The 139959-nt window shown below is 36.3% G+C and overlaps 17 protein-coding genes, 2 long non-coding RNA genes and 1 other non-coding gene across 36 annotated transcripts; 9 read left to right on the top strand and 11 right to left on the bottom strand.

Moving 5' to 3' along the window:
* Positions 1-291: 291 nt before the first annotated feature.
* Positions 292-1961, top strand: LOC147558455 (uncharacterized). The gene is made up of 2 exons (XM_086660118.1): positions 292-593; positions 714-1961. The coding sequence occupies exon 2, from the start codon at positions 893-895 to the stop codon at positions 1844-1846; it is 954 nt and encodes a 317-aa protein (XP_086516244.1). The 5' UTR covers positions 292-593; positions 714-892; the 3' UTR covers positions 1847-1961.
* Positions 1962-3289: 1328 nt separating this feature from the next.
* On the bottom strand, positions 3290-6724 carry LOC147558456 (heat shock cognate 70 kDa protein 2). The gene is made up of 2 exons (XM_086660120.1): positions 6315-6724; positions 3290-5185 (listed from the first exon to the last, which is right to left on the bottom strand). Exons 1-2 carry the CDS (start codon positions 6526-6528, stop codon positions 3459-3461), a joined length of 1941 nt encoding a protein of 646 aa, XP_086516246.1. The 5' UTR covers positions 6529-6724; the 3' UTR covers positions 3290-3458.
* Positions 6725-13303: 6579 nt separating this feature from the next.
* Positions 13304-17838, bottom strand: LOC147558457 (U-box domain-containing protein 13-like). The gene is made up of 4 exons (XM_086660121.1): positions 17315-17838; positions 15431-15547; positions 14771-15196; positions 13304-14607 (listed from the first exon to the last, which is right to left on the bottom strand). The coding sequence occupies exons 1-4, from the start codon at positions 17582-17584 to the stop codon at positions 13468-13470; spliced, it is 1953 nt and encodes a 650-aa protein (XP_086516247.1). The 5' UTR covers positions 17585-17838; the 3' UTR covers positions 13304-13467.
* Positions 17839-24140: 6302 nt separating this feature from the next.
* Positions 24141-24639, top strand: LOC147558458 (uncharacterized). The gene is made up of 2 exons (XM_086657504.1): positions 24141-24357; positions 24453-24639. Exons 1-2 carry the CDS (start codon positions 24232-24234, stop codon positions 24516-24518), a joined length of 192 nt encoding a protein of 63 aa, XP_086513630.1. The 5' UTR covers positions 24141-24231; the 3' UTR covers positions 24519-24639.
* Positions 24640-26619: 1980 nt separating this feature from the next.
* Positions 26620-29813, top strand: LOC147558459 (uncharacterized). 4 transcript variants are annotated; one of them, XM_086660137.1, is made up of 12 exons: positions 26620-26980; positions 27070-27204; positions 27304-27370; positions 27557-27650; positions 27759-27815; positions 28063-28159; positions 28286-28369; positions 28650-28754; positions 28958-29023; positions 29110-29169; positions 29266-29314; positions 29394-29813. In XM_086660137.1, the coding sequence occupies exons 1-8, from the start codon at positions 26818-26820 to the stop codon at positions 28655-28657; spliced, it is 705 nt and encodes a 234-aa protein (XP_086516263.1). In that variant the 5' UTR covers positions 26620-26817; the 3' UTR covers positions 28658-28754; positions 28958-29023; positions 29110-29169; positions 29266-29314; positions 29394-29813. The 4 variants fall into 4 exon arrangements, with proteins under 4 accessions (XP_086516263.1, XP_086516264.1, XP_086516262.1 ...); XM_086660138.1 differs by having other exon boundaries at positions 28063-28121; positions 28714-28754; XM_086660136.1 differs by lacking the exon at positions 28650-28754.
* On the top strand, positions 29394-44296 carry LOC147558460 (KIN17-like protein). Of its 9 annotated transcripts, none has more exons than XR_015234387.1 (4): positions 31452-31883; positions 32045-33299; positions 33871-34309; positions 34467-34930. XR_015234387.1 is itself a non-coding variant. In XM_086660127.1 (3 exons), exon 3 carries the CDS (start codon positions 32061-32063, stop codon positions 33258-33260), a length of 1200 nt encoding a protein of 399 aa, XP_086516253.1. In that variant the 5' UTR covers positions 29394-30688; positions 31335-31883; positions 32045-32060; the 3' UTR covers positions 33261-33383. The 9 variants fall into 9 exon arrangements, 4 of the variants coding, with proteins under 4 accessions (XP_086516253.1, XP_086516252.1, XP_086516254.1 ...); XR_015234386.1 differs by having other exon boundaries at positions 33871-34175; positions 34264-34930; XR_015234389.1 differs by having other exon boundaries at positions 31525-31883; positions 34264-34364; positions 34605-34930.
* On the bottom strand, positions 36584-41714 carry LOC147558461 (uncharacterized). Of its 5 annotated transcripts, none has more exons than XM_086660132.1 (12): positions 41609-41714; positions 41387-41515; positions 41236-41309; positions 41103-41130; positions 40154-40422; positions 40000-40084; positions 38972-39013; positions 38335-38503; positions 37794-37846; positions 37420-37650; positions 36865-36911; positions 36584-36771 (listed from the first exon to the last, which is right to left on the bottom strand). In XM_086660132.1, exons 2-12 carry the CDS (start codon positions 41459-41461, stop codon positions 36714-36716), a joined length of 1131 nt encoding a protein of 376 aa, XP_086516258.1. In that variant the 5' UTR covers positions 41462-41515; positions 41609-41714; the 3' UTR covers positions 36584-36713. The 5 variants fall into 5 exon arrangements, with proteins under 5 accessions (XP_086516258.1, XP_086516260.1, XP_086516261.1 ...); XM_086660134.1 differs by having other exon boundaries at positions 41103-41138; positions 41609-41663; XM_086660135.1 differs by lacking the exon at positions 41103-41130 and having other exon boundaries at positions 41609-41663.
* Positions 44297-45443: 1147 nt separating the features above from the next.
* Positions 45444-47546, bottom strand: LOC147558462 (H/ACA ribonucleoprotein complex subunit 4-like). Its single transcript, XM_086660125.1, has one exon. The coding sequence runs from the start codon at positions 47324-47326 to the stop codon at positions 45653-45655; it is 1674 nt and encodes a 557-aa protein (XP_086516251.1). The 5' UTR covers positions 47327-47546; the 3' UTR covers positions 45444-45652.
* Positions 47547-54686: 7140 nt separating this feature from the next.
* Positions 54687-58575, bottom strand: LOC147558463 (uncharacterized). The gene is made up of 9 exons (XM_086657507.1): positions 58525-58575; positions 58269-58385; positions 58013-58129; positions 57757-57873; positions 57501-57617; positions 57266-57346; positions 57025-57105; positions 56131-56906; positions 54687-55979 (listed from the first exon to the last, which is right to left on the bottom strand). The coding sequence occupies exons 2-9, from the start codon at positions 58382-58384 to the stop codon at positions 54940-54942; spliced, it is 2445 nt and encodes an 814-aa protein (XP_086513633.1). The 5' UTR covers position 58385; positions 58525-58575; the 3' UTR covers positions 54687-54939.
* A 2054-nt stretch (positions 58576-60629) lies between these two features.
* On the bottom strand, positions 60630-62631 carry LOC147558464 (large ribosomal subunit protein eL36y-like). Its single transcript, XM_086660140.1, has 4 exons — positions 62430-62631; positions 62041-62149; positions 61729-61928; positions 60630-60833 (listed from the first exon to the last, which is right to left on the bottom strand). The coding sequence occupies exons 2-4, from the start codon at positions 62140-62142 to the stop codon at positions 60803-60805; spliced, it is 333 nt and encodes a 110-aa protein (XP_086516266.1). The 5' UTR covers positions 62143-62149; positions 62430-62631; the 3' UTR covers positions 60630-60802.
* Positions 62632-75594: 12963 nt separating this feature from the next.
* LOC147558465 (putative E3 ubiquitin-protein ligase XBAT31) lies at positions 75595-78556 on the top strand. Its single transcript, XM_086660122.1, has 7 exons — positions 75595-76069; positions 76186-76245; positions 76360-76431; positions 76520-76641; positions 76735-76875; positions 76962-77069; positions 77543-78556. The coding sequence occupies exons 1-7, from the start codon at positions 75890-75892 to the stop codon at positions 78186-78188; spliced, it is 1329 nt and encodes a 442-aa protein (XP_086516248.1). The 5' UTR covers positions 75595-75889; the 3' UTR covers positions 78189-78556.
* Positions 78557-89229: 10673 nt separating this feature from the next.
* LOC147558466 (actin) lies at positions 89230-92493 on the top strand. 2 transcript variants are annotated; one of them, XM_086660123.1, is made up of 5 exons: positions 89230-89436; positions 90414-90483; positions 90650-91043; positions 91202-91815; positions 91974-92493. In XM_086660123.1, exons 2-5 carry the CDS (start codon positions 90424-90426, stop codon positions 92037-92039), a joined length of 1134 nt encoding a protein of 377 aa, XP_086516249.1. In that variant the 5' UTR covers positions 89230-89436; positions 90414-90423; the 3' UTR covers positions 92040-92493. The 2 variants fall into 2 exon arrangements, with proteins under 2 accessions (XP_086516249.1, XP_086516250.1); XM_086660124.1 differs by having other exon boundaries at positions 89409-89578.
* Positions 92494-93575: 1082 nt separating this feature from the next.
* Positions 93576-95069, bottom strand: LOC147558467 (fasciclin-like arabinogalactan protein 4). Its single transcript, XM_086660141.1, has one exon. It carries the CDS (start codon positions 94947-94949, stop codon positions 93693-93695), a length of 1257 nt encoding a protein of 418 aa, XP_086516267.1. The 5' UTR covers positions 94950-95069; the 3' UTR covers positions 93576-93692.
* A 15969-nt stretch (positions 95070-111038) lies between these two features.
* DAU1 (TRM32-like protein (DUF3741)) lies at positions 111039-115636 on the top strand. Its single transcript, XM_086660142.1, has 5 exons — positions 111039-111267; positions 111440-111703; positions 112456-112541; positions 112732-114532; positions 114720-115636. The coding sequence occupies exons 2-5, from the start codon at positions 111604-111606 to the stop codon at positions 115421-115423; spliced, it is 2691 nt and encodes an 896-aa protein (XP_086516268.1). The 5' UTR covers positions 111039-111267; positions 111440-111603; the 3' UTR covers positions 115424-115636.
* Positions 115637-116306: 670 nt separating this feature from the next.
* TRNAK-CUU (transfer RNA lysine (anticodon CUU)) lies at positions 116307-116379 on the top strand. Its single transcript has one exon. It is a non-coding gene; the product is annotated as a tRNA-Lys (tRNA).
* A 538-nt stretch (positions 116380-116917) lies between these two features.
* Positions 116918-118361, bottom strand: LOC147558470 (uncharacterized). The gene is made up of 3 exons (XR_015234392.1): positions 118289-118361; positions 117633-117748; positions 116918-117210 (listed from the first exon to the last, which is right to left on the bottom strand). It is a non-coding gene; the product is annotated as an uncharacterized LOC147558470 (long non-coding RNA).
* On the top strand, positions 117752-118557 carry LOC147558471 (uncharacterized). Its single transcript, XR_015234391.1, has 3 exons — positions 117752-117892; positions 118205-118234; positions 118308-118557. It is a non-coding gene; the product is annotated as an uncharacterized LOC147558471 (long non-coding RNA).
* Positions 118558-119974: 1417 nt separating this feature from the next.
* On the bottom strand, positions 119975-124350 carry LOC147558472 (ATP binding microtubule motor family protein). Its single transcript, XM_086660143.1, has 14 exons — positions 124186-124350; positions 123560-124080; positions 123263-123428; positions 122789-123179; positions 122470-122675; positions 122055-122374; positions 121889-121952; positions 121344-121434; positions 120946-121247; positions 120796-120842; positions 120651-120672; positions 120505-120567; positions 120382-120420; positions 119975-120283 (listed from the first exon to the last, which is right to left on the bottom strand). The coding sequence occupies exons 2-14, from the start codon at positions 123790-123792 to the stop codon at positions 120239-120241; spliced, it is 1989 nt and encodes a 662-aa protein (XP_086516269.1). The 5' UTR covers positions 123793-124080; positions 124186-124350; the 3' UTR covers positions 119975-120238.
* Positions 124351-125635: 1285 nt separating this feature from the next.
* Positions 125636-128490, bottom strand: OEP16-1 (outer plastid envelope protein 16-1). Its single transcript, XM_086660144.1, has 6 exons — positions 128034-128490; positions 127834-127885; positions 127112-127143; positions 126349-126382; positions 126151-126218; positions 125636-125984 (listed from the first exon to the last, which is right to left on the bottom strand). The coding sequence occupies exons 1-6, from the start codon at positions 128145-128147 to the stop codon at positions 125844-125846; spliced, it is 441 nt and encodes a 146-aa protein (XP_086516270.1). The 5' UTR covers positions 128148-128490; the 3' UTR covers positions 125636-125843.
* A 2343-nt stretch (positions 128491-130833) lies between these two features.
* LOC147558474 (uncharacterized) lies at positions 130834-131939 on the bottom strand. The gene has a single exon (XM_086657509.1). It carries the CDS (start codon positions 131846-131848, stop codon positions 131204-131206), a length of 645 nt encoding a protein of 214 aa, XP_086513635.1. The 5' UTR covers positions 131849-131939; the 3' UTR covers positions 130834-131203.
* Positions 131940-139959: the final 8020 nt, after the last annotated feature.

A 139959-nucleotide genomic window follows, 5' to 3' on the forward strand; every position in this document is an offset into this window, starting at 1 on the left:
GAATCAATTTTAGGAATCATAGTCAAGAAGTTGGGTGAGCTTCTTCTTTCTCTTTTCTTCTTTCATAATATAAGAATTTTGGAAACTTTCCTCAATTATTTTTATTTTATTTTATGAAAGGTTAAAATATAGTAATGACTTTTGTTTTCTTGCATAAACTTTCTGTAATCTTTGTAATAAAGAAAGGTAAGAAATGAACTTCTTTTCTTCCATTACTCAATAGAAAATGGGAAACTTTCATTTCCCATAAAATTATTAAACGAATTTGGCATTTTCCGTTGGTGCCTCCATGTGAGCGCCCCTCGAAAAATGGGACATCTCCAGCCATACAATCAATATTCTGAGAGAAACCGAAAGAAGAAAGAAAAACACTTTGCCTGACTGCTATTTCTGCCCTAAAAACCTTGAGAGCACAATTCAATTCTGGGTCTCAAATATTTACAAAATCAGTCATGGGTTTAAGCTCAAACACTAAACTTTCCACTTTTTCAGAAGATTTCATGTCTGGGTTGTGAGTTGTGACTGATTTCCATAAGCAATAAGGAAGACGATGAGTTCTTTTTGAGTTTTGGGTTCAGCTTTTCAAGCAAAAGGTGAGATTTTTTTTAGCTTTTAACTCACAATTTCTGTTTTTAGAATCTTAATTTCTTCCTAGAAAGTGAATATCTCCATGTTTAAGATAGTTTGAAGCTTTGGGTTTCTCTAATTTTGAGGATTGAATGTGTAGTTTAGGGTAACTGAAAACTTTAGTGTGAGTGAGATTTTCCAGAGGTATTTATAGTGATTAATGATTGGATTGAGGATGTGATTTTTTTCAGACTTAAGTAAAGATCTTCTATAGTTCTATAGATTTAGGGTATTGAGATCTGATCAATCACATATAGAGAGAAAGATGATATCTTTTAAGAGTTTAGGAATTGGGTTGAGTTTGGCTTTTAGTTGTCTATTATTAGGTTTAATTGCAGAGATATATTACTTACTATGGTGGAAGAAAAGAGGAGGATTAAACAATGAAGAACTTCAAGATGGTAATAGTATAAGTAGTAGTAGTAGTTCATCAAGAGAGTTGTTTTATTTCTTGTGTTTCAAAAAACCATCTTCATTAAACTCAACAAGTTTAAATTCTCAAGATTTGATGTTTAATGGCAATGAACAAGATACCCATCTTCAATTTACTTCAAATTCAAACAAAGAAGTGTTTTTAAATCCATTTGGTGGAGATAGTATTGAAGCAGAGTTAATGAGATTACATAATCTTGCTGGTCCACCTAGATTACTTTTCACCATTAAAGAAGAAACAAAAGAAGATTTAGAATCAGAGGATGGAAGATCTAGGGCAGGTGATAAACATCGAAAAGTTTCGAGAAGTTTAGCTGATCTTCTTCTTGCCATTGATACACCAATGGCATCTCCAAGATTAACAACTAGTACTCCTCCGATGACTCCATTAACGGATAGTTTGAACAATCAACATGGGTTTAATTCTTTGTTTGAATCGTCTGTTGATCCAGAGATGTATAAGAGAAGAGCTTCACCTCCTCCAAAGTTCAAGTTTTTGATTGATGCAGAGGAAAAACTTCATCAAAGAAGAGTTATTGAAGATGCAATGAGAAGGGCTCAAAGAAATACTACTTCTTTTGAAGATCATGAAGGTAACAAAGCCTCTCCAAATTCATCAATGGTGGTAAATGGGGAAGATGGGTCTTTTATTAGAATCATTGTGGATAAGAGCGAAGAGAATACTCAGATTGATCATTCCTATCATCACTCTAGTTCATCACAGATACTACCACTGTCTTCTTCTCCTTCATCAACCAGACCACCAAATAGGAGTTCTAAAGATTGAAAGAAAAGAGTTTGTTTCTTCTTTTTACTTGTTTTTATTGATGATTGGATCTTTATGTGAATTTGATAGAAATTTTAGAGTTTGATTTTCACTAAGTTGTTTATTTTGTGGAGTAGATTAATGCTTAGTATCTATTTTTTCGAACCTGGATTATGAAGGTAAGAGTAATATCCAACTTGATGTTCGAAACTAGGATTACTAAAACATCCTGGACTTAACTCTCTTTGAGAACCGGCTTGCAAAGACACAACAAGTACAATGTGCTCCTGCCATAGTTATACTAATACTCCCCACAGCTCCATCATTGCGTGCAAGTCTTTAATACAATGTCTTCGTAAACACGGAATAATATGAACAAAATTCATCCGCATTTCGGTGGTGTATGCCCTAAATATCATATTAAAACCACTTATTAACTTTATATGACAACCCTAGGTAACAAAAATGCAAGAATTTCAAACTTTTGAAATGAGATAGATGTTGGTAGGTTTTCAAGTTAATGAGTTTGAGAGTTTGGGATTTTGTTCAAAACAAATAAAGAAAGCCAAGGCCTAAGTGGGCTGTGGGGGTGGGGAAGTTAGTAATAGAAAGTATGAGGGTATGAGTGAAAGTTGCGAACTTGAAGAATCTTCTGTTACTTTGTAAACTTTCTAGCTTTGAAATTTAAAATTCAAAGTTGGTACACCTCTTCCATTGTACATAGTGTTAAACCCTAGAACTAAAGCAAAAAAGACAATGACTTAAAAGCTTTATCTAAAACTTTGTTCCTTGTCATTTAGCTCTGTCAACTTCAATAACAATTATAACTAGGGAGGACAACAAATATTTATTTTTCTAAATACACCTCACTCCATGTCTTTTCGAGAATCAAAGACCATTGTCACCGACAGTCGACAGGAATAAGTGAGCTCACCATATCGATATAGTGTGGTGGGGTGGGTCAAGAAGACAAGAATCAGATTCGCTTCTTCCCATTCTTTAATAATGGAATTAGAATCTCCATTGGAAAAGTTGCCTAATTTCTCAAATTTTATGAGCCTCTCCATCACCTAGTGGGAAAGCAAAAATCCCTTCCGAGAACGAAAGCTTCCCCTTAAGGGAGGTGAGAGGTTTTCTCGAACTTCGTGGAATATGATAATAATGAGAAAAGAGGGGGGCACAAACAACAAATTGCCCACTTCAACCCAAGGCGGACATTTCCAAATTACAGAAAACTTCATATTCGTAATAAAATACTATGATAAAAGTGTATACTATATTTACTTATTGGAAGGGATGAAGTGCTAATTATCTTATGAAAAATCTTAAATAGTAAAGTTCCCTTATTAAGGGGAAACAATTTAACCTACCCAGCTTATTTTAGCCAAGTAAATGCTATATAAATAAGCTTAACTTATCTAATCCAAAACAAAATTATCCTATAAAAACTGAAACATAACAATCGTCACCAATCATCAGTGAATTGCTCAAACAAAATCCATTACAGAAAAATAAATCAACCATCTAATCCAAAAACCAAACTACCAGATAGTAACTAAAGTATTCAATACCATAAAAACAATTGTAGAAAATAACCAGAGACAACCAAAATCCCTTACTCAAGACTCAAAACTTAGTCGACCTCTTCGATCTTAGGTCCAGCACCGCCTCCAGATGGAATATCATCATCCATACCTCCAGCTGCATCAGCACCTGCTCCCTGATACATCTTTGCAATGATTGGGTTGCAAATGCTTTCAAGCTCCTTCATCTTGTCGTCAAATTCATCAGCCTCTGCAAGTTGGTTGGCATCCAACCATTGAATGGCCTGCTCAATTGCATCCTCAATCTTCTTCTTGTCTTCACCAGCTAGCTTGGCACCGATCTTCTCGTCCTTGATGGTGTTCCTCATGTTGTAAGCGTAGTTCTCCAAAGCATTCTTAGACTCGACCTTCTTCTTGTGTTCTTCATCTTCGGACTTGTACTTCTCTGCTTCCTGAACCATTTTCTCAATCTCCTCCTTTGACAACCTCCCCTTGTCATTGGTGATTGTGATCTTGTTCTTCTGTCCTGTTGTCTTGTCCTCAGCAGAGACATTCAAGATACCATTGGCATCAATGTCGAAGCAGACAGTGATTTGGGGAACACCACGGGGAGCTGGGGGGATTCCGGATAGCTCAAATTTACCCAACAAGTTGTTATCTCTGGTTCTGGTTCTCTCACCTTCGTAGACCTGGATCAAAACACCAGGTTGGTTGTCGGAGTAGGTTGAGAAGACTTGTTCCTTCTTGGTGGGGATGGTGGTGTTTCTTGGAATCAAGACAGTCATGACACCTCCAGCAGTTTCTAAACCAAGAGAAAGAGGAGTGACATCCAAAAGCAATAGATCTTGGACCTTCTCGTTACCCTCACCACTCAAGATAGCAGCTTGGACAGCAGCACCATAGGCAACGGCTTCATCTGGGTTAATGCTCTTGCAGAGTTCCTTTCCATTGAAGAAATCTTGCAACAACTGCTGGACCTTGGGAATTCTGGTAGAACCACCAACAAGTACAACATCGTGCACTGTGCTCTTGTCCATCTTAGCATCTCTTAAACACTTCTCGACTGGCTCCATACACTTCCTGAAGAGATCCATGTTGAGCTCTTCGAATCTGGCACGGGTGATGGTGGAGTAGAAGTCAATACCCTCAAACAAGGAATCAATTTCAATGGTGGTTTGAGCAGTGGATGAAAGAGTTCTCTTTGCTCTCTCACAAGATGTTCTCAATCTCCTAAGAGCTCTGGGGTTTCCACTGATATCCTTCTTGTTCTTTCTCTTGAATTCCTGAACGAAGTGGTTAACCATTCTGTTGTCGAAGTCCTCACCACCAAGATGAGTGTCTCCGGCTGTGGCCTTAACCTCAAAGATACCCTCTTCAATTGTGAGAAGAGAGACATCAAAAGTACCACCACCAAGATCGAAGATAAGAACATTCTTCTCACCAACACTGGTTGCCTTCTTGTCAAGACCGTAAGCAATGGCAGCAGCAGTTGGCTCATTAATGATACGGAGAACATTAATACCAGCAATGACACCGGCATCCTTGGTAGCTTGACGTTGAGAATCATTGAAGTAAGCAGGAACAGTAACAACAGCGTTCTTTACTGTGGAACCAAGGTATGCTTCAGCAATCTCACGCATCTTAATCAAGACCATGGAAGAGATCTCCTCGGCAGCAAATTGCTTCTCTTCACCCTTGTAGTTGACAACAATCATGGGCTTATCACCTGGCCCAGGAACAACCTTGAATGGCCAGTGCTTGATATCAGCTTGAACAGTGGCATCACTGAATCTCCTACCAATCAAACGCTTGGCATCTATACAAAAGAAAAGCAGATTTAATAACAATACACATAGACTACCAACAAGCATATGTTCCCAACTAGAGATTACGCAAAACAGAGTTCCAATTAAAAACTTAAATAGATGTGCATGCTAAATGGGTATGTAATACCCTTAACTTGAGACGAGAGAGAAAGTAGAGAAGCTTTCAAACTCAGGAAAGAAAAGGGTTTTTAGGGTTTGTTTTATGCCGGCAACGGAACCAGGAGGCATTTACACAAAGTGTAGCTCTCATGGTTCTCTCAAAAGGCAATCGATCAACTATGTATCTAAAAACTAAACAATCAATCAACAACTAAAATAAAATATTCAGAATCAATACTAACAACATACAAAACAGGTAGACATTACAAAAACGGATCTGAGAAAGCTTTAAGAAGATTAGGTTAAAACAGAATTATAACCCTGATATTACACATCCACTTGACAATCTATTCTTTATATTAGACTACTAGATTCATCCATTAGTGACTTATAAAACTTGGCAAACAAGTGTAGAACAAATATATTAATAAACTTAAACATTAAAGAAAGTTAAAAACATGAATGGATACCAATCAAGTAGATTATCAACAAGTACAGATGTAAAAGAAAATTGGATATGACAGATTTGTAATACCCTTCACTTGGGACGAAAGAGAAAGTGGAGAAGCTTTCAAACTCAAGAATGAAAAGGGTTTTTAGGGTTTTGTTATATGCAGGCAACGGAACCAGGAGGCATTTACACAGAGTGTAGCTCTCATGGTTCTCTCAATAGGCAATCTATCAGTTAATAGATCTGAAAACACAACTATCAGTTCATTCTGAACTTACAAGATCGCCCTCTCCAGTGAAGAGAGATAAACTAAAAGTTCCATTATTTCATATGCAAGTATACTTATCGAACCTAACAACATGTCAACATTGCAAAAGATTGTTCAGATACAGCACTAGTTATACGGATCTGATAGTAGTTTCGAGAACATTAAGAGAAAACAAAATCCTACAATCATCGATCAATTGCCTATAAAGCCTCATAGATCTATAACAATGGAGAAACTAACAATAACTTTCAATCTAGAATAGTAAAAGTATTAGATCTAAGATTTAGAACTGAAAACTCACCGAAAACAGTGTTGATGGGGTTCATGGCGACCTGATTCTTGGCTGCATCTCCGATTAAACGTTCAGAATCAGTGAAACCAACATAAGATGGAGTAGTTCTGTTTCCTTGATCATTAGCAATGATCTCAACACGATCGTGTTGCCATACACCAACACATGAGTAAGTAGTACCAAGATCGATTCCGATCGCCGGACCTTCACCTTTACCAGCCATTATACTTCCTTGAAACGAGCAAAGAAGATGAGAAACCCTAGAGTAAGACGAGTATCAGCTTAAGAATAACAAGTCTAGGGTTTCAGAGGGTTTGTAAGTGAGGGTCGGATGTTCTTATTTATAAGTTTTAAATTGTTATTGGTGAATGTATAGATTGTGTATGTTGTATTCTCAGCCGTTGGATCGAGGGTTCAATGACGGTTTAGGTATTTTCAACCGCCAAGTTAGTAACCTGATGGGCCTATTGTTCAGAGGGAAGTGCTATGGGCACTCAATGTTGTATGGATGAAGGCATACCATTAATATTCAGGTATGACTCGGTTGCGAGATTACAGCTTCCAAACTTATCTCAAATATTTATATCCTATTATTCAATAGCTAAGATTGTAGCTCCCAAACTTATAATGGTGGTGGTTGAGGTACAATGGTGGTGGTAGACCGTAGACGTATAATGGTGACAGTGGTGGTGGTGGTGGAGGTATGGAGATGGTGGTGGTGGTGGTGGTGGTGGAGGTGTGATGATGGTGGTGGTGGAAGTACGGTAGTAGTGGACGTATAGTGGTCGTGGTGGTTGAACTACGGAGGTGATGGTATTTGTGGAAGTACGGTGGTGGTGATGGTGGTGGTGGTGGTGGTGGTGGTGGTGGTGGTGGTGGTGGTGGTGGTGGTGGTGGTGGTGGTGGTGGTGGAGGTATGGTAGTGGTGATGATGGATAAGATATGTGGGTGGTGATGATGGAGGTATGGTGGGGGTTATTTCCCTAATAGCCCCCAACTTTGTGACTGGTTTCCTGCCTAACCCCCTACTTTGTCAAAAATACACAGATGACCCCCTTTTTAGATTCTGCTATAACAACGTTAACTAGTCATCACCTCTCTCTCATCCAACTCATCGCCTCTCTATACCACCTCATCTTCTAGCCACATCATCATCTTCCCCGACGACCTTCAAAACATTAAAAAAAAAATGAAAACTCTCCTCTCTCTCTAAAAAAAAAAATTAAAACTCTTTATCTATCCTCTTTCTCTCTAAGTACTCCGGCAGAGGGGTTTTCCTTCGTCGGACTCTGTCGAACAGACCATTCAAAGTCGCCGGTAGGAAATTTTCCCGGGCGACAACTTTCATCGGTGAAGACGATGAGGTGGCGAGAAGATGAGGTGGCAGAGAGGATGAGATGGAGGAGAGAGAGTAACGGACATTTGACGGTAAGTTAAATAAGAGGGTCATCTGAGTATTTTTGATGAAGTAGGGGGCTAGGCACGAAGCTGGTCATAAAGTTGGGGGCTATTTGGGAAATAACCCATATGGTGGTGGTGGTGAAAGTAAGGTGGTGATGGAGGTAAGAGGTGGTTATAGTTGAGGTGTGATGGAGGTGTATAGCCAGGGGCGAGCCCACATGGGGGTGCAGGCCCCCGCGACCCTTACGTGGCTCGTTAATGTTATGCGACATTTACCACTATATTAGATACATACACACACACACACATATATATATTCATTTTCTAAACACAATTCTTCCCTAGCTTAGTTGGTGAAGTCATTATTTTTCAATACTCAGGTCAAGGGATTGAGCCCCACACACAACATACTAGAAAATTTCTACTACATACACTTATTTTTTCTAAAATATCTACTACTTAAGTTAGTTGAAATTATTGTTTGGTTTAAGATGACTATTTATTAAAAATACATTATAAAGGTCATGCTTGGCTTAAAATTGGCCCTATTAATTGAGATAACTCAATTTTGATCTCTTCAAAGTGACCAACCAAATAAAATGGCCTCGTAGAGATGATGAGTTTTCTAAACGTCCCACTTAATTTTGATTTTGTCTGATTTTTCTGTGACTTGTATTTTGAATTTCAAAATTGTTTTTTTTAGACTTTTATTCTGGTAAACATGTTATTAGAAAGAAAATTTAATCTTCATATTTTCTTCCATTACGATCACTTCCTCTTCATCATCTAGCATCGTTCTTCTTAATCTTCACCATTATCTCTTCATCCCCTCCTTTGTTTTTTATTTTAGTATATTTTGGCAATCCAGTTGGAGGAAAAGTACTTGATCCATATTGAGAAAATTAGAGATTGATTGCTATACATCAAAATTACCACGAAATTTCTAAACTATAAATAAAATTTTGGTAAGAATTTGCTTTTCGATTCCAACTTGATCGTGTAATGTGGAATTCTTTCATTAACTATAACAAAGAGGTGCCCCCACTCATAAAAGTTTCTGGCTTCGCCACTGTGTATGACAGTGGTGTTAGTGATGGTGGTGGTTAAGGTGTGGTGGTGGTGGTTGAGGTGTGGTGGTGGGGGAAGTGCATTAGTTGTTGTGGTGGTGGTCGGGGTACAATGTTATGATAGAGGTTTAGTTGTGGTGGTAGAGCGGAGATAGACGAAGAAAAAAAATTCGTCGAGTAAAATTCATGCATGTGTTGAATGATGGGCCTAGAAAGTTTCCTAAATAGGTCACCACCCGCAAGTATACGGGCGTCAAGTAATAATTCCGGTAAGACCGGTTCGTTCCTCAGAGACTAAGTGAAACCTATTCTAAGACTTGGAAGTAACTCGGTTTTGATTTTGAAATTGGTTTTTAGGATTTTTGTGATAAAATAATAAAGTACTAAAATAAATTAAATAAACAAATCAATGGGGAGAAGGCCTAGGGTTTTTGGAATCCACCGAATAATTCACTTTCAAACACACAAAATTAACCGACTAACTCTCTCGTTTTATAACTCAGAATTTCGGATAATGAACTATCCTAATTCCGGGAGATGTTTTCGTGTAAAACCGATTAACCATAACGTAATTGTTTCGTTTTGAAAAAGAGATCTCTGAACTATTATCTATCAATTAATAAGTATACACCATCAAACGATTTAACCTAAGTATGATGCATCAAATCCAAAAGCATAGACAATGAATAGAAAATCGATTTAACTAATTAAAACAATCTTAAACTTTCAAACTTATTCAAGAGAATTAATCAAATAAGAACGTGTCTCTAAAAGCTATAAAATGAAGTTTCATCCTAAAACCCTAGAAAGAGACTTAGCTACACATCAAATTCATCAGAAAGAAGTATGTTCTAGAGAAAAGTAAGAAAAGAAATCACCAAAAGAAAAATGATCCTGGTATTTGAGCTCTTTGTTCCCTCTCTTTCTTTATACTCTGTTTTTGTTATCCATCTCTGTTAACTCTCTTTTCCCTCTCACAAAGAAAAGGTGTTGATAAAGATCCTCAAATGATGAAGAAAGGAACATGAGAATGCTCTCTGTTAAAGATAATGAACAATTATTTTTTCTTCTTTCTCTCTATCTCTCTCTAAAAACACTCTCTAATCACTCCCTTTCTCTCTCACAAAGAAAAGAAATAAATGAAGAAAACTTTCACAGCAAAGATGATAAATTGATGATAAAGTAAAGATGAAAATACAGTGCTTCCTTTCTCTCTCTGTTTACAGTTCTCTCTAAGAAGAAGACAATGGTAATTCTGTTTCTGTTCTTCTCCTTCACTCTCTCTCTGATTTTCTGTTCTAATTGAGCTAGAGAGATGATCCCCCAAAGATGAGATATCCATTCCTGTCTGTTCTTGGCTGTTTTATAAGAGAACAAAGGAGAAGAAAATATTAGTTGCAGCTCTCATCCCCTCAAATCTTTTCTCTGGTTTCCTTCTTTATCACTATCTCTAGCTTTTAATCTTTCTAAATCAGAGAACAAAATCTTCTCTATCTCTTCTTCAATCTTCATAGAAATCTGCAGCTATTGCATTTTATCTGAAAATGGAAAACATGAAGAGCCGAGTTCTCTCTCTCTCTCTAGGAAATATACTCAGCCAACTCTTCTTTCTATCTTTATATATATCTCCATCTAATCCTTCTTTCAATCTTTGAAGCAAATATTGAGCAAGTTGTTTCCATCTTACCATCTCCAACTAAAAGCAATACTCCTCTCTCTCTCTAGAAAATCTTTAAACAGCCGAGTCCTTCTGTCTTTCTAAAACCTTCAATCCCACTGAATATCTAAGGAACCAGAGAAGAGAAAGACTCCAAAATATATCTTACCAATCTCTCTCAATATTTCTTTCCTTTCCAGTTCTAAACACCATTTCAAATCCCCTCTCTCTACTGTTTAAAACCTAAAAGGAAATAAACCCTTTTATTTTTTTAAAAAAGATATGAGAGCAAAAGAAGGAGATGAGCATGGCCTATGAACGTGTGTAGGCTGGCAAGAATAGGAGCCGTTATGGTGTGGCAGCAGTAGTTTAAGGAATTGAAAATGCACAAATTAAACCCACTTAGTAGCAAGGATTAAAAGGCAACCGTCAGATCATAAAATGTGTGGAGATGAAGGCATGGAGCCCCCGGGACTACTATGGTAACTTGCGTCGCACCACGTGAAATCAACTCCTGTAGTGGGTCCCGAAATAACCATTGCACCAACCAATAAACCAGAATTTATACCTCTCCAATGGTTGATCGCCACGTGTCTTTGAAGACTAAAGTTGACTTGACTTTGACACCAACTTTGACCCACTTTATTTTTCTCGTCCGGATTCCGATTTGAGTTCTGTTTTCGCCCACGAGTTCGTCTTGAATTCTAGTTTCATCCGAGTACCAAAATAGACCAAACTACCAGAGCATCATTAGCACCAAATTACCGAAATGCCCCTAATGTGTCAATCTCCCGATTTTAACCGTTTTTCGCGCTCAATGCCATAAAAGACACCTGGACAAGAGAAACAAGTATTTCATGAGAGTAACTGCTCGAAATGAACTAACTAACCCGAGTTAAGAGATTCAGATGGGACATTTTCATGTCTCATCATTGAACATAAGTTACTTTACTTTAAAGTCAAAAGCTAAAAATTTTAATTTTAAAATAAAGTTAAATTTTAACTTAAATGAAGTCGGTAGTTTTTACGTTACCAGACCTTTCTACCTAAATAAGCAAAAAAAGTAGTTTATTTTAGTGTTGCCAAACGACGCTAGATATTAAAAAGTAATTTAATTTTTTCTTTCTGCCACCATAACGAAACCTCCACTCTCCTATCTCCACCAGAACCACTACCACCATAGTTCCACCATCAATCCATCACGACCACCACCACACCTCAGCAACCACCTCGCTTCAACCACTATGCTGCCACACCTCAACCGCCACCACCACCGCGTTTCAACCACCAACCTTCAACCCTCAACCACCATTACATTTCCAACACCATTACTACTTATATTACCAGACCAACCACTACTATAGTTCCACCACTTATGCAAAACTACCATCACCACCGTTACCTTAATAAGTTTTTGACTTATAACTATTTTGCCAAACCTATTTTTCATAGGTTTTTACTTTATTAAAGCAAAAGAACTTCTATTAGAAGTAGAATAACTTTTACTTGTCAAATGACACCTAAAAAAGGCTGCAACTTTGGGGCATTTAGAAAAGTCTCCAAAGAATAAGATCACTTGGGTCAATTAGATTTATCTAGGGGCAACTTCATTTTGAGTCCAAAAATTGATTTTCTTTGTTTTATGCCCCATAATCTTTATCTCCCTTTCTTTCTTGTTGATCCTTTATCTCTCCATCTCCATCTATATCTCTATAAATCTCATGCGCGTTCCCTCTTTCTCTATTGGCATTATCTCCATTTATCTCATTTCTCTTCTTCAATCTTTGTTTCTCCATCTCTCTCACACACAATCCCTACGAAGCGAACACTTTCCTTCGTCAGAACTGTAAATCAGAGAGAGAATGAGAACGACGGGAGAAGGAGAAAGAGAGAAAACAAGCAAGAGAGATAGTTCGAAAGAAGAAGAGAAAAATGAGGAAATAAAATAAAAGGAGAGGAAAAGAGAGAGACACGAGGTGTTATTTGTGGTCGGAAGTTGTGGTAATGGAGAAGAGGTGAAAATGAAGATCGGGGGCAAAATACAACTTAGTTTAATTTTCGGGCTAAAGATAAAGATAACCCCTAGGCCAATCTTGATTGACTAAGTTTTTATTTTCCAAAGACTTTTACGGATGCCCCAAAACCACCGCTTAAAGAATGCAGATATTAACACATTTGGCTTGGTTTTCACAAGACAAATAACGAATAGAGAGATAAAATCAAGCGGGTGATAAAAACTTGAGAGCTTGGAAATCGGTAAAGTATCTAGTGATAAAAACTTGAGAGCTTGGAAATCGGTAAAGTATCTTCTTTCATTGATGACCCACCTTCCCTGCACACAAATATTCATCTTCTGATTAGGCGCGATAAATGTTCTCTCCGTTTCCAGAGCAGCTTCCTGTTAAGTTCGTGATTTTCTAACTCAAACCAATCAACAATGAGTAGAGAAGGTCCACACACTATATTCTTGGTTACTTGGTCATTTTTTCCTTATGCGGGACTATTCTCACATTTCTAGTTTCCGTACATCCTCATCTGATTGTCTCTTTCTCTCTCACACTAGTTGAGACTCCGCGGATGCACAATGTTTAATTTAGGGGTCTACCTATATAAAACCATGATAGATGGATGTTGAATTACTATGTACATATGAACTCTTCCCTTTGGGAGGGGGTTTGGGGGGTTGGTTCACTCACCAATCCAACCCTTGGTTATACACCCTAGATGAGCCTAGATCTCATAGGTGAGGATGAGCTTAGATCTCATAGGTGAGGATGAGCTTAGTCTGATTGGCTCTCAACCACTAGGCTAACCAACTGTTAATAAATTCACTCTCCTTTGTTTCTGCATTTGAATAATATACTCAAACAAACCTATATAAAAAATGAGGGATTTTTATAGTAACATATTGGTACATTATGAATAACTTCACAGACAAGAGCAAGTGATCTTCCACCTCCTCATTATATCTCTCTTCCCTTCTCAATACAAACAAGTAACAATAACAAGATGAATAAGAATCGATTTAACATTATCATTAATTATCTTCAAGACTTACTGCAGAAATTGGTTCTGATTCTTCGGCCTCAACTCGTGCTTGAACCTGCTTTTGTTGTTCGACGAATCTGCTCATACGTTCGAGTAACTGGCCAGCTTTTCGCTTTCCTCTGTCTGTGCCATTTTGTACAAGATCCATAAGCGGGACCGCCAGTCCTAGTTCTTGGGCTTCTGCTAGGTGTTGTTGTTGGTCACCGGACGAAATGTGCACCAACACTGCAGCCGCATTTTCTCTGTTTCTCGGCGACCCACTCCTAATTACGTTTACCAAGACTGGAACAGCCTCGAGATCTCCAATTATTGTCCTTGCTTCTATGTGGTTTGCTATAATAGCTAGTATAGCCAATGACTCATCAACCATTCCACTTCCAGGTTCTGTTAACAATCTCATCAATATAGGAACTATTCCTGCTCGAACTGCCCGTCCTTTGTTCCCTTGATAGATACACAGGTTGAATAGAGCGGTAGCTGCATCCTTCTTCCCTCTCTGACTACCTTCACTTAGTAACATCACAAGTGCCGGGATGGCCCCAGATGCACCGATGGTTACTTTGTTATTATCCACTACTGATAAGCTGAAAAGTGTAGCTGCTGCATTTTCTCGAGCTTCCATTGTTCCCATCTTGAGTACATGAACTATTCCAGGTAGAGCCCCGGATACAACAATTCTCGATTTGTTCTCTTCACAGATAGAAAGATTAAGGAGTGAAGTAACAGCATGCTCTTGGGTTCGGGGCTCCGATGTTTGGAGAAGGTTTACGAGGACAGGGACAGCTCCAGCCTCTGCTATGCAAACACGGTTATCTGCATTTCGCTTAGCGAGAAGACGTAGTTCACCTGCAGCAGATCGTTGGTCTTCATGGTTGCTAGATGACAGTCTGCGAATTAAGTTATCAATCTGTTCTCGTTCAGCCATGGAGCATAGGGAGATGGCTTTACTACTTTGGGAGTTGTTTGGTCTTTTGGGTGGCTCAATCCCATTTGATTCACACCATTGAGCAATGAGGCTACGTAACACGTAGTTTGGGGTGAGGGCGTTGCTTGAAAGAGTCTGTTGTGTCTTCGGACATGTACCGTGTCCCGCTTCAATCCACTTCTCGATACATGCTCGTTCATAAGTCTGTTTATAGGAGAATAGCATAAAAAGTTAGACTCTAATGACTCAAAAGAAAAACAAACACCGACTAAAAAAGTATTTCCAGAAAACTTGTATGAACGAAATCGGTGTTATAGTTGCACGTGGATATCTAAACAAGAGCATAGATGAAAAACCGTCAACGTACCTGTCCTGTGGATACAATTACTGGATCTTTCATCAACTCGAGGGATATTGGACAACGAAAATCATCCGGTATAACTGGAGACCGGGGACTCCCAAGAGGGACCTGTTCATTTTCAGTAGAATCAATATCAGGATTGTCACTCTGAACAAAATCTTTGATTTTTTTCAGTAGCATTGACATTTTCTCGATGATCTCCTCTGGATCTCCATCACTCGAAACAACCATCTCATGTAAAGCCAAAGACTCTTGTGTAAGGTCAGTTATGCTCATTAACTGTAACTTTTCAGCTGATCTCCTTAACACATTAGGATCTGTATTTCCATCACCGGTTTTTTCGTAAACCGAGAACAAATCCTCGTATAGTTCAGCATCGGGTGTATCAACCCGTCCTTTAGCTCTTCTGAATTGAGAAAGCACAAGCTCAACCTGAAAATAGAAAGTATTCAAGACATTTTAGAAGCAGTACGACTGAAAACACCAGAAAACAAGATTTAATCAGGACCATAAAATTCCTCCCTAGGTGCAATAAGTTTCTGATCTAGAATTTGTAACGAAACTGGAAGTTACAAACACTCAAGGTCATATAGATCAGGAGACACCAAAAGAGAAGAGTATGATCATTTCATGTAAGCAGGTAACGAGGGGAGAATAGATTTTCACCTGCTCCCTAACTTCATCTGATATGTCTAGCTTTTCGTAGGATATTCCACTCAAAGCATGCTCTAATTGAGCCGTCACTTCATGGAATCTGTTCATTATTTGCTCCCTCTTTAGGACCTGCAAGAGATAAAGAGTTGGTTCAGTATTTATATAAGAAAAAAACTTTAATGCTTGTTTTTGTTCGAGTCAAATAATGTCCTCATCTTGGTAATCGACATCCATCACCTTTGATTTCGAACATCACAGTGTTTCCATATACCAAAGCTAATAGTAATACACATTTATCAGGCCAGTGAAGGAAGCCCATTCTAGCATACCAACCAACTAATGTCAAGATAAACTGAACCTCACTTAGGACAGTTTAAACCTTTACATCCACCCTAAACCTGAATAATACCAAATTCACATGCAGATATTTTATTATCTTGAAAGCAGATTAACATACTCCACATCTGAACAATATGTGATCCAATCAACTCAATCCAGTCCTACCTGTAATATGAACCCATGCGTATTAACACAACCTTTTCTCATCTAGTCGACTAATTTAGAGTTTTAGACCCAACCATTTGGCAATTTACTGTTGACTTGATTAGAGAAAAACTAATATCTAAAATTCCCCATAGGTCGATTGCACTAACTGAAATAATGTTTTTAACGTGGGAAATGCGTGAAGCCGATTAGGTGAACCAAGGAATACATTTTCGGTTTCGGTGGAAATTGCGGTCACTCCCAAAATGGAAACATTTCGTAGAAATTTTTCGGCTAGTGTGGAAATCTTACAAATCCATGTAAATGATAGAAATACAATGCAATTGTATATAACAAGATTATTAAACCATAATGAAGCATAAAAATGATGTATATAACAGATTAACAAATCTATTAGTTGAGGGGTATTAAAAATTACACAGTTGCGTCCGGGAGTAAATTGAGTAACTTCTTGAAAATATCACTCAAAAGATAATATTTTACGGATAATAGTTAACAAACTTTATAAGTTTGAGAAGGAATCGTCGATCACACAATTATATCAGGGGTGTTACAAAGCTAAAATCAATTTGGGTAGTTAAGTGATGAGGTAAATCATTCTAATAGTTTTAAGAAACATTCAGAATGTAACATAAAAATCAAGAGATATCTATGAGAAATGAAGATGAAGGAATAAATATGTTTTCACTTTTAGTTTCTCCGGATTTTTTGCTAGATTGTCAGTGGAAATTTCCATCATGTCGGTGGAAATTTCGAAATTTCCAACAATTTCGGTCGAAGTTTTCATCATGTCAGGTGGAAACTATGCAGGAAATAGTTGAAAGTGTGATTTCGTGCACCTAATCTAAATTTAGGAATTTCGTTCCTTGAGAGGAATGAGTACTAACTCTGAAGGTGGGACTAGAAATTGTTAAACCTAATTCTTCACAGAATGAAGTCTTCTCTACCTGTAAGCTTGACTTCCTTTGAAAACCTAATTGCTAAACCTAATTTGTTCCCCTCTTCTTAATAAGTTCTCTTTCTCTTCCTTCTTCATGAATTTGCTTTCCAAATTCTCCTAGCAATGTTTTTCAAATACCTAGCTACTTCTACAAAGCTAATTTTAGAAGTTTAATCAATCATCCCTCTATATATAAACTAGTCTAGACATCCATTTTGGTGTGAAATTGACATTTTTTTACAAAAAGGGGAATCTAAAATCAAATAAAGGGTAAAAACAGATATCTTTGAATACCTAAACCCAAATGATCATGATAATCAAAACAAACCCACTTATGGTGCCCTAATAGAATTCTAAAATTGATTGAATTCGACAGAAATTTCATTAATTAGAAGTTCATCAAAACAAACTAGTTAAAAAAGAGAATTTTAGGGTTTAAATTGAATACCCACCAGGTAAATTTTACTTCCTTCACTTCCAAATTTAAGAAGTTGTTTAGCTGATTGAAGAGCTTCTTTCAAAATGATTAATGATTTAACTATATCTTCAGTAATTGGCTCTTTACTCTCTTTGAATTCTTCAAACATAGGAGTTAAAAGCTTCAATCTTCTAGATAGAGTACAATATTGTTTCTTGATTGAAAATCTATAATCTGTTATTGATGATATCTCATTTACTATATCTATCAGGTTCTGAGCTAGTATTGCTTTATTTTCTTCCATACTGATAGCTTTCAATACTCTCTCTTTCTCTCACTAGGTTTCTTTCTCTCTCTCTCTAGAAATGATGGTCGATAAAGTGAAATTTCTCTCAGTAGAAAAATTTAGAGGAGAAGGCTTATAAATTGGAAATGGTAGGAAGGAAGAAGAAGGAGATCATCTTCAATTCATTATCAGCTCCATTAGAGAGAGAGAAAAAAGTGAGTAGTCTTTCCAGCCATCACGCGCAGAGACTTTCGGTTTTTTATTCTTGTTATTTTTCTTTAGTCCAATTGAGATTAGATATTAGATTAATGTCCTTTTCGGGTTCAAATGTATTCCCCTTGTTCGATTTGACGAAAGGCTCGACGGACGACGGGTAGTCAAGTCAAGTTGGGGGGACCGTCCGAATCTTCCATCTATATGACTATCAATTGTTTGTTTTGTTTGATATTTTTACGAAGACTGGTTCATCCAGACAATGGTTGATCGACGATAATGTTCAAAGAAATGTTAACAACTCTAAGACGTAACAGATTTTGGAATTTAAAAAACTTTTGATTGAGTATTACTAGTAGATTCTGGTTCAAAAACACACATTTATAGTTGAATCATTAATGAAATGACCACAATAACTTAAACTCTATTAGTAACAAAGTCTTTTTTTTCTTTTTAACCTTTATTGTTCGTTACTTCAAATAACTACCCTATCATTTTACTTCTTTTTTTTTGTTGAAAGTCTATATGTTTACTTTGATAATGTCAATTAAAGACTAAAATGGAAAAGAAAAATCTAAGAAGGTCAAATATGACATCTTCTTGCAAACCCCACTCCAATTATTAATACTCTTAAATTGTAACTAATAATCAACGTTCTTAAAATGTATTGAATTTATAAGATTTAGGAGATAGAATTGACTTCATCCACTTTTGTAGATGGGAGCTGCTGGCTTTGAATAAATTTTGTGCTTTTCTTAGTTGAATTTTCAGAATATGTCACTTGATAGTTTTTTTTTGTTGAGGTATGTCACTTGATAGTTGATACCAAGTTGTGATATGTTTAAAAAGAAAATGAAGGACTAGATTCTAATGCCAAATGGACACAAACTGAGAGTCTCAAGTCAACTCGGGTCATAGCCAAGTTGATGTCCAAAGTAACGTCGAGATAACGAGGGTAGACAATTAATTACTTTTCACTCGTTAGAAGTGAAAGCCACCGTCCAAAAGTAAAAGGTACGTTTGTTTGGCCCAAACCGAATGGGTCCCACATCGAGAATCGCGCGGCACGTGGCCTACGGGTACATAGTAATGATTATGATGGTGTTCTTACACAATGAACCAAATCCTAAATCCACCCGATTATGAAAGCAGAGTTCATCTGTTAATCCTCACCGTTCAATTAAAATAGGGTTAAGGATTAAGGCCCCAGGACAACACTCAGGCAACCTCGATTCTGTAACCCTAAACCAACTTCTAACCGACCTCGCACGCGTTAATTTTATGTGATTGGTAAACAGCACAACAAGGTTGAGTTCTTTTGAGTATTTTATTTGGTTTTGCCAAACGCGTCTTGGTGTTATTGGTTATTCTGTTACGTACAGTTGGCAATGGAAGTGGTGCTGCTGTTATTTTGAGAACATTCAACGGTACTTGTGGAAGAACCAAAAAGATTCTGATAAGTTTGTCGTAGACCAGCTGTTGGGTTACGTGATTACTTATCACATTTGGTTCCACCTGTGATTCTATCAAACCAATTTTTTATTATAACAGCACCTCCAATGGTGATAACACTCAATTTTAGAATTTTTTACTTTTAGACACTTCAACAAAAAAAACATTTTCATACCAAAAAAAACATAGTAGATTGTTAGAGTTTTATTTTTAGATTCTCTCCCCTACAAATTAATTTGAATATCTAAAATCATGTCGAGGTAATCAAGTAAAAAATAATTTATATTTTTCTCCTTGCTCTATCCTGCATGGCTACATCCCTGTAGTTTATGTGGCGAAATTTCACGTGAGGATATTCTCTATCCTCTTGTTCCATGCTCAAGTAAGACGTCACAACATTAGCTAGAGGGTTGAGGGAGGGAGCTAATAGAAGGAGAAATATAACTAAGGGTGCTTCTAAAGGCACCGAGCTAAAAAGCTGTTAGCATCCATCTCTGTTAGCACCAGGCCCAACCACTCCTTTCTCTATTAGCACCAACAAACTATGTAGGCACCGGTCCCTTCTTAGTTAACCCTAACCCCTCCATCCATTTCTCACAAAACCAATAAGAAATCTCACTTTCAAAGTTTCTCACTCTAAGCAAACTGAGTACCCGATAATCTAAATCGAAGCTTCATGGGGTTCCCAATTCCACCACTCGAGATCATCAACCGATACAAGGATTACAAGAAAACCATCAATTAGTCTCAAATTTAGAAGACAATGAATCACCCAAGCTAAATCTGCAAGAAAATGGCTCTGGTTCACTCAAACCAGTGTGGGTTTAAGTTGTTGAAGATGAAACAATATCGAGTTTGAATGGAGGTCTCGAAGATTTTGATCGAGAGAGCATTTTCACATTGAGAAAACCGACCGAAGGACTATCCCCTACAAGCCAAATTAATCTTGAATCACCAAAGTATGAGAAACTTGGCGATGCTTGTTTGTTCTTGAAGAAGGGAACACCAAAAACATGTCCACCAATGGTGAGAACAATGTAGTTATTTACTTCACAAGTTTAAGAGGAGTGAGAAAAGCATATGAAGTTGTCAAGCTAGGGTTATATTAAAGGGATTTGGAGTTAAGATTGGCGAAAGAGATGTATCGCATAGTGGTTTTCGAGAGGAGCTAAAAGTGTTATTAGGAGTTGAATATAGAGGGTGGGTTGCCGAGAGTTTTCGTGAAAGGGGGAATGTTCAGGTAGTTGTAAGATTTCCTACGAAGAAGATGATGATGAAGAAGATAGTGATGAGGTGAAAGAAGAGGAAGAAGAAGAGGGAGAATAAAATGGAGGTGGTTTTCATAGATGTCCTGATTGTAATGAAAATGGTATTATAAGATGTCATGTTTGTTGTTACTATAAGAGATGAAGAGAAGCTTCTCTGTGATCAACTAGGTTTTCAAATGTATGTGTTTTGTTGTTTGTTGTACAGTGAAGAACTTTCATATAAAACATGGAAGAAGTGGTGTAATTTGAGTGATAGACGGTTGTATTATTATTTATTTTTTTGTTGAAATGAGTGATAGACGGTTGTAGTTTTATCTGGATTCCAATTTTAGGTAATAAAATTGTGTACTTAAAAAAGAAGATGGAAGAAGCAAACGAAGGTGAACGTCACCTACATTAATAACAGGTGCTTATAGAGAACTCGGGTCAATGACTATTGACCCCGGTCAATAAAATTTTTGGATGCTAACAGCCTTTTGGCCCGATGCCTTTAGAAGCACCCTAGAACTAATTCTATTTGTATAATAATCTTTTGATGTATTTCTAGTTGTCCAATTCATAAATGCACTAATAAGAATTAAGTCTTCATTTATATTCAAAACTACTAATAATAATTCCTTTACGAAAATAACCATCAGGGCCGTGTGGTGGGGGGTGCGGGCAGGGCGCCCGCACCGGGCCCCCCCACCACCAGGGGCCTATTTCCTATAATGGTTCGCAGCTAAATTGAGATATAAGCAGAATTATGGAAATGAACATCAAATACAAAGTAGCACAGTTGTTAGAGCCATTTCAGTTTCATGCTTATCTCGTGGGATCGAATCTCATGGCGTTCTTTTCTTTTTTCAATTTTTATGAAGTTGGCTGGTGAGGGTACAATTGCTAAGCCAATCTCCATTTCTACTTAATGACACTTCTTCCTCATTATTTTGTTTTATTACGGGTGTGTTTCTTTTGAAATGTTTTTATAAAATAGAAATCTAAAAGTTTCTACGAAATTCCAACATTATATAGATATATTTGTGAGAATCATATAAAAAAGATGTCACATTGAAAAATCGTCCTTGTACAAAAATATTATTTTATTTCTTTCATTTTAGACTAACAGATTAATAAACTTTTCTTCCGCTCCTGGTCATGTTTGATAAGTTGCAATATAAAATATGATATTATATTAAGATTTGAAAGTTTTATGAAAGTTCAAATTTTCATTATATTATTTTGTAGTTATATAATTATAATCTAAGATAGAATAAAAGATCTTTGTGGTTAAAGATGATTATGGATTCTTAGACTAGATTTCCTATGAAAATTATTTTAAAATTGAAATTTTTGTCTACGCCTACTTTCGTCAAGATATATGTGGATTCATCTATACATAGTGTGCATTTATCTACTAATAAACGATCTAGCTTGAATTTTGTTTAATGTTTTACTTATAAAAAAAGGTCCAAATTCAAGTTTCGCACAGGGCCCACAAATTCTCAGGCACGGCCCTGATAACCATGCAACATAAGTATATAAAACAAGTTTGAAATTTCTCATTAGAGACACAAACAACTTAGAGAATATCAATTGGAACTTGATACATAGGCCTAATAGGGATTTTTGTGGGTTTTGCGTTGAAGATACTATAATATCCAATATAATATACATCTTCATAAAATGTCATATTGAGCGGTCCAGTAGTTTCGACAAAAATAAACAGAGTCAAGTAGTCTAAACTCTGAAGTAGTACAGTGTGAGAAGACAAAAGTCAAAATCTAATTATGGATAGTTTCTAATAAGGTTGGGAACTGGTCTGATCGGGTTTACCCGCGGATATATTTCATCAGGCTCAGGCGGTCCGACCCAACAACATCATGTCCGATTGGAGTTCCAGTTCGGGCCGAGCAAAATCTAAAAGTCAGTTGCCCCAAAGTCCGTCCTCAACCGGATTTATTCTTCGGATACACATGTATCGATCTGGGTCGGCCCAGGTACAACTTAATATACATCTTCATAAAATGTCATATTGAGCGGTCCAGTAGTTTCGACAAAAATAAACAGAGTCAAGTAGTCTAAACTCTGAAGTAGTACAGTGTGAGAAGACAAAAGTCAAAATCTAATTATGGATAGTTTCTAATAAGGTTGGGAACTGGTCTGATCGGGTTTACCCGCGGATATATTTCATCAGGCTCAGGCGGTCCGACCCAACAACATCATGTCCGATTGGAGTTCCAGTTCGGGCCGAGCAAAATCTAAAAGTCAGTTGCCCCAAAGTCCGTCCTCAACCGGATTTATTCTTCGGATACACATGTATCGATCTGGGTCGGCCCAGGTACAACCCAGACACCTTAATTTTTTAGGGCAAAAGTTAGACCAAAATTAGGGCAAAATTTAAGCCAAATCAGGACAACATTTTAGGGTAAATATTCATAAGAAGAAACAAGATGAAACAAATCTTAAGAAGTCATCTCTTAAGAAGAAACAAAGGTGAAACAAATCTTAAGAAGAATAATAGATCTAAAAAAACAAATCTTCATCATCTATTCATCATTTATTTAATCCTCTTCGTCATCTATTCGTTTTGCTTCTTCGTTCTTCTTCTTCGTTTATATTTCATCTCAGTGTACCTAGGGACAAAACCTAGGTAATGAAGTTAAGAAAGAGTTCAAGAGATGAAAGAGTCCCCGGGACGAGAGATGGAGGAGTTCACGACCATGAGATGAGAGATAGAGGAGTCGACCACGAGATGAGAGAGGGGGTTCTTAGACTAATTTCATCAGTTTTAGTTTTAATCTTTGTACTTGCCTCTATAAAGAAAAATCGAAACTACCCAATATCATCACTTGTTTCTCTCTACTCTCTATTTTTCTCTCATTAAAACCGAACAGTTCTCTCAACCTCTAATTCTCCTAGACTATTTTTTTTCTGATGATTTTGACATTGACCCCACTCTTATGTCAAATTTTGTTCACATGTGACGAACAATTATTTTAATACAACTTTATTAATTAATAGGAGATCGATGGTTGAGTTATTAAATTTACAACAAATTCTGTTATTATATTATCAGAAATTGATAGTATAAAATTTGTTTTATACTGTTTTTTTAGAAACTGACTACAAAAGTCATTATAATGACATTTGATACATCAAAGACGTGATAAACACGATAACCGACGAACTAAATCTTGATACAAATAGGCTTAAAGTCCAATTGAACTATTGGTCTAAACACCAACGAAATAAACGGCTTAAATGCCATCTAAATACATTACTTATCCCTTAATAACTCACGTTCAATAAACCATGCATGAATTCCACTTCATTTGAGATACGAACGTGAGACCGATCTAGAATTTTGGAATTTATGTCAATTATTAGTTAATGATCTAAATGAGATACTTGCTCGATATGAAAATTATCGGTATTGGACCGGGTAATACTCGGTGGATAAAAGTTCCTATCGATATGGAATGAGGACGTAGTCCTAGTGACCCACAACTGGTATAAACCTTTGTCATCCATATATACTTCAATTTTATACTGGTTTTTCCGATTTTAAATCCGAAAGGGAGAGAGACAAAGAAAGTTGGGAGGGGGTAAAGGTCCCTGCCAAAGTGCCGTAGGCCCCCCATTAAACATGGGACATCTCACGTACACACAACCTTATAGTTGACTGAAGTTTGTTTAACCAAAGGAAGGAACAAAAACAAGGAAGATTAAACTAAATCTAAGGGTAAAAGGATGAACCAGAAATTCGGCGGGAAGAAACCGACGGGAACGCCGTCACTGGCATGGTCGACTGCCGTGATAGTCGTATCACTCCTTGCTGGTGCCTCAGTTGTTCATAACATCTTCAAACCTGATCTTGTAAGTAAACATCTATTTCTTTTAATAATGCCTCTCACCTGTTCGACGAAATTCCCCACCTAATATTTTTCTTTTTCATCTTTTAATGTGCATAGACATTGCCGGCGATGGAGAATAGTGATGTTAGTACTACTAATCAAGACCAACCCAAGAAAGATTAGAATGGGTATCAAGAAGAAGAAGAAACCCACAATGCTTGAACCTCAAGGCGGATTTATCTATTTGGAAATAACCTGTGTGAATTTTATGGGATAATGAATGAATTCTCTCATTAAATTGCTACTCGTTTTTTTTTTACATGAATATTTCTTGGCTCTTTCGGGAATCCTACTTTCAGGATTCCATTATATTCTCTATTGGGTTCGAGTTATCTTTCGTGTTCTTTCTCCGACTTTTTAACATTTTCGCTAAATTTGGCGAATCTTGAAGAGTCAGTGTAGTAATTATAGAGGTTTTGTATAGATAGATAAAAACAACAAAATCAAAACAAGCAAACAATCCTTTATATTTACATAGTTAAAAAACAACATAATCAAAACAAGCAAGCAAAGAGTTGATATCCTTCAAAGTACTATATTTATGAATCTCCAGAAAATACAACCTTTTACATAATTGAGGCAATGAACAGCTAACAGCCTCCATTGAAGCATTGTCTCCCCTTCATCTAATTAGTCATTCATAGAAACTGTATAGAGATACTGAACTGTAAAGTTTTTTTTCAAGCTAGTGTTCATTCCAAGTGATCCGGGGAATTCACAAGGGGACTAGACAGGTTTGGTCACAAGAACAAAAAATGGAACAAACAATGAAAAAGCAAATGACTCCCAAGTATAATTATTTCCAATCAGTAAATGCACAAATTACAATTCAGTGTTTTCATAAGTTTTTTGCTTGAATTGTCGGTGTGCCTCAAACCTTTAACTTTTAAGGTGGAAAACTAAACCTCTTATCATTCCAACAATGGGTTGTTGGTAGTATTTACATAAATGATACTGAAAGGTGTAAGGGTGCTTCTAAAGGCACCGGGCCAAAAGACTGTTAGCATCCGGAAATTTTATTGACTCGGGTCAATAGCCATTGACCCGAGTTCTCTATAAGCACCGGTTTTTAATGTGGGTGACACTCACCTTCATTTGCTTCTTCCATCTTCTTCTTCCAAAATAAAAAGAATACCAATTCATTTTTTTTTCAAAACAAAAATCATATGTGCTCATCTAGATAGTGTAAGTAAAAAAAATTCATTTTTTCTTATTTACTTTATATTCCTGTTAGTAAATACACAAAATTGAAAAGAATGGGTCCACTCTCTTCTTCCTTCACCAAATTTCATCCACAAAATAAACTCATTTTCTCTCATCTTCCTTCTCATGTTCATTTTCATTCCCTTCTATATCCCCTTTGTAAATGTAGAAGAAAGATTGCAAGATTCAGAAAGGTAGAGAGAGAGAGATGAGAATAAGGGTTTTTAGAGAGAGAACGATGAAGAAAACCTTGCGAGAAGTAGCAGAGGAGCTGGTCATGGTCGAGTTCACGAGAAAGAGAGTGAGGATTGGGATGTTTTTTAAGCCCCGGATCAGCTGATCCGTTTGGCCCTCTTAGGTCCCGGATCAGCTGATCCGTTTGGTCCTCCTAAGTCCCGGATCAGCTGATCCGTTTGGTCCTCCTTGGTCCCGGATCAGCTGATCCGTTTGGTCCTCTTAGGTCCCGGATCACCTGATCCGTTTGGTCCTCTTAAGTCCCGGATCAACGGATCTGTTTGGTCCTCTTAAGGCTCGGACTGGTTCAGTCCGTCCGATAGATTTTGTTTGATTTTGTGATAAACGGATGGAGTGTTAGGGTTAAGTTGGCTTTGACTGGTGCCTACATAGTTGAACGGTGCTAACAGAGAAATGAGCAGTTGGGCCTGGTGCTAATAGAGATGGATGCTAACAGCCTTTTGGCTTGGTGCCTTTAGAAGCACCCAAGGTGTAATACCCAAAATCCAGTTATCAAACGAAATATTTATGTTATTCCGATCTTCCGTAGAACTACTGAGTGTACGAGGGTTTCCACTCTGAAAAGGAGTTATATGATATGTAGCTAAGCTGGATTATTTTGTTTTGAAAATATTATTTATTTTTAGGAGAAGTTATGATATTAACAAACTAAAGTATAGATTTTCAAAAAAATAATAATTTCTTGCTAGACTAATCTACAGATAAGATTTTTTTTTGTTGAACAAATCTACAGATAAGATTGGTAAATTAGAACGACATCTACAGTGAATAATTTCTTGCTAGACTAATCTCACCTTAGACCTATTAAGAAAAATATGACCTTTTGAACAGAAAAAAAAGAGACCTAAACAGTTCCCATGATTGAAGGAAGTGCTCTCACCAACCGCGGAGTGATGAGGTGTTGATGCATTCAAACTGTTAATTGTAATGAACTATTGGCGCGCCAGAAATTAGCCCCCAAAAAATGAGAGAGCTAGGGTTTCAAATGAAATTCCAGTCTTCAGCAAAGTTCATCTTCTTTCCTTGTCTAATTTCCTCTATCTTTGTTATCATCTCTCAATTTACTCTATCCTTGGTTCCCCACTATTTCCCTTCCTCCCCTCTTCTTCTCCAGCTCTACTTCTCAGGTACCTTTAATTCTTTCAATTTCTTTGATTTCAGGGGTAGAAAATGTCCACCTCCCCAAAAATTTGACCTAAAGTACTTGTAATTGCAGTTCTCCTTCTACTTGTTATTACTGGTATTGGTAAACTTTGCAGGAGTGTTCTTGGTATTTATGCATCTGCTCCAGCTTTGGTCTTCATGAACATCTTATTTATCTGGGGTGTTCATATTATAGTGATTCGAAAAGGTTTTAGTTGTTCTTACTTTCAGTTTTCTAACTTTTATGCCTAATTTATGAATTGAAATTCTTGAATTCATTATCTTATCAATCTCTTATTTTGTGCAGTTGTTCCTTTATCAATGGATATTATGTTAAATGTTGAGTTTGCACTGCTCTTGTTTGGTTTCCTTAGGTTAGTACACAAAATTATTTTAGACTCACTTTCACTTACTATAACAAATTTTTTTTCTCTCAGTACTTGCATAAGGTGGGAAATTGAATTCTAGGGTTAAAGTTTCTTGAATGTGGCGTTGTATATGGAACGAAATGGTTCATTAGTTAGATTTTATTATTCATTTTGTTGGACTTGTTGTTTCAGTATCTTTTACAGTGATCCTGGTCGAGTTGTATATGGAGATTCTAGTTCGGACCAAGCTGGTCCAACTGAAGATCTTGAAGTATCTTACTCAGAGGTTGTAAGAAATTGGGTTTGATTTTTTCTAGAAACGTTTCCGTTTGATCTTCTAATAGACCAGTAAACTAGATGTGGGTAGTTACTCAAAATTTATGTAATAATGTAGGAAGAAAAGCACTTAATGATCGGCGTATTTCCTGATAAGGCAGATATAATTGTTGAGGTAATTCTCTTTGTTCATATTTTCCTTAGTTATTGAAAAAATCGCCTTTGGTACTTATGTCTACAATTTTGTATGCATGACGAGGTTTTCTATTATGTATCGTGAAAGGTTGGTTTGATATCGTCGTGAGACTTTTTTTGAAGTACTTCCAAGTTCTAGTTTTGCCTTTTCTAATAATCAACTTTGAAACGAAGCAGCTTCTATTGAGCTGAATTTTGGTGACTCTACAATATCATCCGTTGTGCAGAATTCTTGTGGAACAAGGAGGATAAGATATTGTAAAAGCTGCAAAGCATACACCAGAGGGTATGACCATCATTGTCCCGCTTTTGGGAATTGTATAGGTGATCTCGTCACATAAATAACACGCTATTGCCTTTACTTTTGTACTTCCTTACTCTTGATGATGACCTCTTGTACATAATAAAAAAAGATAATAATTCAATCAAAATTGGTGGTTTTTATTGCAGGAGAAAACAATCATTTACTGTTTCTGGCCCTTCTAGTTGGATTTGTTATGGTTGAAGCTTCCTATATTGTTTGCTCAAATCAATGTGAGTAATGAATAGTGGGTTATTTCCTGTAGGACTTGTTTTTGGTAATTTGAAGGATCACACGTTATATCAGTTATTGTCATTGCCCACATACATAGATTTCTTTTAAAAGGCAAAATTTAAATTGAAATGTACATTATTTCAGCCTGAGGTGAAATTACACAATAAAAGACGTTTTTTTGTCCTCATTTTGTGTATTTCCGAATCTACTTATTCTTTCCATGAAATTCTCTTTTTCATTGATAGTCAAGACATATGCTTGTTTTTCCATGAAGTATAGGGGTTTAACATGAAGGTTGTAAGAAATATGAAACCCTGACTTGCAATTTTCTTCCAAACAATAGATATTTCAAAAACAAAGATCTTGGATGAACCTATATTGAAGGTATGCCTTTTCTTTCTAACCTAACTTTCTCACTTTTTCATGTTGCCAAATCTTTTCAAATGCTGGTTAGTTGATAGTTTTGGTATGCACCGGCTGACGTGCTTTCATTAATTACTTCGGTTATAAGATCATTGTTATATCTTACTCATGACAAGAGCCAATGGACGGATTCGTTTTATTATTTGTTCTTTTTGTTCATGCAGACTCATCTATCTGACGATTTGGTTATCAGTACGATGCTATTCTCACTTCTTCAAGTGACATGGCAGGTTTTGCTCTTTTAACTATAACATTTAGTTTTATACTCCTCTGATAATATTTATATCCTAATTATATAATTTTGATTGTTAAACAGGTATTCTTCCTTATTTGGCATATTTATTGTGCTTGTGTCAACATTAGAACTGATGAATGGGTAAGAAGCACTAGAGACCCAACACTTCCACTGAAGTAATATAGATTTCACCCTTTCCGTTCATAATTTAGAAGAATTTTATTTTGTTTTCTTCAGATAAACTGGAGGAAATATCCGGAGTTCAAACTTGTTCATCCTCAAGCAGGTGAATTTCTGTTCAAATTTCAGGTCTCTTTATACCAGCTCACTGTCGACACATTTTCTTATCATTTGATTTTTCTCAGGGCAATCGTTTTCGGAAATAACATTCGTTAATCCTTATGATAAGGGTGTTTTATGCAACTTGAAGGAGCTTCTATCACTGAAATAGTCCATTATCCAGACACATTTATCATCTTTGGCAAAATGAGTTTTCAAATAGCTCGTGTGGAGTCAATGTTTTGACAATTCGAGTTCTCATATGTTGAATTAGAAGGCGGAAACTAGATGAGTTGTGAAGAACTTATGAGCGAAACAGCTGAAGTTCATTACGTTGTTCAAGATGAGGATACTGTAAAGGAGGGCTAAGAATTCATTTTCAGGTTTTATTCATGGGCCGAAGAAAGTGTTATTCCATGAATTTAACTTGATAAGTAACTGTTATATCATATGTCGGTTCCTGTTGAATTCGGATTGTAAAATAATAGAAGTTTTTGTTTTGTGCTCATCTAACTCAAACAAGCCTTGGAAGTTAAGAGTTCAATTTTGAAACACAGTTGCCACCTTTTTGTTCTTCTCACGTACATGATTGCCCTTGACTTGGTCAATTTTCTACAACCAACTGAAGTTTTATTTGCACACACAATCGCCTTGCATGAAGATTGCTTGCAAACAGAAAATACTCGGCTCTTTTTCCTCTCACCATCACAACCACCAATGAGGTTCCCTTTCTCTATTTTAGTGTTTCATGAAATTTTCGTTTAAGATTAGTAGGAAGTTCTTTTTAGGCGAAGAATCGTTAGTCTAAGGGTTTCAGACAGTTGTCGATTGATAGTTGTGTTGTGGGTGTCGGTGAGAAGTGGTGTGTGAACATCATATATATTATGTGAATAGCAAAAATGGATTTGGATGTTGTTTGTCATAGGCAGGCCCTCTCTGTTAGCTCCCTGGACTGGACCTATTCCCAATATCTGGATGGAAGCCGAGATGCGCGTGTGCCGGATGGTTGAGACAGATGGCAAGGTCCACATATGTGGCTTGGGCTGCTTGACAATATTGTTGGTATCCTTTATGATGGACGAGAGTTTAGAACTCAAGGAGGCGTTATACGGGACGGCACGAGCTATGCTCATATGTTGGAACGCTAAGGTGTCACGCCGCATTATTGGTGAGACCAAGATGACTTGACGGTCGATATGATCTGGGATGTTCGGGAAGACTGACTATGTACTAGGTGGGAGTGCATAGCACCGCATGTCATTAGTATTTGATATTCCGCACTTCGACCCGCGTACTTTAAGCGTATTATGTCGGGTCGACCTAACAGTCTGTTACACTTGCCATGCTTAGTCTGGGACACATGGTAAGTTCTAAGAGAGGGGCGGGCCTAGGGGTTGGAAACGGACCAGACGGGTAGTCCACGGTCCCTTACTCTTCCGGTCCGGGCGGAACGGACAAATTCTCGATTTGTCCGTTTGGACATCCAGACAAATCGGGCGGTTACTTGACAAAATTTGGTTGTCCGTTGCCCGTCCGTGTCCGCCTAAATTGTCGGACAGTACCCGGACCGGTCGGACTCGGGCACAATCTTTTTTTTTTTTTTTTACTTGAATGCCTGTAAAAGATATTAATTAAGATTTCATCCAAGCAAAGTCGATAAAACATAATCCCACATTGTAAACTTAGTCTTTCCATGCATATACATGTAAGTATGTGTCTAAATGTTAACTATATCAATTGATTCGCATACACATGTAAGTGTGTAGTCTAAATGTTAACTATATTAATTGATTATAACTATCTATATATGATTAAAATGTCTAAGTAAGTCGAAAATATCAATCGGTCGGGCTTATCGTTCGGACTCGGGCGGAATGCCGGTTAGAGCCTTTTGTCCGTGTCCGTCCGATTAAATTTGCCGGTCCGGTCGGGAAGTGTCCGTCCCGGACACCGAGCGCCCACGGTCACATCGGACTCGGGCGGTTCACGGGCGGATCCAGACTCACGAGCCTTTTTCCCACCCCTAGGCGGCCCTATGCTAATTCTTCGGGAGCCTATAGACCCACCCACAAGGGCGAAGTCACGAGTAGCCTAGGGGAAGTTCCGATATATTCTCAAAGAGGTCTTGTAATTGCGGGCAGCGATCTTTTATTTATTTATTCTTCTGAATAAAAATCGGACTAGAGAGAAAAAGAGCCGTGTTCATCTTCTGAGTTTTAAATCAAATAAACCATCCATCCGACATAACACGACGGAGGATATAGCGTGAACAAAGTCAATAATATTACACTTAATTGAAATTAATTAAGGACCAAAGTGCTAGGCGCAAGTTCATGAGGGGTCGTATTTTAATCGCGAGGGCAGTAAGAGAGGGCAAAATCTGTCGGCTACCAAGCTTTACACGAAGAGTCTCCAGATGAGTTTGAATCATCTTCTGAGTTGTGACCGAGACGGTATACCGAAGGTAAATCCCTTTTCTTCTTCGTCTTCAATCGAACAGATCAGAAACCCTAATCGCTCTTAGTCCTGTCAGTCTTCTCACCATCAACACAACTTCTAATTCTACAGTTCTCCAGGTAAGTGATTGAGTTTTCTTTTACGTTTCTTTCCAGCTTTAAATTGATTCCATTGATAACTTTCTCTTTACAAATTCAAGCTAAAACCCTAGAATTGTGTTATTTAGATTTTAGAAACCATATCTATCAATCTTCGTTTTAAAGCTTCTCTATACATTCAGGTTCTGATACAAATCAATGGGTAAGAACGATTTTCTCACGCCTAAGGCTATTGCTAATCGAATCAAAGCAAAAGGGCTTCAGAAGCTTCGATGGTATTGTCAGATGTGTCAAAAACAATGTAGAGATGAGAATGGATTCAAGTGTCATTGTATGAGTGAGAGTCATCAACGTCAAATGGAAGTTTTTGGGCAAAACCCTCACCGGGTTATCGATGGGTACTCAGAAGAGTTTGAGAGTACTTTTCTTGATCATATGAAAAGGAGTCATCGATTTAGTCGAATTGCTGCAACTGTTGTTTATAATGAGTATATTGCTGATAGGCACCATGTTCATATGAATTCTACTGAGTGGGCTACTCTTACTGAATTTGTTAAGTACTTAGGTCGAACGGGAAAGTGCAAGGTTGAAGAGACACCAAAAGGATGGTTTATGACCTATATAGATAGAGACTCAGAGACCCTTTTCAAGGAAAAGTTGAAGAACAAGCGAATTAAGTCGGATTTAGCAGAGGAGGAGAAACAAGAGAGGATAATTAGGAGACAAATCGAACGAGCGGAGCAATCAATGCCTGTGTCGAATGAGGAAGGACTAACACAACCTGAGCAGTCTGACCAGTTGTTAGTATCTAAACCAGAACAAGGGGGTAAGATTGCATTCGCTCTTGCTTCGTCTTCTAAACCCGTTCCTAAAGAAAATGGTGAGAGCTCCAAAGTTGTTTTCGAAGAAGCTGTAGCTGAAAAAGTTGAGAAGAAGAATAAAGCTAACGGTAGTTCAAATAGAGGTAGTGGTAATGGTGGTTCAGCGTTGGATGAGTTGATGAAAGAGCAAGAGCAGGCAAAAGAGCGAAGCAATCGGAAAGATTACTGGTTATGTGAGGGAATTATAGTTAAGGTAATGAGCAAAGCCTTGGCTCAAAAGGGGTATTATAAACAGAAAGGATTGGTTGTTAAGGTGATAGACAAGTATGTAGGAGAATTGGAGATGCTTGATAGCAAACATGTACTTAGAGTTGATCAAGAGGAGCTTGAAACCGTGATTCCACAAATCGGGGGTCTTGTGAGGATAGTAAATGGGGCTTATCGAGGATCGAAAGCTAGGTTGTTGTCAGTTGATACAGAAAACTATTGTGCGAAGGTGCAGATAGAGAAAGGAATATATGATGGCAGGTTACTTCAGGCTGTTGACTATGAGGATATCTGCAAGATCGGGCAGTGATCTTGCTTTTAACATCAAGAGCGGAAATTTCTATTCTCGGTAATTGATTTGCATCACTTGAATTTTTACTTTCTTCTTCTAAACGAATAGTTCAAGATTATCAATTGGCCTACATTTCTTTTATATTCATGTTAATTTTAGTCTTTATCTCGTTCTTTGCATAAACAATGATAAACTCTTCAACGCAACACCATATATAATTGCTTATAGTGATCAAAATAATATCTAGGAATTGTTCTTTCTGAACTCAGTGGAATCTAAATTATGATTTTATTCGTGTAGATCATACTTCGATTAGGTTGCTCAATTGTGTGAATTATCACTGCTTAGCCTGCAAAAGGACTGCATAAAATCATATTTAGCTAGTAGTGGTTCCGTTCCCTACTGTGTGGTAGTACTCTCAGAAGCTTATACATATAGATTCCTTTAGGCATCAGAATGAGAGAATGAATTGTAGTCTGGGTGTTTCATTTTCTTTCTTGCTCTTAGGTTTCTTATATGGCTCCCTATTGATGCCTGTGGTTCTACTACTTTTTCAAGTTCAGAAGATCTTTGTCAAGAAAGGGGATCCTATAGCTGTTTTAAGCTTAACCAGATGGATTTTGTCCAGGTGAAATGAAGAGGCAGAAGATCGAGATGGTACTTCAAATCACACATATCTTCTCTTTCCACCCAATACTTGAATTAGCAGAAGAATCACACATATCTTCTCTCTCATACTTCCCCACATCTGTTTTCACAACTTCATCTTTCATTTTCATCTTCTCCATACTTAACATAATTCGCTTTCCCATTTTCTGTAATAAACATAACCCTCATCTCATCATCTTTATCTGTAAATGATAAATGGATCTGTTCTGGTCCACCCCCTAGCTGAAACCCTAATTCCTTTACGCGTAAATGTTTCCTTTCCTGGTAATGGGTTATGATGATGATCTACTTTTTTACTATCAATTTCATTTTCTGTCCATCTAAAGATTCGAAACTCATAATTTGATCGTAGGTTAACTAATGGAAGCTCAAACGAACATGACCCAGATTTCCAATTGGTACAAGAAGATAAGAAAACATAACCAATAAAGTTATCATCGGATGAGTTTGGAGGTGAGTAAATGCCTAACCAATCGTAATTTGAAGGTGATTAGATTCCAGTCCATTTGATTTGAACCGAGTCACCTGATTTGTTAAGTGTTTTGGGGGTGAAAGAAATTGAGAGTGGAGAAGAAATTTGTTTCAAGTAATTCAATTCCGTTTATTCCTTCTTCATTCTTCTTTGTCTGTGTGAAATTAATTTCCTTTATCAATCGGAAATTAAAGTATTTTTTAATTTCCAACAAACTTCAGTTTGGAAATAGTGTAAAGATGATGAAGAAAAAGATGGGCTTCGAAGGAATCATAGATGGATTGGATAATGGTGGTTTTGTGGATAAGCAGAGAGAGAAAGAAAGGGAGTTCGATTTGGCCATGGAAGTGTTCTCTTAGAGAGAGAAAAAGCTCTACAATCTCATAAAATTGAGAACCAATTATACAATAAGGTCCCCTAGTTTATGATCATTTTCGAGTTGACTCTACCGTTTTAGCAAAATGACTAGATTACCCACTTTTTAAGTTTTCGTCAAAATTGTTTTAACATTAATTTTTTTTTCCAATGTTACCGTTAATTTTTATTATATTTCATTTGTTTAATATTCTTAATTCCAGCTTCATTATGTTGGAAATGGTGCCCACTTGGAATTAAGTCAACTTGTTAAAAGTCGATTTGAATTGGTTTAACTCGTCGACACTGGGAGATATTCGCCTATGTCTCTTTGAACTCTTCAATATATAGATCCGTTATGGATGGATGAGATATTGACAATCCAAGTTTTGACAAAGTTAGAGTTAAATCTAACAATGGTTTAACTGGAACGGGGTTAGAATGTAAGACGGTCAAGTGAAATTGGGGATCTAATGGTAAATGATGAAATATTTGAATCCAGCGGTCGACGTTCCACCATCCTCATCCATGACCCATGGCCAGCGCAAGGCATGTGTCTAGAAACGTTAAAGTCCTCATACCTAACGACCAGTTGGATTCCCCAAGATATGTTGGGTTGACACAAATCATCACATCTTTTTTACCGCGAACGACATTAATTGTGACTTTAGCCAACCGACATGTCCCTAATAACAATGTATATTCATTTTTTATATATAAGATTCAAACTTTTCGTCATTTTATAACTAGTTTTTTCCCAATTTAGAACTTAAGAAAGGATTATTCATTCGGAACTTTTGGTAGATACTCAAAGTTTCTAAGAACTTTGGAATGGGATTTTAACAACATACGTGTCTATTACCTTTCCAAGACATATAATGGCATGCATATTAAGGTTGCCCCCTCTTTATTATTGAAGTGTCATCCTAATGAAAAAGTAATCATTGTATTTTGGGAGACAAGCTCCAACACCGTTTTATCGAGGACAAGGCCTATAATTGTCTTGACAAAAGAGATTACTTTTCTCGATTAAACTACTTTATCGTATCCTCCAGTTTGAACTTTATTATTTTTATTTCTAGTATGTGATTCTTGAACCCGAAAGTGTCTGATTTTCAAATCATAGTTCATCTGATTATAAAGTATCAAATCAGAAAACACAAAAGGAGCATACCTCCTCTTTCCAATCTTAAACAACCAATGACATTCGACTGAAAACCATTTGTTCTTCATAATTTAGAATCTTACTAGTTAGAGATTCAAAAGATATTAAGGCATTATCTTCCTTAGTTTTTCCAATTTAACTTGTATAAATGTGTTTTCAAATTTAGATACATACAAAATCAAAGACAAAACTAGTTCTTATTTGAATAACTTGGTTCAAGGACTCATAGAGTTAATTAAAGACAAAATTAGTTCTTATTTGAATAGGGTAGTATCTGAATCTGTATCTAGCACAACGCAGGTCCAAAACAAATATATCAACCGTGAAGAACATAGTCCACGTTTTAGTTTTGTTTTGAAATCGATCTAAATAGTCTTATAATTATCCTTAACCCTACTAAACATTTGTTATTGATTGAGAAGGAGATGAAATTGTTGAGAAGAAGATTCAAAAGAAGAGATGGTTAAAAAATATATATATTTTTTATATATTACTTACCAGCCCAATAAACCCGTCTTCATAAGTGCCTATGGCCAGTTTTTCCAACACATTTTATAATTTGCCCAGTCTAAACCCTAAAATCTTATATGCCCATAAGTATCTGAGCACGGCCGCCGGATTCTCACCCTTCCCCTCAAGTCCATCACCACCACATTGCCTTTGATGTTTGAATAGGAAATGTTTTACAAAGAGAAAAACTCCCTAATAATTTCATTTATAACCTCTTAATCGTAACTATAGCTTATAAGTTATCTGTGTAAGATTTTGTCCGAAAATGGTTCTATTTTACTACTCAACTAAAAAAAACTACTCATATAAAGGAAATCATCGGAATTTCTTCTCGAACAATGTCGAAAATTTCACCAACCCTGGAACAAGGAGATCAGAAGAAGAATTACTATCAACCAAAAAAATTGAAATCACAACAATCTCTATTAACTTAGTTTGCTGAACAAATATACCTGGAGGGGTTCACATTCACCTCCTGAGGCCATATAACTAGATATACCTGCAATACGAATGTTCAGACATTTAGACGATTCAAAGAAACGAAACGTCACATATTAGAATCTTGTAATCCAGTTGTGGCATATGATGGTTGAAATGTTGCCACATTCGATATGAAGAAGGAACAAAGAAAAAGGTTCCGAGTAGCATTCCTCGATGTGTAAACATCACAGTTAGAGCAACTGATGTTATTTTGCTTAAAGAAATTTGCTTCATGATATCTGATTCTTTCTGTTTATTATCGAATCAATTCATTTATTAGGTTTTAGATGTAATTTCTAGTCAAAGTAACACTGATAAATGATAATGAATACAGTTTCACTAAAACACCAATTTTGATTCTTGAATTTCTGGTTCTCCAATTTTAGACTTTGGGTTGTTGTTTGCTTTTCATTTTCTCTTTGGGCATTCCATAGTGCAAGCAACTGTGCGTTAATTCATATGATATTTCTCTCATTTTCTTTCACGAACACTAGCCACAAACTTACTAGAAAAATAGGTGCGCGTACCTCTAAAGCCTTTTCATCTGGTCGAGTGTTATCTCGTTTGGTGATCAGACTGTTAGATTTCCAACCATTTATTCTTGGAGGGATTGGCTCACAATTTTCTTCAGAATACAAGTTGCATTTTGCCAAATCATCAAATTCGCCAGGATATAGCTCATCTGACCAGCAAAGCGAAGTACTATTTTGTGAAGATTCTTCACAACTAAGAGATAGTAACTCGATCACGAGCATCCGCTATCCACGCAAAAAAGTATACCCACATATTAAGGTTTCAAGATCTTAATTTTTCAGAGAGAGAAAATACAGGTGATAGGGATAAGAGAGTAGAGGTGTTCTTTGCAGGTTAAAAGAAATTTCAGGAGAAGCACACCAATTACCTTAAGAATAAGCTCTAGGCCGAACATCTCAACGAGTTCATTTGCCAGGTTCTCTAAAATTGTCAAAACAACAAAAATCAAAGTCACTACCACATTGGAAATTTTTTCAAATGTTATTTGTTATATACTTTCTCAATGGGGAATAATGCTAGTTAATGTCCACCATCATTTGGTTTGGTGGTTGGACACCCACTCCGAATACCCGGAGGTCACAAGTTCGATCCATGGTGGGAGTGGAAATTCATCATTTATTGACTTGTGTTAATATACGGTATCAATAAAATAAAGGTAGAAATAATAAATAGGCTTCAGTTAGCCCCATAGGATGCCCTTAAGGGTTTTATATGGCCTTTAGAGCCCCAAAATTTCTTTCAGGATGGGAGTTAGAGGGCTTATTCGAATATCAATGCATGATGTATGTTCATATATTGTATTCATGATATAGTCATGCCATGTAATATTGTAATGACTGTAGGAATCCATGTCAAAAAAATTAATAATGCTAGTTCATGGATATCTAACGAAGAGATCTGAAGCATACCAAAGTATGGGATGGACAAGAACTTGAATACTGGAATGCCTCCACCATCACCATTATCAGTATCCTCACCACGATGACTAGAAAATGTAACAAGCGGACTATTGGTTGGTCCTTTGATGAACTGTCGCATGGAGCTAGAAGCATAAACAATATCTGAAACGACACCAACCTGCAAATAAAATCAACATAAAACACACAATGAATTGATTTGCACTGACCTGTCGTCAGTAGACTACTCAGCATGCATCTCACAAACACACAAGAGAATGAAATAACTCAGTACTTACTCCATGTTCATCTTTTTGTTTCCCTTCCTGTATTACCTTATTTAGTACCTCGTTTAGTGTTTACTTACATTCAGGATTACTTGTTTCTAAAGTTTCTACCAGGATCAGTAGTTGCTATTATAATAGACTGACGAAAGCTATTTGGTGAGGATTGTCATCATGGGTAGATAGGGCTTGGTGCCCATATCTTGAAACGCATAAATTATGATTCTCATAGTTCTTATAGTTTATTTAATAAATTTTTCCCATCGAGTTCACAGATGGTAATGATTCTTCCATGACTCCAAACTGAAACTCACACAGTATAAAGTTCGACCCCTTTCCAGATCAGATTAACAAATGGAACGTACCATATCTTTGTAAGATGCGCAAAGCCGTTTTTGGTGAAGCTCCTGAAACAAGAATCAAATAGTGGGCATAGTTAGAGTCTTAGAGACATTAATGTTAAAATTTCAAAAGTTGAGGTGTATAAAACAATTAGAGACCTGCAATGTACTTCCAATCCAACTTTTGATTATTATTGACTACATCAACCTACATTATCAAAGACGTTATCACAACTCCGAAGGCTCTATATTTATATTTTAGGCGCTTCACCTTTTATATCTAGTGCTTGTCTAAACGATAAGAATGAATTATGTTTAGTAATTCAGATAATGGGCAGATAGACACGACATAAAGCTAAAGGTTTACCATTGTTGGATATATTGACATATCATCCTAGAAACACTATAATACTATATAACTTTTCTATGATGCATATACAATAGATACACATACATTCACATAATCCCATTTCCATAAAACTTAATCTTAAACACTTCAACTAGTTAGCCGAAATATCCTTGCATACTCAGCTAGCTAACACTATATTTTACAAAGAAAAATCCGTAATTCTGGTATGTCAAATTTAGAGTACTCGATCAATGAACTGTAAAAAATTGCACGGACAATCTGGTAAGCAATAGGTAAGACGGGTAGATTTCCCGGTAAAACTGGTAAGAGAACTCTCAATACTTCGAGAAACATCCTTCTGAGTTCAGACACTAATTGAAAGTTTTAAAACATTTAAAGAAAAACCAACCAAGTTAGAAAAAGAAACTGGAAGGAAGTCGTCATCTGTCTTATCAGTTGCAATCAGATCAACAGGAGCTAAATCCTACGCATATTATTCAAAACTATTCCACTTCTCTTTGGTTCAGTTGAACAGTTCCTCAAATTAAGAACAGTAAAAAGAATGTAACTAAATTCCCCAAAAAAATTTACTCTCTCAAACACTTCATAAAGTAACGGACAATATTATAGACCTAAGGATCTAAACCCAACTAACAATTCACATTATGGCGCAGAACCACCGAACAATATAATCCACACATACCTGTTGTTTAGCGAGCTTCGAGCAAGCTTTGTCTCGAATATCGGGCATATCGCTCAAGCAACCCAAATTCATTGAAGGCATATAACTGATCAATATAAGCACTACTATAAGATCACATGAAAACAGAATAGAACAAGCATGAATCTGGGTATACCTCTGAGAAAGATAGGAATTGACTAAAGACGTCGCGTGAGACCTCCCTGTCAATGATTCCGTGTGCCATTTCTGTTTTAGAGTAAACAATTTCTTCCACTGGGTTCTGATGTTTCTCTGAGCTGCAGGTCTCCAAAGCCGTGGTACAGAAGGAGATGGAATGCTAGGATTATGTTTAGGAGTCTGAAGTTTTGGTTCTGTTCTGTCAAAAGTTGATATTGACGAGAAGAAAGGCGAAATTGGGCTTTGCATTGTCACAGACATCACATCCTAAAATACAACAGAGTTTTCAGCTCAACGTAATTAATATTAAGACTGAAACTTCAAGATCATCAACAAGTTAAACTCAAGAATAATACACACAAGGATCACCCTAACCTATTAGGCAACAGCCCGTGAAAATAGAACATGAAAAATACAGATTAAACAAGAAACCAGATAGTGATGAATAATGTGCAAAAGAATGTGGAACTTCATCAGTATGCACTAATCCGCCAAATTCAAAAGCAGTTTATGCTCCTCAATTGGGTTTATATCAGAGTGATTCCAGCATAATCCATAATACAAACATAATCCATTACGTAACAATCCACCAAAATCAAATGATTTGTATGCTCCTTAGTTTCGTTTGTATGAATTTTGTTTATATGGAATTTATCAGTATACCCTATTCCGTGAAAATCAAAAGCATTGTATGCTCCTTAGTTTGGGTTATATCAGATTGCAAAAGAATATGTAATTTTCATCAGTTTACCCTAATGCGCCAAAATCAAAAGCATTGAATGCCCCTTAGTTTGGTTTGCATCAGATTGCTTGCCCCTATAGGCTTCCATAGCAAAGGGGTAAAGCCTTATATCACTTCACAACCATGGGGTCAATTCAGTCATCAATGTTCTTTACATCTACTAAGTACGAGAGGAAGGCCATAAATCAAGAAACTAGGGTTTTACCTTGCCACTGAACTTCTTTTCTAATTCCCTGACAAGCTTGACATGAATCAACAAATAGTAGCGAAACCAACATCAATAAATCAGTTCCATTCATTATACAAAACCTAATAACAAGTAATTATTTGACACTTACACTGCAGAATTGATGTAAAGATTCTTCAAATCACTTTTAAGATCATTGCTGGTATTCTCCAAATCGAACAATGACTATGGACAGAGAGAGAAAAAACCCTAAATCAGATACTAAAGAGAGAGATTATGGAAAAGAAGGGACGCCCAATTACCTGGGCAACTGTCTCGCCGAACTCAGTTCGCTCGACGCCCTTATCCTTCTGGATATTCCTCATGGCGGTGAACATCTTGGAATCGCAGTGAACTCTTCACTGAAAATCTCTCTCTCTCTCTCTCTCTCACTAAACAAGAATCAAAACAATAACTAAGAAACAGATTGAAGAAGGCGGATTATAGAGTTCAAACCAGGCAATGGTTAAGAAGAGATTGTTTACCTTGCAATGGCTCCATAATTGCCCACTCAAACTCAAACAAGACACTGGGTAATAAGTTTACATGGGGGTTTCAGTAATTCTCCCATAGCCTAACTACATTATTTATACCTTAACTAGGGTATATCCCGTGCCCTAGGGCACGGACACTTGTATCGATCAAATGTTACGAAATTTATTATCATATTTTATTGAGAGAGAGACTTTTATTAGTTATTATTTTTTGTATTATCTTTTTGTTTCTTTTCTCTTAAATTAGTTATTATTTTATTGAGAGAGAGATTTTAATTATTTTTTTTTACCTTTGAAATTTATTTTGTTTCTTTTTTTTTGTAAATTAGTTATTTTATTTCTAAGAATGAAACGATTATCGTTTTTAAATAGATAACTTTATTTCTACGAAGGACTATATTTTAAATTTTGAGAAGGACTTCTAGACAATATCCTTTATTAAAAAAGGATGTTTGTCCCAGTCATCGTTTTCCCATCTGTTTTATTATATAGATAATTCCACTTCAAACAACTAAAGATTCCACCTTCTCTTGTGATTTGAACCACTTGGACTACAAACTGTTGACTAACGACAAAAATGTTGCAAAAATGTAGAGAGAGAGAGACAGATGGTCAAATTTTTAGGGTTTATAAGTCATACATCCTCAAGCCCTAAAATCCAACGGACATAAAATAATTAATGGTGTGTTTGGACGACGGGATCATGAATCCGCAGATTCATGAGTCCTTCGGATTCATGAATCTAAGTAATATTTTTTGGTTTGTTTGGCCACTAATAAGAATCCTATGATTTATTATTATTTGAGTATTTCTAAATGCTCTTTTTAAAAAATAATTAAGAAACCTTGTCATAAAAACTCGTTTTTCCAAATATCGTTTCATTCCAGAAGCCTTCGTTTTCTCCATACTTTTTTTCCGAGAACCGTTTTCTCAATTTTTTTCGTAAATCTTTTTTTCCCAAAAATAGTTTTCTCCTAAAGTCGTTTTTTCCTCGAAAACTTTTTTCCCCGAAATGATTTTTTTTTCGAAAATCATTTTTTTCGGTAACCGAGATTTCATGAAACATTTTTTTTCCCGAAAATCATTTTTTATTTCGACATCGATTTTTTTCGATAAAACAATTCAGGCAAAACGATCTTCATGAAGTAAAAAAGTTTTCAGGAAATTTCAGTTATCTAAAAAACGGTTTTCGGAAAAAAAAAGTTATTTGGAGAATAATCGGTTTTCGGGGGAAAAGAAAGAATTTTTGAAAGAAAAAAATGATTTTCGGAAAAAACATAACGATCTTTAAAAAATAATAATTTTGTAGAAGGAAATATTTTTTTGTTGATTTTAAATTTGAAATTTAGATTTATTAATCCAAAATCATAGCAAATCCTACGGGGTAGTGTGGGATTTTAGTCCAATACAAAATTTGGAATTAGGATTCCGAAGATTCAAGAGTCTTAGGATTCTTGAATCCTACCAAATCTCACTTTTAATAGGAATCCTACTTAAGAATCCTGCAACCAAACACACCATAATTTGTTTTTCTAATGTTATTGTCAATTTTTATTATATTTTATTTGTTTTTTTTTTTGATGAAGTATTTTATTTGTTTATTATTCTCAATTCCACCTTCATAATGTTGGAAATGACGTCGACTTGGAATTAATGCGACTTGTAAAGGTCGATTTTGAATTGGTTTAACTCGTCAGGAGATATATGTCACCTTCGTCTCTCTGAACTCTTCAATGAATAGATCCGGTTACGGACGGATGAGATATTGACAATCCAAGTTTTGACAAGGTTAGAGTTAAATTTAACAAAGGTTTAACTAGAACAGGCCAATTGGATTAGAATGTAAGACTGTCAAGTGAAATTGGGGTCTAATGGTAAATGACGAAACATCTAAATCCAGCGGTCGACGTTCCACCATCCTCATCCATGACCTATGGCTAGCGCGAGGCATGCATCTAGAAACGCTGAGATCCTCGTATTTAACAACCTAGTCGGGTGGCCCAAGATATGTTGGGTTGTCCACATGTTTTTAACCGCGAACGACATTAATTGTGACTTTAGGCGACCGACGTGTCCCTAATAACAATGTATATTCATTTTTTATAAATAGGATTCAAAGTTTTCGTCATTTTGTAATTTTTTTGTTTTGTTGAACTTCGTCATTTTGTAATTAGCTTTTCCAATTACAACTCAAGTGATGGTTATTTGTTCGGAACTTTCAGTAGATCCTCAAAGTTCTTAAGAACTATGGGAATTTAGGAAGATACGTGTCTCTAATACCTTTTCAAGACATATACCGGTATGCATATTAAGTTGCCGGCTCTTTATTATTGAAGTTTTATCCTAATGAAAACGTTGTCACTGTATACTGGGAGACAAACTCCAACATGGTTTGAGCCTCGTTTAAACTTCTTTATCGTGTCCTCCAATTTAAACTTTTTTATTTTTATTTATAGTACATGATTCTTGAACCGAAAAATGTGATTTTCAAATCATAGTTTAACTGATTTTAAAGTATCAAATCAGAAAACCGTCAATCTTAAATAACTCTACTACAAATCATTTATTCTCGGTAATTGATTTGCATCACTTGAATTTTTTGCTTTCTTCTTCTAAACGAATAGTTCAAGATTATCAATTGGCCTTCATTTCTTTTATATTTATGTTAATTTTAGTCTTTATCTCCTTCTTTGCATAAACAATGAATGAACGATGATAAACTCTTCAACGCAACACCATATATAATTGCACCATATATAATTGCTTATAGAGATCAAAGTAATATCTAGGAATTGTTCTTTCTGAACTCAGTGGAATCTAAATTATGATTTTATCGAGCACTTCGTGTAGATCATCATACTTCGATTAGGTTGCTCAATTGTGTGAATTATCACTGCTTATCCTGCAAACGGACTACATAAAATCATATTTAGCTAGTAGTGGTTCCGTTCCCTACTGTGTGGTAGTACTCTCAGAAGCTTATACATATAGATTCCTTTAGGCATCAGAATAAGATAATGGATTGTAGTCTGGGTGTTTCATTTTCTTTCTTGCTCTTAGGTTTCTTATGACTCCCTTTTGATGTCTGTGGTTCTACTACTTTTTCAAGTTCAGAAGATATTTGCCAAGAAAGGGGCTCATATAGCTGTTTTAAGCTTAACCAGTTGGATTTTGGATTCCAGGTGAAATGAAGAGGCAGAAGATGGAGATGGTACTTTAAAATCACACATATCTTCTCTCCGCCCCATACTTGAATAGCAGGAGAATCACACATATCATGGCTAGTCCATCTGCTGAACTGGTACTTGTTTCTGTCATCTTGGCACAGTTACTAGACCAATTACTGAAGTTTAGGCGACCGATCTAACCAACCGTTGCGTTATCATTACTATCCTTCACTGTAAGGACAGTTGCCACAGCCAGTAGCTTCTAGCGGTGTCGTGAGCTAGGAACCTGCGTCCTCAGTCAGAATCCTGTATAGTATAGTAGGCAGAATCACCCTTAGGCTGTTAAACTTTGGAAACGTCCTCGTTAATTTCAGTTGCAGTTTAACTATATCAACTATAAGGTTGAGCGAAGAAAAATATGAGCATATTAAGTAGCATGAACGCTAAAAAGACACTAGCACCCGGGGGAACATATCAAACTTAGCACAGTCAAGAATAGATGCTCTGAAAATTGAATGATCTTAACCTTTTCAAACCATAGTAGATTTAGCATACGAAATGAAAATTTCTGCATCACCTCAAAATATCATGCTCAAAGACATGAAAACAAAACTGAGCATTCTTTATCTTCTTCAAGTTAAATCAGATAAAGATCGATGTAGAAAGACAATAAAGCCTAAATAAAACCAGTTTCTGATGCATATTCTAGAAAGTGAAATACAGTTCTGCAGAAAAGATTACAAAACTTGTTAAAACAATAACTAAACTAAAAGGGTAAGATCAAAATATAAAAGAACATCTAGTCGAGTAGCATACACGATCCGGTGGTGGTACAGTTCCTGCAGCCTCTACTTGAGTATCGTTTCATTTACTCGTCTTGGTCAGAGTCTTTGTTTTTCTTCTTCTTCTTTTTCTTCTCACTTTTACTAGCATCTCCTTCACTCTTATCACCTTCCTCAGCTTCTTTCTCTTTCTTCTTCTTTTTCTTCTTCTCAGACTTGTCCGCTGATTCAGGTTCAACTTCTTTCTCTTTCTTCTCTTTCTTCTTTTTCTTCTCTTCAGTCTTCTCTACATCGGTAACTACTTCGCCATTTTCCTCGCCCTTGTTCTTCTTCTTCTTCTTTTTCTTCTCACCATCTTCATCAACATTCTCCTCCAATTTACGCTTCAAGCTCTTCCCATCTTCTCCTTCCTTCTTCTCCTCGTCTACCTTCACTTTCCCTGGTTCAGCAGCAGCAGCAGCAAGACCTGCAACAATAGAATCTCCACCAGTTGGAAGAACCACATTTCTCATCCATTCAGCAGGAGTATCCTCCTTAGGCTTCCCATGCTTATCCAATTTCCCTTCCGCAATCAGTTTCTTCTTCATTGAAGCTTTCGGTCCCAACCCCCATTTCCTCGGGTACATATCACGATCCATAACAACCCTCTTAATCTTTGCGACAACCCCATGATCGCAAGTTGCCATAACCGCAGTAGTCATCTCTGCAATACCCAAAGCAATCGCTTCTCCTTTCGTAGTCATCAAAACAATTTCTTCCCCATTTTCGATCCCATTCTCAAACCTCAATAACCCAGGAATCATCAACTTAGCACCATAACAAATAGCATTAACAGCGGAATCCTTAACGACTAACCTCTTATAACTAGTTAAAAGTACTTCAAGAGGCATAATAACTCTTCTCAAATAAGTCTCATCTCTAAAATTATCATAAACCCATTGGGCATCCATAACATCATGCATAGTTACCATATTATCTTTTTCGCCGGAAATACCGGATCGAACTCTCCTAAGTTCTTGCATATGAGCACCAACACCCAAAATCAAACCCAAATGAACACAAAGAGTTCTAACATAGGTACCAGCTTCACAAGAAATCCAAAAAACAACTAAATGCTTATCTGGGTCATATTCAAGAAGCTTACTTTCATAAATGGTTCGAATCCGAAGTTGTCTTTTGACAGCTGAAATCAATGGTGGTCTTTGAAAAACAGCTCCAGTTAGGGTTTCAAGAGCTCTAGCAACTTTAGCAACATCAGGTACAGCAGAATGAAGACGAGCAATACAAACATACTCTTTACCAGCACCTTGTTGAGATTTAACAAGACGGGTAGCTCGATCAATACAAACAATGAGATTACCAGTAACTTTTGGATCAAGGGTACCACTGTGACCAGTTTTTTCAACACGAAGAATACGTTTAATCCAAGCTACAACTTCATGAGAAGATGGGTTTGCTGGTTTATCAAGATTAAGAACACCATATCTGATGTATTCAGCTAAGGGTCGTTTCAGAGGAGAAAAACCTGAAGGAAGAGGTGTATAATGACCAGTACGAACATTCAGACGATCGTAGTTTTTGAGAAGAATCGGCCATTCAGATGTGTCTAAAGTTGGAGTGAAGCTTTGGGGTTTGATCAAGTAATCTTTTTGATCTGATGAAGGGAAGAGTTCTTTGGGTTCAACAACATCTTCTTCTTCTTTGTTTCTGTTCTTCTTGTTCTTCTTCTTCTCTGAACGAGAGAGTTCAACTTCAGTCATGGTGGTTTTTTTCGGTTCTTCAGAGAGAGAGAGACAGAGAGAAGAGGTTGGTTGAAAATGAAGGAGGCTGATGAAACAGAGTTGCCTCGCCTCTTCTTATGTGAAAATTTTTGTAGGATTTAGGGTTTTAGGAATTTAGGGTTTTAGTGTGAGAGAAGATTCTAACCGCGCCCTAAATTTGATACCACCAGTCCAAAACTGACACGTGCTATTGGCACACACTTGACATAGGGTTCTTATGTTGGCAACCTCTATTTTTTATGTTGGCAACCATCCTACTAAACTCATTTCTATTCTATATTTAGAGGCCTTGGGCAAACGGCCCAAAATGAGGGGAAGAATAAGGACCGGGCCCAAGGCAGTCCGGAATTAAGGATCAGGTCCAAAGTGTCAGGCCCTTGAAACTGGAAAACTGCTTGACCTTCGATTTCTATGATATTACGGATTTACCATTAAAAAAAACCGCGAAATTGACCAACTTTTGGGACAAAATCTGACGTCCAGTCAGGTTGGGAATGACTGCTCCACGCCAACGTCACTTCCCCATTACCTCGAGCCCACGCTTTTCAGTTTGGGAAACCGCTCTATCTCTCTCTCTCCATTACTCCATTACTCCTGATTCTTCGTCCACCATTAACGAAATAGAAAACCGCTCACTCTCTCTCTCTAAAAACTAGTTCAAAACTCTCAAGTTGTTCTTCATTTCGTTAGTGCAAGATCAGTGAAAGAAAAACTCTGAAGTTGTTCTTCATAAAAGGTAAGTTTTCTTTAACAAAAAGATTTAGGATTTTTGAGGGAAAAACCCTAAATCTAAAGAAAAACCCTAAATCTGACGAAAAACCCTAAATATTCCTTCGAAATCTGTTACAAATTTAACTTGGATTACTGTTTGCAGATGGTGAAGAAAAGCACTAAAACAACCTCACCAAAAAAAATCGCTACAGAGCCAGCGACGACAAGGTCGAGATCCGTGAAACAAAATAAGATGAAAGAAAAGCAACCCACTAGGAGTAGTCCGAGGGGGAAGACGAAGGTACAAAAGTCCACACTCTTTTTAATTACATGTACACGATCCAGTGATCTAGAAACTTTTTAGTTTCCATGCACAAATTCGTTTTACTTTTTCACAAAGCTTTGAAGTATTTTACTGTTACCATCCTACCTTTTTTTAGTTTCATGTACATGATCCAGATGTCTAGAAACTTTTTAGTTCCCATGCACAAAGCTTTGGTCAAGATCACTGTCAGTTTTATAACGTCCGTTTTATAGATTACTGTTAATAGATAGTTTACTGTCAGTTTTAGAGTTTCCTCTAAGTTTATTTGTTCCAAAACAGACAAAGCATACCTTACTGTACAGTAGACATTACATAATGCACTGTCAGTTTTATAGTTTACTGTAAATTGATATGTTTCAAAACAAGCAAAGCATAGCATACTGTACACTATACATTACATAATGCACTAAAAGTTTTATAATTTACTGTAAATTGATTTCTTCCAAAAAACACAAAGCATAGCATATGATAAACAATACATTACAGAAAGCAATGTCAGTTTTATAGTTTACTGACAATTGATTTCTTCCAACACTCACAAAGCATATGATACTGTACACCATTCATTAAATAATGCACTGTACGTTTTATAGTTTACTGTCGGTTTTTAAATTTACTGTAAACTCCTTTGTTCCCGCAGGAAGCTGAACCAAAAATTGTGAAGAATACCAAAGGAAAGAGGAAAGCATCCCAAGAACCAGAGGCTCCTCAACGGAAACAAAAGAAGCCAACTAAAGCTCAAGGAGAGGGAAGTGAACAGGGGGGAAAAGAGATGAAAAATCGACCCGACAAACTGAATAGCAAACTCTCAAAGGCATACAAGTGGTCCCTTCGGAAAATTTGGGACCAAATGAAGACAACTTATTTTAAGTTGAGTGACAGACAGAAGGAGTTGTTGGATGAGACTCCTTTCAAATACCTGTTGAGAGCCTTCAATGAAAACAAGCTCGATATGGCAAATCCAGTTCGACCAAACAAAGCTATCTTCGAAATCCTCAGCCTTTACAATACGAAGACTGAAAGATTCACACTTGCAGGCAAAGAGCTTCAACTGACACCAGAGGATGTGGCCCTCATCCTGGGCTTGCCAATGGAGGGGGAAATGGAAGATGTGATACCCAAAACCAAGGTATTAAGGCAACCACAGATTGACTTCTGTATCAAATATTTCGGAGAAATACCTGGTTATGTGACATGTCACGCGGTATCCGATGCTCTAAACAAAGCCGTAGACGATGAAGATGTGGATGATATGGATATTGTCAAGCTGGTAATCTTATCACTATCTGCTAATCTACTCTTTGCTTCGAGTACTGGTTACTCCATTCCCCCAATCTTCCTCAACTGCTTGGAATCGATGGACACCATAAAAAAAGTATCGTGGGCAAGAGCAGTGCACGCGTACATGATGGACAGGATCAGTTGGCACCCACATGATCCAATCAAAGCTTCTGGATGCCTAATTGTCCTTCCTGTAAGTATTATTTTCTTCACCACACTTGGTATATTCAGTGACATTTTATTGGTTATGTAATTGTTTTTATCTCTTAGTAGATCTGGTTCTGCGAGCATACTCTATGCTACGATAGAATAAGCAAGGTGAAGGATGAAGTGCCTCGATTGGTGAGATGGTCTTTGCAAGAAATCGATAAGACCTTCGATGACAAAATTCAGAATCTTATAGAGGACCAGGTAAAATCCTGCATCTAATAGTTGAAAAATATAAACGGCAGTGAAGAATTTACAATCAGTGTTCTAATGTATAAACAGGTTTATAATGTACTGTGAGTGTGGTAATTAACTGTCAGTTTTCTAATGTCTTGTCAGTTGTCTAATTTCTTGTAAGTTATGTTACTTTCTGATGTATTTTTTTAAATCTTGCAGGTATATGAAAGAAGAATCTGGCCAGAAAATGATATTGAAAGTAGAATTTTGTCAGAAGGAGAAAATCCAAAGAGCTTAACCAATTTGTTGAAAAGAATAGAGAACCAAGAAAGAGAAATCTCCCTTTTGAGACAGGAGCTGGCCAAAGCATGCGAGGAAAGAGACTCAGCTTTAAAAGCTTATTCAGATGTGCTGCAATCACAAGATAGAATGGAAACAGCAACATATGAAGGGGGTCCAAGTCAAGAACAGCTAGAACCTGAGGGGGAACAAACTGGGCAAGCAGCAAGGGAGGAAGTACGAGAAGAAAATGTAAGTGAGAGTGATGGGAGGGAAGAGCAGGATAAAGGACAGGAAAATCTAGAAGTGGAGAAGGAACAAGAAAGAAGTGCAACTGATAGTGGTGAAACTGATAAACAAGAAGAGGGTCAGGATAAAAGTGAGATAGGAAAGGATGAGGAGAGGAATAAAGAAGGAAGTGAAACTGAAAGTGAGAGTGGAGAAGAAGAAGAAGAGGAGATAGAGAAAAATGAGGGGAACCAGGAAGGTAAGGGTGATAGTGAAAGTGAAAGTAGTGAAGAGGAAGAGGCAGTGAGAGTAGTAGAGAAAAAAGAGGTTAATAAGGCAGGGGAAAGTCAGATAAGTGAGAGTGAGAACAACAGTGAGAGTAGTGAAGAAGAACAGATGGAGATAAATGAGGGTAAGAAGGAAAGTGACAGTGAGAGTAGTGAAGAAGAAGAGACAGTGAGAGTAGTGGAGAAAAGTGAAATTACTAAGGCAGGAAAAAGTCAGATAAGTGAGAGTGACACCGACAGTGAGAGTAGTGAAGAAGAACAGAGGCAGATAGATGAGGGTAAGAAGGAAAGTGACAGTGAGAGTAGTGAAGAAGAAGAGACAGTGAGAGTAGTGGAGAAAAATCAGATTACTAAGGCAGGGAAAAGTCAGATAAGTGAGAGTGAGACCGACAGTGAGAGTAGTGAAGAAGAACAGAGGCAGATAGATGAGGGTAAGAAGGAAACTGAAATAAAAGAAAAAAAAGGAGAAGAAAGTAGTGAAAGTGATGAAGACAAGACTGAGAGTGAAGAAGAAACTGTGAAAGACGGTCAAGCAGAAAAAAGTGAGAGTGAAACAGATGATGATGATGAATCGTCCGAGTCAGAGGATCATGCAAAGAAGCAAAAGCATGCCGGCAAAGGAAAAGGCAATCTCTAATTTTCGATTACAGTCAAACTCATTTCAATCAAACTTAAATAGTACTAAAGAGTAGTTAAGGATAGGAGGTTTTATGACATGTCTACTGTTAGTGGTTATCGTATTAAAATAGCTTGAACAAAGGTACTTTATGACATATTAGGTGGTTTCCTTTTAGTGAAGGTTTTTATGAACTTATGTTTACCTTAAGAGAACTTTAATTCATGTTATTCTGCATATTGTTTAACTACATGTTACTAAACGGGTACTGGGATTTAGTTTACTGATCGGGAACTTTACAATGCAGCCTCAGTTTTTTTGTTACTTGTAAATTTTAAAATATCAGTTACATATATTAATTCCCGAATACATAAAAACAGATAAATACAAAGAGAAGGAGGGAAAAGATGTGAGAGATGAGCTTTGGGGCAAGGACGTTAATTTATCGAGCGACGATGACTCTTGGCTTCAAAGGATTCATAATAGAGAGGAAACACTTAAACTACAACAAAAAGATCAATTGTTAAAAGGTAAGATTCACAATTTTTTGATTGAAGTAGATGAAGTTTATGTTATTATAGTGATTATAAATTATTTAACAAACCTAATCTCTAACATTGTATTAAAAAATTGTAGCAAGTGAAGAGAAGGGTAATACAATCTCCAACAACCAACTAACGGAACCAAGCTTTGATCTGGGAATTGAATGCACACAAATAGTGGTTTGGACACCACCAGAAGAGGGGATCAGCAAACGTAATACTTCAGATGTTTTGCAGACACCACCTAATTCTGATTTTGCAGATATAATAAAAATGGGCAAAGAGTCAGTCCAAGAAGTGCTAAAGAAAACTGTTTCCCCTCCAAAGAGAGTGGCAAGCAAAGGAGAATCAGGGTCAAAGGCTCTTCAGAACTCTCTTATAAGAAGGGTGAAGCAAAACCCACGTGTGCGGAAAGCGACATTCAAGGCAGATAAGGGAAAGGAAATTGTGGCTGTGGAACCCATGAACTTGAACAAAGAAGACAAACAGAGCTTAGGGGACTGGAAAATAGGAGGGCTTTGGCCTTATGTGCTTCAGAAAGAAAGACCTCTACTGCTAGAGTTCTGCCAGAAAGGCTGGAAAAAGTAAGTTTCTTGTAAATATTTTAATTTATTACACATTTGCAAGTGTCACGTACATTATTGAATGTCTCGTAAATTTTGAAATGTACGGTACAGACTGGAGGTGTGGAACAAAGATCAAGAACACCGTCTAACTGGAAAAGAGTTAGATGATCTAATGATGTATAGAGAGTGCGACTCTCAAATCATCGATTGGTTTGCAGACCACCTTCACAGCAGGCCAGATAACAAAAGCAAAGAGATCATATTCTTGTCAGCCTTGATCTACGTAAGATTGCTTCGAACTTTTTGTATTGTGTTACTGTCAAATATTTCTTAAAATGTATTATTGGTAATTTGCAGACGTTGATCAACCAGAAACGGCACCCCGATACAATAACTGCAAATTTGCAGACCAGAATTAAGGAGCAGTTTATCAGAGGCCATACCTCAGTGTTGTGTGTTCCAATTAACACACCATACACCAATGATGCATACTATGGTTACCACTGGACGCTTCTGGTGTATAGGTTCCATGAAAATGATTGGATACACTATAATTCACTAATCAATGATCGACAACTCGCTCAAACGTGCAACAAGAATGCAAGGGAGTTTGCAATAGTCCTTGCAGGTGTGTTAAATGAATTGAACTACGGACGAAAACGACTGAAGAAAAAGATCCCATTTTTAAGGGAAGAAGAATGTCCACAGCAAGGGAAAGAGTAAGTCCCATTCACTTTCAGTTTTATAATGTCCGTTTTACAGTTTACTGTCAGTTTTAGAGTTTACTATAATATGATTTGTTCCAAAACACCCAAAGCATACCTTACTGTACACTAGACATTACAGAATGCACTGTCAATTTTATAGTTTACTATAAATTGATTTGTTCCAAAACACACAAAGCATAACTTACTGTGCAGTAGACATTACATAATGCACTGGCAGTTTTATAACTTACCGTACTCTAGACATTGAATTGTTCTCTTCTTTACTTCTTCTAATGGCTACAACTTGGTATAATGAAAATTTGTTTTTATCCTGCAGACCGGACTGCGGTCTTTTCGTAATGCTGCATCTGGAAAGAATATTCATAGACAGTCAAGACTTTCGCATGCCAGGCAGTTGCACGCAGCCCGAACAATTTAGCGACAGAGCTAGAAGAATGAGAACGGAGGTGACGTACAAAATTTTAAGGGAGTCACAAAAGGCTTGGAGTAAGATGATGTAAAAGGAGGGGTTATAATTGTAAAAAATGTTGTGGAAATGTTATTAACTTATGTTGTACTCAAAAATACTTCTGTTTTGTATTATCCCAGAGGTATTTTACTTCAAAATACTTCTGTTGTACTGAAAAAATGTTGTGGAAATGTTATTAACTTCGACCAAAGGTATTTTAGTTAGACGATGTACTGTCAGTTTTATACTTTACTGTCAATGTTTCTGTTCAAATACACATACAACATACATTACAGGTAGAAGCCTTTACATAATCTACTGCCAGTTATTTAATGTACTGTCCGTTTTATAATGTACTGTCCGTTTAGTGGTGGACAACGAAACTTTCTTAAGGGTAAAAACTTGTACAGCTTAGACTCCATCATTATGTAGAATTTCGACCAAAGGACACAAGATGTGAAAAGGTACTCAATGGTTAGAAACAATCAAATACACATACAACATACATTACAGGTGGCAGGCATTACAAAATCTACCACCAGTTATCTAATGTACTGTCCGTTCTATAATGTACTGTCCGTTTAGTGGTGGACAACGAAACTTTTTTAAGGGTACAAAATTGTAAAACTTAGACTCCATCTTTATGTACAATTTCGACCAAAGGACAGAAGATGTGAAAGGTACTCAATGGTGTATGTGTATTTGTATGAAATTAGACTCCAATCAAATACACAAACAACATACATTACAGGTAGAAGGCATTACATAATTTACCGCCAGTTATCTAATGTACCGTCCTTCCTATAATGGACTGTCAGTTTGGAGGTGGACAACGGTACTTTTTTAGAATGTACCGTCCTTCCTATAATGTACTGTCCGTTCTATAGTTTACATAAATTTACTTCCGGTTATCTTATGTTCTGTTCCAATAAACTTACAAAATACAATAATGTACACACAGGCATTAAAATACGTACTGACAGTTTTATAATTTACTTAAAGTTTTACAATGTTCTGTTTCGTAAACAAAACAGTTTACTGTAAAGAAACACATGTACTGCAAATCATAAAAATGTACTCTACATACACACAGTAGACAACAAAAAGAAAGTTACATTTCCAAAGGAAGTGCTAACAAAATACTGGGAACTTGAAGAAGTGCTAAACAAAATCAGATAGAGAAGTGCTAACCCATCGCTATATTGGTTCGTTACAAGATGCACGATTGTGGGTCGTCAGTTGATTACATCTGCCACAAACCCTCTGTCTTTTGGGAAAATACCCAGCACTTTCGATTCGAGTGGTGCGAGGTCTACCAGGACATCTCTTTGTGAGAGGAGGAAGAATCATTGTGTCCGGGTCATACGATTTAGGCTCATCAAACGTAGGTACAGGCTTAACGGGATGACTGTACGTCTTACAATAGGCTTCGGTAGTGAAATTGGAATCAAAAAATGAAGAGGCATCACCACCGTTCATTTTTATACACAAAATCGCATGCTCACATGGTATGCCTTCTACTTGCCACTTGCGACAAGTGCACGTCCGTAGGGCCAAGTCAACTGAATGGGAGGGCATAGACAATACCTCGTATTGAGCTTCTCCGGACTGGACGCACGTCCAACTACAAGCCACTTTGTAACGCAGTTGCATTTCTTTATCTACCTTCGGGCATAAGAAGGTAGACCAACTAGATGACTCAACTCGCCTCTCGTTCATCATATTCATGATCTTCATTCGGAGCATATCGAGCATGACTGTTATTGGCATAACTCTCTCGTCCCGGATCCAGGAATTGAAGGACTCAGACAAGGAAGAGCAAATTAAACCGTACCTTTTCCCTGGAAAGAAGGCATCTGCCCAATGAACAGGGTCGACTGAGTGCAAAAAAGCTTCACCTCCAGCCCCACCCATTACACAAATCTCCCCAGTGTATTTGCGAAAGTCTGAGGCAGTAAGTGCACGAGCCGCTTTGAACATCAATGACTGAAAATAATCTGACTTCTTGGCACCATTTCTAACTCGTAAATTCAAGTTGTTCCGCAAATGCCACACGCAGTAGGAGTGGTTGGCCGATGGGAATACATTCCGAACACCATTTAATATACCGTTATGCCTATCAGACATAAAAGTAAGTGATTCACCAATATCTATACAATTCTTCAAGTTCCCAAAAAACCAGAGCCAGTTGTGATCGTTTTCTACATCAACAACAGCATAGGCAAGAATGAAAAAACCTGCGTACAACACAATGATTGAGTATAAACATTACTGTTTCTTGTAAATGTAAGCATGTCGCGGGAACTAACAAATGAACAGATAACTATATGGTTTTCTGACAATTATAAAATGTACAGGGAACAGTTTCAAGAGAAATAGAATAATTACCGTCGTTTCCATTCTTCGCAACTGCAGCAAGAATACATCCATTATACTTTGTTTTAGCAAACGTACCATCAACAAATATCAGAGGTCTACAATGCTTGTAACCTTCTATGCATGCTCCAAGAGCAATGAAAATTCTTACAAAACGATGCGACTCTTCATCAACTTCCAGATCTATATGACTGTTAGGATTAGACCTTGACAGAGCATCAACATACCAGGAGAGTTTTACATAGGAATCAGCTTCATCACCAAATCCTATACAAATTGCCTCATTTCGAGCATGATATGAGTAGTAGTAACTCAGTTTAATACCATAATCTTTTTTGAAGGAACTAACAATATCCTTGGTGCTCTTGGTAGGGTTCTCTCTAATGTCTTCTGCAATCAATAAACTAACAGCTTCAGTCGATAGTCGAGGTTTGCGTACACCAGTGATGAAGTCTTCACAGGTGTGAACGGGGTTATAGGCTTTCAGGATAAACATAGATCTCGACTTAAGAGGAGCAACCGCGTGTATTTTCCACTTGCATTTTGTACTTTTGCAAACACAGGTGACACGATCGCGGTCATTCTTCACAAACACATAATTGTAACCGTGTTTGATTGAGTATCGACTGAGAGCCTGGCGAAATGCAATCACACCGCCAGGAAATTCTTGACCCTCATGGGTGAATACTTCAGGCCAACTCTCAGACCGGAGAGGTTCTCTTCTGACAAGAGCAGTGGAACCATCACCATGGTTAGAAGGCGGGGGTAAGAAGAAATCACTGGGCGACCTACAAAAATACACAAAGTTAAAAACCAAGAACGGAAAAACTAACTTTACATTTAATTGTGAACCAGACATTTTACAACTCCCAGTCAAAAAAAGGTATAACACACATAGTACTGTACCGATTCAACTCTTGTGGAATCATTGAAGTATATGATCGAGGCACAATTGACGAATTAGGCATGACAAAACCACATTCCAACCTGCGTAAGTTAAAGAAATATATAGATATACAGGAATAGGGAACTGAATAATGTACCGTCAACTATCAAACGACAAGGAAACAGGCGAACGGATCAGGGAGTTAAATTTGTACAGTACACTTGACCAATATAATTGAAAATATAAGGAATGAAAATGTACCGATTCATTGCTTCTGTACTCATTGACGGTGATGATCTTGACAAATTTGAAGCATTCGAAGGGAAGAATTCAAGTTCAAACCTGAATAATTACAGGAATAAGGTGAAGAGGTGAAGGAACATGTACAGAGGTGAAGGACACATGTACAGAAAACTGACCAAGTACAACACACCTTGTATAACTACGTAGGAACTATAAAGCACAACTGGAATTACATACTGACTAATAAATATACCTATTCATTAAGGGTGGTGATCTTGAAGTACTTGATGGGTAGGGACTGCAGAATTCACGATCTGCTTCACGAATGGAATCTTCATTTGACTGGGACGCCATTTCTTCTCTGCTCATTCTGCATAAGAGAGGGTCGGGAACTTTAGCATGTTCTGTAAACTATCAAAACACGAGGGAACTAACTAACGGATAAGGAACGTAAAAATGTACACTTTAGTTTAACAATAAAAACGAAAGTATAAGGAATGAAAATATACCGATTCATTATGCGTAGTGATCTTGAGATACTTGATGGGTGGAGACTGAATAATTGACGTTCTGGTTCACGAATGGACTCTTCATTAGACTGGGACGACATTTCTTCTCTGTTCATTCTGCATAAGAGAATGTCGGGAACTTTAGAATGATCCGTAAACTATCCCAAAACGAGGGAACGGGATAACGGATAAGAAACGTGAAAATGTACAGTATAGTTGAACAATAAAAACGAAAGTATAAGGAATGAAAATATACCGATTCATTAAGGGTGGTGATCTTGAGATACTTGATGGGTGGAGACTGAAGAATTGACGTTCTGGTTCACGAATGGACTCATCATTTGACTGGGACGACATTTCTTCTCTATTCATTCTGCATAAGAGAATGTCGGGAACTATAGAATGTTCAGTAAACTATCCAACGAAGAGGGAACGGAGTAACGGATAAGAAACGTGAAAATGTACGGTATAGTTGAACGATAAAAACGAAAGTATAAGGAATGAAAATATACCGATTCATTAAGGGTGGTGATCTTGAGATACTTGATGGGTGGAGACTGAAGAATTGACGTTCTGGTTCACGAATGGACTCATCATTTGACTGGGACGACATTTCTTCTCTGTTCATTCTGCATAAGAGAATGTCGGGAACTTTAGAATGTTCAGTAAACTATCCAACGAAGAGGGAACGGGGTAACGGATAAGAAACGTGAAAATGTACGGTATAGTTGAACAATAAAAACGAAAGTATAAGGAATGAAAATATACCGATTCAAAGTTGACGTGTTAAGATTAGAGATATGCAATCCAACCTGCAAAAGTTAACTAAACGAAAGTACAGACATATTGCAAAACGGGAACTGAACAATGTACGGTAAACTTGGCCACTGTATATAAACATGTACAGAAAACTGACCAAGAACAAACACTATATAACTAAGTAGAAACTACAAAATGTACAACCAACTATAAAACAAAAAGGAAACTGTATACTGACTAGTAAATATACAGATTCATTAAGGGTGGTGTCTTGAAGTACTTGATTGGTGGGCAATGAACTAGTGTTATAGTAAATCATTAGTTTCGAAGGAGTTGTTCAAAGGATCCTAATATTCATCATTTTGGTGACCTCTGTTGGAAGTACATCCATCATCTTGAAATTATTTCATTCAATGCAAGTAGATGAGTTTAAATGTTTTTGTTTAAGGAGTATTCAGGGCATAAACATGAAAGGGACAGTGAAGCAATACAAATATGAATGAGATGTAGTGTCTAACTGTTTGTCTTTAAAGAGCAGTGGACCAAAAGAAACATTAAATGATAGAGTAACATTGAAGGCTAAAAGATGAGATTTAAGAACATTAAAATGATAACATTAAATGATACCATTCAAGGCTAGAAGATGAGTTTAAATGCTTTTGTTTTTTTTTTTGTTTTTGTTTTTATTTTTGTTTTTGTTTGGGTTTAAGGAGTATTCAGGGCAGAAGATGAGTGAGGCAAAACACTAGAGTTCCCTTCAAGCCAGGAAGATGATGAACATTAAAATCACTAACCTGATGTGGAAGAACAGTAACAGTTGGTCTTTCAAAAGATGATGAGCTTCTGTCTATAAATAGAGCTAGAAACAGTTGATAGATTTTGAGCGGGACAGAAAATTTCAACCCAAAAATTTGGATGAAAAAATGGCGCCATTACAGGAGAGAGAACAGAGGATAGAGAGAGAAAGAAGAAAATAAAGGAGAGATTTGGGCGGGGAGATAAGGGAAGGAAATCAGATTAGAGAGGGAAGGAAATAAAATTGGAGATATTTTCTCCTAATTTAATGATCTGGATTTGACAATTTCGGCTCATTAATTGCCATGTCAATCGGCCATTAAGGCAGGTAAGGGAGAAGCAGGCAGGGGCAAAACGGGAAGGGAATAACCCTTAGAAACAGGAATTGTCAGATGGATCTGACATTTTGGACCTCTCCCGCAATTTGGACATGGGCTGGGGCGGAATCTAATTTACCGGGCTAATTTTGGTCCTCTCCCTCAAAAATCCATTGATGAATGAATACAGAGTAGCTATACCTGTATGGGAACCATCCTACTAAACTCATTTCTATTCTATATTGATGAATGAGAGCAAGTGTTTATCTAGTTCGGGGACCAAGTACCCCGCTTTCCCACTAAATCGGGACCAGTCAAGTACTCGACTGAGATTTGAGCGCGCAAAGTTCCATCGTTGAACAACAAAGTACAGTACACGACCAGGATTTGAGCGGGCAAAGTTCCATCGAAATGGGAAAATCATGGAAAATTACAAGCCGTGCGCAGCATCTTCGGTGTACTCATATTGAAGAAGCCCCATGTCAAATGGAGGTCAGGGGCCCTATTAAGCATCAATTATGTGATCATCTTTGGTGTACTCATAGTCTCATATTGAAGAATCCCATGTCAAATGGAGGTCAGGGGTCTTATACTGAAGAAGCCCCATGTCAAACGGAGGTCAGGGGTCCTATTAGGCATCAATTATGTGATGTTCGTACTGATAATTTGAACATAAGAGGGACGTGAGTGGAAGTCCTAATTAAAGTCATCTGATTAGAGATGGAACCCGTGATTAATTCATAGAATTATACACTAGCCGATGGGTTACACTATGTCATCGGTGACTCTTTCTCATGTTAGAAGATATTCCAAGTTGATAATATTTAGAAACAAGACCAGTAGGAGATGTTTTTACTGTTAATTTATTAGTTCTGATTATCAAGTTCATTTGGATCTGGTAAGAAGAAAAATGGCACACCCAGCAACCCAAATCTGTAGCTAGGAGTGGCTCTAAATAACAATGGTTATCTGAAGATTCAGAACAACCTTTGAAACTGAATATAAAGTTCAAAATCATTAACTCATAAAGACAAAAGTATTTCAAAATTCCAAAACTAGTTCAAGGCAATTAAGAACATCAATGTAACCAAAGTTTCTTGTCTAATTGCACTGATGTGAAATGCATTGACCTAACTAGACAAACTTCTGGTAAGATCTCTGGACCCTATCTCTCATCATTTCTTCTTCTCGGACACACCAGCAGACCTGCACGCGAAAATAAGAGAGGAAAACCTTGAGTTAGAAGCTACAGAGACGTACATGAACCAGCAATCTTTATAATCGACCAATTCACTATTAGCAACTTCTACATTTAGTAATACCATAAAAAAATCTAACCGGGTTCTCTATTTACAAATAGAAGATTACATTAGCAAAAATGTAGTTGCAGAAAGCCAGAAATATATATACAATTATTCTTACTTCTATCATTTTTCGTTATACCCGACTTATACTTCACAGAATATAGCTAGCACAGGTCATTTTTTTAGAAAAGTTGAATATGAAATTCATGACCTTTTTGATACATGTAACAAAATATCAGCCACATAGAAATAACAGGAGACCTAAGTAGTGTCGGTCGGTATATCCATCTCAGTAACTCGGGGATTTAACAGTGATGGAGGTAGTCCGAGCTAGTCCCATGCAAAATCCCCAAGCTAGTTGTTATATATGAAACTTTGAATTATTGGCTTACGTAGAAGAAATATCAGCCAAGTTGTCTTACACATATAATGGTACATATAGGTATATATGGATTATATCGTATTACTCAACAAATTGTATAAGAATGTGCTCAGAAAATGAAAAATAGGAAAGCTATAGCATGGAAACTAGAGTGAAACAAATTAGTAAAACGGTATCACGATATAACCCCCATGTATTAGTTAAATCTACATTATTTCCCAACCACAGTCAACAACATCAATTAAAAAACCGAACCTCAAATGCATCAAAAGTTTTATACTTTCAAACGTAGATCAAATCTATAAAACTGATTAAGCAATGAGCATTGAAAGGACTTCACACAGTATGCATAAATAAAACATTTCAAAGTCAAACATCATTTCAAACTTCATAGAGAAGTAAAAGAAATGCAAACCTCATTTTGCGAAGAACGTTAGACATCTCCTCTCTCTTCTTCTTGGCTCTCTTGTGGGTACCCAACTTTCTCTTGGCCACCTTAAGAGCTCGCTTATCCTTTCCGACCTTCAAAAGCTCAGTAATTCTCTTCTCATAAGGAGCAAATCCAGCAACTTCCCTAATAAGACTCCTCACAAAGAGAACCCTCTTGCTAGTTTTCTGAAACAAAACTTTCAAAATTAACAACCCAAACTGATACAAAATCAAAACACATCGTCGAAATTTATTACTGAAAAACTCAGGCAAGATTAGGGAAAGAAGAAAAAGTTACCCCTTTTCGTGCAGAAGGACGAGGAGCTAATTCCCGTTTAGTAACAATATGCCCTTTGTTTAATCCAACAAAAAGCCCTGATTTGGGCTGTTGAGGTGCCATTACTTACCTGCTCATAAAACCAATTCTAGATTGAGATACAGATTTTAGACATGATTTCAAACATCATTATGCTAATTATATTGTTCATAGCTCGTTTCATTTCTTGTTACAGATTGGTATGATCTATTTTATCAGAGTACAAGTACTAATTAGTCTATATATTATGATCAAATGTTGCTGTTCTAAAGTTCTCTTTAAAATGAGAAAACAAGAAACCCTAGAACAAGACTAACATACGGATTGTGATATACAAGAAGAAATTCATAATCTAGAACAAAAGATTGTACCTTTTGAATCAGAGATTTCCTCGGCGATTCCAAACCCTGGTTGTTTATAGTTTCCTTCACTGAGAACGATCTTAGCTCGATCGATCGCTTAAATACTAACCTGCTTCGTAAACCCTAGATACTGTGATAGTCCATGGTGGATAGAATTTGGGCTTTTAATGGGCTTTACTGATGGATATTACCCAAACTCTCTCTCCCTCTTGCGCGAGTTAGGGGTGGGAATTTTGCCCATAAGCCCGAACCCGCCCACGGGCACCCGAGCCCAACGAGGACCATGGACGCCCGCGCCCATCTCGGGCACAACCCGCCCAGCCCGCCAAATTTTGGTGGGCGGGCATGGGTTAAAACCTCTACCCGCGCACCCGCCCATGCCCGCACCCACTTAAGCTCACCCATTGATAACCAACCAAATTACATCAACTATATGGGTTGATGAAGCCCAACCGTCCATGTTGCTAGGCTTAGTTGAGATGGTAAACAATATGTTTAAGGGCAATCACACGAACCCAATGCATTTCCAATGGCCCAAGAGAATTCCTAGTTGAATACTGAAGTAGTCTTTGGCTTTGAGGGAACAAAAAGTGGGATAAGTTTATTATATCTCATGAGAATTCTTCATTAGTTTTCAATGTGAGATTAAATTCATAAAAGAAACAATACAAATAATATCTAGTTTTAATCTCACATTGTCTCTTTAGAATCAGGAAAGGTGTTTGGAGATTTTATAAAAGGAGAGGAAAAAGTGAATTTTTTTCAAGTCATGAGATTACCCGCTACCCGCCCGCCCATACCCGAATTACCCGAGCTTCTTAATGGGCTTGGGCGGGTAATGGACAAGGCAAATTTTAAAATTGCCCGCCCGATTAACCCGCTTACCCTAATAGCCATTGAAATTTTGTGCCCGACCCGCCCAGCCCAGCCCGATGCTTCAAGTGCCCATGGGCGCCCATACCCGCCCAATTCCCACCCCTATGCGCGACTATGTAAAGTGTAAAGAAAGGGTCAATTTCATTTTGGGCCCCTAAAATGACCAAATCACCAAAATGCCCCCTTAAAGTCTTAAAGATGGCCAGTTTTCTATTTGGCTCCTTTTTTATATTTTTCTGTCTTTCATTCCTTCAAATGTTACTGACATGTCATTTTCTTACTAAAATTGCCCCTCTAATTGGGCAGGTAGTGTGCGGGTATATCGGGTCGGGGTGACAGGTGCGAGATCCTGTGTGGGCCCCACCTATGCATGCCCTATATAACAGATCGGGTTTGCCCGATCCAGATATCGGGCGCCAATAAACTACATTCAGGACGGGTTTGAACGTCCGGGTTGCGGGCTCTTGGACCGAATTTCCTGTTCTAATTCAATGGGGGTATTTTGTAGATCTCCGTTGAAGATAAAATTTTTTTTAAAGTGTCTCTATTTTGACATTTAGTAAAGAGAATCTTAAAACTCGCTTGACAACTAAGACTTTTAGAGTTTTTTTTTTCATAGTGCCCACTAGAGATGCTCTCACTGAAACTACTCTCCGTTATAGTCCCAAACCTCCATTAAAAACACCAAAACCTTTAAAGTAGTTTTCATGCCTTCATAAATTCTTTTTTTGTTAATTTTGAGTCCATCGCACTTCACGAAGCCATGAGTGGAGGTATATTTTTATCTCCATCGATTCATTCTTCCCTAAAAAAGTAATTGGCCAAATATGTGTCTCTTCAATTCTTACTGATGCTCGTACTTTGGCAAAGAACTCTCCTAAAAGTAGAATTTGGATACCGCAAACCAACCTTTTTATCAAAATTAATGTTGATGCTTTCTTCAAGTAGATCAACGAAATAGGAGGAATGAGTTGTATCATTCATAATCATAATGCTCGGTTTATGGCAGCTAAAACGTCTACTATAAGAGCTAGGAATGTGAGAGAAAGTGAAGCACAAAAACAATCTTATTTGGTATACAATGGGCAACCATATGCAAGTTTAAATATATTTTAATTAAAGGTGATAACGCGGCGTTTGTCAACCATCTTATTGATGTCAAGAAACCTATCATGTGGCAGTCAATCTCAATAGGATACATAAGGAAAATCAAGAAAGTCTCCCCGCAATTCAGCCACACCAAATTCTCCCATATTATTCCTAAATGTGGCAGTTCCCCCGTAGACACTCTTGCAAAATGGGCGAAAAGAAATAATTGTACGATAAATTTCAATTATGTTCCTAATTTGCTTCCAAAATTTTATTATAATACTACGATGATTCATTAATGACTAGTACCTTTGCAACAAAATAAAGAAGAACGTCACTTGTTCACCGTAAAACCTAGATTTTAAGGGGTTTTTTAGGGCACCTGTTAATAAGCTCATTATTGACGATATCACAATATCCTTTCATCCACAGCATGAACTTTAAGTTATCAAGAGGCTTTCCTTTTGTCAACTATTTGACTTCAATGTGCTAAAATTACATGAATAACAAAATGAGTACACATAAAGAAACCTAAATTTGTTTTTTGTAGCACAAAAAGATTAAAATTGTTACTTGGCGCGGTGGACACCTATATATATACATATGTTATGAGTATTTGCAAGTATCATTTAAATCTTGTTTCCTACTACTAAAATGTGACCCCACAAGCAAAAAATCCTGGGTCCGCCACTATATGTATGAACAATCTAAGCTAGAGTTTCTGTATGTACCCAGCCAAGCATCAGAGAGAGAGAGAGAAATTAACTCTTACCCGCTTGATTTAAAGAGATGAGATGGTGGTTGTGGTCAGTGGCAAGGCCAAAAATTTCTTTTATGAGGGTACTTTTAACTAGAAACTATGTAAGAAAAGCCCAAGATTTGGGCCCAAATACGAAAAAAAAACCCACCCGGGAATAATAATGTAAAAAAAACCCAATTTTTAAACTGTTGGCAACACTTTTGAAACTATTACAACACTTTTGAAACTGTGACAACATATATAATTATGTGTGAACAAAAACAAATTTGTTCATACATTTACAAAATTGTTGAGAGCAAATACAAAATTGTTGAGAGCAAATTGTGTTTTGTTCAGAAATTTTCATAAATGTTTTGTAATTTCAAATTTTGGGTTTTTTTTGCATTATTATTCCGGGTTGGGCTTCATTTGCTATTTTGACCCGAATTTTGGGCCTTATAATTTTCCTCTCTTTTAACTATAAAAAAACTAAATATCATTGTGTTTTATTTTACTATATTGAATGCCTTCTGAATCGACTCAATATGAAAAAAAATTGGTCCTACACAATAGTTCGTCATAGTTGGAAAACGATTATCTTGGACGAAATTTGTTCGAATCAACAGATTTTTGTTTGACATTATTTGAGGTTATCATACAAAATACATATGTAAATTTCATTATATTCTGAATTACATTTTTAAGGTAATTTGATTTAAAATTTTGAAAAAAAAAATTACATTTCAAATGAAAATATAAAGACAAGGGAAGAAAAAATGATACATACTTTCTAACAGACAAAATTTACATTTGATCAACATTTTAAAAGTAGATCAATATTAAAGTCCATATAATAAGATTTTTGTCTTGTTTGATTTTTAAGGCGACTGGCTATCCACAATCACATTTTTAACAGTAACATGTTTACATTTATTTTTTTTATTGTATATCAGTTACACTTTCATTTATAAATAATGGAGTTAAATATTTAAGGTAGTAGATTAAGTTTACGAAAAAAAATTTATTATAGTTTACGAAAAAAGAAACAAGGACCAAATTTTAGAGAGCAGATAATTACAAAAGGTTTGTTAAATAACAGATTAAGTTTACGAAAAAAATTAAATTATGAAAAACATACGTGTAATATAGTTTCACATGCGAAGAACTGGATTAGAGATAGGTGGCCTCAAGACTATTTTCCAATGGGCATGAACTATACTTAATATTGATGGTGGTGGGTATGCATAAGAATAAAATTTTCTTTTAATAATGGACTTTGGAGTGATGTTAAAGGGAGGTCACGTTGGAGCTTGTGGGGCTACCGATCACATGCCCCTTGGAAGCCTCGCCTCTGATTGTGGTTGGTGAGGCTACCGACAGAAATGGAGAAGTGTTGGTTCTCTCTTTGTGTGAATAACACCCAGACTTGGTCAGACTAAATTGCCCATTCAAATTATACTTGCGTGAATAAATAAATGGTTAATTCCATTTTGGCCCCCAATTTGTGACTAAGTGGTTGTTTCGGTCTCCATAAGTGTCTGACAGTTTATTTTGACCCCCTATTTTTGTCAAACATACTCAATTTGCCCTTGTGGCATTTTTGTAATTCTTTTATTATTATTTTACTTTACAGAAATTATTTCCCTTTATCATTCTCTCTCACCTTCTTCTTTTATCTCCCTCCAACAACTTCTTTCTCTCCCCCCTCCCCCTCTCTCTCTCTCTCTCTCTCCCTCTCTCTACCACCACCGCTGCCACCATTACCATCACCATGTCGTGCCGATTCGGATGTTAAGTATGCAGATCTGTTTAAACTCAAAGCCAAAATAGATCGCCACCACCACCATGTCACCACCACTTAGGGTTTTCAACTTTTGAAGGTTATAATCCCAATAATTATTAGCAATAAAATTTGAAAAGTATAAATCTTGATAGCTGTGGTGGAAGTGATTAAGTGTTGGCACTGAATTTGGGCGTTCTCGATTTACCGAGAGATGGCATTCTGTGATATAGGGCCTTCTTCAACTAAACCAAACCAATCTGACTCGACTTTTGGTTCTTCTACTACAACTTATTGTTAGGGTTATAAATGAATAAACGTAAAATTTTGTAAGCAAGTTCAAATTAATTGTCATATGCTTATAAATCATTAACTTTGAGTAAGAAAGTTCATATTAATTATTAGGGTTATAATCAACATAACCCAACTCTTGATGCAAAATTTGTTGGAATACAAACAAGCATCTTTCCAAACTTCAAATTATTCTTCTCTGGTTGGATTTTTGATTATATGATGATAATCATGAAGTTCGACCCCAATGTATTTGTTTATCTTTGAACAAATTAGGTCAAGTTTGTTTTGTTAAATAGATCCAAAATCATTTCTTATAGAAAATTCTATATAAATCTTTTGTTGTTATGGGATTTATTTGGAAGAAGAATTAAGATTGAAGATGAGATGACGGAGAGATGATGGTGGTGGCGGTGGTAAAGAGGGAAGAGAAATAGAAGGAATGCCAGAGAGAGAAAAAGTTTGAGAGAGAGACAATGACGAAATAGAGAGATAAAATGAAAAAGAAAAGATTCAGTAAAAAAAAGTTAAAAAATGCAATAAATCAATCACAAAAATACAACAAGGGCAAAATAGGTATATTTGAAAAAAAAAATAGGGCCAAAACGAACTGCCAGACACAATTGGGAGTCAAAACGAACTGTCGGACACATACGGGGGGCTAAAATGGCCAAGTGGTCACAAATTGAGAGCCAAAACGGAATTGACCCATGAATAAATGAGTGCGTGTAACTTTTCCATTAATGTAGGACTAGCAAATAAAATGTGCATTTCAAAAAAAAAAAAAAACAAATAAAATGGGCTTATTTTGCATATTATGAAGGGTGGCCCTTAACTTAAAACTAAACACAATGCGGCCGGAAAAGATAACTGAAGAACTTTGCTGTTGGAACCTTTGTTCACTAGAGAGTAAAGAGAGATTATATAAGCACCCCAAATATGACTGCTGTCACCTTGAACGCTTTTGACTTCCAAGTTGAGACTAGTTGTGGTCAATCATTAATAAATCTTCACTCTCTACTTTTAAATCGACGACCTTGACCAAAGGGTGTTGTATGGTACGGTCAAATATTTCAAGGTGGGTGGCGGCTTTGGGTAACCCTGAGTTGTTGAGCTTCTCTCTCACTTTTTATGTTATCTGTCTAATGTACGGTCTATAAATTGGTCCCTTTCTATTTTAAATTTTAGATTTCTTTGTACATGTACACTTATTGGCCCACTGTTGAGGTAACATGAAAGGCATAAGGGGAGTAATTGTTCTAGAAGACAAGGAACGAATAAGGACGAAGATTACCGTTGTGAAAATGGAAGTTGAGGTCAAATTAGAACACCTGGTTTTTCCGATAATATAGGAGTCTCTGTAACTTTCACTAATCAGAGCACAATTTGCAAATGGAAACCACAGAACCACCTATGGTCGGCTTTATGATGGTTGATATTGATGGGTCTTTGCGAAATGCTAGAGGTGGCTATGGTGATACAGTTCGAGGTTATTATGGAAATGTGCACGGTGGAGTGGTTGGAACTACAAATTCGATAACAATAACATTGCATGAGTTGCAAGGGATTGAGGTTGGACTCAAGCTCGCAAGTTGCAATTAATCTCCTAAGTTTTCAAAAATTCAAATTTGATGGGATTCTAAAACGGTCGTGTTGTATTTCAGTTCTAACCGAACTAAACATCCATGGCAGTACTGGTGTATATGGAGGAAAATCGTTCGGCTTAAAGAGTCTTTTGAGTACTTCACGATTTAACACATCTACAGGAAAACGAACGGGGCACGCGTTACGTCTAATTATTGTTTAATACATATTGTACAATTTTCTACGTGTCTGTCTATCAAATTTAAAGTAGGTAAATCTACCTAACAAATGTATCTAACTAGCAAATGTTGAGTTAACTCATTCTCTTGTTTTCTTGCTTGCATTTGTGGAAGTTGCACCCATCACCCCCACCAGATTGTGAATGATAGTTAACATCTTTGGGCTTGATAATGACATTTGTAATCGGATTCTAAGATAAATTGAGTTATCAATAGTAAGTCGAGAATCGGTGGAATCTAAACCATGTCGAAAGAAATTATTGATTACAAGCAAAATTTTAGTAGTTGGGACAAAGTTTTGATCATTTTGGATGGTTTTTTTTTTTAAAAATTCTTTTTTTTTTTTTTTACTTGTAATCTAAGTCTTAAGCGAATTGATATACTGATGAATGTTTTTGAAGGAAAATACAAAAGACAAGAGAAGATATCATGCCAATATTGATTTTTTATAAATTGGCTAGGGCCCTTGGTTGGTGTTATCAATAAGATAAAGTAATTTTGGTGGAAAATATTATTTCTCTTATGCCAAAATTAATATTTATTGATTGAATTATTGAAGAAATTGATATAGGTGTCAATGATGACTAACAAATGAAATGACCCATTCGTTCAACAAAAAAACAAATGACCCATGGAGTATTATTTTGATTTCAGTCAGTCCCACATGTTCCCTTCCAATTTCATCTTGAATAGATTAAAAGTCAGAGCAACTAATGCAATTAGACAACAATATTGAAATAATTATAGTAGTGACATTTTTAACCACTAACTTTAAATATATGGGAATGGGAACTTAAAAAATAATTATAGTGGTGACTTTTTTTTTTCTAACATTTGAAATTCCAAAGAAAATGAGAAAATATAAATAATAAATGTAACATGAGAACATTAGTTAGTTTTTTTTTTTTGTTAATAAAATACATTAAATAAACTCAGAGTAGAACACTATTACAGTACTTATTAACTAAAAAAGATGGAACAACTTTCCATAACTTAGACGAATTCTTTTTTCTAGCCCATTTAGCCACTTTGTCTGCATTATCATTCAGCTACCTATTGGTGTAGTTGAATTAGACCCTATCCAATCTTCTTGCAGCTTCCTTGATCTTCTTGATATGAATATTAGAGTACCAGTGGATGGTATGCTTCTGATTATTGAGGTGGTTGATGAGATTAATATTATCACGTTCGATAATAATATTCTTGTGATTGTTATGATTAGCCCAGAGGAGTCCATGTAAAATCGCAACAGCTTCACCTTCTTCACTGTTTCTCGCTTTCTCCGAAGATGCAAAGGAACCAAGAAATCTGGCTTCATCATTATGAGCAATGAGGCCAATCCCAATTTGCTCTGTAACATAGATGAAAGAGGCATCTACATTGATTTTGATGTAAGGGTCTACAGGAGGTTTCCATTTAGATGAGTTATTTCTATTCTTTTCTACTAACTTTTCAGGAAAGCTCTTAATGTTAGTTATGACAGAGTTGGTTTCCGAAATGATCTGTTGGAAGCAATTATCACATCTCATTTTCCAGATAAACCAAAGAATCGTCGCAAAGTGGGATCCATTAACGGTTGTGGTTTTCTGAGGTGAGTTCTGCCAAGAGAAAATCCAATCTATTATCGAACTAATGTTTTCTGTGATAACATTAAAGTAGAACCAAATGTTCTTCGCTATGGGACAATGTAACAGTGCATGTTCCATAGTTTCCTGAGTAGGACATTTTGTGCATAGAAAGTCATTACCTATATATTTGCCAATACGATTTTTAACTGGTAAAGCTTTAGTGCAAATTTTCCAGATAAAAAGTTGTATACGTGGTATGGTGGGGATCGACCAAATGAAATTCCAGTTATAGGGGGTATTAGGGGTAGAGCTGATGTTATTTCTCAGGTGATTATACATGGACTTAACTGTGAATTTCCCTGATGTCGAAAGTTTCCATCTAATATGATCATTTCCACTACTATCTATGGGGATAGTTTTAATTAGATTGCTCGTAGCCACATCAAACGTTTCTGCTAGAATATTTTCATTCCACCCATCATTCGAAATGAGCTGAGAGACCTTGATAAGGCTCGAGTTATTATCATTATGGAGAGGAGGTTGAAGATCTGGAATCCAACTGTCATTCCAGATATTGACCTCTGTACCTGAGTGAATTTCCCAACAGGTCAGATCTTGAACCTGGTTGTAGACTTTATTAATATTCTTCCAAATCCAAGAGTGGTGATTTTTACTACGACCTGGAGTACATTAGTTAGCTAATAAGTTGAAAGGAATCAAAGATAGTCCCATGTCACCTTGGTAACTAGAAGCATGTTCACTTATAATTTCTTGGGTTATTTTCCTAATGGCCCCCAATTTTGTGATCAGCTTCCCGCCTGGCCCCCTACTTTACGAGAAATACCCATATGGCCTCTTATTTCCGTTAACTTTAACTTTCCGTCACTCTCTCTCCTCCATCTCCTTTTCTCTCTCTGCCATGTCACGCCACCTCATCTGTTACGCCACCTCATCACCTTCTCCAGCAGAGGTCGCCGACCGGTCAAATTTTCGGCCGGCGACCTTCAAACTAAAAAAAAAAAATATATATTTTTTTATTTCTCTCTCCTCTCTCTCTCTCTCTAAGAACTCCGACGAAGGACCTTCGCCGGAGTTCTTAGAGAGAGAGAGAGAGAGAGAAAAAATAAAAAAAAAATCCTCTCTTCAAATTCATTTTGCAGGATTTGCAAGAAGTGGATACCATATGGTAAGGTTGGATGGTTGGGAGAAGATGAAGTCATCAACCCTGGGTTAGAGTGGTTACCAAGCCGAGTTCCACAACACTCTAGTCTTGGTTTTACGTTCGACAGAAATATTACATTACTAATTATCTTAGAAATAAAAAATAAATGAGGGATGAGCAAATATTAAGTCAAACTAGTTACAAATAGTCATTCAATAAATAATAGTCATTCAATACGTACAATGGGGTTTATTTTATGTCAGACACAAAATTTAGTCAGAATTTTCATTTAAGCGAATCAGAAGTACGATTTAAATAAAAAACAAAATGTTTTGACTAACTGGAGTCAATTAGACTGCGAATCAGATTTCAGTCCTGGTTCTGAAAAGAATACACACCACTTTATTCCTGTAGAAAGAAACTGTTTTGGTCAATAGTGCACAAACACAATATTGAACTCAAACTAATGGGCACAACTGAAATTTTGGTAAGATTAATAAACGACGGCTCAAAACTCGAATGTACCGAAGATTTTCAAAATTTGAAAAGTTGTTGAATTTTTATTGACTGAATTTAACACCTAAAACAATAGATGAAGCCTTTTGTATAATACTATTGTTTTTAAATCATATACAACTTCTAACTAATGTCAACAGCCTTTGGTTGGAGTGATAAGAGGTATAGTCTTCCATCCTAGAGGTCAAGGATTCGAGACACGCTGAACAAATAAAAAAAAACTTCTAACTAATAGAATTTCTAGAAACAAAATTGCAAAAAGCTCGCAAAAACAGAAAACTAACGAAAGATAGAAACAATCCTAAACAATGCCTTTTTGAGCACTAAAACAATTTAATTTTACTCTGAATGTGGTCACTCACTGAATCACTGTTTCAAACTTCACGCGATCTCGCACCGAAAGCTTCAAATTTAACATTTTAATCCTATTTCTTTTATTCTTGGTTGTTTCTCAGCCAATATCTCTGCATCACTAATGTGGTAGATGCAGGTATATTATTTGTAGAGCATCAAGAAAATATAAAAACTATTGTTTCCGGACAGCACGTGAACTCAAGCATATACATACATTGCAGTTGCACGTACATGAATCAAACAAACAATTTAGTAAATATTTTTATCAATTCATTTAAATAATCAATTCTCAAAACCAGATTTTACGGTTTATTTATCCTCACATGAACATATCTCATGTTTCTATTATGGATCTGAACACTTCATCTTTTTATATATTTTTTAACATGGTGCATTTGTTTTCCTGATTGAACACAACAAAACCCACATGGGCCTCATTGAGAAGATAAACATGAGGTTTGTGGTTCCTTAATACAAAACGCTTAATACATTATCACGTATGAGTTATAACACATCTTACTTATTAGGCTATTGTTTTCTATCGGAGTTTATATCTAAATATCTAATAAGAAAATTGATTTCAGATAAATTTTAGGGTATTTGTTTTTGTAATTTAGATTTTCTTTATCTAAGTCTTATTCTATATTGTAAAACAAGTTTGAACTAAAAGATTACTTTGTAAAATAAGTTAAATATATAAGAATTAAACTCGTCCTAGTTGGACAAAAAAAGTGTGAGTCATATTGGAACTGACATAAACACAATGTAATATTCTTTTTAACAAATAAAATTGAAAAGATACACTTTATACCTTTTCCACCTTTTCATGTTTGAGAAAATTAACTAAGAATAAATGAATAGGCAATTGCCTACCTTTTTTTTTTTTCTGTTATTCTTCTTTTGGAAGTCGACTACGATTTATGTAAGTCGTTACATTTAGCACTTGATACCTTTTCTTTGTTGAAATAGGTAATTGCCTACCTAAAATGACAAAAGAAACCCCTTAGGCGCCCCTTACGATAAATAGTTAGTTAACGTTTTACCCATCAGAAAAGATAATGAGATTGCCCATACATTACATTGCACTTTTAGGGCATATAAAATCTTTAATGGGGCTTTTTTTTTTTAATATAAGGTTTAGCTGTAAACAAGTACATAAGAAATTGTAGTTTTTTTTTTGTTGGGAAAGAAATTGTAGTTGGGAATTGTTTATATTTAGCCGACAAATTTGAATATGAGGAAACAAATATGAATAAAAAGTCTTTTTTATTCTTAAAAGAAGGAATCAAGAAAACAAAAGTAGAAAAAGGCAAACACCAGCCAATGGGTATAAGAAAATTTGTATTGGTAAGTCAAAAGATACAAATTAATCATAAAAATAAAGTCACACGAAATTAAAAAAAAAAAAATCAAATCAATACATTAAAAGAATTGAAAAATCCATTCCAAAATAGATATAAAAGAACTCATCCCGGCTGCACCACTTTTTGTTTACCTACATTTCTCGTCTTTCACAAGAAATCAATTGTTCGACATCTATATGTACAGTTACAAATTGATCATTTTTCAATAAAATTTTGGAACACTATACCAAAAGTAAACCTAATTTAATTATTAGTTATTTGAAATCCAGACAGTTTAATCTATCGAAAAACTGATCTCAAAATTCAATTACTTTTGTCTTAAAAGTAAAAAATGAAAAATAAAAATAGGTTTGATTATAACTTGTTAATTACGAAAAGGATCTTATAGTTAGTAATTTTCATCCAACTGCATGATTAACAAACTATACTAATGTAGGTGACACACAGAATATTTAATAAATAGATTAAGAAACCCATATATTATTAATAAGTTGATTTAGTTTACACGCTTGGATCAATTTTAACCTCTCATTTTCAAACAAGTCTTTTACATTTAAATTAGGTGGTAGCGTAAAGGTCTCATATTCAGATTCTATTCATGACATCAGGGAATCTAATTAAATTAAAGAAAAGTAATTTAAGCACCTCAAAGCGTACAAATATCCTACAACTATTTGTCTACATAACGGGAGTATTATGCTATTATTTCCCGTTCTTTATAAACATTGAAGTTGAAGACGTCTCAAATATTTTATACTGGGCAACCACTGATACACTAGCACCACTCTTTCGTCGACAACTTGCCTAGTTGTGAGCATTCTTTTTGCGGTGGAAGATAGTTACAATTGTGCCCACTATTTATATGTTTACATTATTTATTAATTAAAAAGATATCAATAGAATAACATGTTGTTTTAGTAATGGACATGTGAAAAAGTCTACCTCTTTGTATTTAGATTTCACCTCATAAAACATTTCATCAACCTCATTTGATCAAACAACTAGAATATGAAATTTCAAAATTGCAAATCCTCTTAATACATCCGTTAGTCAAAGAAGATTTGAAGTCGAAAACCAAGGCAAAGGTCATAACCCAATCCAAACAACTTGTATACTCAACCGTTTTTTTTTAGAGAAAAGAGGTAAGAATGTGTGAGAGGAGTCCACTGAAAAACGTTCATCTATTAATCAAGAATATAATGTTTAGGCAGGTATAGAATAGGAGCCTTTCGAATGGGATTAGATCTTGGCACTTCCATGGTTTGGTATAATCTTAATTTACTATTATAATAATGGGCATGATACTTTTATATTTCAAAATATATTGCATCTGATCAGTAGGAGGCTAGGAGCCCATAAAACTGTGAAAGAACATGAGTTATTTAACGGCCGAGATCTCTGCTTAAAAACCGGATTTCACTGATCTCTGCTGACGTAGCTACTCCATTGATGTCCTCGATTACCCAAATCACACACATCTCAAGAAACTACCATCAATGATGTGCAAATTGTAAGGTCAAAAAGTTAGGTCGTAACTGTAGATGTACGACCTAGTTGGACATCATCACTTTCATAAAAAAACATATAAAAATCCATTTTTTTTCCTGATTATATGTTCCCGGAAATATCTTAATTGGTACCCGAAAGTCTCACGGTCAGATGCCTTGTACACACGGGCAGCTCCAAAATCCCAACTCTTTCTCTCTCTCTCTAAAACTCCTTCTACTTTCTCTCTCTCTAACTCATCGCATTCATACTTAATTAGTGTTGTTGTTCTTGTTCCTTTCTTCTTCATTAGCCATTATCGACGCCACCCTCTCTGTGTGGAGGAAGGTGGCGAACGATAAGGGCGGAAGAAGAAGAAGTGAGAATTTCCAACTTCTAATCACTTTGAAGTGATCAGAATCATGGGTCAGTCACTGAGTTGCAGAGCGAGTCTTGAAGATGTTTTATTCAAAGCGATTCAAGTTGGTGATATTGAATCGGTTAAGCTTCTCTTAAACAGAGATCCAAGTCTATTGGATCAAACCACTGTCTATGATAAGCTCTCCCCACTTCATATTGCAGCTGCCAATGGCCGACTCGAGGTATTCATCTTCTTCTTTATAAATTTTGGTTTTTTTTTTAATTTTTGTGGGTTTCCAATAATGGGTATCTCTGATTCTGATTGAATTTGTGTTTTTCTTTGGTGGGTACTTGGTAGATTCTTTCATTGATATTGGATCAATCGGTAAACCCAGATATTGTGAATCGTTATAAACAGGTACCTAAATTATTTCATTTGATGTTTCATTTGAAAGGATTAGGGTAGAAATTTGATTTTTCTTATCCTCTGGTGCTCTGGTTTAATCATATTTTGATTTTGTTGTTTGTTTAGAGTCCACTTATGTTGGCAGCAATGCATGGGAAGATCTCCTGCATGAAAAAGCTACTGGAAGCTGGAGCAAATGTAAAAAACCCTAATTGTCTTCTCATTTTAATTAGATTCTGAATAAAGATCTGATTTTGATTATGGGTTTTCTTTTCTTGAATCTTAGATTTTGATGTTTGATTCTGTTAATGGAAGAACTTGCTTGCATTATGCTGCTTATTATGGTCACTCAGAGTGCTTACAAGCCATTCTTTCAGCTGCCCATTCTTCCCCTGTTTCAAATTCATGGTGGGTATTGATTTCTCATATTAGGGTTTCTGTGGTTAATGTTAAGATCTCGTAGAAACTTAATGTCCTTTCATGTATTTGATGAAATGACAGGGGTTTCACTCGATTTGTTAATGTTAGAGATGATAATGGAGCAACTCCATTGCACTTAGCCGCTAGGCAAAGACAGCCCGATTGTGTTCATATTCTGTTAAACAATGGAGGTCTTGTCTGTGCTTCGACTGGCGGTCATGGGTACCTATTAGATCTTCTATTTCTTAAATTCATCGAAGAATTTCACAAATCCTAATCGGATCAAGTATTTCCCCTCGTAACTACAGATGCTTAGGGAGCACACCACTTCACTTGGCAGCTCGAGGAGGTTCTTTGGATTGTATTCGAGCACTTCTTGCCTGGGGAGCAGATCGACTTCAAAGAGATGCAACTGGGTATATAATCTCAACAACGATTTGTTTTTTCTCCAATTATTGAGGTTGCTAGATATTTGAACTGTATTAGAATCTAGTTAAGGAATTCACCGAAATTTTCATAAACATTGCTCAATATGATTTAGTCAAATTGATCAATAATTACTTGATCTAATTACTATACCCCTTTTCTCTCCGAATGGAATTTCGCGATCGTTGATAGGTTAAGTCCAGATTGAAGCTTATATGGAATAAGACCTAGAGTTACTCTTAAGGGCTAGACAAGTATCGTGTGAGGAATTGTGTAAAGGGGGACGGTTTATATGAGTTAATTTGGTAGATGGATTTGCCTGAGTTATTAGTGTAACTCCGAAAATTACCGAAGATTAGCTACACATACAGTGACATAGGGGATTCCTAAACTCATAAAGCTTAAGTTGGGATAATTGTTTTATGTTGGTTGCTAAATTCATAAAATTCGGTTTTGACTGCAGGAGAATCCCATATGTGGTAGCGCTTAAGCATAGACACGGAGCATGTGCAGCTCTATTGGATCCATCTTCAGCAGAGCCTCTTGTTTGGCCATCTCCATTGAAGTTCATCAGTGAGCTTAACCCAGAGGCAAAGCTCCTACTAGAAACGGCTCTAATGGAAGCTAACAAAGAGAGAGAGAAGACTAGTCTGAAGGGTACATCATACTCACCATCCTCTCCGTCAGTTTCTGATTCCGGGGTTGACGACGATATCTCTGAGATAAGCGACAACGAACTATGTTGCATTTGCTTCGATCAAGTCTGCACGATCGAGGTTCAAGATTGTGGCCACCAGATGTGTGCAAATTGCACATTAGCCTTGTGCTGTCACAACAAGCCTAATCCTACTACTTCAATTGCTCCTATCCCAATCTGTCCCTTTTGCAGAAGCAACATCGGGAAACTTGTAGTTGCCAAAAACAAGATCGAAAATGACATAGATAAAGACATAAATGCCAAGCTAAGGAAGCATAGAAAATCACAGAACTTGAGTGAGGGAAGTAGTAGCTTTAAGGGTATATCAGGTATGGGTTCATTTGGAAGATTAGGCGGTCGAAATTCAGGAAGGATTGCATCTGAAAATGTGATAGTCGACGATAAACCTTGAGATAAGATCAAATGGGATTTTGGGTTTCATGTAAAAAAGTTAAACTTCGCTTGTTGCTATGTAGATTTTTGGCACTGGAAAAGGAAGCAAAAGGAGGAAGGAAACCTTAATGCGTTTCCTTTTTCGTGAAAATGTATGAAGATTTGCACGCTTAAAATGTGTGTATTTATCAAGTGAGTTATTGGATTTGGGTTTAAAGATTAGGGTTTATGCTAGATTTGGGTATCCTCTGTAGATGGTTTGTTATTCTCTAATTCAGAGAATTGTTGCTATTGAGTTTGAATTTGTGAGGTCTGAATATTGTAAGGGTTGAGAAAATGTAATGTTCTATTTTTAATTGAAAATTGATCATATCTTACTTCCCTGAATATGTATCAAATTGTCTTAATATGAGCCACTTCGTTCTTGCGTGTAACGATTGTTTCTCCATTGACAATTTCATGGTACTGGTTACTCTTTTTGACCTATTGCTTTCAACAAAAAAAAAAAAAGAAAAAAACTTAAGTAGTTGTCTAGTTAGCTCCCCTACCCTCAACAACACGCAAATAATGACGAGTAAAACTAATCCACCAGATATTGGGAGGCATTTTATCCTCGGAAATTTTAGAGGCGCTCCTTTCAAACTGGCGGCCCCATCATGCCCCCTTCCCGAGGCCGAAGCTAGGGCCTCCTGTAAGTGTTAATGACGCCTCCTGTAAGTGTTAAAGACGCCTCCTTCCCTCACAAACTCCCCTTGAATTTTTTGCTCTTCAACATATTTACCTTGAAACCTAATACACATATATGTATATTAACGATGATACTATTCCTTGACTAGCTGCCCGACCCTAGGGGCTAGGGCCACAAGTTAGTTGGCCAGCCTGGGTCGACCGAGCATCTAAAGAAGGTTACTCGACTCGACCCATTCAAGACTGCTAACTCAACTCATCCGCCTAGCATAGGCAAGACTGTCGGACATAATAATATTACTATAGCAACAGTAGTTAAAGTTTATGAAATTGCATACTTTCTTTTGACTCCAAAAAATAATGAAGAAAACCTTTTTGGTTGAACTCTTGACATATCGACAAAATTCGTAAATTTCTTCTGTTAGTTGTTGGGTTCTCAAAATCTGTTTCCTCTTGTATAGAAAATAAAGACCAAAAAAATTTGCATAAGACATTTATACATTATTGATCATCTTATACATTGATATGTATGTATAACAAATCCACTTTTTCTAGTGTTATAAGTGCTAGGGTTTTTTTTGATCTTCTCAAAAAACTTTTCCAACTTTATTCATATCAGATTTGCAACTTTTATAATCATCATCATCATCCATAACAAACAAAACACATGAGAAAAAGTTAAGATGAGAATATCCCAAACTAAAGAAGCTAACTAAGAGGAAGTTCAAAGTAGAGAAAGAGGATTAATTGAAAATCACCCCTACTAATAACACAATTAGGTTACTTAATTAACATAAGAAACTACCTGGTAATTGAAAATTAAGATACTAATTGAGAATTAACAAAGTTGATTTCTAACTTTCTTCTAACAACCAAATTTAGCAACAAGTTGTTGAGTAAAACTACAATTCAATCTTTTCAGAAGCATTAATCTTTAATAATTCGCCACGAATCTTCTTCAAAGATTTTTTCCTTTTCATAGTCATCTTCATTATTGATGGGTATAATTTATCTTTTCTTGGTGCAGGTGGACATTGTTTAGGAATCAATGGAATTCTTTTATCAGGAGATGTTGGTGTTCGAAATCCATCGTCGTCTTCATCCTTGAACTCACCAAGAACTAATGTTGTTAATGGTCTTACATGATGACTTTTCTCAATGATTTCTCTTTCTTCATCAACCTTATTAAACCCTTTAACTTCATGATAAACTCCATCTTCTTCTTCTTCTTCTTCGCGACCAAGCTGATGAAATTCGCCATTGTTATGATCTTCTGAGGTAGAACTTCCACATTCTTCTGATAATTCAACCATGGGTCTTACTAAAATCTGTAATTCAATAGGTTTTTGATCTTTCTCACCCATAATTAACAAGTTAGTAGAATTTAACAGAACAAGAAGGTTTTTGGGTTTGCTCTGTTTTTTTTGTGACTTTTCTAATGGGAGTTTGTATATAAAATAATGAAGAGTTAAGGAGGTTTTGAAAAATTTAGAAACCCTTCTTTAGTAACTTTCTCTCTCTGAATTTACTAAAACTCTTCTTATTTTTCTCTAACTTGGATTCCTAACAGTTTTAAAGTCTTACTTTTTTTCTTTTTCAGATTTGTTGGAAATTTGATGCATCATGATGCTATTTGGGGACCATTTAATTTCTAAAATATCAAAATTATTTTGAACTTTTTTTAAGAGAAGAGGAAACTATTTAGTTTTCTCGATTAATGTTTAAACCGGTTCAAAATTGAGCTGGATTTGAATTTAGTAACTGATGAGAATAGAAGTTGGAGAAGGTAGTTGAGTTTTAGCAACGAAAGAAGACCGTTGCGAAATTTCAAGATATTGCAACATCAATACTGTCGCCTTTTTGTTTACTAAATCTCCATTTTATGGAATTTGAATTCAAACCTCATAAGAGTAGTTTTACAATGTGGTTAAGTTTTAGCAACAAGAACCGTCACAAACTTTCTAAGTATTGTAATTGAGAAATTTTGACGCTTTTGTGTATAGAATATCAATTGTTTTGATGATTTTGAGATGGACATTGGTCGATGTTAAACATATATGCCTTACTTCTTAACAAGTTATTTCTTGGAAAAATTCCACTTAACCGTACATATGATCATATGGATGATATCATATTATATACAGTTAAACATTTATAGGGTACACCGTACTGTTTGGAGTATTTCAATTTCTTTCTCTAATAATTCGAGCTAGAAGTCTATGATACCCTTTCAACAAAAAGAATATGCATGGTCCCATATAGATCGAACCATTGCCAACATCAATCGATAGATAAGACATGGATAGGACTGTGCACCATCACTTGTCATAGAAAAAAAAAGTAACTTTATCCCGTCCTTGTTATCAAATTGGGCTCTTCCAAACCCACTTAAAAATTTCGTTGAGGAATACTGCAGTGTGTATTAACCATTCTTTCGGATCATTTATCACATCAAGCTTATTTCTTGACTTGTTGGCATACTTTTTTTTTTCTTTGATCTATAAGGACAACGAGAGAAAGTAATTACAATTAACCGTAGAAGAATAGTTAATTTGTATAGACTTAGTCTATACCAATTAACTATATACTAATTTGCACTCATTTATTTAAAGGTACCAAAAACTATATACTAATTAGTATACGAATAGACAACAAACTAAAACCTACTAAAGTGATTCCAATGGGAAACATAGTAGATTCTTTTGGAATACGATCGAACTAATTAGCTCCTTTGCTAACTCTAAAACATACTACATTATTTGCTACGTACGAGTTAAGTTTTGAGTCCAGAGGAGGGGACCATTTTGTTGGATGCTTGTTTTTCACTTTTCATCATAAAAAAACACTGCATAAAGGGTTGTTCATATATTTATTTGATTTTACTGGCTTCCTATATGTATATACAAATATTTGCTTTTTAATTAATATACTCTTTCACAATGTACTTGCAAACATTAAGAAAACATCTCATGGTTTGCATCCATCTCCAACCATCATGTCCCATCTCTAACAATCATGCACCTCTTTCTTTCTCTCTCTCTCTCTCTTCTAAATTGGAAGCCTAGAAATCTCAATTCTCTCTCTCTCTTTCTCTATGAGCAGTACAAGGACATGAGGACATGTTCTCCACTAGCATCTCAGTATCTCAGGCCACTTACAAGCTTTTGGTGAAACCCTATCATCACAAGTTGTTATTTTCTAGCTTCTTTTGCAGGGTTTCTTATTTTCCATGGGAGATGCTTTTTCACCGAAAACCGCTTTGAGTGAGGATTTCTCTCTAGAACTTATCAATCAAATTGGACCCAATTGATTTTATTTTGTCAAGGAAAACTATTTTTGGTGAAACCCTATCATTACAGGAAAGAAAAGGCTCACTTACATAGAGTGAGGACTTCTCTGTGAAACTGGTCAATCCAATTAGACCCAATTGACTTTGTTTTGTTAAGGAAAACTATTTTTGGGGTCCTAAAGATAAGAGAATAATTATTTTACCTCTTTTTCTACTGTCAATGATATTTTGTGAAAATTGCCTTCACTAGTAATGTGGAGAGCGAATTAGCGATTGTTTAACATTTGGAAGAAATGAAATATTGTAGTGTTATAGCTTAGCTTCAACATTCCTTTTCAATCCATGGGAACTAGTTTCATGGACTATATGTCACACTATTAGAAGAGTATTTATTTATTTTTCCATTTTAGGTCTACAATGTTGATCGCGATCGACATTAAATATTGTATTGTTTGGTCACTCAGCCAAATATGTAACAAAGTTATAGCAAAACCTATTACAGATGGACGAATCAAATAAACACAATGAAAAGTCAAACTTTAAAGAGTAACTAGGGAATAAGAAAAATCAGACGGACTCTATGCAGAAATAATATGTGGTGATTCAGGAGAATCTTTAACTACTCTACTTCAAAACTAAGCTGACAACTTTTGGTCAAGTTTACAATAAAAGCTGCTTAGATTGGTAATTATTTACGAAGTGAACTTTATATGGTTGGAAAGCCCTAGATGTCTATTTCTGATGTGTCAAACGGTTCCTGAATCCGAATTTTCTACAAGAAGTTATTCCAAATTCCATACGAATAGTCAACACAATCCTCTCGTCACAGTCCTTAATGACCATTAATGCTAATTCATGGATCTTGTTGTTTTCTACAGTCTTTTCTAGAACGAAAGTCGGAAGATATGTCCCAACTCTATAAATTGTAAGCTGAAGTTTGTCTAGAGGATCATATTTTGATTAAGAAAAGTTTATTTGAATTCCACGACTTATTTCTAGCCCTGTATCTCTTCGGAGTCTTCCTTAGAGTGGTGAGCTTATTCGGCCCTGTATCTCTTCGGTTTTCCTTAGAGTGGTGAGTTTTTTTGTTCTAACTTGTGTCCCTTCTCTTATCTCCATTAACTGGCACCATGTGGCATTGCCGTGATTTGCCCTCCCAATAATTCTAATTCTCTGAATCTCGAATCATAACAAGCCATATATGATTTCTGCCTAGAATTTGTCTGGTTTTTCTTGTTCTTTATCATCTTTCAAATTTAAAAGGATAGTGGAAGAACGAAATCACTTTATATAGTGATTTCTTGAAAGTTAGGAATTCAACTTCCCCAAGCATTTGGAGCCTTTTAACAGTATGGGCCTGTTTGGCAGAGGCCACTTTTACTAAAATTGTCAAATGAGGTCCGCAGTTATATGATAATTACACATAAAAGGTTAAAAGAAATGGAACCTATAAAATGATGCCTACTATGAAAACGACTAGACCAAAGAAGCAAAAAAAGAAAAAAGAAGAAAAAAGAGAAAAAAGAAGAAAAAAAAAGAAAAGAGAAGCATTACACCATAATCAATCCAAACAGATAACAACATGGGTAGGCAGTTGACAGTTAGTTAAAGAATAGTTGTTATTGGAATTTACATTTTCTTTCCTATTATCTCCCATTGATATTGGATTCACTTTCACAACAACATGAGAAATTACCTCAATTTTTTTCTTCTTATTTCTCAGAACGGGTAAAAGTCTATTCTAAGAAAACGTACATGTTATCACCAACGAAAGTGTGCTTCACACCTCACATACGAAGTTAAATATCTAAAAAGTTGTTTCTTTATATTTTTACAAATTAACTCGGCAGTCAAACCATAGACATATAACTTCGCTCAAACTGCTCCAACAAGTTATATAACGATTCATAATCGTCCATAAAAGAAAAAGTAATAAAGTTATGATTGAATTTCTAAAGGCATACAATTCGTTTGTGAATCTCTATATGAAAAAAAATGAAAGTTTATCTATTATCCATAAAATGATTTGAATTTCTAAATCTTTTTCAAATATCTGTTTTTTTTTTCTCATTTTGATTTTTTTTTTATAATCACAAACACACTTTAACCAACAATTAGTGTCAATGGAAAAGACAAATTCCCCTCTCTTTTGATGTAAAAAGTGTTATAAAATCATAGAAGCTGCAAATTATAGTTTTGAAATGTAGGAAGGAGAAGTGAAACTACCAATCTAGGCCGGCCCAAATATTTGGGAAGGCCCAAACAAAATTAAAAGTTGGAGAACTATATGACACATGTTAGAAAAAATAAACGAAAATTCCATTAGCAGTTATGGGAGGTTTTGAGTTCTTGCCCTCTTCAACAAAACAAAATTTTTAGCAACTGAACTACAACTTAAAACATGTTATAAATTAGTTTAGAATATTATTATTAGAAAGTGACATACAAAAATCAAAATGTAAGGCCATCATTACGTTGGGGCCCAAAATGACTGTTTTAGTGGTTTGGGTCGGGTCGCCCTGTGCCAACCAAAGTACATGGGTGAATGCAAGCAACACATAGTATTGCATTAAAGAAAAGGGTTATTTCCCTAATGGCCCCCTACTTTGTGACCAGCTTCCCGCCTGGCCCCCTACTTTACAAGAAATACCCATATGGCCCCCTAAAATCGTTAACTTTAACTTTCCGTCACTCTCTCTCCTCCATCTCTTTTTCTCTCTCTGCCATGTCACGCCACCTCATCTGTTAGGCCACCTCATCACCATCTCCGACAGAGGTCGCCGGCCGGCCAAATTTCCGGCCGGCGACCTTCAAACTAAAAATTTTTTTTTTTTTTTTTTCTCTCTTCCTCTCTCTCTCTCTAAAATTACTCCGGCGAAGGGAGACCTTCGCCGGAGTGGTCTGTTCTTCAATGAACAGACCGAGGTCTGTTCTTGAAGAACAGATCTCGGTCTGTTCATTGAAGTACAGACCGAGGTCTGTTCTTGAAGAACAGATCTCGGTCTGTTCATTTCACGAACAGACTGAGATCTGTTCGTGAAGAACAGACCAGGTCTGTTCTTCACTGAACAGACCTTGGTCTGTTCTTCAATGAACAGACCACTCCGGCGAAGGTCTCCCTTCGCCGGAGTAATTTTAGAGAGAGAGAGAGGAAGAGAGAAAAAAAAATGTTTTTTTTTTTTTTTAGTTTGAAGGTCGCCGGCCGGAAATTTGGCCGGCCGGCGACCTCTGCCGGAGATGGTGATGAGGTGGCATAACAGATGAGGTGGCGTGACATGGCAGAGAGAGAAAAAGAGATGGAGGAGAGAGAGTGACGGAAAGTTAAAGTTAACGGTTTTAGGGGGCCATATGTGTATTTCTTGTAAAGTAGGGGGCCAGGCGGGAAGCTGGTCACAAAGTAGGGGGCCATTAAGGAAATAACCCTAAAGAAAACATAAATGAAAAGAGAACTAGAAAGATAAAAAGAAAAATAATAAGTGAAGCTTACTTGGATTGGGTAAATAACGTGTCTTTCTCAACCTTGCTTAGTGTGAATCTTTGCCCTATGTCTTTCCACTTAAATATGACATGTTTTAAGTGCTTATTGAAAACTTAATGGGTCTATTGAAAAGAATATTGTGGTTAATTTATATACTGTATGATTTTTTTTTCTAGGAAGTAGCTGCAACAATTTTTCTCCAAACATTGTATCTGAAAAATATATAAGTCCTTTTAATATAACTAACCAAACACTTCGAATGCATTATCGAAAAAGACTTCTGTTTTAATACTTAATTAAAAGACTTTTGAAAATAAGTTATATTTGTACCCAAAGGAGACCACTACTTTAAGAAAAAACAATATATATATACCACACACTACATTGATGAGGAGGATATTTTGTGGGTCTCGAAGAAGATAACCAAAAGAACTTAGAGCATCTCGATCCAATGCAAAACTCAATCTTAGAAATTCGGAGTGCCACATAGGATTTTCTGAGTTTTTCTTAAAAATTCATCTCCAATGCAAAACTCAACTAAGATCTCAAAGATGATGTGTCGAGAGTGGAATAGAGATATCTCAAGAAGACACTCTATTTTCAGAGTGTCCTCTTGAGATATCTCTAATTGTCCAACTCATCAATATTTAAATTTCAACCAATAGAAATCAAGTCTTCGTATATTTCCAAAATAACTAATTATTTTTTTACAAAAATAACCATGACACGTAAGTAAAATAAAAGAGTCTAGAGTGTTTCATTGGAGACATACAAGAATTGAGGATCTCTATTTTCGACACCTAGGAGTGAGAATCTCAATTGGAACTTGACAAATAGGACGAATAGAGATTTTTTTGAGTTTTGCATTGGAGATGCTCTTATGGCTTAAAATTCCATGTCTGTCATTATAATAGGCATTTAATCCACTCATAACTTCAAATAATCCATTCATAAAGAACTTATGGCTTAAATAAAATAGTTGATGTGACTTTAAGCTATTTAATTTCGCCACGCTTAAGGCTATTTCATTTCGTCGGACTTTAGCCCAGTAGTATTTCGGTCGTTACCGTGCTTATCATATTGCATCGATGTATCAATGCCTTTGTAATGACCATTGTTGTCAATCTTCAAAAAAAAAATCCACTTATGTCGCTATAATAGGCATTTAATCCACTCATAACCTCAAGTAATCCGCTCATAAGAGCATCCCCATTAGGACACTCTAACAAAAACTCTAAGGTGTTGTTTGTTTTTTTAACTTTTCAAATGTTTGTTTTTTTATTTAAGAAAATTTGAAATGTTGTCTGAATCGAGTCATTGTCTGAATTGGCTGAAAAGTAATCCATATTTTTCAGACTTCAAAACATTCTCCGTCATTATTTTATCCACCACCACCACCACCCCTGAGACTACTACCACCACCATCACCACCCACTGAAAACACCACCACCACCCACTAAAACCACCACCACATCAGGAACTAGACCGCCACCACTAAAAACCGACTACCACCACATAGAATCACCACTAAAGAATAAACCACCAGATCTTGCAAGGGTCACCGATTTTAAACCCTCGCTAGATCTTCAACTTCACGAAAGATTAATTGGAGAGATAGGGACAGAGAGAGAAAGAAAGAGGTGAACCCTAGTCGGATCTGGCGTGGGTTTAACTTCTTGGTCTGTTAGAGAGAGAAAGAGGGTCCGAGAGAGAGAGAGAGAGGAATGAGATAGAGAGAGTGTGTGCGAGTTAGAGAGTCTAAACCTTACCAAGCTTTCATTGTCGGACCTTCATTGCCAGATGCTTTCTGTTCGAGAGAGGGGAATTGTTTTAGAGAAAGGAACGACAGAGACGAGAAAGATAGAGGAAAGAATTTTAGGGGTATGTCTTTGTTTTTATAAACAAGGTAGGGGTGAGAAAAAATAGGGTTTAAAGTTTCATTTTTCAACAACATGTAATAAGGGTATAAATGTCAAAATAATAATTCTGAGTTATTAATTCAGACATAAAAAACAAACATCAGATTTCTAAAATAATTTAGCCAATTCAGATTCAACAAATTCAGTTCAGTCAATTCAGATTCAGACAATAAAAAAAATAACTCCAAAAAGTCTTAGTTGTCAAGTTCCAATGAACATTCTCTTTCGTAAGTGACAATATAGAGACACACTAAACTGTTTTTTGTCTCAGATAGAGATCTCTAAAATACCTCTACTTAACATGTCACTCTTAAATTCAATAGGAAAAAATTAGTTAAAAAGCAATAGTGTTCATTGGTTTAAAGTTTTAGAGTGTGAGTAAGTGATACGTAGAAAACTCAAGAAGACACTTTAATTTTAGAGTATCTCTATTGAGACTCTCTATAGTAAATACATCCATCTCATAATAGAGTGTCTAACAAAGTGTCCCATTAGAGAAGTTTTTTTAATAAAAACTCCAACAAATCGTGTGCGGTCCTATAAGCGTTAGAATTTGATTGTACCATTGGAAATGCTCCAATCTCAAACAAGTTTAAGATCCAAAATCTTGGGACCTCTACGAGGTTTAGAACCAATAAATGAAATTATTACACCTACATTAAAAAAGGACCGACTGTGTCCTTCTTCGCTTCGTCGAATCTCTGATTGATCTTCACTTCTACCAGATTTGGGCATCAACGTTTTTTTGATTCATATATTTTTCACTAGTGTATCTGTTTGAAATTATGAAATCAATATCTCTTCTTCAATCTAATTGAATCTGTTGCGCCAAATATTAGTCAACCTTGATCAATAAAAAAATTAATTGATTAACGTGGGAAGTACATGCCGGAACCCTAAATATTCACAAATGAGAATTTGATGTAACCAATAGAGCGGTGCACCTGAAAGAACTCTGCCACTTGATCCATGAGGCACCTTAAAAATCTGTCACGATTTAAAGGCAGTGGAAGGGTGGATTGGAGTTAGCTTTATAAATTTTAAATAGTTAGGGATTTTATTAGGTTTCAAATTTATACATGGATCAAATTTTGGGGGTGCCTATAGACAAACTCGATCCTCAGGCTTAACAGAAGGGTTAGCCACTCGAGCAAGGTTTTTATAAATGAACCCAAGCTTGCACATTGTCTATAGGCAGGAGCGGCGTACACTACTTGTGTCGAGTTTCAGGCTGAACGTTTGTCTGTCGGACTAGGATTTTGTAGGCCGGATTTTCGACTTCTAGACAAAATTCCCATCCCTACTAAGCAAAATGATGAGGGCAAGAAGGTTAAACGCCACTCTAAAAAAAAAATTAATTTTTTGATGCTTCATGTTTGACTACCTATTTTTTTTTGTAAACTTCAATCTGGTCACCTATAGTAACGATTTCCACCTATTTTTTTTTTGATGAACACGATTTCCACCTATAAAAAAGATTTAAAGACCGAAAGAGAAAAAATAGTGAAATATGGTGAAACTCATCTCTCAACCGTTTAGTGAGGTAACCGTTACAGAAGGGGGGCTAAACTCGATTTAACAAAAAAAATGAACCAAACAGCAAACTGGTCCCAACATAAGGGGCAAACTGATGTTATCAGTTAAAAATACTCCAATTTTTTTGGCACAGCTGGACTACGTTACTGCCACAGATAGAGAAGTGACGAGTAACGCAAACCACATATCTAGGATGAATAAAAATAGACGGTGAAGATTCTTCCATAAAAAGTGGGGGGGACTTTGGAATTGCCATTTATTTAAGTGGCGGAGTTTTTCTGATCTCCATTTTTGAACAACAAAGGTTGCGGAAAGGCAGCTTCGATCCGAACGATTTCAATTCCTTTTTTACTCCAAGGTAAATCTCTCTCTCTCTCTCTCTTTCTCTATACTTTGATTGATCTTTCATTATATGTCTCAATCAAATCTTAGATTCATCTTCGCGTAAGAACATTAAGATCGATTACGACGATTGATCCATTATCGTTGTTAGATCCAAGGTATTCTTTCTCTGGTTATCCGGTTATTGTTTATCTGCATTGTCTGAGAAATGTGTATTCTATATGGTCGATTAATCTGTTTCAGTTTCATTTTCATGATTATTTCGTTTCAATCAAATATGAAATTAAATCATGATTTTCTTTTTTTCAATTTTCGTTTCTTCTCTAACATTGATATCAAAATAACACGATTTTTATGTTAATCTGCTTGCGTCGGATTGGATTGCGTTTTGTATTAGTTTCGGTGTTTATCGTTCTTGTTGGATCCTTGTGGTCTATAGAGAGAATGTGTTTGGTCTGAATACACTCTGGATTTAAAATGTGATACAATTTAATTTATTTACGTTATCCAGGACTTCATAAATCTGTCTTTAGGGCACATTAATCATGTTTTGATATCGGTCGGAATACATTTATCACATGTGTCCTATTTGACATAGATGATTTTCGTGCAATGCCGATTGGGTCCTTGCTTCATCTCCATTTTCTTTTATAGAAAGTTATTAAAATAGTGTTGTACTTTTCTGTAAAGTTCACATTCGTTCATGTCTTTTGATCTTGGTATTATAAGGTTTAAGATCCGGGGGTATCAATGTCTAAGATAACGTAAAGGCTTTGCTCAAATCCTCTTTTAGATTCATTCGATGTTTGCGCGAAATTATACGGGGGTAGCTTTACCAAGCGTGGTTCTAAATCTTTGAAGTTGCTGATTTAGCATAAATGGTCTAAATGTTGATTGCTCATTGGCTTACTGAATCTGCAAAGTGGATACATTGTGTTTTTTTCCTTATCCTTAATGGTGCTCTGAATTGAAACGAAAGGTTGTTTCCTTCAGGTGATAAGAGATGGCAGATGCAGAGGACATTCAGCCCCTCGTGTGCGACAATGGAACTGGAATGGTTAAGGTATGAAATCAGGATTCTAAATCTTTAATGTTGTGTTAGGGAAATAGTGATTAATATGTCAATGCAGTAACTGTGGCTCTTTTACGGAGATGAAAGATTATTTCCTTTTTTTACCTTCCATACGGTTCTTGAACTTTTGATTTTATGATGGTCTTGTGTCTTTTAGGCTGGATTTGCTGGTGATGACGCTCCAAGGGCCGTCTTCCCTAGCATTGTTGGTCGACCGCGGCACACTGGTGTGATGGTTGGTATGGGCCAGAAAGATGCTTATGTTGGGGATGAGGCTCAATCTAAGCGTGGTATTTTAACTCTGAAATACCCAATTGAGCATGGTATTGTCAGCAATTGGGATGACATGGAAAAGATATGGCATCACACATTCTACAATGAACTTCGTGTGGCTCCAGAAGAGCACCCTGTTCTCCTCACCGAAGCACCGCTCAATCCCAAGGCAAATCGTGAGAAGATGACCCAGATCATGTTTGAGACTTTTAATGCTCCTGCTATGTACGTTGCCATCCAGGCTGTCCTTTCCCTTTACGCCAGTGGTCGTACAACTGGTAAGCAACTCAACATCTATAGTTTGTATGATGTGCCCGGTCTATCCGCGATACCCGATTTACTCTGGAAGATTGATCAATCCCAACTATTTAGTTTGTGGGTGATTGATTACTATTAACATGTCTATGACCATGACATGTGCGATGCATATGTGCAGGTATTGTTCTGGACTCCGGAGATGGTGTGAGCCATACTGTTCCCATCTACGAAGGTTACGCCTTACCACACGCAATCCTCCGTCTTGACCTTGCTGGTCGTGACCTTACTGATGCCCTAATGAAAATCCTTACCGAGCGTGGTTACTCTTTCACCACCACTGCCGAGCGTGAAATTGTGAGAGACATGAAGGAGAAGCTTGCATACATTGCCCTTGACTACGAGCAAGAGCTCGAAACTTCCAAGACAAGCTCTTCTGTTGAGAAGAGCTATGAATTGCCTGACGGGCAAGTGATCACTATTGGTGCTGAACGTTTCCGATGCCCAGAGGTCCTTTTCCAGCCTTCCATGATTGGAATGGAGGCTGCTGGTATTCACGAGACCACGTATAACTCCATCATGAAGTGTGACGTTGATATCAGGAAGGATCTCTACGGCAACATTGTCCTCAGTGGAGGAACCACCATGTTCCCTGGTATTGCTGACAGAATGAGCAAAGAGATCACTGCTTTAGCTCCAAGCAGCATGAAAATCAAGGTGGTAGCTCCACCTGAAAGGAAGTACAGTGTTTGGATTGGAGGCTCCATCTTGGCTTCCCTCAGTACTTTCCAGCAGGTTTGTTCTTCTTACTCGTATAATCGTAACCAATAATCACAAAATCATTGAATAACCTAGATAGAATAACCCTACTGAACTTAAATTTGGATAGTTTGAACTTTGAAGTATATAAAGACATAAAAATGATGATCTTGAACTGGTTTTCTTGTGTGCAGATGTGGATTGCAAAGGCGGAGTATGATGAATCCGGACCTTCAATCGTTCACAGGAAATGCTTCTAATTCTTCAAAGAGAAAGTACTGGGAGCTGCATACGACCCGACCTAATCTAAAGAAAACTAACGCAGTTTCCATCATTTCAACATCTCCATTTCCTTCTGATTTTCTTTCTTTATTTCTTCGGTTACTTGCAATTCTTTGATTTGTATATCTTGTGGTTCTCTTGATTTTAGAAGCTGTAACTGCACGAAAGCAGGGAAATCCCAGCGACAGCATACCAAGTACCTGCCGTGTATAATTGAGCAGGTCTTCCATTACTTATCTTGGGATCGGCCGTTTCTTTGAGTACTAAATAACTTAAGAGCAGAAAGTTTAATGCTTTTATTCGCAAAACTTACTTCTGCTTCTGTCTGAGTTTCGGATTATGGCTTTGTGATTTTGCATTTTCTTTGTCATGTCTTTTTTGATATCCAATCTTATATATTAAGTTTAATCAGTGGAAATAGAAATTCTCAAATAAGTTTGTTTTTGTTCTTCAGTTTACTTTGTTTCGACTGAAATTTGTTTGGAAGTCTGAAAATTAGTCTTCAAGAACCCAAGTTTTATCCTAGTGAGCTAAAAACCGTCTTTACCATTTTCTAAGGTGTGAAAATTGGTCTATTTGGAGTTGAATCATTAGTGTAAAAACGAAGTCCACCACGCTTTGGTGTAATAGTTGGACACCCTTATTAAGTCCATGAGGTCGTGGGAGAGTCTGGGTGGAAGCAGTTTGTCGTCAAAATTTGTCCCATGTAATTTAATCAATATATATAGTAAGTATTGTAATAAATTTGTCGGAGTTTAGGTCTCTTTCATTATGGTTTAAGACTTTAAGTTAGGCGGTTATCGTGCTCATCACATTTTCATGATGTATCAATGCCTTGTAACGACTACGTAGATCGTAGTTGATTTCTCAAAAAAAAACTATCCGCTAAGTCTAAACCAGATCTGTCACCGTCTATCCTACAACACATCTAACGGCTCATAAACCCTTAAGCAACCTCATGAAAGGACTGAAATTAAATGGGAACTGATGATTTTCCATTGAATAGAGCAAATGGGAGTCTAAACAATCTGACAGAAGGCGCAATTTAACCCTAAATATGCGCAGGTTAGTAAAAGGAGCTTTGTTGAAACTTGAAAGATCTGAAAGCTCTGTTAAAAGGACAAATGAAAAGTCTCTCTCTCTCTCTCTTTCTCTCTCTAAAAGGGTAATACAGTAATTAACATTCATTTTTCTGCAAAAATTTTACTTTACTTTCTTCTCCGATCGATTTTCGAACAGAACTATTAGATTTCCTATTCAGAATTCCACGAATCGGAAACTCAGTAACTTTCTCTTTATGTTTGATAATCCAGGAAGTAAAGAAGAAAAGAACAATGGGGTTAAACCAGATCTATAAAACTTTCTTTTTTCTTCTCTTTTATTGAATTAAAAATCTGAACTTGAAAAACAAGAAAAACCCCTCTTTTACTTTTGATTATAATAAAGTACTCAATTTCAAGTTCTTTAATTCTAAACTTTAACAACTCCATTAAATTAGGGCAAAAAGAAAGATATTGTATGAACTAATTTCAATTTCTTGTATATAATATTATCAAAAGATTCAATCTTGATAAAAAAAAAAATCATAACAGGAGGAGATAATAAACAATACTACTAATAATCTCATAGAATTAAATACAAAAACCTATACAAATTAGGGTAGAAGAAAAGAACCAGAATCTGCTTATAACAACATTAATGGCGGCTTGGCTAGATTTAACGTTTTGATCAAACCCAGGTGGAGAAGAAACAGGGCTTTCTAACCCAGGTGAATTAATCGGTGATAATGGAATCTCAGGTGGTTGAATACCCAAATCTTCATTACCAGGACTACCAGATTTCATTGATTCTTTCCTAAAAACTTCTCTTGGTAATAAAACCCTAGAAACAGCAAAAATTGAAACAGGGTTTTGATCAAAAACTGTTCGAGTAATCGATGCTTGAACAATACCTGTATCAATTGCTACCGACCCATTAACCCTAGTTATATTCAAAGTAAATCTACCAGCTCCCATATCTTCTGTTGCTAATGTTGGTTGAACTGGATTAACAATTGATTCTAAAGAACCTAATGGGTAATAAGAATGTAAAACATGAAATTTCAAAATCACAGCTTTAGAATCAGCTGGTAATGATTGTAATCTTTGGGTTGTGGGTAGATCTGCAAATGCTTCATCAGTAGGAACAAAGACTGTAATTCCAGCTCCACCTTCATCTTCTTCAAATTCTTCAACAACTCCTGATGCCATTAACATTGATGCAACAACATTAAAATTATGCCCATCAATTAAAACCTGGGTAATGTTTAAACCTAAAGGGGGTCGATTCTCAGACGCCATTAAATCAAATCCATAAGGAATCAAAAGAGAATTAACAGTGAAAATACTAACATTATAAGGAAGGGTTTTAATCATAGATAAAAGGGTAACATTTAATGGTGAATAAGAAACAGGACAACGAATTTTAATGGTTCCATCAATGGGGTTACGAGTAACATTAACAGCACCAAAGTTATTACTTGCTCGGCCGGTTGTTTGATAAAGGGTAGTGATGAGTTTTCCGGTTGCCGGAATCTGACGCAACTCAGACCAAGATAGATATTGAAGTAAGACGTGGTAACGGATGATATCGGCGATGTTTGAGTGGTGGGTCAGATCGGAGGATCGAAGGATAGTATTGGGAACGACGAGGAGAGTGAGAGATGAACGTTGGGTCAGATCTTGAGCTACGGAGGTATTGATGAGAAGATTATTGAAATCGGAGAGATCGGGGAATGTAGAAAGAAGGGAAGTAATGTTTAGGGCAAAGATTGGTGATGAAGGGAAGAAGAGAAGAGAAGATGAAAGGAAGAAGAGAAGGGTAAAATGGGGAAAGAAAAATGAAGCCATTTTTCTTTCTTTGTGTTGGAGTGAGAGTGGAAAAGAGTGAAGGAAGTGTGGGAAGAGGAGAAGATTGGATGGTGGATTGTTGACATATGATGATGATGATGATGATGGCAGTGATCATGATGATTGTATATTATTACTATTATTCATTTCTTGTGTTTGTGTTGAAAAATATTTTATTTTATTAATTTAATTTTGTTGGTACAATTTATTAGCTTATTTATCTAACTTTTTTTATGTCTATAAAGGATGATATCATAAAAAATGCACAAAATCTAGACGTACAAACCCACATGGCATGACTTGGACGGTCTGATCCGAGGTTTGTGAGACAACTATTACCACTGAATTTCAAAAGCAATTGATTGAATGACTAATTCTACCATACCCACTTTAAACAATTTTTTTCTTTCTATGAGACCTAAATGTAGGGGTGGGAATTATGCCAATCAGGCCGAACTCGCTCATGAGCACCCGAGCCCAATGAAGACCATAGATGTTGGCGTCTGTTTCGGGCTCAACCCATCCAACCCGCTAAGTTGTGTGGGCGGACGTGGGTTAAAACATCTACACGCACACGCGTTTATGTCCGCAACCACCTAGCACCACTCAATGATAACCAACCAAATTACATAAACTTTTTGGGTTGATGAATTCCAACAGTCCATGCTGCTAGGCTTAGTTGAGATGGTAAACAATATGTTTAAGGCAATTACACGAACCCAACGCATTGCTTTGCAATGGGCCAAGAGAATTCCTAGTGGGTTAATAAAGTATTGTTTGGCTTTGAGGGAGCAAGGAGTGAGATAAGTTTATATTATTCTTATCCCATAGGATTCTTCATTAGATTTCAATGTGGATTAAATTCCTCAAAGGAACAACATAAATAACTTTTAGTTTTAGTTGCACATTGCCTCTTTAGAATTACGAAAAATGTTTGGAGACTTTATAAAGGGAGTGGAAGAAGTGAGCTTTTTCAAGTCACGGGTTTACCCGCTACCCGTCATCCCATACCCGAATTATCCGAGCTTCTTAATGGGCTTGGACGACAATGGACAAGGCGAATTTCAAAATTACCCATCTGATTAACCCGATTACCCTAATAGCCATTTAAGTTTGGTGCCCGACCCGCCCGATCCGATGCTTTAAGTGGCTGTGGACGTCCATACCCGCCAGTTTCCCACTCCTACCTAACTATGTTTATGACTGCTCCAAAAATATATGCTTTTGTAAGTTTTTTTTTTTTTTTTTTTTGCATAATCTACTTCTTAAAGAAAACCGTAACGAATTGTTGAGAGCCAACAATTTATCGTTCAGTTGGTAGTACATGTGCTCCAAAATTCTAAGGATCCAAAGTTCCTCATTCATGAAATATTCAGGCATCATAAAAGCTTGTAATTAAGACAATGATGATAGTAAGCTTATGTATTTTGTAGTTTTTGTTATGTCAATGATAATGTTGATAGTAGTGATCGATATTAGGGTTGAGTTGTTTATATCAGACAAAACTAAATGAATAAATAAAATATTAAATTTATTGTTATTTTTTTGTTCAAGTCCTTATAGTTTATATTTATTTATTAAATAATCTTAATAACGCTCTCTTAAACTAATTTAGTAAAGGAAAAACCAGTAAATAAATTCATTTTTTTATGCACTTCCGAGGTCAGATAGTGTTCTTCCTATACTAAAGACTATAACTTAGTTGGTTGAGTATCTATCTCTAAACCATCAAAGGATCATGTATATTTTTTTTTTTGGAAATTGACTACGATCAACGATAGTCACTACATTTGACATTGATACATCAAAGATGTGATAAATTCGATAACTTCCCATTCATACATCATGGTTATTATTCCTCCAGTCGGCAGCATACTCTCTTGAGTTATTACATGGAATAAAATTGAGGACGAAGCTATAAAATTAGACATTGCTCCAAGTTACTAAATGCAAACAGATATTCCTCCCCAATTAGCGAAGTGTTAATTTTTTTGTCAAGTAAGACAACTCTAAAAGGATAGGACGACAATATCCTCAAACAATATGTATTGGCAACAATGGTTTGCATATCCTCCAAAATCCGAAGATCATATGTTTGTTTAACTTTAGAGATGAAATTCGCAGTATATTGACTTGTAATGAAGGATATAATTTATTTATTTTATTTTTGCAAAATAGCTTCCCCGATTAACTTCAAAGTTCAAGATTAAGAGTACTCAACGATACAAGAAGGTGGCTCATTTCTGAACCATACCCGTGTGAGCTAATTAATTAATACTAGCAAAAACAACTAATTGATGAGCTGCTTCATTAATGTCACGATTACACAATGAAAACCAAACCGAGTTGACCTCTCGCATGAGTTAAATGGTGTCCGATATGATAGTGCAAATATGCCATGGTACTCCGCCTTCCAAAAGACGGAGATATCTCACTAGTTTCTGCCAGTTCCCTTCTACAATGATGTCTCGAAGTCCATTGATATTGTGTATCCATCTCCACCAGGAAAGCTTGAGCTTTACTCTCTTCTGGTGATTGGGGTAGTAGTACTTTATCTGCTCCCCTCATGAAGCGACCATTGGTGTCTCGAACCACCGCAGCACATGCAGCCTCAGAACTCTTGTGTGCCCCATCCACATTAATCTTCACCCATCCTCTGGTACCGTTGCCCAACTTGTTTGTTCCCGAACAACAACAGTAGTCGGTGTGTTGTTGACATTTGTCTCTGTTGTTCCTATATTCTGAAAATCCTGATGAACTCTTAAGATCACTGTTTCCAACCTTATCTGCTTCCCTGAAAAATAGAAATGGACTTTCATATCCTTAGAGTCGGTGTCTATAAGGATTTTAAAGTCCAATATATCTTTGACGATGATAGTTGTCAGATTTATATAATTCATGTATTTATTCAATTTATATATTTATTCATGAAGTATCCATACTATATTAAAGATAACGACTCTTAAAGTCCATATTTAAGAAATACATATTAGAACAAAATTTTATAAGGAATTATTTATGTTGTATCACTTTTTTCTGACATTAATTCTGATTTTGACTCCAATTTGTGACTAGCTCATAAATAGATGTTATTTAAAAGGAGAAGCAACAATTGTTTGTTTGAAGAACCTTTCCAGTTTTAGATTTATATAGAGAAATCATGGAGAATTGTAAAATTCACCATATTTCTTCTTACATGACTATTTTTTTATTGAAAATATTAAATATCTTAATTAGTTAAGAAAATATAGGGTGGGTTCATGGTATTTACTGTTTTTTGTTGGATCTGGCTACGACAGTAACCACCGCAGATTAAGAAGAAGAAAGTTTCTATGGAACAATCTCATTAAGACACGTTGGTGTTGTAAGAATACAAGTGTTATAGTTTAATTTCCCACCGTCAAAATAGGTCATTCAGCCATTGTATGCTAGAAACATGACACGTGTAATAACCACAAAGTTGGACCCAAACCAATTGAGGCGGATAGGTGGTCATGCAAGCACCCTGTGTGATTGTTCTTTTTTGAAAAATGGAACTGGGGGCTTTCACAATTTTAAAAGTTTATGTCAACACAGTCAACTAGTTAAGCAATCAAGTGATGACTTTTAGTTATTGTTGTTAAGGCCCTACCAAAGATAAAATTCAAGGGTCTTTTATGTGTAACTAGGGGGACAAAAAGTGTTATTACGCGGCGCCTTTAAAACTTATCCATTTCGAAATACCAATCTATCTTTTAATGGGGCCCCTTTTAGCCACCTTGACTACTACCCCAAAATGAAAACTCCATTCAATTAAATTTGACCTAGGAGAAATTTTGTTGAGTCAAAAAACTGATTTGTTATTTTTCACCTCTTAAGTTTTATTTTCCACATCCGACCACCACCTCAAACCACAATCAACTCCGACCACCACCATCTCCGACCACCATTGTCATTTCTTTATTTGTTTATCTTTCTTTCTCTTTTCTCTCTCTCTCTTTCTTTGTCCCTTCCTTTCTTCCCTCTCATTCTCACACGCTCTCTGGCACTCTCACTTATTTTTCCTCTCCATTTCTCTGTCTCCCTTCGTCTCTTTCTCTCTCTCACTAATCTGGTTGACAAACCATGAAATTGGCGACCGAAAGTTACATAACCTAGGTCTGAAGCTGAAGACGAAGAGGACTTCCCCTCTTTGTCTTAACAGTGGGGCAACAACAATGTTGCCCTGCTGCAATGATGTAGATGAAGCAGGGGTGTCTCCTTCCAGCTTCATCATCCCCCCAACAAATCTCAGATTTGTTGCATTTTTAGAGAAACAGGGAGAGAGGGAGAGGAAGATAAAGAGAGGGGGAGAAATAGAGAGAGAGAGTAAGAGAGAGAAAGATATATATATATATATATATATATATATATATATATATAGAGAGAGAGAGAGAGAGAGAGAGAGAGAGAGAGAAAGAGAATGGAAAGGAGAAAAAGAGAAATATGAGGTGAGTAGCAATCAGTTGTCGGAATCGAAAGTGGTGACGGTGAAGTTGAGGTGAAGATGAAGATTAAGGGACAAAATTCAATCAAGTAACTTTTTAGATTAAAAATAAGGATTGTAACATCCCAAGTTTTTAGGTTTGAAGAAGGGTTATTTACCATTTGAACCAAGTCAAAATATGGCTAAATTTACAACTACTGTTGATTTGAAGGAGTTTTGCGCAATCATGTAAAATCTAGGGGGTGTTTTGCAACTTGATGAAACTGAATAACCAAACAAGAAATTCGTGAGAGTTTTTGACTCTTATGTCCAAATTTTTTTTCCACCCTACGGTTAGAGTTTGGGAGAGAAAAATTTGATTAGAGAGAAAATTTCGAGTGGATTTCAGAGGGGAAGTTCGATTTTCTAATAAAGTGATATTTAGAGTTATTATCATGATTTTAGCATAATTTTATGAGAATTTTTAGTTTTTCTATATAAAATGTTATAGTTCTATAATTTTGGGTTTTAATGGAATTTATCACTTGAAATATGAAGAATCCATCGACTAAAGGAAGGAGTTAGAAGATATTCATCAAAGAAAATCTATCCTATGTGGTATTCATCCAAATTAAGAGGGGAGTCGGAGCTTATCGCGGACGATCCTGTTATGATTTTAGCGGATGAAGACTAGTTCCTGTACCGCTTGGTAGGGGTTTGAACTCTTTTCTCCATCATGGTCTTCTAGATAAAGAAAGATGTTTGGTCTAATAGTTATGTACGCTATTATGACTAGAGTTTAGGTATCATGAAAATAGGTCTTAAATGACAAATTGAAACATGCTTAATTATTGTAATGTGAATATGAGAAAGATTTTTGAACTGTTTTTACTATGATTCTGAAATTACTTGGGATTTTCTTGTATGTACCCGACTTTGAATTATGTCAACATACGGGCGTTAGCCATTGAGGTTAGGATGACATAGTGACGTGGATCCAACCCGTGTGAGATCAGTGAGGTGATTCGACATTGTTATTAAGACCTTGGGAGTGAAGTGTTCTACTAGCTCGTTGTTGGTGTTCGTGCCTCCATCTGCGGCTCAGAATGTAGTCCCTGACAGCTTGCTTCTGACCGCTTGTCTGGTGTGGTAACATTGACTGATATCCCTCTGCTTTGTGTGATATGACTCTTAGTTATTTGATTTCCGTGTTAGATGAGATTATGAATTGAACAAGAATCTTGCTTTGATATATGAATGTAATTGGTTTTGAAAGATCGCACTAGATGCGTGATAAGATATCGAAGAGAATAAGGTTCATGTTTCTCCGTGTCCATAGTTATTGAGGAACGACTCTCTTATTCGCACTCGGTGATGAAAATATATTAGATACTTAAGTTGTAAAGTATTATGTGGTAATCTCTTCAATGACTGTAAAGTCCCTTGGTGAGAAAGTGACAACCGACTAAGGGTATGTCTCTTTCTCCAGGAGGGCACCATGAGTGGGCAGGTAATCACTGCCATTGATTGCTAGAGACAAGCAAAAGTTTTGTAAATAAAAAATAAAGGTTTGGTGAATCTTTTGTCACGATTTTCTATAACTTGCTAAAGAAACTTTTGAGAATGTGATAGATTTTAGATTGGGTTTCTACCATCATAACTCGTGAGGTGAGTATCTGACCTCCTACTAGTTGTTAGTGTGCAGGTGCTTCGTCGTAGCTTCGAGGCGGCTTGTTTATTCCAGCAGCTGATCTTCCTCAAACTCCAATACGAATATTTTTGTATGTCATCACAAAGCCCCAAATTAATAATTACACTTCTTGTTTGTGGTAGTGGTGGGAGAGAGAACAAGAAAATAAAATCTGGAGTTCGAAAATAAAGGTTACGGTGAACATCTACACGAGAATGACTGTTCTGACAGATGAAAAAGAGGAAAAGATGTACTCCTGATGAAAAGATTTTAAAATTTGAGTCGAAATATGTTGTTAAGTTTAAGGTCAAAATACAGTCTTGTAACTCAAATTGAAATGGTAGAAAAGTATCTAGGTCAAATGTTTGGGTTAGTGAAATTAAAATTGACCCTTGAAGATACTCATGCAAATGTGTAACTATTGCTTTTTTTTTGTCCAAGAATGTGTTTCTATTGTTTTTTTTGTTAAGGATGTGTTTCTATTGTTTGGTTGGAAAAAGTGATTGGTGAAGGCCATAAGACATTCTGATTCTTTATGTTTTGGATGTGGACATAAACCGTGACCACCTCTTTTAATGGAAAGATTGGTTGGGTCCTGTCCTAGAAACAGCATTTCCCTACCAATAACACTAAATAGTTATTTCAACAAAAAAAAAAATATTATTTTGTTAGAAAACTGTTCTTGCTTCATATCTTTTCTATTTTCCTTAACAAAAAAAAAAAAAAAAAAAATCTTTTCTATTTTCTTCTAGGCAGAAAGATATCTTCTCCAACACTTGGTTATTTTTAAGTGTAATGGTGTTCAGATAAGTAACAAAGACTCACTAACTAACACAATATATTTCAAAACTTTGTATTAGAGGGACTTCAATCAACTAGGAGAAATTGCCTTCTTAAAGAGTTTTAATATACTTACACCTTGATGAGACATGGAAATGTCCCATCTGAGTCTCTTAATTTAGACGAGTTAGTCTCTCTAGAGCAGTTACTCTCACGAATTACTCTCTTTTATGTTCAGGTACCTTTTTACAGAGTTATGCGTGCAAAACGGATAAAGTCGGAAAGAATACAGACTAGGGGCATTTTGGTCATTTGTTGATTCTGACTTCTTGGTCAATATTAGTGTTCGGATGGAAAGTAGAGTCCAAGACGAGCCCGTAGGCGAAAACGGAAGTCAAATCGGAGTTCGGATGAGAGACTTATAGCTAGTCAAAGTTTGGACTAAAATCAAGTCAACAGTGACACGTGGCGAAAACCTGACGTCGAAGAGGAATGTTTCGGTACAGTCTTCGGGTTCTGTGGGATAGAGTCATGTTGGCAAATGAAGAAGGATCGGGTACTTTTGTGCATCCAGATTTTGGTGGCCCGCAAGAATCTAGCGGTCCATATTTGGGTCAGCAACACATGGGTCCATCGAAGCCTGTGTTGTAACTATCTTTGACACGTCCGCGAAACACTGGATCATGTTGCTTCCTCCCCATCAATACGTGAACTGCTTCTCCCGTATTCTCCTCCTATCTATCAAATCCTTTTTCAAATTCAAATCAAAACAGAATTAGAGGGAAACCGAGAGAGAAGGTCAGGTATTCTCGGCTAAGGGAGGATCATCACGGTTTTAGAGGGAGAGAGAGAAAACCGAGAGAGAGATGGAGGAGATTTGGGAGGATTCAGTTCTTGTTTGTTGGGCTATAAAGAACAAAAGAGTTCGGCTGAGAGAGGGGAGTTTTTTTGATCGGTTTTAGAACAGAAAAGTAGAGGGAGAAAGAGACCCGAGAGCTTCATCATCTGATTTATTTGTTTTCCTTTTATCTCTTTAATTGTGGTTTCTTTATTTGTGAGAGATAGAGAGATCACAGAGAGATAGAGAGTTTTACAGAGAAAGAAAGAGAAAGAGATTGTAGAGAGAGAGAGAACAATAATGGAGAGATTCGGATTTCATTACTTTTCATCTTGTTTTTGATTTTACTATTTGTTTTCTGTTTTCTTGGTGAGAGAGTAATAGAATACTTAAAGAGAAAGAGAGAAACAGGAGGTTAGAGTGAGAAACAGAGTTGGAGAAGACGAGAAAATAGGCGAGAAAATTATTTTCCCAGAAGGAATCCATTTCCGGGAAGACGAGAAAATCGTTTTCCCAGAGGGTGCGTTTGGCAGATTTCCGGGAAAAACAGAAGGAAATCAATTCCTTAAGGCTCTGTTTGGCTGCAAAATCAGTAAGAAATCCAACTTTTTCTACTTTTCTCCCATCATTTATTTAGTTAAACTTCCATCTATCATCATGAGAAACTAAATTTCTTATCTAGGGTTTTAGATGAAGTCATAATAATTGTTTTCTCAATAATTTATTAAAGTTTTTACCATTTTAACGATAAAATCTTCCGGGTTTTTAGACCGTTCATGGACTAAAACCTGAGTTATATAAAGAACTCTCTAATTAGATCAACATTAAATTGTCGTTAGAATTATTAGGAAGACGGATTCGAAAACCCTAGGTTCCCTTTTTCTGAATACCGACTTATTTCTTTATTTATTTTTGAGTTTTATATTTTATTTTTACTTTACCACCATCAAACCAATTTTAAATCTCAATAGTTTTAAGGTTAGAATTTAGTTTAACTTAGTCTCTGAGGAACGAACCGGTCTTACCGGGTTATTACTTGACGCTTGTATACTTGCGGGTGGAGACCTTTTAGGGTAACCTTTTAGGCCCATCACACCTCAATTGGTAGAAATAAGTTTATGTCTATCATAATAACATGAACAGTTCAAACAATCTAACTTTAGTTTACTTTTTGATCCTTTATATGCTTGAGGGCGATGGTGGCCGTATAAAAAATATCGAAGTTCAATAACACCAATGATACTTTACATTCAATCATAGTATTGTGATTGCTTACTTGTTGATATTTTATTTTGAAATGGCATAAAATATCCCAATGACAACATAAAATTTTTAAAGTACCTTTGGAATACCAAGAACATTGTTTTTTTTGTTGTTGGAGATACCAGGAACATTGTTGCCTCCACATATTTTATTTTAGATATATACAAAATTTATCCATGCCAGTGTATTACTGGTATATTATAGCACAATACCGCCCTCGAACATAGGAACCTATGTGTAAATGTGAACATGTGATGACCTTTAAAGTTCTCAAAATGATGATAGGTTCGACGTTAGTAGCATCAACCACACATGGAGTAACTCGTTGCTTCAATTTATTAAACTAACACAATTCGTATTTGAAAATTGTGAGATCGTTTAATATTATAAGATTTAGTTATGACATTTTCAAATTTAGTGGTTGAGTAAACATAGAGTTAGTGATGCACAAGGAGTTTGTTAAGTAACAACCAAGTCTATCAGAGCCAAGTATAATTGGGCAGATGAAAGAGGGACACTTTCTAGTTAACAAGGTCGGGAAGACTCATTTTCTACACAAACCCCTTAGGGCATGGACCTCACTAGCTGAAGTTAATGAAACTCTTAGCATCACCATACACCCATACCTAGTAGTTAATTGATGCTTTCTCAAAACTAGTTATCGTTATATTTTTCCTCCATTGGTGCTTGGTAGTATTGTCCCTTTCATTTAAATGCAAGTACATTAGACTATTAGAGGGTATAGTTACTTTCATCATTGGATGAAGTTTTAGGGACTGAAGTTGAATTTTGGGAAAGATGAGGGTGAAATAATAGAGAATTTTGGGGACTGAATTTGAATCATCCCTTAACTACAATTTCTCTCATTGGAAATGCCTTTTCGTGGGAGTTGGTGGGCCACGTCAGATTTGGGGTCTGAGTTGGCCGTCAGCTCGGGCCAAACAACATGTCTCTTCTGGTTTCCATAGAAGAATGAAACAACAATTGGGATTGGGTATTTAGAATTTTGGATGATTACGTATGTTGATATAAGGCAATTCCAATTTAGGGGTTGGGACTCTAAGTTTCAGAAGCCCCTGACTTTTTGTTTTACTTCAATGTGGGCTTCCAACAGGGGCTGTCAAATCCAAATTATGTACATGTGTGAGATTTGTGTTTCAATTTTCAACCATGAAATTATTGGCTCTAAAAATTAAAATTTTAAAATTTATCAAAATTTTGAAGGCAATTTGAATTTCAAATTTTACAAAAATTTGGAGAGAGTTTGAAATTCAATTTTTGTTTTTTTTTACTTTCGTTCATCTATATATGCAACCACTCACCCATTAAATTTTCTACATCTTCTTTCTATATTATCTACATCTTCTCTCTACATTTTATGCATCTTCTCTCTATATTAAGTTATCTTCGATGGATGATAATTACGAATTAGTAAATGTGATCATTCAAGGCGAGTTACAGGATAGGGAAGATAATGAAATTTTATATGAAATGTATCTGGCAGAGATGAGGGATCAAAAACCGTGTATCCGTCATGTTGGTTCTATTTCGGGTCATCGAAAGTAACAGACAAGTTGGTCATGGACGACTAATGCGTGACTATTTTGTCGAGAATCCACTTTATGATGATGATACATTCCGAAATAGATATCGGATGAGACATGATTTATTTCTACATATCCTCAATAATGTAGTTGCCTATAATCCTTATTTTGAACAAACGAAAGACGCCTTCGACAAACTAAGTTTATCACCTCAACAAAAGATAATTGCGGCTATGAGAATGCTTGTTTATGGCACACCATCCGATTCAACGGACGAATACCTTCAAATTGGAAAGACGACTAGAATCGAATCTCTATGAGAATTGGTATCAACGATCTTCAGTCTGTTTGGCTCGCAATACTTAAGGTCTCCGAATAAATCTGATATTTGTAGGCTTTTAGGAATTGGTGAAATATAAGGATTTCTAGGAATGCTTGGGAGTATAAGTTGCATGCACTGGGAGTGGAAAATTGCCCAACTGCATGGCAGACAATATACTGGCCATTGTCGCAGTCCAACAGTCATAATAGAAGTTGTTACACCGTCTGATCTATTGATTTGACATGCATATTTTGGGTTGTCTGGATCATGTAATGACATCAATGTGTTGGAGCGTTCTCCAGCATCTGATGCAATCATGACAGGTAGGGCTCCACCTGTTAATTTTGAGGTTAATAGTAATCAACATAATATGGGTTATTATCTCGCCGATGGGAATATCCTCTGTGGGGTTGTTTTGTTAAAACCATGCAATCTCTGTTTACTTTGCAAGAACAATATTTTGCCAAACGTCAAGAATCGGTAAGAAAAGATGTTGAACGAGCCATTAGTGTATTGCGAACTAGTTTTGCTGTTATTCGAGGACCGAGACGTCTTTGGGATGTAGAAACACTAGATAATATCATGAAAACATATATTATAATGCATAACATGATAACCGAAAATGAAGGACCTAATGCAACTAACGATTTTGATGGAAGTGTTCCAAAATCAGTGTTTCCTGGGGGAGATATTGTTGAAGAAATGTTGGCTCGTCTTGACCGAGTTATAGGCAGAGAAGTTCATACACAATTAAATACAAATCTTATAGAGCACTTGTGGGATATTAAAGATCGCAACGACGACTGACGGATCTTCTATCATTAATTTACCTATTTTTCTGTATAAAACATGGGAGAATATTAAAGGAAGTTCTGATTTAGTGGTTTTCAAATTCACTTTAGTGAAATAACCGTGAGAGGATAAAATAATCGTGAGAGAGTTAATGGATGAGAAAATAAAGGAAGTAGTTTTTTTTTTGAACTAGCCTTTCATTAATTAATGAGAATGTTATTACAATATTTATCAACTAAAATACACGGAACATTCTTCTACTTCTTGCTTAAATTCTTTTTCCTCCCCCATTTAGCTAATTTGTCTGCATTCGAGTTGAGTTCTCTTTTAGTGTAATTGAATTTCATCGTCTGGAATTCTTTTCTACATTTCTGGATTTTGCTTATGTGGATGAGTGATTGCCATTGTATTGCATGCTTATTGTTCTGAAGGTGTTTGATGAGATTCATGTTGTCACTTTCTATTATGATCTCCTTAAGATTCTTTTGTATATCCCATTCTATACCAAGAAGGATTGCCATTGCCTCGCTTTCTTCCCTGTTTCTTACTCTATCTGATTTCACCAGAGCTTCGATAAATTTAGATTCAGCATTATGAGCAATTAAGCTGATACCCATATTCGATTTTATATTCATAAACGATGCGTCTACATTAATTTTGATACAACTATTTGTAGGGGGTTGCCATTTATCGTTCTTTTTGTTTTTGTTTTTCTCCGGTTTTTTGTTGATTCTCTGAAGATTTTCAATCATTTGATGATTTTATTAAGATCATTGATTTTTTGTTGAAAACAGTGGTCGCATCTAGCTTTCCATACAATCCATAGAATACTGGAAAAGTGAATATTCTCCTTCGTATAACACCAGAGCCGTGTCTGAGAAATTGGGGACCCAGGGCCAAATTTTGGATAGGTGTATAAACAAAGTATATATAAAAAATTATATGTAAAATAAAAATAAAACTCAAAAGAATTCGGACTTGAAAAAAATAACAAATAATTTAGTAATTAATTAACAATGTATATTGATTAAATCCTATAAATATATAAGAACATAATCCTAAATCAACCTAAAAAAATGAAATATTTTAAACAAGAAAATAAGTTGATTTGGTAGATGATATGTTGATTAGATATGTGAAATTCCTATTTAGCCGTTAATTAGATGATATGTTAATTACATATGCGAAATTCCTATTAATTGTTAGTCAGTTAGAGAGAGAAAAGTTTGAGAGAGAGAGAGAGAAAAATTAGCAATTGAATAGGAAACTAACAAAGTTGGTTGGAAATTACCTTGACTGATGGGCGTAAATGAATAAAAGTCTCATTTTTGACGCCACATGTACAAAGGCTGGAGGAGAATAGAAAACTAACCTACATAATATATAGGAATCATGAGGAGTGGGCCCCACTATGGTAGGGGGCCCTGGGCGTTTGCCCTGCTCGCCCTTCCTAAGACACGGCTCTGTATAACAGTGGTGAGCATTTCCTTCCCACGAGAAAATCCAATCCGTTATGGATGAAATATTCTCTGAGATGATATTAAAATAGAATCATATGTTTTTGACTAAAGCACAGTGTAAAAGCACATGTTTGATGGACTCGATATTAATACAGTTTGGGCATGTGGTGTTGTTGTCTATGTATTTTCCTATTCTCTCTCTAACAGGGAGAGCTTTGGTACAGATTTCCCATATAAAAATCTTGATTCTAGGAATGATCGGGAGTGTCCATATGAACTTCCAGTTATATGTGTTAGGATTTTGGGTGATGGTGTTGGTGATTAAGTGCTGGTACATAGAAGAGACCGTAAATTTACCTGTTTGGTTAGCTTCCATTTAAGTTGATCTTTCCTTCACTATTCACTAGGATAGCTTTAATAAGTTCTTGAGTGCTAGCATCAAAGTTTGCATTGAGCGCTTCATTATTCCAATTGTTGTTGGTGATCAGCTGTGCAACTTTAGTCAGATTGGAGTTGTTGTTATTTGGAACCGTGCCATTTATCTTTGGGATCTAGTTATCAGTCCAAATGTTAATATCATTTCCGGAGTTCACCTCCCAAGTGGAAAGGTCTTCGATATAGTTGAAGTGATTTCTTATTGTCTTCCAGTTCCAAGAGTGATGAGCTTTCGCTGGTCCTGGGGTATCGGAATAAGGGTAATATATAGATTTGAGGAGTTTAACCCATATCGCTTCTGGTTCAGTTTTGAGTCTCCATGCCATCTTTGAAAGTATAGCTGTGTTGTCTATCTCTGGCAAATGAATCCCTAACCCTCCCTTGCTTTTTGGGAGACAAATATATGACCATGCTTTAGTGCATATACCTTTCGACTTACCCCACCAGAAATTCCGTTGAATGGACTTGATGCTTTTGCTTATCCCTTTGGGAATAGCAAAGCATTGCATCTGATATCAGGGCACGGCTGCAGCTATGGCCGAAATGACCACCGTGCGCCCAGCTTGGGATAAAAAAGTATGACTCCAATTGTTCAGTTTATTCTTTATCTGCTCAAGGATGTCCTTGAAGACCTTAGTCTTCTGGGCCCCAATGAAAAGCTGCGCCCCCAGATATTTCTCTGAAGTGGAGGCATGTCTGACTTTGAGAGTGCGCATAATGAGGCGTTTGAATTAAGGGTGCGAATTCTTTGAGTAGAAAATGTTTGACTTCGCATAGTTTATCATTTGACCCGAGTTATCACTGAAGTCTTGAAAGATATGTTTCAGATTATGAATGTTGTCGATGGGTGTTCTTGCCGAAGATGATGCAATCGTGAACCCAAGAAACCTTTCTTAGCTGTTTTCGATGGGTGTTGTCGATGGGTGTTCTTTCAGATTATGAATGTTGTCGGGAACCCAAGAAACCTTTCTTAGCTGTTTTCCGACTTCAATTTTCGATTAAGGCCTTCCATAGCAATCGTGAAGAGAAAAGGCGATAGAGGATCTCCTTGTCTAATGCCTCTAGTAGGGTAGAAAGCCTGTCCTGGACGGCCATTGATGAGAACTGACATAGAAGATGTCGAAATACAAGTATTAATCATCTTAAAAAAAATTTTATTTATTTATTGACATTAATATCCTTTCTTTTTATTCTATTTACATAAGTATACTTTATCGTCCGTTGAATTTAATCAAAAGTAAATCTCCCAAAGAAAATGAACGGCGAAACTTATCTCTTGAATAACCGACTGAGTTGTTTTAATAAAATAGATAGTTGGATTATTAATGCAATAGGGTATAGGCCGTGCCCGTAGGGCACGGAAATTTCTATATTATGTTATACAAAATTATCGAATATTTTGGTCTTGTACACATATGAAGTAATACAAATATATTAAAAATAATAACGGAGATTATATTTAATTGTTTGAAGGGAGAAAAGAGAAAAGAGAGAAAAATAGTTAGAGAGTTTATAGGGACTTGGTAGTTATTCTCACTTTTCCACCTTTATCCTTTAAAACCCCGTTACCCGTGATTTACAAATAAGAATTGGACGACCGAGATTTATAAACCAAAGTTATGACATGACACCAAAACCTATGTCATTTGTTATATAGACTAGGGTATAGCCCGTGCCCGTAGGGCACAGAGTTTTCTATAAGTATTTTACGTTAAATTATCGACATATGTTTTGGTCATTAAGAAATTTTCAAGTCGATAAAACAAAAATGATAATTGTAATAATGTGAAATTTAAAGAAAGAAGAGAAAAGAAAGAGACTCGAAAGAGACTCGTGAAAATTTAGAAAGAGAGGAAATAGGGAGAGAGATAGTGTGAGATTTTATAGGAAGTGGGTAGTTTATTTTGATTTTATGTCTTTATCTTTTAAAATGAAGGGCCATGATTTACAAAAGAAAATTGGACGACCGAGATTTATAAATCAAAGTTATGACATGGCACCAAAACCTATGTCATTTGTTATATAGATTTTAATCATTAATGTGTGAGTAGTAATCATCTTCTAAAAAAAAAATACTAACTATTTTTTTTTTTAAATCAGTGATAATATATCTTCTAAAAAAAATTGAAAAAAATTGAATCACTGGATGTGATCCAACAACCAGATCTGACCGTTGGATCACCCTAAAGTAAGGGTCGACTAGAGTGTTCGGTTGGGGCTCGGCCCCAAGTGACTGAGGTTGGACCCCTCAGAGGGTGAAAATTCAAAATTTCGTCTTCAGCCGGCTGGGATTGGAACTGCTCCAAGGGAGAAGCCGAACTTGGACGTTGGACCCCAAAACCATTTTTAGCGTATTGGTCGTGTTTGACTTTGACTTGAACTTCCAGAAACGTTAAATCCTTCTTTCTCTCTCTAAACGTACACGAGTTGGGAGAGAGAGAGAGAGAGAGAGAGAGAGAGAGAGAGAGAGAGAGAGAGAGAGAGAGAGAGAGAGAGAGAGAGAGAGAGAGAGAGAGAGAGAGATGAGTAAAATCTATAAAAAGAGAGAACTTTAAACGAACTAATTTCGCGGACTTTCATAAAATAGCAAGGCAAAATAGCCAACGAAAAGGATTTGAATTATAATTCCCATCATTCTGAATTCTCTCTCTCTCTTTCTCTAACATTTCTTAACCCTAAACTGTTTTTTCTGCATGCTTGGACCTCTAATGCTTTTTCCTATCCACACAAGCTCTTCTCCGCCTACAAAGGTATATCATGATTTTTCATTTTCGATTTCATTACTTCGTCTTTGATCCATCATGCTTCAAATCAATTGTTCTGTTTTTTTTTTTTTTAATGTTTATTAGATAGATAGAACAATCTCTCTCTCTCTCTCTCTCTCTCTCATCCTGATTGAAATCATCTTCTTGTTAATATCAGGATTGGGAAAATTGGTGATGTTTGAAGTGATTTTTGTTGCTTTAAGGAGGGAGGAATTAAAAGGGGACTTTTTGTTCCCTTTGTATGTTATATGGAAGAGGAAGTAAAGGGTTATTATTTTACATTGACATTTGAGTGGAAACCTAATAATTCAAGTATCTTGAATGTGGGGAATACTTCATATACTCAACTTCCATCAATGGCATTCTGTCAAAAAGATGCTTCCCCTCAGGAGGCATAGTGGTGGAAGAAATGCTGAGGATGGTAAGCTTCTATCTTTCCATTTATTTCATTAAACTTATGAAAATTTCGTCTAATTTATAATCTATCTTTCAGTAGAGTTGGTTTGTATGACTTGTTTCGACTTTCGAGCGAATAGATTGCAATCCATCATAGAGTACATTGGTACATTCGTATACGATATACCTGATCTTATCGATTTATTTTGGCGGTTATGTAGTTTGTCTCCATCTCGTACGTATATACCACAAAAACCAAGAAAAACAATGGGTAATCAGTAACGACGAGGAGAGATATCACGAAATTAAATGATTCGGTTGGTATAACCTAATAACTTATTTCCATAGAGAAAATGGGAGATTGTTTGCTGCTTCGGAGTTTCTGAAATAACATCTCTTACTATTAGAACAGGTGACCTTTAGAAAATACTGTATGGGGCGGCTGAGAGCCTAGAGATATAACTGAAGGCACAAAATTACGTTTTGTAATTGAGATCCTCCATGGGCGAGTAAACCTACTATACAGACTGAACTCGGCTGAGTGATTTTCATTGCTTTATATGGTCATTTCTTGGACAGTTTCCTTAATCTTGATCTCATCTTCAAAATGAATTTATTATAGTTGACGGTAATCACTCTGATCGGATTAAGCTTTGGTAGTTACTGCCTAAATTCCTCCTAGTATGACACATAACTCTGTGTAGGGTTCCATCTTCCATTTCTTATGAGTACCTATATTTCAATGTTGTATGCTTCATTATCATTTTCTAATTGTAGACACGAAGAATATGGAAGGGGAACCAGAAGCCCCTGATACTAGCGAATCACAAGAATACTTGCATCCTGAAGTAGCCAACATCTTGGTAAGTAACGCACTTTGGTTGAGTAGTCTCATGTATATCTTCCACTGAAGAGACCACTGGGCCAGTAACTTTGAAAACTAAATAAAGAGATATATGTTATGCTTTAACCAGTTATAATACACCCCTTTTCTCTTCTGCATTCTAAAAGCCACCGGAAATGACTAAGAACTCTTCAATTGAAATCTTACAGAATGAAGAAAAGATTTCTGGGGCGAGCCCAACGAAGAAGAAATCAGGAACGGCCCGCATGAGAAAACTGATTGCGGATGCTATGTCTAAACAAAGTGACCGCAAGCACAGGAGTTCAGTTCTTACTTCACGGTTGTTGCGAACTGATTCTCTCCATCATTTAGAATCTTCATATCAACATTTACCTGATGAAGTAAGGATAGACGGTGATTGTCCAAGAGTTTATCTCAACCTAGATGATATTAATAATCCTTCCTCCAGCAAATCGAACTCATCAGTTCCGGTGAATCTTCCCTATCATAAGAATTGTGAGGTGTGTTACACCATTAGAACTTTGAAAAGTTTGGGATCTGACCAGCTAGAGGAGCTTAGGAGGCTAGTAAACGAGAGTGACACAGTTCTTCGAGATAAAATGGAAAAAAAGAAGGAATCCATGGTAAAGCAGAAGGCTTTGAGTGATGTCGAGATCCACAGAGATGTAGCACTTTACCAGTCAAAGGAGTTTCTCGATGCTTTGGAGATATTTAGTGTGAAAAAGCCATTGTTACTGAAAATCCTAGAGGATCCAAACTATGCTTTAGCACATCATTTCCGGGGCTTATGGGCCTCCAACACAAAGAAAGGATTAACAAGATCCGGAACGTTTCCTGTAGCAAATTTTTCCGAGGAAAAAATTATGAAGCGTATCGAGCCTAAAAGAATGAAGGTAAATACAGAAATTCAGGGGAACTTGGACACTGGAAACACACCTTCAACTCTAGGCACAAATGAGTTTCCAGAGGACTATGAAAAGTGTTCACAGTTAGTGGCGGAAAGTAATGCAGACAGTGTTCTAACTCCGGACCAGGGAAGCTCCGAGATTGTTGAAACTGACGGAAATATTGATTCTTCCCATGGTTCGACCCATGAATCGAAAAAGCGGGGACACAAATTCAAGGTTATTAAACATAGGATAAAACATGCAATCAGAGAGAGCAGAAAGGAGCACCATCGGATTTCAATGGATGCTTTTCTTCACAGGATTCCATATGGCCGTAAGTTCTCTAAGAACGCAAAGAAGGGTACAACTAAGCAGTGGAAGGAGTCGGCAATGGATGTTGACAATAAAGACTTCCCGAAAAGTAGTGATGAGAGTGAGAGTTCTGCTTCTACCCCTTGCTCTGGTCGGCTATGCCGGATGAGAAGGACATCCTCTCTTAATGAATCTCTTGATAGATACGCTCAGTTATTTGAATTTGCTTTCAATACGGACAGAAAACCACAATCTTCTGACAGGTCAAAGATGATAAATGATGAGGGTCGTTCACCACTTGACCGTGCCTCAAAATCCTTGGGAAGAATCCTCTCTCTACCTGATCTTGAGTGTTTTCGTTCTCTCCAATGTGAGGTGACCCCAGATGTATTTTGTTCCGCGAAACCCACATGGTTTCTTGTGAATGATACTAGAGGTAATGAGAAAAATTCATTAAGCCATTCAATCAGTAAAGGGGATTGCATGAAGCTAGATATTTACGCTGAAAGTAGGAAGCTAGAGAGCTTGCCAGAAGTAAGTCAATTTGAAACTGATCCGATGGGATTATTACGTGATAGTAATGGCGATGAAATTTCTGAAGTGTATGAGAGTGGACTAGGCCAAGAGTTGGGTAAGGAAATGGTTGAATGCAGTTCGATTTCTCAAAATGAACAGGAGAATGTTACAAGCAACTCAAGTAGTAAACCACAGGCAAGTCCAATTTCTGTTCTCAACTTCTCTTTTCAGGATGGAGCAGTCAGCAGTCCTGGAATGTTTTTCATCTCTGAAGGTAACTAACTTAGCCTCATTTGATTTCTTAGTGATTGAAAATTCCTAGCAACAGGAAATTGTGAGTTCTAGTTTCATTGGAAATCCCATTATAGAAATCTAGCAAATAGTTTTCCATGTTCAGTATTTCTTTGAAGCAAAAATGGTTCAAATTGAACAATTTCAGTGATCATATTAAATGATTGCAGGTCAAGAGTTAGAACCAAGGTGCATACATTTCGACGAGTTGGAATCTTCAAGTCATTGCCACGATCAGCCGGACCTCAAATCTTCAAGCATGAACATGAGCACAAAAGTTTCGGAAAATCGAAAAGTTTCAAGAAATGATTTTGATAGCGATCGTATGCACGTAAAAGTAAAACTCAATAAGAAGAATGAAGCTGACTTCAACTATATAAGAGATGTGCTAAAGATATCTGGATTCCTTGAGAACAAGTACCTAGGAACATGGCATTCACCTGACCAACCATTAGATCCTTCATTATTTGAAGAAATGGAGAGCCTCTCACACCACAAACTAAACAACATCGAGGTTGAGAACATCGAACGCAGTGTTAGTTATTTTAATCATCAGCTTCTATTCGATACGATTAATGAGGTCTTATTTGAAATCCACGAGAGATCATTCACCTACTGGCCTGGCCCATTGTCTTGTAATTCTTCTATCCGTCCGATGCCCGTTGGGCCATATGTTCTAGAGGAGGTTTGGGCTAGCATTAGTTGGTACTTATGTCCACAATCAGAAGATGACCCATCATTGGATTATGTCGTGACTCAAGATCTTTCAAAGGTGGATGGATGGATGAACCTTCAGTTTGAGTCCGAATGTGTAGGACTTGAACTAGAGGAGCTGATACTCAATGATCTACTAGATGAAATTATCTACACTTAGAGCACTGAATTTCTTCGCCAATTCTTTTACATTATATCTCTTGATTGAGTTTATATTATTATGTGTATATCATGTATTTTTTTGTAAGTGAAACTTCTCCCCGAAATACGGGAGGTGACAGAGAGAAAGAAAATACTTGTTGCTTCCAATTTTGGTAGCTATCTTTGTACTTAGCAGATTTTGTATATGAAAATAATCAATTATTACTTGGCCGATTATCCAAATGATTTACGAGTTTTTCTGTTTTTGTTTCATAAACACATGAAAGATAATTTTCATGTGAATATGGCATCCACTCTGAAGGGAAGTTTTCGGAGGTGTTCTTGTTTTCTTTTGCTATATGTGCAGGTTTGGATAGCATGATGGAGCTGAAAACTGGTCATGGTTGAGTTTCTAATGGGGGATAATTTAAGAAGTTGGAAACATGATGGAGTTATAGTCAAGTAAGTTGTCTCTCTTTTAAAAAGGAAATGATAAATGTACATAAGATCGTGACTTCAGAGTTGCACCGGATAAAAGAATGGTCCAGATCGTAGTTAAACTTTGTTTTTCAATGAAAATGAGTCAGCATGTCACAAATTAAGTGATCTTTGTGCATATAGCATTCCCCTGGTTAAGAGAAGAGTCGAGTAAGGTAAGTCTTTTTCAATTGTCTAAATCGGACTCGTCTAAATTTGATTTGTACGAGTCTTCTGACTCAAATGGACCCAATATCAATCTAACTAGCAATTTAGATGAATGGGACATCAGCAATATGAAAAAAAACACACTATGAAATCTGAGTCAGAGTTACATTTTAGATCCCACCTAAAGGAGCATGTGTTTGTAGGATTACATCCAGGGTTATCTATATATAAAGAAAGATTTGCCTAATATACAACAAGCCCGTCTAGCTCAGTTGGTAGAGCGCAAGGCTCTTAACCTTGTGGTCGTGGGTTCGAGCCCCACGGTGGGCGCTTCTCTTTTTTTTCCTTTTTTTTAATAAACTGTACCAAAATCTGTCTCAAGGGCTTAAAATAGGCGTTTAGACTGGACACTGCTGAAACTAGATACTAATCAAAATTTTAATTAATAATATTTCAAAAGCAACTGGTAATTAATGCAATTTCTTTATGTACAGTTACTCTTCTCACTGATAAAATCTGCGAAATTTCGTATTGTTTCACAACACAATATGAACTGCATATTTCATAATCTTCTTCGTGAATATTTAAAACGTATTACGAACTATCGTAATGCATTATGACGAAACCTTAATTTGTGTTTCAACTAGAAAAGTCCCACAATTTTTGGACCTCCGATTACTTTTAGCCACGCCTAGATCATACATCTGTTTTCTTGCCCGAGACGGATTTCAAGCCCCATTCTCCCTTCAAAATAATATATATTTCATAAAACGTCTACCTGGTGTTTAAAGATTTAAAATATTTGAAAAGACTAGCTCTAGAAATTTCCGAAAGTTAAACTAACAGTATTGGATAGCGAGAGTATCTAAGCATAGACAACTAAGTAAGCCGGGGAGGCCCTCCCAACGCAATCATAAAAGAGAGTATCGTATACACACAGTGGCAAGTGAGTAATTCACTTACCCTCCATAACTCCAAAAGAACCACAACGCGCTAAAATTTCACGAGTTAGTTAGTTACATTAGCCTCTCTGTATACATGTGACGGGACAAAGAAAACACCACAAAAGAGTGAAAATCGAAAAAATGTCTTGAAGTAACGTAACACAGTATTGAGGAAGAACATGTCCACCGGGTTCATGTTCCCTAAACCTGCTGATTTCTGCAGGAAAAAGAGAAGAAGAAAAAGATCAAGTCCACAAACACTCAAATTTGACATTCACTGTGGTCCTATGGATACTTTTACAATAGAAAATGCTAATCGAGGGATAAAACCCAACATCATCCCACTCTTGTCGTCTCTATGTACAAACAAAGAATGATAAGTTTGTCTTCCACATTTACTAATACGGGAAAGCAAATAAAAACCCGAAATTATAGTTGTTGGATTTGGGGAACAAAAAACTGAGACAATATTTCTTGGATTCTCTCTACATTAACGAACAAATGATGTATTTTTTAATAAAAAATCATTGTACTAACTTTTTTTTGTTGGCATCATTTGGTTGATAAAAACTTCAACTTGCAACAAAAAATTAATATTCATATTCTGCCTTTATTTCATAATCAGAGTCAAAAGCTTACTTTAGATTCTTTCTCAATGGCCAACCAAATCAATGTCGGCGATTGCAACACGTGTATGGTGGATTTTAACACCTCCCTCTAAAACTTTCCTTATAAATAGGAGTTCTCGCATCAACCTGAAAAATGCAAACAAAACTCATTATCAGCTGATCAACTTCTAATTCATTCATTACAATCATCTTCTTTCAGAAAAAAAAAATGACTTGTTGTGATTGTGTCTCTTGTGGTCCTAGCTGTGTCTGCACTCCTGGGTGTGGAGGGTAAAACCTTCTTTTTAATCTACTAAGCTAGATTTATGTTTCAAGATTAGTTTAACTGGTATCACTTTACTAGTGTTTGTTCTTTTAGATCAGATTTGAAATTTGACTCAAGGTCTGAATTGACTCGAGTTAGTACTTACTTTCAATGTTTGTTTGAATCGGACTCGTCTGAATGGCGGATTTTAGGGTGCATCCGAGTCGGATCAAGACAACGAGAAAAACAAGCACCACCTTAGTCTATATTTTCTATAATAATTCTAGAAAGATACTGAAAGTTTTCTTATACTTTTGTTGTTCTTTTGTTAATTGCAGATGCAACACGAAAACGACAGCTGCAAAAGAGTAAGCTATTTGAAATCAAAACTGTATAAATAATGATTTGTGAGGAATACTTACCTAACTTTGAATATTGCAGAAACATTGAAGGCGGCTGTCATTGCGGGGCAAGCTGCAATTGTGATTGTAGCAACTGCAAATAAAGAGCATGAAGAAATGGAGAAATATATAAATAATATATGGTCTTATAATAAAAATATGTTCTGTATTTTGTGTTTGGTGTGTGTGAAGATGCTTTGAGTAATAAAAGTAGTCATGAACTCATGGTGGCTTCTCAATATTGAGTTGCTAGTGTTGTTCTTGGCTACCCAGTGTTTGTTTGTGCCCCATTGATATATCTATAATTAAGTTAACCTGAAAAAACTCGATTAATCATTTGAAATTTGTAAAAGAGAACTTCAGAATATTACCTGTTTATTTAGTAATATTAGCAGTTTGTATCCACTTCCTCTCGATCTCTGCTTAACTTTGAAGAAAAGAAATGAGAACCCGACAGTAAGTTATAACAACCAGATTGAGCAGAGGAATAATTTGAACATGAATTTAATCTGGTCTTCTAAATCAAATTCAAACAAAAATATTTGAATGGCGGATTGCGACAGTCGTACATGTATAATAATCTTGGATTATTTTACGGTGAGTGCTAGCTATGGATGATAGCCCAAAATGGTTTGTCCTCTTGGTCCATCTTTGAGTACATAGAAAAAATTATAAGTTTTTATTTTAAGAATACGGTGAAGACAGATAAAAACCCGAAACTATAAGCATGTCTTTTATGAATAATTTTTTTGGGATTCGTTTGGAAAATGGAACACCGGAAATGTATTTTTACATATCCAGAGTTTCAGTTTGTGGAGAATTTGGGAGCCTTCTCTAGTATATATTTGTTGAACTTGGACTTGGATAGCAAAAAAAACAGATAATCTCAGTAACGGTTTGGACTTAGATCGTTACGTACAATCACCTGACCAGTTTTTATTACCAAACAGTTGTAAACAGTGTACCAATCCTGGGCAACAATTGATATTTGCAAAAAAATCCTTGTCATCACTTTGTGCAGCAAAAAAGTTAATATTCATATTTTTCTTTTCTTTCATAATGAGTCAAAAGCTTACTCTATAAATTCTCTCTTAGTGGCCAACCAATTCAACGCCGGATATTGAAACACATGTACAGTGGTTTCCGACATTCCCTCCAAAACATTCATTGTAAATAGGAGTCTTCGCATGACAACCTGAAAAATACAAGCAAAACCCATTAAAGTTATCATCCTTCTGTCCGCAAAAAAAATGACTTGCTGGGGAGGGTAAGCTAAATCCTTCTTTCTAATTTAATAAGCTGGATTAATGTTTCAAGATTAGTTCTAACGGTATCATTCTATTCTCTTCTCTCTAATAATTTTCTATAGAAAGATATTGATTGAAAATTACCATTATTGTATTTAGTAATCGCAGAAGCAACACGAAAAACAACAGCTGCGAAGGAGTTGATAGTGTTGTTCCTGGCCACCCAGTGTTCCTTTGTGCCCCAGTGATATATCTATAATCTACAATTATGTTAACCTAAAACAAATCCAATTCATCAGTCGAGAAATGATGAAATACGCCACGTAAAAGAGCACAGAGAATATTACCTGTTCTTTGGGTAAATTAGCATTTTGTTTCCACTTTCTCTCTAGCTCAGCTTAATTAAACAAAAATAGAAAAGAATCTGATACTCTGACAGTCAGTTATATAACAACAAGAATGATCACAGGCGTAAGTTGAACATGGATTGAATCTGGTTTTTACATCAATATGAAACATTAATGTTTGAAAACTTACATACTCACGATGAACAAAGAAGAAACGGAATTAGAAAGACTTCAACATGAGGTCATAAAAGCAGCAGATAATAGAAAATATGGATGGCAAATCAAATCCATTAATCACTAACTAGTTACTAGAATATGTAACTTGGGTATTTTGGTACAGGTGACTCAAAGGTCATTCTTAGTTTCTTTTTGTTCAGTTAGTCGAAGATTCCTCTTGCTGCTCTCCTAAACATATCATTGACCTGCAAGAAGATTTTCAATTATTAAGTGGTGTGTAAAGACATCATCTTTGTCGAGGAAATAGTGGAAATCAGAATAGCTAGAAAGAATAGTGAAATACCTGCTTGGAGGAAAGACCAATGTTCTCCAAATCTGATAGCTGCAGAAAAATAAACTAGGTTAATTTTAGGTAAAGGTGAAAAATGAGATATATATTAGCAACGTGGTTTGTGACATTTCTAACCGATTTGAATGGGCTAGTTTCTCTGAGCTCGACTATATATTCAGCTCTCTTCTGTCCAATCCCCTGGATATAAAAAAAAAAAAAAAGATCTTTAGCAAAAGAAGAGTAAGAGCTGTAAATTTTAAATCATAACAGCTAAGAGGTACCTTTAACTCGAGTAGCTCATCTCTGCAAAGAAAAAAGGTGATGACATAATTAGTTTGACCCATAACATAGAATACAAAGAATTCAAGTCGTGGTGGTATTAAGAAAAAATGAAGTAACAAATGAAACCAGAGAAAGAAAACCTACTTGCTTGCAGAATTCAAGAAAGCAAGATACTCTTGAACAAGGGAGCTCTGTACAATAATCCGAGAGAAAAATTAAGATAATCTATTGTCAAGACTAAAATCCGAAGCGGTTAAGACAAAAACTATGATTATAAAATATGTATCAGTCAACCTTCAAATTGGAACTTCGAGTATTGAATGTAGTAAGTGGGGTGCCAGTCACTTGGATCCCATTCCTGTTGTCAGTGAAAACAGATTGTGGCTTGGGAGTTGTTGGCTCATAGAAAATCGAACAACTTCGGTCTTTGGACGGAAGATCTTCAGTGTCTTTCATGTTTAACTTGGAGTTTATAGGCGAAAGAGCTTTCCTCGTCAAATCATGTTGTGTTTCACTTCTTCCACTCTTTGGTGGTGAATGCATATCAGTGATGAAAGAAGCAGTATCTGCCATATTCTCATCCGAAGATTCAACAACTGCACACTCAAAATGTCAAATATGAAAGTCTTAATGTTATATTGCTCTTTGACTTCTATAAGAAGAAATAGTTCAAAGCTCCAAGAAAGACTTACCTGGTAAATGTACTACTGGTTCTAACAAAGTTGTGGAGCGGCTACCAGTATTGAGATTCTTATCATACTCAGCTCCATCACAGACAGTTTGCTACAATAAATTTCATATAGAAGAAAAAAATATTTTCTGTTTAGTATCTCCTTAAAACATGGAAAGAAAAAATTACATTCTATAAGTTCAGACAATCATCGACATTAAGAACAGTAACCAAGTGGTCAAAAAAGTTATCACTATACAAACTGTTGACATACCATCCTTCAAAATGTCAAAACAGTCTTTACAATCTATTTTGGACTTATACATAACTCCTTTGATCCTTGAGACTCGACTATTTTACACCAATTCGTAAGTCTTAACTCTCTTATCATTATTATTCTGATTGATGATTATTTTCAACAATGTAATAAAGAAAGCGTCTAACTAATACCAATAACACTCAATTGTTTACGGTCCTTGTGAAATAAATTTTCTTTAGAATCTTGAATGATAAGCATAAGAAAGTTTTTTCCCTTTTCTCGTAAGTCATAAGGGTTATAATACTTACATCGATCGAAGAGATATCTACATCCATGGGACAAACAAATGCAGTTTCTGTGCCGAAAAGATGTCTGAAGCAAAAAAAACGACAGAATTCAAACAAGAAATTTTAGTCACAGAGAGTAAGGTTTAAAATATTGACGGGCAACAAATTCACATCTTGCTGTTTTTACCTTGCTTTAGTAACTTCTAGTTCGCCTTGACGGTCAGTAGTAACAGTCCTTATTTTTCCAGACTTCTGATGCAAACTCTGCTTCTTCAGAGAGCTCATTCTACTCGGAGTTTTACTGGACAAGGGAGAACCAAACCCTCCAATTCTCTGCGAACTTTTTGTCTTCCCTTTAGATTCAAGCCAAACTCGTAGCTTTTCCTCCATGTCAATTTTCACCTTTGGAGTCTCTGGGTTTTGTGATGAAGAAACATAATTAGAAATCTGGCGTGAACGAGCAGCCAAACTGACGGTATAAACTGATTCTTGGTATTCTCCTGGATTCTGTGAAAAAAAGGAACCACATTAATATTCATGGTAATAAGAGCTTATAACTTATAATAAATAGTCAAAGAAAACTAAGATCCCAAGATCCTCACCAGACAAGCCACCATTAAAGAATGACTAGTTCCTCCAAGTGAATCCTGCAATATCCGAGTCAATTTACTTTCTCGATAAGGCACTCGAGGTTTATTGTTGTTGAGTGCGTAAATGACATTCGACAATGCAAAAAGGGATTGATTGATCTTTGCACTTTCTTGAAGACGAATCCCTTCATTGCAAGTCCTTCTATTATCTTCATTTCCTGATATAATCACAAGAAATTGAAACAAGTCCAAACCGAAATCAGCACGTTATAAGTAACTCAGCGAGTCTTTTAAAGAAATCGATGAGATATCTAGAATGTGAAGAAGAAACCTGCTAAGTCAATGAGATTGAGCTTCCCTAAATCAGATTTAGAACCATCATTTGAAAGATTAGTAACAGTAATTACAAGAACTCCATGGCTTCTACTCGACACATCATTAAGTCCAGTGTGAGCAACTTTCCGTCCTTGGATCCCAGAAGACAGAACCTTGTTAAATTCTGACATAGAACTCACAGGAACCCTAGAAAGTCCTCTCAGCTGAACTTGCCCATCTTTGTCATCTAACACAGAAATTTCCTGTGTTTTTGGCTCTAAAAGATCATAACACCTATCCATATATACTTCATAATAAGAAATCTCTGAAGAACACCCAGAATTATCGCACATCGCCAGAACGGTCGACATTGCTAGAGACATTAGACCTGGAAGTTCATCAGTTCCCTAAAAATCACAATTAACCTCAGTTGTTACACCCACAACAATAACAATCAAAGAAAGCTAAACCCTAGATATTCTTATTGTACCTGCATTGTGTGGGTTTTTCCACTACCAGTTGCTCCATAAGCAAAAATAGTAGCATTTGATCCTCGAAAGATCAAATTAAGCAAAGGGTAAACTTCCTTTTCAAAGATCTGATAAACAGTATCATCTTTCCCAAAGAAAGAATCTAACATATAGCACTCTTTTCGGCTGAAATCGAAGAAAATATTAATCATTTATAAGAATCCCTAACTCAAAATGCACAATTGTTATTGTTAAAGATCTAAAGGGAAAAACAACAAAACAAAACAAAAGAAAAAGAATATTAGAGAAATTCTGACCTAGTTTCTTGATCTTTGAGATGGACTGCAACTTCATCAACAAATGAAGATTCTGAGTTAAGAACGGAAACGCAGGAAACTGGATTTCCATTCTTTTGTTCGATTTCAGAATCGAGAAAAGGACGTACTCTAATAACGACTCTCACTTTAGAAACCGAATTTGATTGCGAGGGTTTTGAAGAAGTTGTGAATCTAGCACTTTTAGGGCTAGTAAATCCTAATTGAGTAGCCATGGAAACAAGTTCAGTAGATGAGGGAAAATTTGTTCAGCTTTCGGAAGAGAGAAATGAGAAAAGAGGGAAGGGTTTTTCTTAATTTTGACCGTTGATAGGGTTATAAGGAGCCGTTTGTTTATAAAATTTGTGTCTTGAGTTTTATAATAGGAAGCGCGGAATTCATTCGAATTTGAATGTCACCTGACAAACTTGTCCCAGTTATTATAAATGTTCTTGCTTTGCCAAATGCAAAAGTTTTTATGTCTTTTTTGGGGGCACGTCTGCAACCCTAAGGTTTCCCTTGGGCTGGGTAATTTTGAAAGGTTGTTGGGTAGTTTCTCAAATGTCGAGAAAGTCATTCATCAATTAGATTTGTTTTAGGGACCATCTTATATAGAGTCTAAAAGTCACTTATAAGTTTGTTTTCTTCCCCTTAATCTTCATCTTCAACTTCACTTCTCACAACCACCACTACTTCCCTCCCACAAGCACCACTACTTCTCTCTCCCTCTTTCTATCTGTCTCTCCCTCTCTCCACTTTCCCCCTTACTAAATCTCACTCTTTCTCTCTCGTTCACTTCAGACGATGGGTGGTGATTGAAAATGGTGGTGATCGGGGTTGGTGATAGTGGTGGTCGGAGGTGGGAGATGTAAATTAAGGGGTAAAAACATAAACAATACTATTTTTGGATTTAAAACAAGGTTGTCCACTAAGTCAAATTTAATTGATCAAAGTTTTTCATCCCTGAAAAATATTTTAGATGCCCCAAAACATCGACCGTTTCGAAACTGCCCAATCTTTCTTCTTTTTTAAAGAACACCCCTTTATCTCTCTCTATATGTATCTTCATCTTCTTCACTACGCTTCACCACGACCACCGACAAGACCACCTCTCTCCTCCACCGTCTCTCTCCTCTCCCCTCGTCACATGTTCTTTCTTCTTTGTGGCAGTGGGGTTCACTCTAGCATCAACATACATCATCCCAAACGAAGGGGTGACCAAAGAGTGTAGACGGCATAGAGACCAAGTGACGAAGGGAGAGACAATGGAGAACAAAGACTAGAGAGATATGATAAGAGAGTGTGGCGGCGGTGGTGGTGGTGGTGATGGTGGAGTGAAGCAGATGAAGACGGACGGCGGAGAGGGCATAAGAGGAGGGACCAAAATAAAAAATAATTACTTGAGGTCATCTCAGATTAATGCTGCTTCTAATCCAATCAAGTCAATAGGTCAAACTTAATAGAGTAACTTTCTGCAAAGGTCTTCGGTCACCTAAGCAAAACCTTCTGTGCCGGCACGTCTGCCCTGCCTGGCTCTATCATACAAAGGTTGTCCGGCACGTCTGCGCTGCCTGGCTCGTTCAAAGTTGTGCCAACACACCATTGGCAAATGGGTCCAAGGAGTACCATCACTAGATCCGTCCAAGGGGGCATCATCACTACCACCACTAGGATCAGTCCGAGGGGCACCATCACTACCACCACTAGATCAGTCCAAGGGGGACCACCACTACCATCGCCTGATACTGCTGCTGCCCAGGGTGCACAGCTGAACTTCCAGCTGATGCAACTACAGTTAGAGCACTCGAAGGATTTCATGAGAAATAAGAATGTTAGAGAGCTTTCTTAAATTAATACTGACGATAGGTTTGCTTTTAAAGTTCTCTTTCATTGATCGATCTACTGAACGTACCAACTATATTCCTGACATGATTTCGCAACCAAAACCATGGATGGTGGTGGTATAGATACCTGTTTTAAGGCAACCAATAACCCTCACTAGATAGACTTGAAGCTTCCCCTTCTCTGCTACTAATTAGTAAACACAGCGTTATCCCACGACTTCAAGAACATATTGTGTTTCACCTTACAATCATTTCATTCATAGGAGAGAAGTAGATAACATGATGGTAGGTATTTATTCAAGAAATGCTCGACTACAAATAGTTCTAGCAGTTATTTACTCGAGTAACAAAACTAGAAACAAGAAAAAGTGGAAGGAAAAATACTAAAATTGTTCTTTATTACAACCTGCAATAAGATCTGAAGTTTTACGAGTCCTGTTTCTTCAGGTCAGATAGTTGATGAACTGTGCTGCAGTGGCAACAGCACCTCCTGTAATGGCATCCATTATGATCTTGTCTCTATCGCTGTTACTTACTGCAGATACTAGAGCCCCAGTCACAGCACCACCTAGCATTGCATTCTTCTGCAACATAGCATTGACAAAAGGAATGAACATCAGATCCATAGATCTAATATTCGACCCAACTCCAAATAAAGTTTCGCCATCGATGTTATGTCTATAACCACTAATCTAGTTAATCAACTTCCATCACTCGTGCAGGAAACGAGATATCCAATTCAAGACTTACCCAATCTCTGGTACCACGGATCCTTTCCATGCCATATTCCATTCCGACGTAAACTCCAGCTACAGCCCCTGCAAATATCATATAAGCAGTTAGGAATGCTCCCTATTCACAGAGTAATGGAAGATTTCCTGCAATTTGTGGTGTCCCACAAAAGAACCCAATTTGCAGATACCAAGTGCTGTTTCATTTGGGACTTACCCCAGTAAGCACCTTCCTTGCACATCTTCTTAAACTGCAATAAGAATGGGTTTCCATCAGTATGGTTAGACAATTCAATCTCCTCCATTATATTTTTGTGGTTCTTTTAAGCCATAAGCACTTGTAAAAACACAAGTTTAAGAACTGCGGAATGGGATTGTAGATACCAGTACACAACTTGGAGCAAACCCACTTTCCCCAGTAGCTACCTACCACCACGCTACAATCACCCTGCCTCAAATGACAAGGAACACTAGCTGGATAGAAGGATCAATACAAGGGGTATACATATGTGATTCAGTATCTCAGGTTAATATCCACTTTTCTCAATGCCTGCAAAGCCAATATTGCTCGCACTGAGACAGTATGGTTTCTAGAATCTAAACTATGCAGTCCATATCTCACAAGTCTTGGACATTTTTGGCACCACAACAACTTTTTAGAACATTTAGACATTTGATATACTTTATAGATCCTAACAAAAAGATACCTAAGGTCCATCAGTAGTAAACCAAACAATTGGTACTCATCTCAAAAGGAAGAAACCTCGTAAAAAGTCCATATTAAGAAGATGACATCTTAGCCTAACCTAAATATACACCTAGTTAGTACTTTCACTATGTACTGATTGATAAATTAGATAGCTTGAACATGAATAATACTCGAAGTCAAAGTTTCAAGACAAAATAATACAGTTAAAACTAGAATTTACTTATATAAATAGTAAAATTGTAACTTGATTAAGGATTAAAGGAGATCTTACCGATTTCTCAAGGTTGTGTTTTGAAATACTCCCTGCTCAGAAAAAAAATGGTTTATGGTCACCACATTATGTATAATACAAGACTAGATTATAAACGCTAAAATGTTAGACTGACACCCAAAGTCTAAACAACCATAAAATAACTTGTTTTATAAACCCATTTGATTATGTGTTTCTTATCATCACAAGACATAACCAATAAATCATACTAATAACTTTTCCAGATGATATTTTCATTAGCTTATCTAACTCCCTTCGTGTCCATTCATTTCTCGGTCACCAGACAACCATGATTGATTAGCATTATCCCACTTCGCATGGAATTAGAATTTGCAAAGTAGATTAGTTGTGGGCAATCCTTTCCTTGAAAGTCGGTTTTCGAGGAGAGAGACCCAATACAAGGTATCAGGGCTAGTGTCGAGTGACTCTAGCCCTGCCTTGAGGGGAGATGTTAGTTAGCATTATCTCACATCGCATGGGCATAGGAATTTGCAAACGAGATTAGCTTTGAACAATCATTTCTTCGTAAGCCGATTTTCAAGGAGAGATAGACCCAATAGGCTCTAACATGATCTTACCATTTCAGTCACATTCATATGAGTATATGACTAGGGCTAGAGAATATGAACCTTCAAGTGAATATTTTGAAATGCACTTCAAACACCATAATCAGGAACTAAAACTGTTCACAAAATTTCATAATAAGAAGGAAGATAAAGAACCTCTTTTCAAGCAGTCGTAAGATTCCTCAGCAAGAACTTTCGTTACAGCAACCTGCAAATTAAAAAAAAAAACAAGAAGAAATGAAAGATCCATTATAATGTCTTTCAAAGATCAAAGAAAACTTAAGAAAAAAGCTCTCAAATAAAAAACTAGTACTAGCTAATTTGTACAGAGTGGGAGTGAGAGCTAGGGTTTTTACGGTTCCGATCTTTAAGAAGCCATCAACGGTGTAATTAAGAAAGGGATTTCCCATATCAATTGCAAAATCGATCTTTGGTGACCCTACAGAACCTGAAAAGGAAGTCCTCGGCATCTTCTTCTTCTTCTTCTTACTCTGCAACTTCAGATTATCTATTCCACACTCTTAACTGAAAATGAAAACCCTAATTTTATAAAATTGTGTGTGCTTTCTCTTCTTCACTCTTTCTCTGAAATAGTCAAATTTAAGTCATCTTATCGTAGTATTCTTTGAGTGGTTAAGAAGGCATTTGTCTCGAGTATACCAACCAAAATAAAAAAAAAAAGGGATACAAAAGAGAATGGCAACATTGAGAAAATTGAAGACAGTGAGGACAATGGGGGGTAGGCCCGTTAGGGGTGGGAATCCGGGGTGGAGATGATACTACCGCACATATACTTTTCCTACCAGCAAAGCTGAGGGGTCACGTGAGCTCTCTGAGTCTAAGATATAACAAAAAAAAAAACAAAAGTAACCATGGTTAAAGGACCGACAATGTGGGGGATGAGGTATACTTCATTGTCGAAGGAGAAACAACAACTAAGGCCTCTAGATGACCGCTCAATGATACGAAAGTAGGAGGTGGAAAGACAGTCAAGACGTTTGCCTAGAAGCAGCCATTCTTGAATGCGTATGTAATATAGCTCATCGACTGAGCATCTTTTTTGCGGCAAAAGATGAACAAGGCTATACGAATTGGCGAAGTTGTGTTGTTGTGAAAGTGCATCAGTAGGGGGGGGGGGGGATTCGTCTTAGAGGGAAGCACCCGGCCGAACAAGATCCTGATACAAATAGCCTAACGAAAGCAAAGCATTTGGAACATTTCTTTTATGAGAAGAGAATCTCTCTTCAAGCATTTGGAACATTTCTTCTACGACCTCTTTTTTTTTTTTTTTTTTAAATATTTGTCTCTCCTCTTTCGACCACCAACTGCGGTCACCACCACGATCATATGTCCTTCTCTCTCTCTCTCTCTTTGCCCCTCTCTCTATCCCTCTGTCTCTACCTATATATATATATATATATATGTATATTTTCTCTCTCTCTCTCTCTCGCTCGCTTTTTCGGTCTCAAACTATAGTTCTCTCTTTATTCATTATACCGGCGAAGGTAAAGGTTCCCTTTCGTCAGAACGCCTTTCGTCTTAGACGAAGGAAAGGATCTCGTGGTCGGTCGACCACGTGATCCTTGTGGTTAGTCTCGTGATCGACTGGCCACAAAACCCTCGAGGAAGGTTTCTTCTTCAAGGGTTTTAGGGAGGGTTTCGCCCGAAACCCTTTTCCTTTGTCTAAGACGAAGAGAGTTTTGGCAAACAGAACCATTCCCTTTGCCGAAACATTGAAACTGAGAAAGAGAACATTAGTTTGAGAGAGAGAAAAAGAGACTGAGCGAGAGAAAGAGGAAAGAGAGAGAAAGAGACATATGATGGTGGTGGTCGGAGATATTGGCCAGTCGACCACGAGACTGGCTACAAAGATCGCGTGTCGTCAGACCACGAGATGTATATTGCACATCTTGTGCCCAGGTGACCACAAGATTCTTGTGCCTGGTCTCCTGGTCGACTGACCAGTGGCCACGAACCCCATCATCCCCACCTACCCCACCCCATCTGACTCCCTTTCATCTCTCTCTCTTTCACAGACACTCCCTCCTCTCACTGCAACCCCCCAAGTATTCTCCTTAATTTTCACCCCTCATATGCGTGAATCTTTATATGTTATAATCAAACAAACTTAGGAAATGTTATTCATTTCATTTCAGTAAAAATCATCGTCAATTAAGGATTTTCAGATAAATGTTGCTAATAGAATATGTTTTAATGGAGTGAGTTCTAAGAATCCTCCTTTCCCCTATTTATAATTATAAGGTATTACAAGATATTTACAAGTAATGGAAACAGTAACGAAATAAGAGAAACAAAACAAAGATACAAAAGAAATAAAATATACTAAAGGAATTTAGGTGCATTAGGAAGTTGCACCCATTAGGGTTAGGAATTAGCAACAGCCGAGTGGGACGCTGTCACCTTCGGTTAACTTTTTTCCATATTAAAAAACCAAGCGAATCCATTAATGGTTTGGTTTAGTTAAAACTTTTTCCATATTGAAAAACCAAGTGAAACCATTGATGGTCTGGTTCACTTAAATAAGTGACTAGATCAATTTCAAGCAACTTGGTTTGATCAGTTTTGACAATTTCTGTACAACTTTATATGTGTCAGACTATTTTCTTTCTGCCACCCCAACTTTATATTAAGATATAAAAAACACTAACGGTGCGTCATTAGACTATGTTATTTTGGGCTTAGTGGCCGTATTGATATTGCAATGGTTCTTTTTTTTTTTTTTGAAAAATGCAAGGAATTTTGGTCCATTAGACAAAATTATTCTGCACTAAAAATGCAATTTGTTTCTCGTGATTCTTTTTTTCGGAGACATTTGTTTTTTGGGCTTGCAATTATGTTTGTTAATGACATTTTGTAGGGGAAGATGGCTTCATTTTTTTAACTTGATATTGGTATATGGTAGTGAAAATGTGAAAAAGAAAAATCAATCAAATTGGGAGGTCTTCAACAAAAAAGAAAAGAAAATCAAATTGGGAGGAGATGGAACGTGGCCCTCATACATTCCCAATTCCTAAAGGCTTCATCCCATGAACACTTAAATACAAGAGTCTAAAGTTTCTTTTAACTATACTTTAGGAATGCGAGATAACCCGATGTTGATTCTGCACTTACTCTAACTAATTCATAAGTCTGGGATTGAGTGAGAATAAATAACTACGATTTTTCTTCATTACTATCACAACGTTTCGTACTAAGATATAATAAAACAGAAACTGACCAACCAAAAATCAAAGAGACACAACAAATGACCTAAAGCACAACAAATAATGCTGAATGCTCCCTTTCTAATTGGGTCCCCAAGGTATACTAGCCCCCTCTATTGGCACCAACCGTCTGAATCTTACTTGCTTGGGAGTAAAACTTGGGATGCCCTTTTAGCATGATTAACACCTATCATATTAACCTACTAGTTAGACAAATCAATACTAAAGAAAGTTTCACCAAGATCTGGTTGGTTTTGTCATCCAGATTTGAACTTGTCTAACTAGTGAACTGAATTGCTAAATTATGTAGCAACTTCGGTTTGCCCGGATGAATAATTGACGGCCCGTTGCTTTGGCAAGGCGAGAATTGCAGTATGATCCAAGAAATCTCTTAGAGCAATAACAGACTTTAAAATCAATCTGAGATCATTAACACAAGTAAATTCAAACACATTTTCCCTCCTAACTGCATAAACATAAAAAGTAATACACCCTTTTCTAAACTTGAATAGAGCCATTTCATAACCACTCAAACTCCGAATAAGTTTTCGATTAACTTCTCCTAATGGAATCTCAATTGGCCATGAACAAATAACAGAAGTTTTTATACTCTCTGATTCAAATACAAAAATAAGAACTTTAGTTTTCTTTGTGCCAATACCAAGTGTAATAGTATGGATTGCATTATGTGCAAGAATTGTGAAGTTTGTTGGTATGAAAGCTATTGTTGATTGGAAGAGATGATTTTGATGATCAGAAGATGAAAGAGAAAGAAGTTGTGAGAGTTGTGGAGGTGAAGCTTGCTGGACTGTGAATGATTTTATGATTAGTTGGGTTCCAAAATGTATTCCTTCTACTTTAGAACTTGGTTTGAAAGAATTAGATTCTAGTGATTTTTGGTATTGTTGATTTGGGTTTTTCTGTTTATTCTTATCTTTCTGGTCCATGATCTAGCCTCTGGGTAACCAATGGTTTTGAACTTTAAACATTAAAGAGACAGAGGGGGGACTAGGAATCTTGAGGTGGAGAGAGAGTGAGAGAAAGGGGTTTGAGCAAGATTGGTCTTGTTTTGTGATAAATCAACCTAAGGTTTCTAGGTACAACCATGATAGCGGGAGGAAATCCGACGGACAAGATCGGTCTTGTTTTGTGATAAATCAAACTGAGTCACTTAGGTAAAAGAACACTTTAGATCGTAGTCTAATTTCAAAAAATTTTGTCTTCCACTGAAAGTAAGTCAACAAATCAAAGATTTTGTCAAAATCTTTTGCACGCACAACTCTCCTACTCCTAAACAAGACATACTATTTTTGTTTTAGGCACAACCGTGATGGTATACTTGAAAATAGACTGATAGACCGAAGTTCAACAGAAGTTTGAGATGGACAAACGAAAGTTTTGGACTTTACCTTAGATTTTAGATAGAGATCTAGAGAGAGAAAGATGGAGATTAGGGGAAGATTGGTCTTGTATTAGGAATTTATGGTTGATTTTGTTTCTCTTATTGGCTTAGTATTGGTCATCATCATATTATCAATGACTCAAATGGACTTGGTAGGAGTAATTTTTAACCAAAAAATAAATATTTGATTTGCTTATCAAGCCATTAATACAATATTATATCACTTTTTAATACCAATTGAATAACAAATTTGATGATTAATTACTATATTTAACCATCAAATTATTCTATTAATTGGAGAATTCCAATAATAATGAAGATTATAATCATTTTCAAATAATTTCCATACTGACTCAATATTAAATCTCCAATTGCTTTCCAAAAAAAAAAAGATCTCCAATTCCAACCAATTAGCTTCCCATATATTCTTGTTTTTCTTCTTATCTCTTCACATATTTTAAAATTGGCATTTTCTTCTTTTATAGGCTTTTAGCTAATGGTTAATTTGGGAATCAAAATCTTATAGATTATATTTGCAATGTTTTTTTTTACAATTTTAATATTCTAAATAATACCATCCCTCATATTTTTTTCCATATTTAGGTTATTCATGCCCATAATTTTAATCATACTTACACCCTTGATTACAGTCCATTAAGAATCTATACAGGTTGTTATAAGATCATATTTATAAGAGAAATTAGACAGAAATATTTGTGGATGGTGATCAGATTTCTCATAAAAATAGTTATATTTCGGACAAAACATTATAGTTCAGTCAAAACTGGACCGTCACAAAATGCCCCGACGTTTATACTGAATTATGGGGACCTGTTAACGAAGTTCAAAACAATCATATGTGGTGGCCGCCAAGGATACGTTGCCTGACCTGGCTGAATGTCTAATATGTCAGACATAAATATATTAGATGATGTTTGGCAAGTCTACTTCAGGTGGTTCTCAATATATAAGATGGGACATAAATATATAAAAGATATCTTGTGAAAATTTGGTTGAGTCTTCATTTTGAGCATATAGCTTGTGTTCTGGAAAACGAGATGTATTAAGTTACTAATTTGAAAATAAATGCATGTACTGAAGATATTTACTGTTTCTACTGGCCGTGAGTAGATAGATTATCTTCTTTGATGTGATTTGAACTAGTTTATATTTTTAAAATCACATTAGCGTTCTTATTTAATAGACATATTTTTTCCGTTAGTTTCATTGACCTGATAAGTTAACTTGCCTTCTTTACACTCCAAAAGTGTCTTCGAAATGGGATGCATTAAATTACTAACAAATACATAATTAGAATTCAGATATAACTATGTACTAATTGTTATGAGGGCGGAAAATCATTTAAATCTCATTTCGTCTTATTTACTAGATATGATTCCCATTCCGTTTGTCAACCGGGAACTTCCATCCTTATATTATAGGTTTCCTCTGTCTCTTTCTCTCCATCCATTGCTTGTAATCGAATCCAGTTAGAGGGTAAAGCATCATATATCTCTTACTCTCATTATATTGTACTATCTTCACAATTTGTGTTACTCCACTTTGTAGATGTGATGGTTTAGATCTGTTCCATCAAAGTGAGAAAATAAGTGTCACGACAGGCGAAACAGTGCATATTTTAAATGAAACGTCTGATATTTTTACTATGCTATCCATGAGTGGAACATTTTTTATTTGTGTCATCCATGAGAAGGGGCCATAGTTCGAAGAATTTCTTTGTACTTTAGTTCTTCAAAGAAAATTTTAAGGTGTTCAAGTATTTTCCAGGAGGAAATGTCACAAAGTGGGAACTAACATCCATTCATTACAAATCCAGGACACAAGATAACGTATGGTAAGGTTGTTTGTTTTCGTACCCAAGTTTCGAGCAATGCAGCGAGGAACTTGGTGATACTACGTACTATGGACTAGTAGTTCCATTATACAAAATAATCAAAGCAAAACTGAAGAAGAAAAAGCTATGGTAAAGTATGATGCTGAGAGGCTGGAAAGTTGCCTTCGTACTGACAAATTCGAGTAGGGCATGCACGACGTGACTTAATGACAATATTTAGTAAGGTATGCATGTGTAACTTTTACGTAAGCTCACTTTTTTGGATACGGTATTAGTTGCATTGATAATGTGCTACAAATGCACTAAGTTACGCACCCCTAATGGTACGGATTAGAAAACGTTTTACCGATTTGATAAGGCTTTCCAATTGGGAATGAATTCTAAGAACCTTAAAATTTTAATCCAGGGCTGATTGATTGCCCAACTAAGATGAGAGACTTCAGCATATAACTGCCACTCGCTAGGACGAGTGATGGATTTCTATATCATTATTGTATAAAAGGTTGGTTCTTCTCCAACCAAACACTCCAAGTTATGTATAGCTGTAGGTAAACATAGCTTCAAGAATAGCTTCATGTCTTAGGTTTTTTCCAATTCTACAACATAGAGGTAGGCTTAACCAGAAAATACGATTAATGGTCTCAATGTCATTACAACATAGCTAGGCTGCACCGGTTTGGTTGAGTGGATACTCGTCTTTGTAAGTTGTTGAGTCGGGAGGCTACCTTGAATAATAGACCGAAGAAACAAAGAGGGACTACGGCAGAATATATTTAAGGATGACTAACGTTTTCTATAGAATATATTTTCATGTACAAAAACATATTTAAGGTTGACTACCGTTTTCGGGAATAATAGAGCTCATTAGATAACTAATGTTCCGGAATAATAGAGCTCAACTAATGTTTTCCGGAATAATAGAGCTCACCAGATTCTGTATATATTTAAGGGAAATGCTAAGTGTACAAAGAATCTTTGACAAGATTCTTGACACGATGAGTCACACGGGTAAAAGAACGGTCCAGATCAAAGTCAAACTCTGAAAAACTTTTGTCTTTTAGTGAAAATAAGTCATCATGTCAAGGATTTTGTAACAACTTATTTTTTTCACCTTGTAAAATCGTTACATATATATAGTAAGCAACACAAAGTAATTTTCAATAACACCAACTCAAATCAAGTACATAGAACACAACCAATTACCGCATGAGTTTCAACCCTAACATATCTTAATCACCGTTCTTAACTAATTGAAAGGACGAGGTATTCTCGAGTCTGATCTTTTTTTTTGACATGTCTACATTTTTCCCATTTTAGTATTATACTTGGCTTTTAGAGTTATTTCTCGTTTTTTTTTCTAAAAGAATAAGTAAAATAGTTCGTTATAAAACAAAGTAATGGTAGTCGAGAATGCTGCCAAAAATTCTCAACAAGATAACATGCTTATTACATTGAAAGAATGAAAGGCTTAAAATCTGGATAATGCTTCCCATAATTACAGATAAAGTCACTAATGGTGTGTTTGGTTGCAGGATTCCTAAGTAGGATTTCTATTAAAAGTGGAATTTGGTAGGAATCATGAATCCTTGGTCTGTTTGGCTATCAAGAATCTTAGGACTCTTGAATCCTAAGGATTCCTAATTCCAAAATTTGTATTGGACCAAAATCCCACCCTACCCCTTAGGATTTGCTAGGATTTTGGATTAATGAACCTAAATTTCAAACTTAAAATCAACAAAAAAATATTTCCTTCTACAAATTCATTATTTTTTTCCAAAATCATTATTTTTTTCAAAAATCATATTTTTTCTAAAGACGTTTAAAAATACTCAAATAATAATAAATCATAGGATTCTTGGTTGCCAAACAAGCCAAAAATTATTACTTGGATTCATGAATCCGTGGAATCATGAATTCCAAGGACTCATGAATCCGCGGATTCATGATTCCGCCATCCAAACACACCATAAATTTTGTGTTCTTGATCGATGGTTGCTGATTGCCCAATGGAACACAACTCCTTGATCTTAACAACTATGTTTTCTATTGTTTTTTATCCGTTCCTGCTTCAAGCAGTCTAGTGTTTCTTTCACTCTTAATGATCCAAATTGTAGATAACTAAAGCCTTATTATTATCTACAAAAAGCACGTTTCTTTTTCATTAATTTCTAAGATTTTTGTTTTCCATCTACTTCGATGGAATACCCATTAAGATTTTTGTTTTCCATCCTTTGATTAGTTGGATGATATCCAAATGAGTTAAGTCATTTCATTCTTGTGGGAGTAGTCCTTTCCAAACTTGAGAAGTAAAAGAGCAATTCAAAAGTAAGTGGTTTGAGGATTCTTCATCTCTTTTCCTCATAGAGCATTTATTGGATTCTTCATCTCTTTTCCTTTGAAGGGGCCCTGTTAAGCTAGTCTATTATTAGTGGGCAGAGATTTGTGCAGGATCGACCAAAGGAGGAAGGATATTTTAGATGGCATTGTCTTGTTACATAAATATGTCGGAAAGAGATCGTCATTAGCATTTGACTCCAAAATTTTATACATAAAATTCACAGAGAAACATTTATTGGTTGGAGACGAAATTCTTGAATCATGAGGAGCTGCAAGATTGCTTGTAGCCGTTGTCGTTGCAGTAAGAAAGTTCATTAGCTCTTGCATTTAAGAGTTTCTTTTGGGCTTAGAAAGGTGGAGCTTCCATCTATCTTCTCTGAATTCACCTCCCATACATTCTTACACAAAGACTTTATTTTTTCTTGGAAGCTTTCCAAATCAATGAAATTTGGAGAAGAAAGTACGTACATCGTGATTTAGTCCAATTATGATGCCAAAAGTCAGAGTGGTTGCCTTCTTTGATGGTTAATGTGGTATGCTCTTGAATAACACGATTGAAAGAAGATATTTTTCTCCAAGTGCCTTACTTTTACTATGAATTTGATTACGAGGAAACCATCTTAATTTTGTTAATGCAATCGTACTTTTATGAGATTACTCTTTTCCATAAGGTATTAGTTTCCTCCCTGCATCTCCACACCCACTTCCCAACTAGGGGTCTGTTCACCAGTTCTAAATTCTTTATGTTCAAGTCACTAATCTTCTTAGTTTTACAGATTTTTGTCCATGCTACCCAGTGTAACTTTTTCTTCTCGTTTAACGATCCCCATAAGAAGTCTCTCATAATCTTCTCGATCTTCTTCCTAACGAAGACTGGCATGAGGAAAAGTGAGAGGTAGTAAAGTGAGACAGATGATAGAGTGCTTTTGATTAGTGTTAGCCGTCCTCCTTTGTGTTAGGAAAAAATAACCTAATTCCCGTTTTTCCCAACACTTTAGAAAGGAATCTGCATTTCAAAGTCATTAGTTATACTGTTAAATCGTTTCACGTATGGTCTGAGGTGATGTTCTTTAATAGAGTATAACCAGTAGTGTTTTATACAAGTAAAATGCTTTTACAGGCCAAAAGTATTACGTAGAAAAAGATTATGCATACGATAAGGTGGTAGGTGCCTAACTGCCTATGGCATATGGGGTTTCTTTCTATCAGTTTTAAACCAAAAGTTTTTAACGAATAGGCTTATTAAATGGTTGTGCATCCACCCCAAAAATCTGGAAGTCACAAGATCAAAATTCGATGAGGTAGAATATATTACTTGTTGATTATATGTTGTTAAAATATAAATAAGAGAGATTCTATTCATCCCTCCATTTTGGTCCCTCTTCCAGCCCTCCGCCAATGTGGCAACATATCACTGGATTATATTTTCTCACAATTCTCTCTCCATTTGTTCCACACTCAAGTGATATGTTGCCACATCGGCGGAGGGCTGGGGCAGGGACCAAAATGGAGGGATAAAATGACCTTTATGATAGTTTGTGGTAGTTATTAGCATATCGATGGGCTTCTGCTTGGACCTTGGGACAATCTTTTCTTGTTGATTAGTTAGTTTATCGTTTATGTTGTAACTATCTTCCATACTTTTATTCACTTGATTCATTGTCGTGATTTTAATATTTCTTAGTTAAACATGAAAATTCCAACAAGTTAAAATTTAGTGTACGTATGCATATTAGAAAAATAATTCCTCGTTGTGTAAGTCACTATACTGGTTATGTTTTAATTATTTTCTATATTTTGGTTCACGTAACTCATTGTATGGGTTTCAATATTTACATGAAACATAAAAATTACCACTAAGTGAACATGTATCGTACATATACATGTTAGGTAAATAATTTCATGTTGAGTTACTCACTTTATCGTTTAAGTTTTAATTATTTCTATACTTTGATTCACGTAACTCATTGTACTGGTTTTAATACTCTTAGTTAATTATAATATTACTAATAAGTTAACATGTATCGTACGTAAACATGTTAGGAAAATAGTTTCTCGTTGGGTTAGTGACGTTATCATTTATGTTTTGACTATTTTCTATACTTTGATTCACGTAACTCATTGTACTGGTTTCAATATTCTTAGTTAATTATAATATTACCAATAAGTTAACATGTATCGTACGTAAACATGTTAGGAAAATAGTTTCTTGTTGGGTTAGTGACTTTACCGTTTATGTTTTGACTATTTTCTATACTTTGATTCACGTAACTCATTGTTCTGGTTTCAATACTTCTAAGTTAAATATAGACATTAGCAATAGGGTAATATTTATTCGACATATAAATGTTAGGAAAATCATAAGATTATCGCTCCTATACTACAATGAAAGCTTAGACCTACACGAAAATTTTGGTCTTCTTTTGCCAAAGATTAGAAGTTCTTCTATTTTGATTGTCTACAAACACAAGATAATTAAACTATAAATTTAATGTTTGTGAATTTTAATATCATTAGCATACATAATATATATATATATATATATATAATATACTTTTCTTTTTTTGAATCAAAGCCTTTGTTCTTGCTAATGATCACAAATTCTTAAAGATAGTAAGGTTATAATGTCCTAGGAATATATGGACACTTCCATCCCACCCAAGATTTGCAAGCAAATGCAAATGTGAAACCAATTTCTACCCCAAATTTTGAATTTTGAATTATGAATTTTTTGTGATAATTTTTCCATTTTTAGTTATGAAGATATTTGCATAGGGAGAATAAGTTAAATATAGATAAACAATTAATGGCGAAAATTAGAAATATGTTTGAAAAAATGACCGGGAAAATCTACATTCAATTTATTACTAAATCCGTTTTCTTACATTATAGATTTTTTGTTGAATTTTTGCTACAAAGATTATCAAAATCTGAAATATACAAAAAAGGTTAGAGCAATTAAGATCATGCATGATAAAGGGTTGTGTGAGGTTTAAGAATTCTTCTATAAATTTGATGGTTTTCTTCTCATTTTTCATCATCTCACCTTGCTAGGTATCTAGGGTTTTTATCTGTTTTCTGTTTTCTCTTTTGTGTCTTTTGAGTCTTCTTCTCTTGGATTTTTCTATATCCAATGGGTTGGTCATCTGGTCATATACCAACAGTAGGTGGTGGTAGTGGTAGTGGTGATCCAAACACTGAAAAACAGTGGATTCAGTTTCATCGAGATATGGCTAATGTATCTGTTGGAAACCAATCTAATAGTAATAGTACTCTTACTACAAATCCACCAACACCACTAAGTATTGTCAATCCCATATCTTCACAAAACCAGTTAAACAATGGCCCTTTTAGGGTTCCAGAACCAGTACTTCCTCAATATAATGGGGAAGATGAACTCATGACACTTGCGAAGCAAATATCCACCATGGGTACTCCTCAAAATAATGGAGGAAATGAATCCA

This window comes from Eschscholzia californica, unplaced genomic scaffold, assembly GCF_041429995.1.
Source record: "Eschscholzia californica isolate CP2 unplaced genomic scaffold, dmEscCali1.0.p SCAF_2, whole genome shotgun sequence".
NCBI lineage: Eukaryota > Viridiplantae > Streptophyta > Magnoliopsida > Ranunculales > Papaveraceae > Eschscholzia > Eschscholzia californica.

Coding starts and splice junctions, on each gene's coding strand:
- LOC147558464 (XM_086660140.1), bottom strand. CDS start 62,142: ATGGCACCTCAACAGCCCAAATCAGGGCTTTTTGTTGGATTAAACAAA. Junction 61,929..62,040: donor GTCCTTCTGCACGAAAAGGG/GTAACTTTTTCT, acceptor GTTTTGTTTCAG/AAAACTAGCAAGAGGGTTCT. Junction 60,834..61,728: donor AACGTTCTTCGCAAAATGAG/GTTTGCATTTCT, acceptor TTTCGCGTGCAG/GTCTGCTGGTGTGTCCGAGA.
- LOC147558467 (XM_086660141.1), bottom strand. CDS start 94,949: ATGGCTTCATTTTTCTTTCCCCATTTTACCCTTCTCTTCTTCCTTTCA.
- DAU1 (XM_086660142.1), top strand. CDS start 111,604: ATGTGGGGAATACTTCATATACTCAACTTCCATCAATGGCATTCTGTC. Junction 111,704..112,455: donor TGGAAGAAATGCTGAGGATG/GTAAGCTTCTAT, acceptor TTCTAATTGTAG/ACACGAAGAATATGGAAGGG. Junction 114,533..114,719: donor AATGTTTTTCATCTCTGAAG/GTAACTAACTTA, acceptor AAATGATTGCAG/GTCAAGAGTTAGAACCAAGG.
- LOC147558463 (XM_086657507.1), bottom strand. CDS start 58,384: ATGAACAGAGAAGAAATGTCGTCCCAGTCAAATGATGAGTCCATTCGT. Junction 57,874..58,012: donor TCACCACCCTTAATGAATCG/GTATATTTTCAT, acceptor TCTCTTATGCAG/AATGAACAGAGAAGAAATGT. Junction 57,106..57,265: donor AGTACAGAAGCAATGAATCG/GTACATTTTCAT, acceptor TAACTTACGCAG/GTTGGAATGTGGTTTTGTCA.
- LOC147558466 (XM_086660123.1), top strand. CDS start 90,424: ATGGCAGATGCAGAGGACATTCAGCCCCTCGTGTGCGACAATGGAACT. Junction 90,484..90,649: donor ATGGAACTGGAATGGTTAAG/GTATGAAATCAG, acceptor TGTGTCTTTTAG/GCTGGATTTGCTGGTGATGA. Junction 91,044..91,201: donor CGCCAGTGGTCGTACAACTG/GTAAGCAACTCA, acceptor GCATATGTGCAG/GTATTGTTCTGGACTCCGGA.
- OEP16-1 (XM_086660144.1), bottom strand. CDS start 128,147: ATGCCGAGGACTTCCTTTTCAGGTTCTGTAGGGTCACCAAAGATCGAT. Junction 126,383..127,111: donor AACACAACCTTGAGAAATCG/GTAAGATCTCCT, acceptor TTCTTATTGCAG/TTTAAGAAGATGTGCAAGGA. Junction 125,985..126,150: donor TCCGTGGTACCAGAGATTGG/GTAAGTCTTGAA, acceptor GCTATGTTGCAG/AAGAATGCAATGCTAGGTGG.
- LOC147558460 (XM_086660127.1), top strand. CDS start 32,061: ATGGGTAAGAACGATTTTCTCACGCCTAAGGCTATTGCTAATCGAATC.
- LOC147558458 (XM_086657504.1), top strand. CDS start 24,232: ATGAACCAGAAATTCGGCGGGAAGAAACCGACGGGAACGCCGTCACTG. Junction 24,358..24,452: donor ACATCTTCAAACCTGATCTT/GTAAGTAAACAT, acceptor TAATGTGCATAG/ACATTGCCGGCGATGGAGAA.
- LOC147558465 (XM_086660122.1), top strand. CDS start 75,890: ATGGGTCAGTCACTGAGTTGCAGAGCGAGTCTTGAAGATGTTTTATTC. Junction 76,070..76,185: donor CTGCCAATGGCCGACTCGAG/GTATTCATCTTC, acceptor GGTACTTGGTAG/ATTCTTTCATTGATATTGGA. Junction 77,070..77,542: donor CTTCAAAGAGATGCAACTGG/GTATATAATCTC, acceptor TTTTGACTGCAG/GAGAATCCCATATGTGGTAG.
- LOC147558457 (XM_086660121.1), bottom strand. CDS start 17,584: ATGGAAGAAAATAAAGCAATACTAGCTCAGAACCTGATAGATATAGTA. Junction 15,197..15,430: donor CAGATGAAGTTAGGGAGCAG/GTGAAAATCTAT, acceptor TTCTATTTTCAG/GTTGAGCTTGTGCTTTCTCA. Junction 14,608..14,770: donor TAATTGTATCCACAGGACAG/GTACGTTGACGG, acceptor TCCTATAAACAG/ACTTATGAACGAGCATGTAT.
- LOC147558472 (XM_086660143.1), bottom strand. CDS start 123,792: ATGGCTACTCAATTAGGATTTACTAGCCCTAAAAGTGCTAGATTCACA. Junction 123,429..123,559: donor CTCAAAGATCAAGAAACTAG/GTCAGAATTTCT, acceptor CTTCGATTTCAG/CCGAAAAGAGTGCTATATGT. Junction 121,248..121,343: donor ACCAGTAGTACATTTACCAG/GTAAGTCTTTCT, acceptor TTGAGTGTGCAG/TTGTTGAATCTTCGGATGAG.
- LOC147558474 (XM_086657509.1), bottom strand. CDS start 131,848: ATGGACCAGAAAGATAAGAATAAACAGAAAAACCCAAATCAACAATAC.
- LOC147558456 (XM_086660120.1), bottom strand. CDS start 6,528: ATGGCTGGTAAAGGTGAAGGTCCGGCGATCGGAATCGATCTTGGTACT. Junction 5,186..6,314: donor CCCCATCAACACTGTTTTCG/GTGAGTTTTCAG, acceptor TCTTTTGTATAG/ATGCCAAGCGTTTGATTGGT.
- LOC147558459 (XM_086660136.1), top strand. CDS start 26,818: ATGAGAGAGCTAGGGTTTCAAATGAAATTCCAGTCTTCAGCAAAGTTC. Junction 27,371..27,556: donor CTCTTGTTTGGTTTCCTTAG/GTTAGTACACAA, acceptor TTGTTGTTTCAG/TATCTTTTACAGTGATCCTG. Junction 28,160..28,285: donor CGCTTTTGGGAATTGTATAG/GTGATCTCGTCA, acceptor TTTTTATTGCAG/GAGAAAACAATCATTTACTG.
- LOC147558455 (XM_086660118.1), top strand. CDS start 893: ATGATATCTTTTAAGAGTTTAGGAATTGGGTTGAGTTTGGCTTTTAGT.
- LOC147558461 (XM_086660132.1), bottom strand. CDS start 41,461: ATGTTCACCGCCATGAGGAATATCCAGAAGGATAAGGGCGTCGAGCGA. Junction 40,085..40,153: donor AATTCCTATCTTTCTCAGAG/GTATACCCAGAT, acceptor TATATTGATCAG/TTATATGCCTTCAATGAATT. Junction 37,847..38,334: donor CTTGTCCATCCCATACTTTG/GTATGCTTCAGA, acceptor TGACAATTTTAG/AGAACCTGGCAAATGAACTC.
- LOC147558462 (XM_086660125.1), bottom strand. CDS start 47,326: ATGACTGAAGTTGAACTCTCTCGTTCAGAGAAGAAGAAGAACAAGAAG.